The 144,179-nt window shown below is 43.4% G+C and overlaps 1 protein-coding gene across 6 annotated transcripts; it reads right to left on the reverse strand.

Annotated features, from left to right (window-relative positions):
- Positions 1–30,124: 30,124 nt before the first annotated feature.
- Positions 30,125–97,815, reverse strand: GPAM (glycerol-3-phosphate acyltransferase, mitochondrial). 6 transcript variants are annotated; one of them, XM_068548543.1, is made up of 21 exons: positions 71,014–71,158; positions 70,527–70,579; positions 69,073–69,204; positions 67,775–67,897; positions 65,486–65,559; positions 63,012–63,125; positions 61,141–61,287; positions 51,098–51,194; positions 50,319–50,455; positions 47,380–47,479; positions 46,842–47,054; positions 45,140–45,253; positions 43,910–43,995; positions 43,067–43,182; positions 41,020–41,090; positions 39,942–40,206; positions 39,249–39,385; positions 38,001–38,078; positions 37,236–37,376; positions 35,725–35,914; positions 33,534–34,388 (listed from the first exon to the last, which is right to left on the reverse strand). In XM_068548543.1, exons 2-21 carry the CDS (start codon positions 70,527–70,529, stop codon positions 34,129–34,131), a joined length of 2,598 nt encoding a protein of 865 aa, XP_068404644.1. In that variant the 5' UTR covers positions 70,530–70,579; positions 71,014–71,158; the 3' UTR covers positions 33,534–34,128. The 6 variants fall into 6 exon arrangements, with proteins under 6 accessions (XP_068404650.1, XP_068404644.1, XP_068404646.1 ...); XM_068548545.1 differs by having other exon boundaries at positions 71,098–71,129; XM_068548549.1 differs by lacking the exons at positions 70,527–70,579; positions 71,014–71,158 and adding an exon at positions 30,125–33,502 and having other exon boundaries at positions 34,330–34,388.
- Between the last annotated feature and the right edge of the window lie 46,364 nt (positions 97,816–144,179).

The raw sequence follows: 144,179 nt of genomic DNA on the forward strand, positions 1-144,179 counted from the left end.
TTGCGGTGGCTTCTCTTGTTGCAGAGCACGGGCTCTAGGCGCATGGGCTTCAGTAGGTGGCTCGCAGGCTCAGTAGTCGTGGCTCGTGGGCTCTAGAGCACAGGCTCAGTAGTTGTGGTGCACGGGCTTAGTTGCTCCACGGCATGTGGGATCTTCCCGGACCAGGGCTTGAACCCGTATCCCCTGCATTGGCAGGAGGATTCTTAACCACTGCGCCACCAGGGAAGCCCTAGCTTGATGTTTTTATGGTTCATCCCTGTTGTAGCATATATCAGTACTTCATTCCTTTTTATTGCTAAATAATATTCCATTGCATGGATAAACCACATTTTGTTTATCCATTCATAGTTGATGGACATTTGGATTGTTTCCACTTTTTGGTTACTATAAATAAAGTTGCTATGAACATTCATGTACAAGTATTTGCATGGATATGTCTTCATTTCTCTTTAATGTACAACTAGGAGTGGAATTCCTTGGCCACATGGTGATTCTATGTTTAACATTTTGAGGAACAGCAAGACTATTTTCCAGATCACTGCACCATTTTAAATTCCCACCAGAAGTATTTGAGGGATCTACTTTCTCCACCTCCTTGCCAACACTTATTAACATCCATCCTTTTGATTATGGTCATCCTAGTGAGGATGAAGTGGGATTTTGTGGTTTTGATTTGCATTTTCTTAATGACTAATGATGTCCATGGCTGTTTGAAGCCTAAAGTTCTGGAATAGGATTTAGACCTCCTCCCCCGCAACATTAAAATGAAAAGCTGTCTTCTGAGAATGTAAGGACCGTATAAAGCCATGGGATCTATAAGACCCCAATAGTATCAGTAGAACCTGAGAGTGTCATCAGTGATTTCAGGGGAGATGAGGGAATATGCAGTGAAGATAAGTTGTGGGTAGAAAGTGTTCATGTCCTTGGGCCTCCAAAGAGAAGGGAACCAAGCGTCCCATCAGCCTCCACCTAGCAGGGCGGCTCCAGCTGAGGCTACACTGAGCAGCACCCCATGTGCCCCAGTCATGTCCTCGGTGAATGAGGCAAAAGTCAGAACCCAACAAAAGAAGTGAGAATTTGGGGTGCAGCCGCACGTGGTCTTGCTGACTGGCCTCGGGGAAAGATCTGGCTTGGAGTCTGGGAGGTGGGGCTGGCACAGATCCTTTTTAAGACCTTGTTTTGATCCTAAAGGGGCTTTGGACCAAAGATAGGATCATAAGAAGATAGTCCTGGGTTGTAAAACCCAAAGTGCGGAGGCTGTACTGAGCCTTTCAATCAGAAACTTCTTGGACTGGAAACCAGTTGTCACCACAGCTGTGGTCAAGGCCACCATTAAATAAACTAAATGTTCATGCGCCCACCTCCCCTCCCCTCTTCTGCCTGGTGGTCTCACCACAGGATGGCAAGGCTTTTCTCTTCCTGAGGGCTGTGTGAATCAGCTTGCTTTGCAAGAAATTGTCGGAGCCACTGGGTTGGGCGTCGGAAGACTTAGGAGAGACACAAAGACCTGGCCTGCCTTTAAGAAGCTCACACGTTAAAAATTAGAGGAAAGACAGAGACAGAGAGAAGGAGGGAGGAAGGGAGGAGGAAAAGAAAGATGTTTTATGTTCATCTCTATGATTTCATGTGGTGTTTATCAGTAAACCCAACTCTGGATTTTACTTTTTTTTTTTAAATCAATAGTCAACAGTTAGCATCCTAATGCAATTTGATTTAGTTAATCCTAAATCAAATTGCTAGCCCAAGCTTATAACAGAAAGGGAAATTTAGGGACAGGAATTGTTTGTGTGAAGCCCATATGATCAGCAAGCTTGTGGCTGTAGATCACTGTTCAACATGGAGCAGAAAAGATCAAGTTGCCCATCTGAATCCATCAGAAAGAAGCCCATGAGGTTTCTTCCCCTCTGGCCATGTGGTTTGGGTGGGTCTGACCTAAACCCCCAGTTCGGGGAAAGCACAGAGCCCAGTACTGGCCAATGAGACTACAATCAGGGACCGTAGCTGGAACGAGTGACAAAGAGAAGACTTCTCTTTCTACTGGACTTGAAGCGAGGTACACTTGGGGACCAGCGTGCAGGAAAATCTGCTTATGGGAGTGGCCAACAGAAGAGAATGATGTCAAAAGACAAAGAGACACAAAGCACTACTGACATCATTTGAGCTTCTCGATACACTTGTGCCTGAAGTGAATTACCTCTGGAATTTTCCATTAAGTGAATTAATGACCCTCCCCCTCTGCACATATACAGTTTTGTTTGTTTTCTGCTGCTTCTTTTTTTTTTTTTCACTTATATCAGTTTAAATTGGGTTTCAGTCACTTGCAAACAAAGATCTCAATGGACACAGGACTCAGAATTTTTTGTTTTCAGCAATCATTATCCTATCCATGTGGACCCCCTTCAGCACCAGGGCTGCTGTTTCGACACACCTGCTTGTGCCTGGACCACATTCTCCTTATGTATGGACAAGGCAAATCCCTTTCATGTGCCAGTACACAGGCCAACTTTCTTTGCCACCGGCTTGCCCTTCGTGATGCCTCCTCCTCTGTCCTGTAACAATCTGTAATCTGACCCACCCCCAGCAAGATCTGCTCCACTCACCATCCTGCTGCTCCTACACCATCCACTCAAATGCATCTTCAGCTCCAGGACAATAAACTTGACACACTGGTCACAGTTTGGCACACGTCAAAGGCATTCCCAGCTCACCAGGGCTCTGGGACCATGCTCATCTCCCAGTCCACTGCTCCTTGCTTTTCTTATTTCCAGGACACATAGAAATGAAGGATTTTAACTATTATAGCAATATGCTCATTAGCAGATGCAATAACCATTCTAAATGATGCTGTCACTTTCTCCCTACTTGCTAATCTGTAGGGAATAAAGCCAGGCACCGTGGGAATCCTCACAGCACCACCCAACCAAAGTCCCTATTATCCCACTGGGTTTTTCTGGTGGCATTTGTAAAAATTCACAAAGAACTTTACCTAAAACCTCCCAGTGGAGAAGACAGATGTATGCAGATGTGCCAAACCCCACTCAATGTCCTCTTGCGTGTCACCTCCCCTCCCCCACTGCTTCTCTTTGCTCCCTGACACTCCAAAACTTTTCAAGCAGGGAGGAACATGGACAAAAGGAAGTGGCTGGTCACGTGCCCTGGATGGGGCTTTATCCCTGTGCTGCTCCCCAGGCTGATGTATCCTGGTCCCCGGTCAGGGAGGCTTAGTTCAAAAGGCATCCCTTACTTTTTGTTATAATGTGATTTCACCTAAAATCACATCTTCCTGGTGTTTGGGCAAGACTGAAGTCTATTTTTCAGGAAATGTAGAGAGACATACATATATACACAGCACAGTGGTTTACAAGGTGGCCTCTGGAGTCAGATTGCCCGAGTTTAAATCCCAGGTCAACCATTTGTACGTAAGATTTAACACACTTTTCTTGTTTAATAGAGATAATAATAGAAGTAGCACCATAAGGTTGCTGGGAAGATCAAAAATGATAATGGACACAAAGCACTCAGCACAGCGCTCAGCCTAGAGCAAATGCTAGAGGGACATTCGCTGACTTTCCAACTGATGAAGAAGCCTGGTGGGTCCTGGTGCTCATGATGTCCAAATGCTCTCAGTGTCCAATTATCTCCAAATGTGTGCCTATAGGTCTCAAGGAGAAGCACCGTCTATGGCACTGGTTCTCAACTGGGGTCAATTTTACTACTGGGGCTCAATTGACAGTGCCTGGAGACATTTCTGATTGCACCAATTGGGAGGTGGAGGTTTCCACTGGCATCTAGTGGGTAGAGGCCAAGGATGCTGCTTGACCACCCTACAGGATAGTTCCCCACAACTAAAGATCATCAGCCCAAATGTCAGTGATACCAAGGATACGTAACTCTGGTCTCTGACTACATCTCTTGAAGTTTGGTTCTCGGGTTACCTGCACCAGAATTAGCTTGGAGTGTGGGTTAGAAATGCAGATTTTGAAGCTGAACCCCAGACCTACTCGTTAGACCCTCTGGGGCAGGAGCACCACGGTTTCATGGGACTCCTTCCACACATCATGCCAGTCTCCGTGGACACCCCCAGACCCATAATCCTGCTTCTCTCTCGCTGCTTCCCTGACTGATTTAGGAAGATTGCAGAGAATTAACACCGGAAGCTGCTTTAGGTACCGACACATCTCTCTACCGGGTTCCAGAATATGCTGGGGGTGGTGAGTCAGGGGAGGGGCTGTAACTGACTTGAAAGTTGGAAGGCACCAGTGAGATCACCAGCCCAACCCCTTCTTTTTCAAAGAAGAAAACTGACATCATTAAGGGAAAAAAAAATCCATACTTGGTCAAATTCCAGAGTGGGTCACTGTTTGGTTTTTTTCCTATTTTTTTTTTCCATCTTAATCAAAATCACATAAAAAGGAAGTGGAGGAGGAAAAGCTGCATGGCTGGAGGTGGAAAGCGACGGGACTGGTAGTTGGAAAGGTAAGAATAATGTGAGTTTTTCAGTAATGGAAGCGGATGCAGCAAGAGAAGAGATTTTAGGCTCCGAGCTCCCAGCCAGTGTAAACGGTGAGCCCTTGACCCCTTCCTCTGTCATCTCAAAGTAGCTGTGGCTCCTGCATAGTCTGGGGGCCTGAGGTGCCTCCAGCTGACAAGGCCATCAGCTATGAACAACCAGGAAAATATCACTGGCCATATTTTTCTATCCTTCCTTTTAGCAAGGAAAAGCAAGAGTATTATCAGCCTTGGATTATCACATAAAAAGGCAAACATCTTTCACATGTTTTTTATTCAGCAAGACCACCATCCAGGGAAAAACTTTATGTTCTACACATACATACACATACACACACATATGCACACAACAAAGACATATATATACACACACAGACACACACAGGCACACACATATACATGCACACAGAGAGGCACATATGTATACACACATACACACACATACACAACATACAGAGACACACATACATATGCACACACTGAGAGTCACAAATACATATACATAGACACACAAGCACACATATACACAATAGACATACATACACACAGACACACATACACACACTCATATACACATATATACATAAGATACACATACACACACACACACACGCAGTCTTAGTAAAGACAGCACATGGGCAGCAAACCTACTTTTTCCCTCCTCCAAGCCTATCTGCTCGAAGAGCTTTCAGAAATGGCATCTCTAATAAGCGATCCATATGGCTTACTGGAAATAGAAATCAAATTCCCTGCCCTCAAGGGATTGTAATCTGGGAAGAGGGCAGATGCAGCCCCCATGAACACGGACAAAGCCACACGAAGCAAAGTCGGCTACGACATTAGTGGGGTCAGTGTGTGTGTTAAAGGGACCACCTTCGTTTGTGTCCACCCCTCCGGGCCTGGAGCAGCCTTCCTGCCCCCAGTCTGGACTCTGGGCGAGTCCCAGAGCCTCCTACCCCTGGCACAGTAAGGAGATACTGACCTGCTATAAATCTCAGGGCCTCAAGGATTCCCGCGTCCTTGACGTCTGCTCCCCACATTCTCTGCCACAGATTCCTTCAAAGGGGGGTGCCATCCTGGCATGCCATGGCTGGAGCCAGGACTACACTGTGATCAACCTCATGGAAGGGAATATTTGGTTCCCCTTCAGAGGAAGAAGGCCTGTTTCACTCCACAGGAGCACCCTGCCACAGTGGAACGGGCTGTTGGCAGAGGAATGTCCCTGTCTCTGAAGGAACCCTGGCTTCACCAGGTTGACTGGGTGCCAGGAGGGCACATGGCAGAAGTGTTCACCCAGTGCTCAGAGCACAACTGGGAGAACATGGGCTCTGGGGTCAAGTAGAATCTAGTTCAAAACCTCTCACTGTCACTTAAGAGTTGTAAAATTTATGCACATTATTGAAATGTACTGAAGCAGATGCTTACTTCCTTCATTTCTCAGTTTGCCTATGCATTGTCTCTTTCTTCTCCTCCAGGTAACAGAACCATCATTTTCCTTCAGGTAGAAGGTATCTAACTACCCCATCCCTAGCTCTAGAGGTGGGCATGTAGCCCAAGAGGTCAGTCAGCATATTCCAGCCTCTCAGCCACATGGATCGAATCAGCAGGACCTATGACCCAAGTTAGACGAAGGTGATTCAATCCTGGGATTTGGAGTTGGGACCTCTGAGAAGGAAATCTCTCTTTTTACTATATTTGAAACTGAGAAGTCATAAACCTGAAGTTTCTGAGGCTGTCACACCAAGTAAGCCCACCAACACAGCAGAAAGTAGAACCAAGACCGTGAAACGGAGTCCTGATGACATCACGAAGACCCTAGATCCAGCTATGCCTGAAGACTTAGAGTTTCTACTTACATGAACAAATTCCTCTCTATTTGCCTTACACCAATTAAAACTGGGTTCTTAACATTTGCAACCATGGGTCCTCAGTAATACACCCTCCAAGCCTGTGTTTCTTCTTATTATAATGGAGACAATATCAGTTTTAATCTTATATAGTTGTGGGGTTTAATCAAGATGTAGCAACAAACAGAAAGTGCTGGCCTTTAATGCCAGTTTCTCTTAGGTAAGAAACTCAACTAGATTAGATTAGAGGTTGTGGCAGAAATAATCATGTTCCTCAAACATTCCATGCACTCGCCTATGTTTCCCAGCCCTCCTGCATTTAAGTGAGGCTATATAACCAGTCCTGGATAATGAGCTGTGACCAACATTGCAGATCTGGTGTTTGACCCTCTGTCTCTCTCATCTCTCGCCCCAGTGACCCAGAAGCTTCACGAAGAGGTGAAACACCTCTGCACCGCAAGATCAAAGCAGTCAGAATCGCTGAGTTACTGCACGAAGGACAGCTGCCCTGGAGAGCTGCTAGACCCACGTCTGCTGCGTTAAGTCACTGAGATTTGGACAGCATTGGTTACCACGGCATAGCTCATCCCCTACTGACTAAGAGAGTTGTCTTCCGAAGAAAGGCTTCCACAGCCAGGGGGATGAATGCAGTGAACATTCAAGCCTGCGCGAAGGGCAACCCATCCAAGGAGGTGGGCACTCCACCCCCAAGACCAACTTCACACGTGTCCTAATTTTGCAGAGGGGCTGCCCATCCCCTCTCCTGAGGCTCCACCTCAAACTTGGCAAGTGCCAGGGCAGGCCAGGTTTAGATATCAACCAGAGGGAATCCATGGCTGGGAGGAGGGACAGAGGTTGGCAACGCTTTGGCCACGCTCTGAGGATTAAATGTTCAATACTAATTCCTTACTATGACTCAGAAAACCCACTACTCCATGCTGCAACTCATGCGTGGTCCCCTCAGTCACCACACCCCCACCTCAGTGACCTTCCAACAATTTCCGGAATATCTGAGTCTCATTACCTCCTCCGGGCTTGTGCACAGGCTGTGGCCTCCTTCAAATGCTCTTCACATGGTTGGCTCCCTTTCATTTTTCAGGTCTGAACTTTTATGGCATGTCCTTAGACAGGTCTTCTTGATCTCTCTCGGAAGCAAGTCCCTTCAATGTTGACCCTCTCAGCATCCTTCTTATTCTCTCCTCCTCCTCCTCCTCCCCCATACCTTCCTCTTCTTCATCAACATAACTAACGTTGATTGGTTGTTTCCTATGCGTTGGGTGGAACTCTAAGCTCTCTACATGGATTATCCCATTTAATCTAGCAACAACCCTATGTACCAGTTGGGAATCTTGATTTCACCGATAGAAATGAAGCTTATTCAGGCCAAAAATACATTTACTGGTGGGGTACTGAGTAGCTCACAAAATCAGTGGGATGCCTGGAACCAAGCAAGACTGGATGGTCAGAATCCCAGCCTTGGTCAAACCATAGGCAGGAACTGGCTAAGAACAACTGCCACCAGTGCTGGACATGGGTCACCATGGTCGTCACCACCGCCCCTGGATCTGGATATACTCACTGCTGCCTCAATCACCTCTAACTGTTCTTGCACCTCTGAGGCACTTCCTTGCTCGAGTCAAAGTCTTAAGCAGAAGCATCCAATTTCCCAAGCTAAGACCAAGGCCCCTCCCAGGCTGCCCTGGGGCGGGATACCATCTGGCTGAGTCAGCCCATGTGAATGGCAGTAGGGCTGCCTACTGAGATGCACAGTGGGAGAGTCACAAAGCAGAAGAAGGAGCTTCAGATGCCGTCCAGCTCTAAAAGTTGCAAATGCTCACTCTCCTTGAGGCAGACAGAACATTCAAGTCACAGTTTTTAAAAATCCTTGCCAACACCAATGACAACCCTACTTAAAAAAAATAGGATGAACAAATACTTAAGGACTATCCATTTGAAGAAGGGTCTAATTTTTAGCCTGACGAGGGCACCCACACTTTCCAGTCTCATTCTACTGATGAGGGCAGGCAGAGAGGTTTCCCGGATGGATGTCTGCAGCCTGAGTTTCTCATGGATGTGTAGCTTCTGACGGCAGAGCCAGACGGCTGAGGCTTCCAGGTCTTGCTACACAACGTGTGGTCCCAGAACCAGCAGCTTCACCTGGGAGCTTGTGAGACATGTAGCCTCTCAGGTCCCACTGCAGCCTACTGAATCCGAATCTGCATTTCAGCAAAATCACCAGTGATTCATGAAAGTTTGGAAAGTACTGTCGTAGCCCAGTGATTCTCAACCTCACCCACATGTTGGAATCACACCGGCAATCTGTACAAAGTTATCGATGCCGAAACTCATGCCCAGAGATTCCACTGGGATTGCTCCAGGTGTGACCTGGGCATAGAAATTTTGAAAACTCCCCAGACAACTCTAATGAAAATCCGAAGTCAAGAACTACTTAGAAAGACATGATTCCATCCAATCTAGAGTAGCCTTGGATTAAAAAACAACAACAAAAAAACCACAAAAAATATTCTTACAAAAATCATGTCAACACAGGGAGTCACTTTTCAACCTCTCCCTCCTAAAGTTTCCCTGAGCAACATCCCTCACTAGAGTTTCATTCCCGGAGAAGTAATTCTAAAAATCAAAGGGCTCTGATTGGTCACTGACATTTTGAGCTAATGATTCTAGACCTTGGTGCTTTTTATTTTTCCTGCAAGTGTTCAAGTTTAATAAATCAGTAAAAGAAATCCCGGAGGTCACAGGGTCTAACCCTCTCATTTTATAAATGAGTAAACTGAGGCACAGAGAGAGGAATTGAGTTTTCAAGCATAACCAAGGATCTGGACTCCACTCTTCCGATTTCCTAGGCAGCCCCTTTCCGCCACACACACTGCCTCTCCAGTGAAACGTACTTATGAGGAAGGATGTTTGATGAGCGCATGGTCAAAAGTTCATCACCAAAACATTTATTATTAATAATGAGGTTAAAAGCTTCGAAGCCAATCCAGTGCCAGTGGCTCCCATGAAAGCCATTTTTCAGTTTGTTCTCATCTAATTACTGGTAGGTACAGTAATTGGAAACAGGCTGCATCCGATGGGCAGGGTTTCAGGAAATGGAAATCTCTAACACAATTCTGCCTGGGAAGAGTCAGCTTCCACCATCACGTGCAGCTGGGACTCTCACAAGGCCTGCCCTGCGGAGAAGGAAAAGAGAGCACATTCCAGAAACGGGAAAAAGAGGCATAAAAGACAAGATCGCGGAGGTCTGGAAGAGTTATGGTCCCACCAGGAAAGCCAAGTGTTGGGCTCCTGTGCTGTGGGGACTTTGTGTCGTGTGGATGCTCCAGGGACCGTCACTATGTCCGGGGTTATGCGTGGGTGTGGTTGGTTGTAGTCTTTTTTTTTTTTAAATAAATTTATTTATTTATTTATGGCCGTGTTGGGTCTTCGTTTCTGTGCGAGGGCTTTCTCCAGTTGCGGAGAGCGGGGGCCACTCTTCATCGCGGTGAGCGGGCCTCTCACTATCGCGGCCTCTCTTGTTGCGGAGCACAGGCTCCAGACGCGCAGGCTCAGTAGTTGTGGCTCACGGGCCCAGTTGCTCCGCGGCATGTGGGATCTTCCCAGACCAGGGCTCGAACCCGTGTCCCCTGCATTGGCGGGCAGATTCTCAACCGCTGCGCCACCAGGGAAGCCCAGTTGTAGTCTTGCAGTTACACGTGCTGAGTAGGTGCCAGGTACTGAACTAAGCACTCTGTTTCTATTACCCCATTTAATCCTTGTATCCATTCCATGAGGTAGGTAACCCCTTTTGACAGAGGAGGAAACTGCGGTTTAAAGTGGTTTAGTCACTGGCTCGCGGTCCCGCAAGTAGGGGCGAGCCGGGACGGATCCAGAGCTCTGGCACCCACTGTGCTCCACCGTCCATCTCTCCTCATTGCAACACTCTCAGTTCCTAATCAGGACCAGCCTGGTCCTCGCAGGTGGAGGTAAGCGGAAGCACCAGTCTCCATCAGAGCCAAAGCGCAGAGGCCGGTCAGAGGAAAAGAAGAGGAAGGAAGAAAATGGCACCCACAGAGCGAACAGATGCGCCTCTCAAATGCTCCGGGAGCTCCGGCAACGTGAGATCGGCTGACCCGGGAGCTGTCAACCCCGGCATCTGCCGCAGCGTGCGTTCACTGCATTGGGACCCTGGGACCACCGCCGCCTCTTGCGCCATCTGGCCTTCCAGCGACAGAGATTCTGCCGCCGTTTGCAGAGCGTGAGCTGAGCAGGTCTCCAGCGGCTACCATTTAACAAGTTCATGGCTCAGTGGTTCCCGAGATGGATTACTCGAAGCCGCGTGCTCGGGTGCCAGATTTTCCGCCAAGCCAGCTGCAGGTGGTTTCTTATGGTTGCCATCAGCCTCGTTAATAGGACCTGATCTGTAGATCATCGTTTTCCCATCCGGTGCCCACCATCTGGGCTGCTGTCAGCTTGGGGATTGATTTTTCAATCTCTCTCTCCCTCCCCCTCCCTCTCTTCCCTGCCCTCCCCTTCTCCCTCTCTGCGTTTTTCTTCCAAACCAACTTTCTCAGCACTTCAAAACACCATACCTCATTTCGTCCCATTTGGTGCTCGTTTTCAAGAGCAAATTTGCACCAGCTAGGTGAAAATACTCCTTTTGGTTTGATCAAGCTGGTGGAATACCTTCAGCTAATTCAGACCCGCCCTCCTTATTCCCTGAGATTGCACAGAAGGTTCAGGAAGGCCTATGCAACGCTGAGGTTTGGTGGGGGAGGGAGAAGAAAGGCCACCTGGATGTTGCCGTTACCTGCCCCTGCAGGACACTGCAGGGTCATCTCCACCCCTACCCCTGAAGCTGCTCTTGGCCTCATGACCCCCTAGAATCATCCACTGCTCCTTTTTCACTTTAGGTTGAGGAAACTCTGAAGCTATCAGGACATTGCTTATCAAAACTCCTCAGGAAACCATTTCTTCTCTGAGGTCCTGCAGGCTCAGGCCGGAGTCTCCTCTGCCCTCGGCTCCCACAAACACATCTGTATGGTTGCTTCTCCAGGGCTCATCCAAGCCCCTCGTGGGGTCTCTCCATGTCTACACCGTCCCTGCATCCCCTCCAAGTCGCCTCTTTGCCTGCAGCCCTGAGAGTCTCCTTCTGGTCAGAGATAGAAATGGAGAGGGTCTTCCTTTCATATGCCTTATTTCCTCCAAAATATTTTTCCTCTGATATGAGTCCTTTCTGGTCCTCAAAGGGTCTAGGCTATTGAAACTTGAAAGCCAGGAAGAGGGTTCCTTTTCCTTCCCCTTTCTGCTGTCACAGGGAGGGATATGGGGAAAGAGAAGATGCACCGATAAATGGAAGGGCCAAGAAGGAAAAGGAAATAACAGTTAATATTTTCAAAATGTGATCCTGTCATAGGTTGAGATAGAGACATCAGGCCTGTTGCCCAAAGACACAGAACACATGCGTGTGGAGGAACTTGAACCAGAAATTAGCATCGAAAAGATATGAGAATTCAGACACCTTTAATCCAGTGGGTCCGGCTGTGAGTCAGAATCACCTGGTCTCACGTGGAGAATCTGACTTTAACAAGAGCCCCAGGACATTGTTCAGCAGTAATTCTGTACTCTTTGGAAATCATTTTCCAGATGAAGACACTAAGGCCCAGAGAGAACAGGCTCTCACAGTTAGTCAGTTGTCGTTTACAGTCTACCTCTGTCCAAAAAATGGAGGCCATTTGTAACAAGTTCACGGCATCAAGGCTAGAACACGATGCTCAGGGTTCCTTCTTCCAGAAACTAGCCTGTCTCTCCTCCATCCTGTCTACTCCCGGCAAGGGAAAAGTTTTATCCATTTTTAATAAGTTGTAGCCAATTTATTCCCCAAAATTATCCAGGAGGCCAACAGGTTTGGAAGAGAAATGGAAGAGCTTGTGCCTAGGTGCAACTGCCGTGAGCAAGAAGCGATGTAAACACACAGTCGGCACTCATCTGTCCTCCAGGGGTTATGTCCATGGGTTTGGGGTAAGTAGGCTAAAGATAATCCAAAAACAGTGATCTGACCAGTAACTAATTACTCGATTAGTCCTAGGAAACTACTGGGCCGTGTCATCATTTTTTTTTTTTTTATTTTGGTGAACAAATAATTGAATTCTTCCTATATGCCCAACAGCATACTCAGACATACAGGTGTGAATATGTCCTATAAGGCCTCTATGCTCTGGGAATTTACATTTTTATGGGAAGACAGATCAAAAATAAAAGTAAACATGAAAATATATACATTGATTCTTTTTTTAATAGTTCTTTTTAAATTTTTTAAAAAATTTTTAAAAATTTTATTTTGTTTATTTATTTTTGGCTGCATTGGGTCTTTGTCGCTGTGCACGGGCTTTCTCTAGTGGCGGAGAGCAGGGGCTACTCTTCGTTGCGGTGCACGGGCTCTAGGCGCATAGGCTTCAGTAGTTGTGGCTCACGGGCTCTAGAGCACAGGCTCAGTAGTTGTGGCGCATGGGCTTAGTTGCTCCGCGGCATGTGGGATCTTCCCAGACCAGGGATTGAACCTGTGTCCCCTGCATTGGCAGGCGGATTCTTATCCACTGTGCCCCCAGGGAAGCCCATACATTGATTCTTATATGTGAAAAATGATATCAAGAAAGCAAGTAAAAGGCTGAGCTACAACAGGAGTTGGCAAACTTTTTCTAAAAGGGACCAGATGGTAAATATTTTATGCTTTGTGGGCCATATGGTCTGTGTCGCAACAACTTGGCTCTGCCATTGTAACCCCATTGCAGCCAAAGTCAACAGGTGAAGGAATGGCCGGGGCCGTGATCCAATAAGCATTATTTACAAAACCAGGCTGTGGTCAGATTTGACCCACGGAGTTTGGTGACCCCTGAGTACTGTGCGTGGGGGGTAGAAGGTAGACCTGCAGGGTCTTGAGGAAAAGCAGCCACAGGAATTGAGGGGAGTGCCTTTGGCAGGGGAGTCCAGGGCAGGGGTGAGAGTAGGGGAGGCCTGGCAGCAAGACAGCGGGTCGAGGCTGGTGAGGAGTTGCAAGGCTGTAGGCGTCACCAGGGGGGACCCTATCTGTGGGCTGTGAAAGGAGTGGGAATTTTATTCCAAGTGCAAAAAACGCCATGGACAGTTTTAAGCAAAGAACTGACATAATTTGAGTGACTTTCCTCCTAAAAGCATCGTCCCTTTTAAAGCTGCTCTGTGAAACATGGAAGGTATGGGAGACACGGGTAGCAGGAAGCACCAGTGAAAAGGCTTCTCTCGGAGCAAGATGATGGTGGGGCCTTGGTGATGGAGAGCAGAGGGGCATTGGAGATGCAGTGCAGAGATAAAGCCACAGCTCCAGTGGGTGGATTGCACGTGGAAGGGAGGAAAGGAAAGACTCAACGATGACTGCCAGGTCTCTGACCTGGACGGATGTGGTAGAGGCGGGGATGCACTGCGTGGTCCTCTTATCTCTGAGATGCTGCATTTCTATAAATGAGGGAGACCATGATGATGCAGCGGATGGGTAAGTCACCAAAACCATCATCTCAACTACCAGTACTCAAGGCTGTTCCTCGCCTCAGTCAATCTTAATTAAGCACCAACTGTGTGCCCAGCACAAAGCTGGGTTTTTAGGCTCCACTTGGATGGGGTGGGCTGCTGCCAGGACAAGGAAACGAGACCACAGGCTTCCTCTGGCCTGTGCCTCTCTGCCCCCTCCACCCCCCATCCATCTCAGGTTCCGAGACATCAAAGAATCAAAACGGCAGTGAAGGCAGAAGCAGAGGCTGCAGAAGGACAGGAGTGACCGATCAGCATTGGCTACGTTGCTGGAAAAGCTAAGAAGTTTTTAAAAGTTCAACTTTTAAATAAAACAGAACTGTTACCTTTATTATCTTTAAGTAAAAGCTGCGCCAGTTCAAGTGATTTAAAGGCCAGCCCTCCAGAGAGCCTAAGGAGGGTTTCTCTGCTTGGTTTTTGCTGGGTTTTTTTTTAAGAGGAAAGGCCATGGGGAGGAAGCATCCGCCTAGGGAGCCCTGGGTTCCGGTCCTGCGCTGCCCCAGAGAGGACGCCTGCGTCTGATGCCGGACTAGTCATGCGCCCTCTCAGGGCCTCGGTGGACCCATCTGTAAACTTGGAGATGGAGCAGAGGCTCCCCGAGGCCCCGGTGTCTTGCCTGTGCCGTAAAGCTCCTCTGTCGGGTGATGTAATTGCCCACAGTCGCTTGGCCCAAATGGTCTGAGGCTCATGTAAATCATGATCACCTGCCCTCTGTCTGGGGCCTGTAAATCACAGCCCAGAGAGCTGAAAGGCCGTTCCTGCTCAGACTCGGGGCATGCCTCACCAGCAAGCAGCGCCAGCTTCAGTCCATTTGGCAGAGGGGGCTGGCACGTAGGGATGAGCCGCCCCGAGTTCACGATGAGACAGAGAGCTGACACGGGCCCTCTTTCATCAGTGTCTTCCCTGGGGACTGTGCATTGGATCATTTGGGCCATTTCTGATCTCCCTCAAACTCACAGGCCTCTCCTCCTCTCCATGTCCCACTGACCCTATTTGATCCTCTGTAGAGTCTCATCCCATGAAATGTTTTCACTTGTACATGATGGGCTCATTTATTCAGCAAATATTTATGAAGCACCTACGATGTGCCAGACACACAGTATAAAGAGCTGGGGATCCAGGACCAACAACACAGACGCACGTGCCCACCAGGAGCCCACAGTCCGGTAAGGAAACAGCATCGCAGTCTATTCAAAATTACAACTTGTAAAAAGTGCTATGATGGAAGTTAAAAACAGAATACCAGGGAGACAGGGAAACATAAGGTGTGAGAAGAGCACAGGCCCTGGGTGGCAGGACAGAGGGGCCCAGGCCTTGCCGGGCCTGGTGGGACATGCCCACGATTTTGGATTTTATTCTAGGTATAATTTTGAATGCCATTTATTAAGGGTTTGGTTTCCTAGGGCAGCCATGACAAACTGCATGGCTTAAAACGACAAAACTTTAGTCTCTCACAGCTCCAGAAGGTAAAATCTGAAATCAAGGTGTTGGCAGGGGCCGTGCACCCCCTGAAGGCTCTAGGGAAGAATCCTTCCTTGCTTCCTCCCAGCCTCTCCTGCGTGCTGGCGATCCTTGGCCTTCCTTGGTTTCCATGCATCACTGCAGTCCACCTCTGCCTTCACGTGGCTTTCTTCTCTCTGTGTCTTGCGATGTCCTCTTCTCATAAGGACACCAGACACTGGGTTTAAGGCCCGCCTTAATCTAGTGTAACCTCATTTTAATTACATCTGCAAATAACTTATTTCTAAGTAAGGTCACATTCTGGGGTTCCAGATAGACATGAATTTGGGGGGAACACTATTCAACCCTCTACAGCATTTTAGGTAGAGGAGGATTATGATGGGATTTATGTTACAAAAATATGACTCTGGCTGCAGTGTGAGAATGGATTAAAGTGAGTAAGAGAGAAGGTAGGAGTTGACGAGAAGCAGTGGGGAGATGATGGAGAGAAGGGGACCAATTTAAAATCTGTTTAGCGGGGCTTCCCTGGTGGCGCAGTGGTTGAGAATCCGCCTGCCAATGCAGGGGACACGGGTTCGAGCCCTGGTCTGGGAAGATCCCACATGCCGCGGAGCAACTAGCCCGTGAGCCACAACTACTGAGCCTGCGCGTCTGGAGCCTGTGCTCCGCAACAAGAGAGGCCGCGATAGCGAGAGGCCCGCGCACCGCGATGAAGAGTGGCCCCCGCTTGCCACAACTAGAGAAAGCCTTCGCACAGAAACGAAGACCCAACACAGCCAAAAATAAAAAAAATTTTAAAAAATAAATTAATTAAAATAATAAGAAAAAAAAATATCTGTTTAGGGGACTTCCCTGGTCCAGTGGTTAGGACTCCAGACTTTCACTGCCGAGGGCCTGGGTTCAATCCCTGGTTGGGAAACTAAGATACCACAAGCTGTGTGGCACGGACAAAAAATAAAAAATAAAATAAAATCTGTTTTAAAGATTGAGCTGACACAGTTGGCCATGGATTGGATGTGAGGGACAAACGAGAGGGGTCAAGAATGCTTCCCTGTTCTTTGTACACTTGGTCATCAGCTGGCCATCGGACCATAGGCATGTTGAGGGTATGAGATGACCCTTTTTTTCCCCCAGCACAGAAGAAGTGCTTAGGAAATACCCTTGCGTTGATGGATGGCTCCCAGAGCAAGCATTTCAGTTGCCAGGACAGGCATCTTAGAAGTTGAGCACAGGGCCTCTTTCTCCACTTTGCAGCTGACACCTCCGGGCTCAGTCTTCCGCCTGGATGGTGGTTTTCACCCCGTAGGAGAGGCAGAGAGCAGACCTGTGCTTCCTGACCCTCCCCAGTTCTCCTCCTCGGTTTCCAGGGCATCCCCAGGGACTTCTGGCTGGGCGTTTGGGTGATGGTTGTCGCTGCAGTTTCCATGTCAGTCTGCCCCATCAGCCCACAGGACCTCCGGGGTAGAAGCAGAGGTTCATGTCTAACTTCTCAGCTTTGGCAGAGAGCTGGGGCTGAACAACGGGAGGGAGTGGCAGGAGGATGCTGGGTTCTCAGACCTTCTAGGGTCCCTGACAGGAAAGACCCTGGATCAAAATATGGGCAACGGAAGGAGGCGGCAGGAGGAAACTGGTACACAGACATCAAAATAAATTCTGTCTCCACTGAAGACGACTTCTCTGAGGCAGCGTCCCAGGCGACCGGCTTTGAGAAAGGGAACACTTTGTATTTGTTCCTTGACAAGCAGGCTTGAAGCAGTTTTGTAGCCTTGAGAGGAGCCTGTGGCCATGGGAGAGCCGTGGCTTCTAGGAGGCGGCCGAAGGGAGGAGAGAACAGCCCACGGGTACCAGCACATGCACACGCGTGCACACACACACACACACACACACACACACACACTGCTCAGCAGCCTGCCTTTCGATCTTGTGCTTTGAGAATGCTGGTGCTACAAAAATTGAACCTAAATCAGATCAAGCCTCCAGATCCAAGTTCCAGATTACAGGAAATATGGGGGACAGAGGAACAGGCTGTACAGGACCTCAAAGATGCCAACAGCCAGAGCCAGGTGTGGGGAACCACAGAATAACTGACCAGATTGCTTAAACAAGTACGTTGCAGGGGAAAAAAGAGAGGGAGAGAAAAACTGCAGCTCAAAAGAAACTGAAAAGACTTTGCTTGCCATGTGTGGCTCTTACTTGGATCCTGACCACCTGTTAAAAAAAAACTAAGGCAACTGAACGCTGACTAGAGTGATAATGACACACCTGATATCAGGTGTGATAATGACATTGTGATTACGGTTTTAAAACAGAATCATTAGCCTTTAGAGCTGCCTGCCGAAATACTTATGGAAGAAATGATACGATGTCAGGAATCTGCTTTGAAATAATCCAGAGGTGGGAGAGCAGAAAGGATACAGATGAAATGGAACCGGCCCTGGGGTTGGCAGTTGTTGAAAGTAAGTGATGGGAGCATGGGGCTTGTTCACTCCTCTCTCCACTCGTGTGCGTGTGTGAACTTTTCAGGATGCAGAAATCTGCCTTCCGAGCCTTGCTCTGTCTCTGCTTTGCTGTATGGCCCTGGGCAAGAATCTCAACCTCTCTGGGCCTCTCCTCATCTATAAAGTCATACTTACAGTCACACTGCCTTACAGAATGGATGTAAATCTGGCCACTGCCCCACTGCCTCTTGTTTCCTCCCGGAACCTGCATTCATAACGCGACCCCCTATCACCCTCGCCTTCAGAAGCATCACCATCTCCAACCCGCCGGTCCTCCCTTTCATCGGATCCCCTCGTGTTCCACAAGGGCTCTGCAGGAGTCCTCGAGCTCCGGACAATTGCTTTCACTAAGACTCTCATTATGATGGAAATCATCTGCCAATGATTTTTAAAATTAACATTCCACACAAGCCTATTACACTACTGACCCAATGAGGGATTATTTTCAGACCGGAGAAAGGGATGCTGGAGACCAGCAAATAAGCAGGGTCCTCCGGCTGCAGAGCAGAAGCTGCATCCACTGGGAGAAGAAACTGCAGCCTGGCCAGAGTGCCTATAACCCATGTTATTAAGGCAGGAAACCCACGCATGAACTCGGTGCAGCCCCACGGCCTGCGATGCCCAGCGATGCCGGCGACGAGAACCACACCAACCGACACTTCTGCAGACGGGACACCTGCACCTGGAGCCCTCGGGGCCTCTGTGGATCCCATGGGGCACACAGGCCCCAGTGGCCCAGGACAGTCCGTCTCCCCGGCTCCTCCAGAGAGCTCGGCCCCATGGTTGAAGGCCAGAGCGAAATAAGGATAACATCCCCCCTTGGTTCCCTGGCCCAGAGCAGCCTGGAGGTTAGAAGGCTCTGGAAGCCAAGAGCAGAGCCAGCTTCATGAGTTGGTTTCCAGATTCTCAAACAGCAGCAGGCTGGGGTGGCCACTGGGCCAAACCTTCTCTGGATGGAGACCCCCCCGGAGGTCGGAACGCTCGCCCGGGCTTCCAAGAGCAGATCACTGCCCTCTCCCACCTCCTCCTCCTCCTCCCCCTCCCCTCCTCTTCTTCCTGCTGTTTTCCCTCCCCCTCCCCCCTCACTGGGTACCCCCAGCCTTTCAGCTGCTTCTGAGCCCCATCCTGCAGGACCACCACCTTCTCACCCACTCACTGTCTCCCAAGGGGCTGCCGCCACCCTAGGCAGCTGCTCGCCAGAAGCCAACACCCAGTAGGCACCCGGGGCCAGTGGATGTGATGAGTTCCTACTGAGTGCAGGATCCAGCTAGGCCCTGAAGGGCAGAGGAAAAGGGACAAATACTCCAAAGACAGATTCTCTTTCCCAGGACAGTCACCCCACAGGGAGGAGGCCGCAGGCACTCCCAGGCTCTTGGGCAGGCAGCCCCAACTGCGCACACTGGGGCCAGCTCGGGGAGCCCCTCAGAGGTTCGTCACAGCAGCCCAAAGCCCCCAGGCACCGGCCAGGGGTCCCCACTCCCCAGAGCTCATGTTGGCAATGGTGTGGCCAGACCTGGTCTGTGAGATGCCCAAGCGAACAGCAGCCACATCTGAGCAGCAGATAGGAACAGAGGGCACAGGGGATACAAGGTCGCAGTTCCAGGCACGGTGGCATCTCTGAGGGCCCTGAGACCCCCGAAACCTCTCCCACAATCAGTGGCCTTGGAAGCTGCACCAGCAACTGCAGGGTGCTGGCGCCCTCTAGTGGCTGGAGAGCTCCACCTGGACCTTCTTCCCTGGCCCCGGGAGGAAAGCGAAGGTTCCCAGAGAGATGCCAGCCCAGGGCAAAACTGTGATGTACAGGGCACCAGCCTTCCAGCCTCAGCATTACTCCCCTTGCCCCTCCTCAGCGTCTCCCCATCTTCCCACTGGTCCCAGACACAGTGCGCCTTCTCCCTACGGCCCTTCCCAGCTTGCTATGTGGATCTCAATTTTACTACGGTGCAAACTTTACACTGTAGGACTGACTGTGAAGTCAGTTTAGTGCCGGCAAAGTCTTTGTTAGGAGTGAAGTTCCGATATGATTCAGGCATCCAGGAGGCATTTCTGGGAAACATGGGAGGCACCCACTCTCCCCTTCGGCAAGGCGAGCCAGATCACAGGACTCCTGAAACCATCAGCACCCCACTTTTCAGAGGAGAAGTATGCAGGTGGACCCTGAAGGGGGAGGAAGAGGGATTGGAGCTCACTGCTTAAGCAATAGCAGCGAGGGCCGAGAGGGCTTGGAGTCCCACGCACAGAGCCAAGGAGAAAAGCCCGCCCTGGCCCCGTCACTCTGTAGCCACCCCAGGCATCCTCAGTGCTCCCAAGACAGTGGGTGGCAGGCAGCAAAGGGGGCCCTGCTTCAGTCCCCTTGACACCAGCGTCTCCAACAGTATCAAATCTTTATGCTTGTTCTACCAAAGGGAGGCCACCCAGGAGATGCTTCTCATGGTCACAACAATTAATCAAGCGCAGTTCCGGCCCTCAGGGAGTTTTGAGTCCATTAATCAAACGTCAGATCCACTGTCCCTGCCGCGTGGCCCCCTGCACCTCCCTAGAGCTGGCTGCTCAAGCACGTCACTCTGCCGCCCAGACTGCACGTGCTCGGAGCCCCTCCCTCACAGTGCTCGGGAGGCAGTGACCCCACCCCACCCCAGCCCCCGGCCACCGGAGCTGGTATTCAACTTGACCCTAGGTCACATGCCTTTGTGACAGGGCACACCTGCCCATCAATCTCCAGAAGTCCCCAAATCCACCAGTCCCAGACACCATCCTCTCTCGCTGCACCTGTGGTTTCATTTCCTCCGCTTTCCCCAGGTCATGTACACAGAGCAGCAACAATACTCTTTAAAGGGCTTGAACCTTGATGTTCCCCTTCAGTGGCTTCCCTGCCTCGTGCTCTGGTAGCCTCGTGGCTCAGGGGCTGCCCAGCCTCTCCCAGCTTCTCTGTGGTCCAGTAGGCCTCTGCTCGTGCTGTCCCCTCTGCGGGAACGACCCACCCCTAAGCCCCCTTTGCAAAACCGGCTCTTTCTCAGCCTTAAGGCTCTCAGCTTAAATGTCACCTTGCTCAGAGGAGACTCCCGGAGCCCACACCCCACAATTACACTCTCCCACAGCACCCCAATGGTTTCATTCACTGCACTCATTACATTCTGCATTTTATTTACACCGCTGTTTACTCCTTTTAGACCTGTCTCTCCAAGGAGAATGTGAGCTCCATGAGGGCGGAGATGTCAGTATTGTTCACCACTGCATCCCCAGCACCTTGCTGCATACAGTAGGTGCTCCATGAGTACTGGAATGAATGAATGAAAGGGTCCAGTGCCATAGGAGAGATGCAACCAGGGTTCAGAAGAAGGAACAATCACTTCCAGGTGACCCAAGGGGGAAAAATAAGATTTGAACATGCAGAGGTGGTGACAGAGAAACTCAGAAGCAAAGGCGTGGAGGAGGGTAAGGGCGGGTTGGGTTTGACTGTAGTGAAGAGTGAGGGTAAAGAAAGGAGAGGTGGTCTTGGAGAGCTCTGGGGGTATTAAAAGAGGAGCAGAAAGGCACATGGAAGATGAACCGCAAGGCAGAGTTGGGCAGGGAGCTGGAGAGAGTGACAAAGTGACCAGAGCCCGGACTAGCACAGAGCAACTGGCAGAGACAAGGCCATAGACGGGAGAGCTGGGGCTGCAGGAACCACGCCCGCTGCTGCCCCTTATACCCCATCCGTCCCCGTTCCTGTCTCTTCCTTTCCCTTTCCTCCACTTGGAGGATCCATCCCGGAGTCTCATTTGTGGCAATCGGTGAGAAGCCCCGTTGTTAAGGAGCACCTAAAGCCCATCCCCCAGGAAGCACACACTCCAGACCCAGGGTCTGGACGGCGGCGTCCTTCTTTCAGCCCCGGGTTAGGAGCCCAAGATGAAGTTCCAGCGCCACCTCGTGGACGGAGCTGGAATGCGGGGCGCGGCCACACCCTGCATCCCTGCACCCCAGATTCAAGCAAAGTCGCCTCTGAAACTTCCCGACCTCAGGAAGGCTGAGGAGGCTGGGGAAGCACAGAGCACTAGGGTCAGGACCACGCGGTGGCCTGCACAGCGTCTGCCAGAATATTCTGCGAATCGCTGGCTGAGGGAGCGAGAGGGCAGGTGGAGGTAGAGAAAGCAGGGGGTCCCAGGGAAAATTTTCTGAGTCATCAGAAAAGGGGAGACCTTTAACAGGGTTAACGTTTATAAAGCATTTTACTACGTGTGTGCCAGGCTTGGTATTAAATGCTTCGTGAATATTCATTACTTCCTCGTAAACCCAGTTAAGTGGAGACGGTTAATCAAGAAAACAGGCGCCAGGTCGCGGCGCTGGTGAGCGCGGAACTGGGATCCGAACCCAGGGAGCCCTCGCCAGATCCTGGGCACAGAATCCCAAAGTTATAAACGCTTCGGCCGCAGTCACATCACAGAGATAACCCGGAAGCCCCCAGACTCCTGCGCGGGGACCCTACCTGTTCAGAACTCTAGTTGGTTGGCGGGTCGGAGCTCTGTACCCCCAAGAAAGCCGTGAAAACGGACTCGCCCGTGACTTCGCGGTCATGGCCTTCTTTTCACCCCCGAGAAGCCCCACACCTGCGATTGGCCCGCGCATCACGTTCAACGCCAGCCCTCTATTCCCCTCCTGAAACAGCTGCGGCCTCTTTGTCCTGGATTGGGCACGTTTAACTCCCGAGGCAAACGTGTGAGTCCTGGGAGGCGGGCTTTAAATTATGGGGAAATCATAAAGCTCCACATCTCAGTTTATCACCCTCCTTTTCCCTCCCACCACCCTCATCGCTATCCTATCCCACCCCCAAATGTGGTCACAGCGGGGACTTACCACACCCAGATCATGAAATCCAAACAGGAAGAAGCTCAAGGTCAAGGAAACTCCCGGGTGCCATAGAAAGAACAAGGGTTTGAGCGGCGGGTTGGCCATGATTCCCTTAAGATGCCTGCAGCGCTTCCCAAGACTTTCGCGCCTCCACTTCCCGGCGTGTAAAATGGGGAGAAGCTAGTCGGGCCTGTAAAGCTGTTAGTGCAGCGACTGGCAATTCGCTTATGCTCGATACGTATTACTTTATTCTCTGCACACTCAAAGGGCTTTCTTTTTTTCATTTTAAATAAAGACGCGCATTTAGAGACTCTGCTCTTTGCTTTGGAAAAATAAACTGCACAAGCCCAATGATTCAATGACCCCTGACCTCCGTGCAGCAGACAATCCAGCAGGCGGAAATATAACAAGCAAGCCCCATGTAAATGACCTCTATTCATTATTAACCCGTTGTTCCATGTGGAGTACAGACCCAGTGCTGCCAGATCTTCTAATAGTTTTAACACAAGCTAGAATTTTGCTACAATTTTAGAGAAATCTGATATCTTGAACTTTGACTCCATTTGTTTGACATTTCGAAATTACCAAACTAGGCAAGTCTGCAGGGTGAATTAAGGCTATGTACACAGGTTTCGCACATGAACTTTAATATTAAGTTTACTCAAATTTAATTATCAGGTGAGGTTTTGAAAGGACTCGTGTTCCCACTATCTGGTTCTTGCCCTTCTTTCCAGGTCCAATTAAAGACTGACTCTGCCATGTGCCCCCTGTCACCACCCAGATCTCCCACAGCAAGTTCTGTCTTTGCCTCGACCAACTACAATATTATTAGCTAACCTTTCTTGGGTAAGGTCCTGGGTCCCCTAGGAGACAGTGCGCTGCCCCCAGGTGAGCACATGCTTTATGCTTGGCCTCCTCTCCCCTGCCTACCTCTAGACTCTGTCAATGTTGATTACACTCCCTGAATCTTTACCCTGAATTCTAATCTCTCTAACCACCGTGTTGATCCTTCTCACTGGCAACCAGCAAAGGAGGCAGGACAGTGTTTACAGATCCACTCCTCATCACCATCTTCAAACATGGATGTCAAACCAGGAATTAGAAATGCCACGTTCTCTCTGGCTCTACTTATCCTGCGTTGACAGCGCATGGGTGAGTCCAACTTAACAGTCTTTGGAAACACTAGCTCTTGACACCACTGTGCTCAGCACCTAGTCAATGAAAAGTCGCGAGGACTGCCTCAGTTTGGGTTCCCCTGAAAAGAGCTCCTGAAACAGGATTCGGCTGCCCGTCCTTGACGTGTGAGCTGATGTCAGGAAGCACCAGTAACGGACAGGCAAAGGGAGACGTGGAATGGGGAGAAGGATGATTACACCCCAAGAAAAGGGAATAATGAGTGGGTCACTGCTATGGCCAGCTGGAGCTTAACCCCACTGAGGAGCCTCTGAATTGTTCCAATGAGGGGCTGTTTATCTTCTAGCTCCACACCCCAACCCCTGCTGGATGACCATGACTGCTGGGGTATTGACTCACCAGCAGCTTCCAGCAGGCTCTGGTGGCTCCACGCGGTCCCAAGTCAGGGACCGCCCTCAGCAGGGAGATCCAGGCAGACAGAGGTGCAGGAGTGTCCACAGGTGACCCGGAGGTGGCCACGGGCATATAGGTAGGGTCCTACAGAATCCACTGCAAGGGGCTTCCCTGGTGGCACAGTGGTTGAGAATCTGCCTGCCAATGCAGGGGACACAGGTTCGAGCCCTGGTCTGGGAAGGTCCCACATGCCGTGGAGCAACTGGGCCCGTGAGCCACAACTACTGAGCCTGCGCATCTGGAGCTTGTGCTCCGCAACAAGAGAGGCCGCGATAGTGAGAGGCCCGCGCACCGCAATGAAGAGTGGCCCCTGCTCGCCTCACCTAGAGAAAGCCCTCGCACAGAAACGAAGACCCAACACAGCTAAAAATAAATAAATAAATAAATATATTTAAAATACTCCCTCTTTAAAAAAAAAAAAAAAAAAAGAATCCACTGCGAGAACTCTGCCTCAGGAAAACCCAGCACCAGAACAGAAGCCAGTCCTTACGTTTAGAGAATAAATTACACTTTCAAGGCATCGCCCACTGGCTCAGGTGGTTTTCCCAGCACTCCCGTGATAGACGTGCTAGATGTGGGGACATTATTCTTTGCCCTAATTTACAAATGGGAGAAATCAAGTGTTTGCCCAAAGTCATATAATCAGTTACTAACTCTAATTTGCAGACTTGATGAACTTCTTATAAAGACCTTGCCAGCGGGGTTACTTTAAATAGCAAAGCATGTAATCCTTTAAAATTATTTTGCAATTTTTAAAATTGATTTCCTAACAGCTTTTTGGGAATTCATCTGATTCTTGGCATTGTCTGTCTTCGTGTGCTTGTGTGGTGGGCTTTGCTGCAGTGACTCCCATACTCAGTGTCTGCAACTTTCTGGCCCCTCGCAGTGTCCTGAGACTCAAATGCCCTTTCTGACAATTACTCTTTCAACCTCTGCATTTCACCTTTATTTATGTGAAGTTATTTTCTGGGCACTGACAAGACTCTACTGTTAATTAAATTGACTTAAAACAGGAACCATGGATACACCATGTAAACCTACCTCTTGGTTCAGTAGCTTAGGGAAGCACAATGAATTTTCATCAAGAATGACCTAAATGCACGTTGTTGCCAGTGAAATTAAGTTTCATCCTGATCAAAGACAATGGCTGTGTTCTATCACCCAATTTAGACATACTTTCCAAATTAATTTGCCTGCTTTGTGCCTGCATTGTGCCAACGAAAAGAATGTCATTCGCCGTCTGGCTCTACAAGGATTAAGTCATTAGCCACTGCCGTTGCTGACCTTTAACATACCCTGAAAGGAGATTGGGGCAAAGATCAGGAATGAGGCACTCTGTGCTCTGGGAAAACTGGCAGAACAGGCCTTCGGAGAGTTAGATATTTTCGGGAGAAAATTTTATGAACCCAATTTCTTGCATCTTCTCATACTTATACAAGCACTAAAATCATTAACTGAGATACCTGTTTCTCGTGACTAGCAACAACCTTCTGCGGAGATGTGTGCCTGTTGACACCTACCCCTTCTCCAAAATCACTCTCATGCTGACCTCTCTCCCCACCTCTTTGGAGCAGTTCCTCAGAGCTATCTGAGAGGCTGTCTCCCGGGCTATAATCCTCAGTAAGTCCCCACATAAAACTGAAACTCACAGCTCTCATGTTGTGCGTTGTTATTTCAGTCGACTATTGGGAGGGAACGTCTATGGGGAAAAGTTAATGAGGCTGCAAGACTTCAACAAAAGAGATTTTGTAAAAATTCCCAATCCAGAGATGGAAACAAACTTTATGTAAAGAAAAAAAAAAAAAAAATGACTTGCAGTTTAGAGCCTTAAAGCGTTATAAAACTGTGGCCCTGTTAATACCATTACTGTCTCAGGATTGCAGATTTAGAGGTGATTTATGCAGTGCCTTGGAGGAAAGGGCTATCTCCTGACCCCAAGTGGAGGGGCCAGGACTGCAGCCTGCAGTGTGGGAGGCCAGGGTGGAACTGCCCCCTTTTCTTTCTGCACAAGAGGCAGAGACTTTTCCAACTCAGTGAACACAGTGGAAGACTTCAGAACAAGCCCAGCCAAAGCCTGCCTTGTGCGCAAAACCCCTCCCAAGTAAACACCACCTCCAGATTCTGTTCCAGTGTTATTTGTTCTCTCTTCCAGACAGGGACCCACTGGGGAGGCTGAGTGCCTCCAATGAGCCCTTGTAAAATGCAGTGTTGAAGATCAAGTTTGGAAACCAGCCCCACAGCCTGCCAGCAAGATGACCGTGAGAAATAGCTTACATTCAGTTTCCTCTTAGGGTCTTTAGGACCCCTACTACATGATCAGCGTGGTGCCCGGCACACACGTTCATAAAAATACTATTACATTGTCGGTTTGCAAACTGGCCCCTGTACACAGAGGGCAAGGAGAGAACAGAGGAAGAGGCAGACTGTTCCAGATTGGTAGGTGGCAGGTTTAATAAGCAAGGGAACTTACCTACGAGGATTGTCTTGGGCGGTGCAAGACAGTAGATCTCTGCCCCCATCAGCTGGAATCTTAAAAGTCTATATAGAGGCCTTAACTGGGTTCAATCACGTATTCAGTCGAGCTGGTCTCGGCAACACCTTACTCTCTCAAGGCTGCATCCTTGAAATGGCTGCCAGCATGGGAATAGTAAGCAGCACATACATTCCAAGGACAGAGGAGGGGGTAAGGAGCCTCCTGCTGCCCGGGTCTAACTCTCCAGTCAACCAATGGTCACTTCCTCTCCGTGATCCCCTCCAACACATATGCTAATCGTTGCTGAATTCTGGCTCTGCATCATGACAAATCCACAGTAAGTGGCGACAAGTTCTAGCCATCTTCAACCTCAAAAGCTCTCCTCCTGCTTAACTCTGTGCAAAGGGCACAGTGTAGGAGGGCTTCTGAGAAACCCTTTGAGCTGGATACATCACCATAGTGACATGGTTGCCCTCTGAATTGTACAAGGACACCCTTAACAGTGGATTTTTCAAGAGGAAACTAGGTGGAGTGAAGGGAAAGAATCCTTACGTCCTTTCCCCCCTGTCCTGATGAGACATACCGCTTTCTGCCTTATTCCTCTGTGCCTGTCGGCTGTTCCAGGACAAGGGCAGAATCTGCAAACCCCAGAGAAAAGTATGTCACCATGATGGAGAGCAAATTTGCACTCTGCCTTGGCAGAAGCCTTCAGCAAACTGCTTCACCCCTCAGTCTCATCAGTGGTAAGATGGGGCTAATAGTATTGTACCTACCCCCGGAGGATTGAGGTGATGCATAGAAAGTTCTTAGCGCAGTGCCCAACTCTGTACCCATAAAGAAGTCCCAGGTACCAGCATGTCAAGCACATTGTTTTGCTGGAGCCAATAAACTTCCAGTTTCACAACCTTATGTACCTATAATTTGCCATGTTCGACACCAAACACAAGGATGGTCCCTACTTCACTGGATGGGACTTGATCATTTTGCTTTCTTGTCCACCTTCCGTTTGGCTGGTGGTCACTGAAGTGGGACTGAAGTGGGTGGGATTGAAGTGGGTGGGATTGAAGTGGGGTGGAATTGAGGGTCGAACGATGCTGCTTCTGTTCTAGATTCTATCATCACTTACTGTGCGAGCACCGGTGATGTCCTCTTCTGTAAAACTTGGGTGCCAGATACCAGGTGACTCCTAATTTCCCTTTCAGAGCTACATTTTCTTTCCTAAGTAGGAAATCGAGAAAACCAAATACCACACATCTGCAACACTCTTAAGCTTACAAAACACTTCTGCATTCATTCCACCTTATTTCATCTTCAAAAATCCACTGTTGTGGGCTTCCCTGGTGGCGCAGTGGTTGAGAATCTGCCTGCTAATGCAGGGGACATGGGTTCGAGCCCTGGTCTGGGAGGATCCCACATGCCGCGGAGCAACTAGGCCCGTGAGCCACAACTACTGAGCCTGCGCGTCTGGAGCCCGTGCTCCGCAACAAGAGAGGCCGCGATAGTGAGAGGCCCGTGCACCGTGATGAAGAGTGGCCACCGCTTGCCACAACTAGAGAAAGCCCTCGCACAGAAACGAAGACCCAACACAGCCAAAAATAAATAAATAAATTTTTAAAAAAAGAAAGAAAACTGTGGTAAATTAAAAAAAAAAAAATCCACTGTTGTCCCCACACAACACAGAGGACACCCATGTACGTTCACTGGGGTGAGGTGACCAGCTCAAAGTCTTCCAGCACGTGCACAAGAAAGCCAGACTCAATCTTAAGTTTTTTTGCTCCCCAAACCCCATGCTCTCTCTGCTATATTCCTTTTCTTAAAAATAACAACAGATCTGAAAGGCTATATAAAATCCACACACAGAACACAACTTGGACGAGGCTTCCTTTTCCTAGATTGAGGGCTGAGAAGCATCCAGATGCCAAGCTTTGTGGTACAAGTCACACAATGCAGGAGCTATGCTGGCATCTAGAGACGGCTAAGCAGTGGCCGCTGCGTGGACATCACAGATGCTGTGGACAATTAAGAAAATGCCTTTCTATTTGTACATTAGAATTTTGCTAGTTAGGTGTGTACCGGACCAACTGTAAGGTGTTTAAAAGGGGCATAACTAGGACTACAATTAGTGAATATAGGACTAAACATTAAAAGACTAGACTTCAAAATTAATATCCACTTAAAAACGAGTGGTTGTAAAAGTTAGAATTTTGCCTTGATGAAGGGAAGGCAATGTTCGGCAGGAGCAAGAAAGTTGCTAATGCAAAGGAAAGAACGAATACACCAAAGGGTGAGGGCATAGTCATGGCAACAACATCCCAGAGGAAATCAAAGGAGCTAAAGTACAAAGTTCAGATCGAGAAGCTGGTGCAGAACAGGTGGGTTGATCCTGGGTGCTGATCAGGTTCATAGCCCTGTCACGCACTGTCATGCACCCAAAGGGCACGGATGGCATCACCAGGCACCTGTTTAACACCCTTTCCAGGGGGCACACTTTGGAGAGAAGGCTGCATTTGAGCAGTTTCAAAGCATCCAGAGAAAACTGTGCTCTAGTAAAATACTTGTCTTACTTGTCAAAAAAAGTAAACTATTCTGAGCAACTATCATGAACTAGTGGGAAAAACCTAAGACTTCAGTTCATGCTTTTATAAGCTTAAACATATTAAAATATATCAGAAGCACCACGTTTAAAGGAATATTTACAGAAACCCAAAGAATCTCTCTGTGATGTGAATATTTACTGAGAAGGGCAGTAGCCAAGCTGTAGATATCTACATCCCCAAATGCTTGATCAAATTTGAAGAGCTCTGGGTCAATAATAAAATCACGCACTGTAGGTTCACAAATTTATGTAAGATTGTTTCTTATAAGCATTTTAATAAAGGCCTATGTGAAGTCAAACAAGAACCGTTCGTACAATGAATTATGTAGGGAACTTTTAACTACAAATGCAAGACATCAAGAATATATTCACTTTTTGGTTTATTACAACAAAACTACACTTCTGTGCTTCTTACAATATACTGACAAGCATAAAAATCAATGTTTCCAAATAAGTTTCACTCACAGCGTCACATGGTACTTCATAATAAATCTTTTTATAACAATCTGACACTTCTCTGTACAACGGGCAAATAGTTTAACACCTTCCATCAAGGCTTTTCAGAACTTTAGATGTTTAGAAATAAAGTCAAAAGTCTCTTTCAAATTCAATCATTAGTTTGTATTAAACTGAAATGCCAGATGCTAAGTCTCAAGTTCCTAAAATGTGTTTTAAAAAACAGATTTACATCCAAATTAAGTCTTATAAACCTCAGTGGTAAGTCCTATCGTTTCTAAACACTAGAACTATTTGTGGATAAAAAGCTGCATTCGATTGTGCAATATTTTCTTCTAGGTTTGAATTAAAATCTTAATTTTTTTATCCCAATTAATCCTAGTGTTAACTTTGCTACTTTCAGTGAAAAACCCAGATACATTAAGGGCTGGTCTTTCCTCAAAGAAAAGAGCTCTGACCACCTACACTATAGTTTTCTGTGCTTATTGTCTCCAGGGGAGGAAATACACATCCATGAAATGTAACATTTGATTATACAAAATGCACATGCAAATTCTGCCTCTGTGCCGCAGGGCAGTTACTGTTTTGACCCCTTACAGAACTACCTAACATAGTGTTTCCCAAAATGTTTTCTGTGACCCTAAGGAGAGGTCCATAGGTGTCCCAAAGGGGAAAAAGGCCCTGGGATCACACAGACTGGGAAATGCTGGGTTAAACGGGCTTGGTACTGGCAGGCCCTGAGCCCTTACTGCACTCAAGTGCACTGTGAGTTTCTAGGAAAGAGGGTCCGTGTGCAAATTTATTTTACCAGCAACACTTCTTCTATGTACAAAACACCTATAAAGATCTCACAGAGCGCTCACATACACGGAGAACTTTGGGAAATGCTTTTCCCCTTCGGATTGGAAATCCCACAATCTTACATTCATTGCAATCCCTGATGTTTTCTCCACTCACTCTTGTGGCTTTGTGAGACTTAATAGATCTGAGAAAGAAGACTCACAGTACTAACTTACTAGTTCTACACACTTCATGCTAGTTCTTTCCCTTGGTTCTTCTTTAAATTTTGAGAGTAAAAATTCCTTCCCCTCTTTTGAATTTCTTAGGATTTTCTCATTTTGAAAGAGTGCAATTTCACATTGCTTATTATTGGGTCTTCTTGTTTGCTTTTTAACTTGAGTCACAGCTTGTCTTCCCCTGGAGGACATGCATTTCAGTTTTCTAGAAATGCAATAGAGTAAACTGTAGTAAATTATTTACAAGCACCTAGTTTGTGTCATCTTACATGAAAGACACTCGCTTTTGGAAAACAAGAATAAATCTTCTAGCAAAACAGTGCTGTCTGGAAGCCTCACTGGGCTGATGGATGTTCGTTAGTAACGAGGCACTCAAGAATGAGCTGTGCTAAAGTTAACTCGAGGGTGAGCTTGTCTGGATGAGCAGAACTTTGGTTGAGATTTGTCTTCCTTAAAAAAGGTTTTCAAAGCACCAGTTAATTACAGAAAGCATGCCTATTTATTCTCACAGTGAGTTACGTGGCGAGAGAGCTAGCAAATCATATATTGCATTCCCCAAAGCATCTGAGTAGATTTCTAGAAAAGAAACCAACTGAAAGGGAAAAATAAAGTCAGAGAAGCCACTGTTCCCTGCTTAGGCTGGTGCAGCAGTAGCTCTTAGCAGAAGTCACAGGCGGGGCAGCAGAATCCACTGGGAGGTCAGTCCCAACCTTGACTTAAAGGGTCTGAGTAATCCTTGGTCTATAATTTAGCGGATGAGTAAAAGAGACTAGTGAAATATTTGCTTGCCTAGACAAGGAACACACAAGGGGATAAATAAGCCTCCCTGGCTGTTCCCCCAAACACAGAGCTCCATCCTACTTAGGAAAATGGAATGCTACACGGGGAAGACCCCGCTCCACACCAGAGACGCTGCAACACTGACAACTGCTTAATGGTACGTGAACGTCTATAAAGAAAACATATATTTTAAACGCGGAATTCGAAAAGAGTGGAAGAAAATCACAAAAGCATGACATTATTGCTCTGAGTTTCAAAAGTTTCATACAGTGTGAAATACCAATTAGTACCTTTCCCTCTTGCAACACACACAGAATATTCATGAGATATTATTAGTGCTTCAAATCCAAACTTAATTCTCAGTACTTTTCGATTAAATTCAAAGATTACCTGCAATATTCATCACGAAAAATTCCTATTCCATAATACCATGGAGAGAAGAGAAGGAACAGTAAGCTGTTAGAAAACGTTTAATATCACATGGTTTTTATGAAATCACTGTAATTACCACAATTAGCTAACAATTATGATCCCTGCTCACAAAAAGGCACCTACATGTTATGAACAATCTTTCATAATTATTTGCCACTATGTGGCATCGGGGTTTAGGAAAATAACCCACACGCATTTTTAAAGAACCGTGGTTTTTTTCTTCCTCAAAGCTAAAAAATCTATAAATGCCTCCGACCATTTGCCAGTCCGTAGGGCTATCACATATACTGTCCAGGTTGTACTCTGCCCAACGTGAGTGGGTACCAGCCACCCAGAAGACGTGCAGTGCATGACCTGTCTGCATGGCATGAGAGGACTGGGTCAGTAGCCTGAAGCCAGGGCACTTTAACACAGGCTATCAGGCCAAGCTAATAAGTTAGTACAGTTGCTCTCTCTAAGAAACAGCTGTACCTGAGAGAGGCAAGGTACTACCTGAGGGGTGGGAAGGGATACAGACATAAAATAGGAGTTGTTCCTAAATACTTGCTGGTCATTTAAAACTCAATGGCACTTTTTCATATGAACAAACGTTTTCAAAGTCAGTTTTCTGGCCAGGTTTATCTTGAATTTCGCCAGCCAAATTTATTTCCTGGTGTTAGCTGTTTGGTCACATTATCTCTATTCCTGACCTAAACTAATATTGTGTCTTCACTTAGCTCTTAAAACACTTTCTGTATCTGACTGCAACAGACAGCACAGTGATACCTGGGTGTGATGTATATTAGCCCATTCATTTGTAAAGCACTTTAAGATGAAAAGTGTTCCCAGTTAAAATTTAGCTACGATTGACAAAGATAAAAACAAAAACAAACAAAAAAATCCAGGGAATGGATGACGCAATTATTTTTAAAGGAAGCATTAACCATTAATCAGAAAATATACCAACAAATTACCTGACAGCATTAAGTATACTATACATGATTCAGTTCTAGAATCAACTACATTTTTGTGTCCATCACAGTAATTAGTCCTTAACAGTTATACTTAAAATGTAAATCTTTAATAAACTCCAAAATAACCGTTTGTGATTTCATTTTGTAATCTATTGATTATGAACTGTGAACGGAGGCTGAGGGCCCCCAAAGTGTGATCTGTAGGCGGCTGTGTCATCTCAGAGTCCGATGATCACAGATCACGGAGGGGAGAAGGCACTTGTCTTCCAGGAGGTCACATCAGGACAGGTCAGGCCCGACCACACGATGGCACCTTCCACTCTCGAGCCACAGGCAGGAGCCTACAAGGGACTCATCCCACACTCGTCACTGGCCAGACGTGCCAGGAGTTACCTACAGCACCACAAAACTCAGTATATATTCTAGGAGTTTTTGCCGGTTGCACTGAGGTAGAAAAGTGCTGCTGAGTTCTAAAACAGACACTCTCTTTTGTTTGGTCTCTTTGAAAACCTAGAGAGAAAGTTTAGATTAAATTAAAGACAAACCAAAAAGGGTGGGGGGGGGGGGAATTGCTGTCACCAACCCGTTCTGTGTCCTAGACCAGAAAATGCAGTAAGGCACGTAGAGCCATATGCGGGCTTTAAGTAAACGTCCATGTAGGCGTGTGCGAGTGTGGGGTGGGGAGGTTATGGGGGCAGGTGTGGGGTTTTTGGGGTGGAGTTCAACCAGTGTACTGTATTTTTAAATTTATGTTGGAATAAAGTCATAAATATTCCCTTACAAAGACCACTAGTACCTTCATGGAACTCATGTCCCAAATGATATGTGAAGATAAGGGATACCTGAGGATGCTTCTAGAAATATCGGTAAAAGCACAAGAAAATAACTGAAGGGACTTCCCTGGCGGTCCAGTGGTTAAGACTCCACACTCCCAATGCAGGGGGCATGGGTTCGAATCCCTGGTTGGGGAGCTAAGGTCCCGCATGCCGCACGGCGCAGCCAAGAAAAAAAAAAAAGAAAATAACTGAAAATCATATGGCATAATTAACATCCCCACCAAAACTGTAGTAGAATCTTGAAACACACTGACACCTCCGTTTGGAATGAAGATGAAAACCAGGAAAATTCTGAAACATTCAAATAAATCTGTGCTGATGGGCCTCACCTTCAACGTGCCCCTTCTCCCAATTCCCAGAAATGCCTGCATGATTAATCCAGCAGAAGCTGCTTCTCCCAGGGTTCAGCCCAACACAAAGGTGCCTCACATAGACTAGATCTAAATAGAAAGAAGACAGACGTGAACACACTCTTTTATACCATAAGCAGGGGACACTCACCCCAATATCCTTAAACATTTTCACAGCATTCTTCACAAGACAATAGGTGGCACTCTCAGCTGTGGAGAAAGAAAAAGCCCCTGTCAAACGTTTAGGCCCAGCAACAACGTAAACCCCCAATATCCACAGTAAGAGAGCGTGGGAGGCTAGGGAGAGGGTCAGAGCAAGTCCAAGGACTGGGTCAAGCTCCCTTTCGCTACTGGCAACCTGTGAGGCCTCAAAGGATTTGCCATTTCTTTAAACCTACTTTGTCATCTTTTAAGGAAAAAAGAGAAGGAGAGAGGGATAAGGAGAGAAAGAGGGAGGGAAGAACAGAGAGAAGAGGAAGGGAAAGAGAAATACCCAAAACATCCCTCTTGAAGGATTTTTGTAAGACTCAAACAAGACAGTGTGTAGAAATTCTTTTAAACTACACAGTGATGCACACATGACTACTACACCAGTGGGACCAGAAAGAGCACAAATCTAGAGGCTGGAAAAAAAGAATTCTAAACCCAGGTTGCCCTTTAACGAGCTATGTGATCTGGAATAATGTCCTCATCTATAAAGTGATGTGATTCTAGCTCTAGATAGCAATCTAGAGATATATCTAGGGATATACCTACACATCTATCTATCTATCTATCTATCTATCTATCTATCTATCTATCTATCTATCTATAGAGAGATCTAGATATCTCTAGATAACTATAACTAGATATCTCTAGATAGATTACCTTTAGATCCCTCATGGCTCCAAAAATTATTGATTCAAAGTAGTCTCAGTCCTAAACCGTAACTGTATAAAATGCTACTCCCACCCCAGTCACACCTCTTCTGCAGCAGACCGTACCAAGTGCCGGCCAGTATGGGGGGCACATGAAACACTCACTGCTACTAGGAGTGCAAACTGGTTCAGCACTTAAGAACCGCTTGGCAGTACCCACTACAGCTGAACCCACCACACCCTGTGACTAGGCAATTCTCCTATACAGCCCAGCATAAATGAGTCCCTGTGTTCACCCAAAGACACATTCAAACATGTCCACAGCAGCACTATTCAGAGTAGCTCTGAACGGCAACACCCAAATATCCATCAATGATGGATGTGAATAAATAAATGTGGTAAATACTTATACAGTGGAATACTACAAAGCAACAAGAATAGACAAACAACTACATGCAACGACACGTATGAATCTCACTTACAAAGTTAAATGAAAAAAGCCAGACATAAGAATATCTATCTGTATCATTCAATTTATATAACACACCCAAACAGGTAGTAGTAGTAATCTATGGAGTTAGAGGTCAGGATAATTTTGCATTCTTTTTTCCAATTATCTACAATGAGCAGATTCTTATAATCGAAAAATGTGTAGCTTTTAAAAGAAGCCAAAATAGGGTCACACATACCATACACTGCAACACTTCTTTCTGTCCTGGTTATTAGGTATTTGTGCAGCTTCTGCAGATATTCAGGCTCTGGAACAGGACCACTGAAGTTGTGAATGAAGATGGCAGCAGAGCTGTAGGCCTCCAGCAAAGGCCCAAGGAGCCTCTGCAGGAAGGTGATGAACTGCTGGTGCTCCTTGGACTGGCTCACCTGGGAGGGCAAGGGCGGGAGACCCAGTCACTGGGGGACGAAGGAACCCCCTCGGAGCACCAGCGGCTCGAGAGGCCGGCCTCTCACCGTCTCCACACGGAAGCAGCCTACTACTCCGTGTGCACAGAATCGCCCCCGGAAATGACTGCTGGTTTTGAAATGCGTTCTTTGTTGTAATCACTGACATTCACAGTACTTGAGGTTTGCGTTCATTGAACAGCTGCCTAGGAGAAATTGTCATACTTGAATGACACAATTATGCCATATTGTCATCACTGAAAATAGCTGGTCCCGAGGCTGGACCCTCCAGACTTTGAAGCCTGGCTCGACGGTCACTCAAGTGCGCAAAAAGGCCACATGCCGAGACCCCCGAGATCATCTCAGTCCCTGCCAGCCCTCGCTGCCTGCCATCCCCACATGGCTTCGGGCCCACAGTCCGGCACAGCGGGGAATGGTGGTGGTGATGGTGGGGTGCTTTGGGCAGTGGGCACTCTCATTGCACCCCTCCCCCGAAACACACACGTTCAGACAAGCCTCTCTGGAGTGTGGAAGCAAGATCACTGCCCCATCTCGAAACTAATAATACCCAACATGGAAAACCTCCAAAAGTCATTTGGACTCTCCTCTGTGTGTGTGTGTGTGTGTGTGTGTGTAAACTAGGGGTATTATCCTGCTGCAAAGAGAGTAATCCACTTAGGGTATTCAGAAAAGAAGGGTCATTATTACCAATTTCTAAAATTACAAATCAGACAAAATTGCTTTTTCTAAAGCAGGGACAATCTTTTAAAAATCAAATTTTCTCCTGTGATAGGATTTGTCTTAATTGAAGGCAAAGAGCTTGATGTAGGCAATTTGGGGCGAGACGGCAAGACTGAGCATGACTCACAGAGAGCAACCGGGCCGGTGGCAGCTGAGCATTAATCCTCTCCCATACCTGGTACGGTACTGCCTTGCTTCAGTGATGACTGAACAAAACCACTGCCTCTCTAGGAGTGAGTGCAGGTGTGGGTCAACAGGTTTGCACCTGTGCATTCTGATGAGAGGCTCATGAAAGGTATCATCTATGATGTTCATCTTCCTGAATTTTCAGACTCTTGTCTCTTTTTCCATTTATCTATACCCAAACTGAACAATTTAAGGTATTAATTCAGTTCAAACAGTTTCGGTATCCTAACTGAGCAGAAAGCGCCCCAGCTAGTTTGCGAGCGCGCTGAATGTGAATTAGTCACCAGAGTCCCAGTTTATAAGAACCTCATAACTTGTGGCGACATAAGCCTCAACTCATCACTGTCATGTCCACCAGAATTCTTCGCCCAAGTACCTTCAGGTAGCAATCTCGCTGCTCCTCACCAAAATCGCTGTCTTCATCTTCTTCATCACTTCGCCAAGACAAAGGTTCAGGAAGCTTCTTGTCCCACTGCTGCTCCGCAAGACCAGGACTGGTATCTTCCTGATCATCTGGCTATGCCAGGGAGATGACCGAGAGTAAATAAACAAGCACAGGCACGCAAACACCTGCCCGGCTGGACCCCAGACAAAGCAGTCCTCTCTCATTCCCTCCCCTACTCTGCTCTGTTTAGCCATTCACAACATCAATCCACTGCCCTCTCCAAACTCAAAATCACTCGGAAGACAGCAGGGGAGGGAAAAAAGAAAGAGTGAGGGCGAAAGCTACCAGACAGATCAAATAAAATACCCTTCCCTCTCCTAAATTGGTACCTATTTTCCCAGGCCATACCCTCTATACTAAAGGTGCCAAAATTAAAACAAAATCTCAAAAAAGAAAAATGCACATGTGCAAGCTACAAGCACACAGATATGCAGAAGAGCTGATCTTGGAAGGCAGACTTCTGGATGTCAGGGAATCAAGTCAAGATACGTCTTACACAACACCCATTACACAAAAGGAACCAAAATATTAAGCAGTCCCAAAAGACATTTATTCTCCCCATTCTTATTTTTCTCTTCATCTCATCTGGACTCGACTATATATCAAGCGGAATTATTGGTTCAGGTGGCTGGTAGGAAAGATAATGAAGAGCAAGAAACTAAATAAAGGCAAACAAAGGCAAGCATGTCCTCTTACCTCCGCCACTATAAGAATGCCATACTGGATAAACCTGCCTACTGTTTCATGGCAAATTTGGTAAAACGTCTGGCAGGGCTAAAAAGAAAAGGCATTTCAATGTAAATGTCACTGTCCTCCACTGATTTTTTTAAAGACAGAAAATAGCACACAAGGTAGCTGCTGAATACTTCCACGGCATCACCTGCCTCCCTCCACTGGGCAAGCCCTAAGAGTTCCGACGCCCGCCCTCTTGATGAGTGCATGTCGTGGACGAAAGAAGAGACCTTGTAACCTGACTGGCAGAGCACCCAATGCAGCACCACCTGCAGAGGGGGCTCCTGAGCTGTGTCTCCCCGAGTGGAGCAAGGCCTTAGAAGGGCCGCTTGTCAGGACCCTACACCTGTTTCTTCCTTAATAAGACAATTTCTCTGCAAAAGCTATCTTACAGTAAATGTTGTACACAAAGGTGGTGGATGAGGAAACACAGTATGTATTCAAATAACTCAAAAAAGACCCAAGTGAAAGACAAGGTCAAACTTGAGAGCCTTATCTACCCTGTCCCCTCCCACCCTGCCCCCAAGATTCATGCAAAACAGACTCCCCAACAGGACCACAAACGTAACATGTATAAAGAACGCTGTGGAGGAGAGCTGCACTCACAATACCTGTGCTCATAAATGTCCCAGGACACATTCATGTAAGTGGAAAAGAACAGACTTCAAAATAAAATATAAATTCTATTTGTTGATGATTTTGAGGAAAAAAATCTCTCTACTGCTTAATATGCATGCCTCATTATAAATGTCTAGAAGTATTTAAATATAATATAAATGCTCATTAGTTCCGCTGGGCCTTACTTTCCCCATTTGTAAAGGAGAAGGGGTTGAGCAGATGAGTTTTAAGGCTGTTTCTGACTCTTATCTTCTACGGTTCTATCATCCATGAGTGGGCATGGTAATTATTTACAAACCCCTGACCCAGGGGCTTAAGCACAATAAGAGCTCAATAACTCTGGATCTGAGTGATAGAGAACGCTGAGCCATCTGTCCTATCACACCTCACAGCACGCGAAGGGTTCGCTGGAGCAGTGACCCCGATAGCAAACCAAGATAGCAACGACATAATGGTTTGGTGGTCACTGAGACCCAGGAGCAGGATAAAAGCTTCAATAATGGGCCAAAAACTCTCTAAAAGGAAAGCATTTTATGATTTCACAAAGATGCTCAAGAAAAACAGAAGAGGCAACACTAAAGGGTCTTCACTTACGAGAGAGATGGTGCCTTCGTTGGAGAGCAGATAGCACAGGCTGGCGGCCTTGCGCACCAGCTGCTCCTGGCTGATCAAGCTGGGAGACACAGGCGCCCCCGGGCCCCTCTTCTTCAGAACTGCATAAAGGCTGCAGGCTGAGAAAGTAAAAGCATCAATGAAGCTGGCAGCCTTAGATCTCCAAGAAAAACTTCAACTGGCTCAGATTAGTTGGATTACCTCAATAGATTATTAATACATCAAAAATAATTATCTGCATTCACTAGAGAAATTTAAGTAAATCCCTTCAGAATTTACTTCTTGTGATTCCATGTGATCCCAACCCTATCAAACCTTCTTCAGAAGCTTCCATCCCGGCTGCTCTCCGTCTCCTCTGTTGCCTCCACTCACTTCACTGTTGTGTATGTCTCATCTCACTTAGATTTTCAGCTCATGAACAGCAAGACATCTTACCTCTCCTCCCTAGTAAAACGTGTAATACTATGCATACAGTAATCCAGTTACTACTTGTTGAACAGTAAATGTAAGAATAAGCTATAAACAGGGACATAGCAGATGACATTTTTATTTGAAAACTAAAACTATAGCAACACATTCCCGCAAACAAGGGGCTATCATCCAAACTGAAGTAGACACCGCCATGTGCTTTTGGCCATTTTACTTGCCACAAAAATATTTCAGGGCCCGACATACCTATGATGGCCTCCATGATAAAGACGTGGAGCAGCCCATTGCTGTAGAAGTTGAGTTCAAAGACTGATGGGACAGTTGTGCTGGGAGTAATAAAAAATTCATCGTTCCTGCTGGTGTGCGTGATTGTGATGCAATTTCCCAGCAGCTGTATGGCATGCATGACTACGTCTTCTGAATTTCCTGAGAAACCCAGGTCAAAATCGCGAGCCAGGACTTCCTCCTTCATCACAAAGAAGTCCTCCACCAATGTGGAGAGATCAATTCCCTAGAGAAACAGACAGAAGTGGTCTCATGAGAACAGAAAACCTCCTTCCCAAAAGATGAAGAGACCGTTCCAAGGATGTTTTTTCTTGCCTTGTCTTTCCTGCAGCTCGCTGTTGGCACATACGGAAAAAGAGCCAAAACACCGCGTAAAGAAAGTCAGAAGACTGGTTAAAGAGCTGTCCCCCAGGAATGTCAAGATACTCCACATCCAGAGACTACTCTAGCCACAACACATGATACAAGCACGTAAGATCACAAAAGGGAGAAGCCACCATCTGAAAGTGAGAAGTACTTATTTTTCAGCAAGAATTTCCCTCATTCTAAATATTTATCTGACAAATATTTATTTGGTGTCTATATACTGGCACTATGTTTGGTGTTGAGAACATGACTGTGAGAGAGGCAGACAGACAGACAGACAGACACAGTCTTTCCCATCACAGGGCTTAGACAAGTGTATTGTGGGAAGGCAGAGCGCAGGTCCAAAATACAAATCAAATAGCTTGGAAACCATTAGCTATCAGAATACTTTCCGCATGTTGATGAGATACGCCTTATTTATGTTAACTGTATTACTCAAAGAATGTCTTACTGTCATATAAAACAGTCTCTGAGGTTTTTTTATGTAGATTTCTTCCTCCATTTACACCTCCACAGGTGTAAGGACCTGTGGGCAGAGTCCTCAGCTTATTTTATTGTTTATCTCACAGGACTAGCTGGAAGGGGGCCAAATCTATCAGTGGACAAGTATCTGAAGAGCTGACAAAGCATTTTCATGCTTTCTATTGAACTCCAGGTGACACTGCAGACATACCTGCCTGTGTCTGTAGAGGAGCAGGCAGGCCACGATGTGTGTTGACATAATGGCACAGGACTTGCTAGCGGCTGGAAGGCAAACACAGATCTTTAGTTGCACTTTTTTTTTAATATAGCTAAAACTTTTTAAAAGTACCTAAATCTTAATCAGGAGTATTTAAAATTATAAAAGTCCTCTGCCACATTTCCTATAACCGATTTACCAAAGGGAAGTTACAACATTATACCATGTTCTGGGCCAATGGAACCTCATTAGAGATCATTATTCATCACATAATAGAATTCAGCCTAAGACAGGTCCGCCCTCAGTCCAAACCAATGGAAGTTAGTTACTCAGTGACCAAGAGACATCTTTATGGAAATACCAAGACCCAAAGTATGAGCCTATTCTAAGAGCTCTACAGGATATCCTACTTTAGTGTTTCTTGACTTGTTCCTGGCCTCAGTCTACTATACCTGCAACTCTACTTCACTCCTCTTGCAGGTATTCACCACCGCATTACAACAAAGTGGGGGGGGGGGGGTTGGTGAGGGATGGGGACAGGTATTTAAAGTCAGAAATCTGGGCTCAAATCCTAACTTCTACACTAATTTCACGACTTGGGGGAAATGTCTTAAATTCCCAAGCCTCAGCTTCCCTTTGGTACAATGAGCATCCACCTGGTTCACTGAACTGTGTGAGCACGAAATGACTGACCTGGCACAGGACGCAGAGTAACGGGTGCTCAATACCTTTTAATTTCCTCTTTTCAACCTGGCCCAGAGCCAGGTCAGAGGTAGGAAGGAAGGGGGCAGAAATACATTTGAGAATGGCTATAGTCCATAACTCAATATTCTAAATTTGTAGAAAATTATTAATCATACGAATCAAATATGAGAACATCTATGGAATAATCTAAAATAAGACACCATCTGTGGGTTTTCTGAGATGATAATGAATTCATGAATACTTCACTCACAATTGATGTTGTCTCCAGTGTTTAAGAAACCAAAAAGTACCGAGTACCATATATATTTGGCCTTTAAAAAGAATATTTAAAAGTTTTTTTTTTAATTAAGTATTTGTGTTATAAATGGAAAATAGCACAATACAGAACGGTAAAAAATATTTTTATAGACTAGGCAGCAACACATCTGCTTATCTGGGTAGTGAGTTTTATCTTCATTTTACAACTCTTCAACATTTAAGGATGAATTATTTTTAGCATCCAGAATTTAAGCAAGGGAGAGACACAATCAAATGTGCTCCAGAAAGACTATTCTGGCCCAGCGTAAAGCAGGAGTAGAGGCAGCTAGAGTGAAAGGAGGGGGACGAGGTGAGGAAGCCTACACACTGGTGTCGGCAGGAAATGCTGAGTCTGACCTGATGCGGGGGAGGCACAGGGAATGGCGAGGAGATCGCGCCTGGGTGGCGCCCCAAGGGCCCTGCGCCGCTGCTGCTCTGCGACCTTAAAGCAGCCTCTACAACGTGACACCATGCTGCAATTCGGAACTTAAGGACAGCTAATTCTGCAGGTAACTCACTCCACTCTAAGTCACGCCCATTTGCATTATTTGTGTGCAACTATCCCACTGAGAAGAGCATTCGTCTTTAAGTACAGAACCATTATTCCATTTGTATTCCCCACAGCTAAAACAAAACTTTACACATAATAGCCGCAAAGTATCTGCCAAATAAAAATGATCATGGGGTCACAGGGGAAAGGGACATGCAACTGTAAACCTAGATGTTGCACCACAAGTTAGTTCAAAGAGACTAATTCATAAGCAAAAGAAGCAACAAGTCATTTTGGCAATTTCTTTAAATGCCTAAGAACCACCACGTGAGTACCTGCTAATTATCAGGCACGGTGTGAGATGTTTCACTGGGTTACCTCAAATCCTCTCAGCACCACTTTCTTTCTAATAACTCACCTATCACCCCCTGTGTATTAGTACTAGAACCAGAAGTGGAACCTAACTTCGGCAGATTCCAAAACCTGTATGGTTCGTACTGCATCACACCGAATCTGAATTATGGAATTAAAGACTGGAAGGCTGCTTACTGAAGAGAATGTGCTCAGCCAGATCTGCAATCAGTCTTCTTCGGAAGGATTCACCTGTTGCGTCTCTGGACTCGTTAATGGACGTGTCTGTACCTTCAGCAGCAGCATCACTGGGTCTAAAAAGTTTTTGTGTTTGTTTTTTTAATTAAGACTTCTCTAACCCCACTCTTTCACAAAGCATCCTACGCGGGCTTAAGATACAATGTATTAGACACTTTAAATTTCTACATATTCTAAATTTAAGCCACAGATAACTTCTGTGGGTTGTTTTACTCCATAACATACCGTATTATGTTTAATACACTCTCCTGACCAAAACGTGTTATTTAATTATGACTAAATAGTCTGTTGGTACATCACTTCCAGAACTCACCGGCAGAAAGAATGCACAAAGCAAGATGCCTCATTTTAAGACATTTTCAAACATTCAATACTTGAACATATATTAAAGGAAGGGCTTAATAGTCTATTTCTCTAAGTGACAATTCGATTTGAATTCTGGAAAACTCCCATATTCATACGTTGCATGAACATGCAATATGCATAGCCTAAGTTACTACCAAAAAGAACACTTCAAACATTCAAAAATACAAATCAGATAAGAACTCTTACATGATTCACAAAATCAAAAAGATTTTAGGATGCAAGTAATCAAAAACCTTCAAACTAATGTGGAAACACATAATTTCAAGATCCTTTATCAGACCAAGAGAAAAGTTACTCAAGTGAGGAAGTAAAGACAAGAACATGAATGTCCTTAATAAAGTTAACAAATTCTTCCATGCAATAGAAGAAATAACAGATATTTGATGGGTCAGTATAAAAAATTTCCAGGAACCTTACCTTGAAGGAAGTATAGCTGGTAACAACGCTTGCTCCAGAGAAAGTGGAGAAGAAAGAGGTTTCTGACTTTGGCTTTCTAAATATTCCTGGAAAAATAAAATAAAATATAATCATTTACTCCCACTGTCTCACTTCCATAAATATATATATAAAATATAATTTCACCTTCAAAAAGTAAAAAGGGAGATGTTAATAAAATGAGCCACATTACATAACATGAGAAATACTTTCTACATCCTAAGCTGTCTTCAGAAGTGCAGAATAACTCATAGAATGTTGTTAAGCATGAAATCTAAGAACAGAAACTCCAAAAAACAGGATGATGCTTAAGCAAAATCATTTAAAAATTAAGGGGAAAATTTAACTTTTCTCATATCTTCATGAAATTATTTGGAATTCCCAATATTACTAATAGTGATAAGTCATCAACCATACCTTCTAAAGGAAATCTGACAACCTGAAGGTCACGTTATACTCAAAAGAACCTCAATTCAAAAGCAAATCATAAACAAGAGAAGCTGTGCAATATTAACAACAACAACAAAAAGTGATAAGAAATGACGAGGTCCCTAAAAGTCAAAAGCACTTAAGGCCAGAAAGCATGCAACTAGCATAGCAGTTTGACTCTTTCAAAGTAAAACCAAAAAGTGGAACAGGAGGAGAAGCAGGACATCTCTGCACCTTATCTTTAGGTTCCCAACTCCCCATCCTTCCCTTCTCCTTTACCAATTTGAAAATCTGAAGAATTTAAAACTGCAGGACCTCAGGGACCCACCAGCCCCAGGCTTCTCCATGACGATGGCACTATTCCTCTGAATATGTAGGCATTAGACTCCACTCAGTAGAATACAGCATCATCCTAGACTATCAATGTTACCCAGCTGTGAGATACGTTTTGAAAAATTTCTCTTAAGGGCAATTTTAAAACATAATATAAAATACTGATATAGATAAAGCAACATGCAAAATTCTCATGAATTTAAAAAAACAGCAATACATTTTGAGACTGATATCTCCCAAACATAGACATTTAGGCTCCTTTGTCAACAGGCACATTTCAGTGGAATAATTTAGGAAACACTATCCTTGTCAGAGTCTCCGTTCTATAAGAGAAGAAAGTGAGGCCCCAACTCACATGGAGAGGAGGCATCAGAGGCCGGACTAGAGCCCAGATCTTGTGACACTGAGCTACACCAAGGCTGACACAGCTTCATTTCAACAGACACTCACCTTTAAGGAAAATGGTTGTGCAAAATCCACTCTGACACATCCATAGTTTTTTCGTAACATTCTGATGACACCTCTTGCTATGCTCCAGAGGCTCTCATTCTTCTTAGGTTTTCCCTAATTTGCAATTTTGAAAGAATAGCGTGGTAAGAAATAAAGCTAACAAATATACAAACACCATTATCCAAAGAATAAAGTTTATTAATTTTTTTATGGAAACCGATGGTTTGTCTGGAAAAGATAATAACGAATGAAGGAAAATAAGTATTCATTGACTGAGACCTGTCAGAAAATGTTTAGCACTCAAAGATGCTAAAAGATGTAATCACGTCACTGGGGAGGTAATTTGGCCAATGAAAAAGGAAACATTTAACACAACTTCATTTAGTGCATTGTTTACATCATTCACAAAAATAGAACTGCAAACTACTGAAGGACAAAAATGACGTAACAGCCTGAAAAACTGTTTTGCAGTTCTCAGATAAAAATAAGATGTCAGAGAGGCCACCTTACTGTGGTCTGATGATCACGATGGTCCAAATATGTAACATTAGGCAACCAAATGCCAAATTCAGCCCCAGAGTGGCCTTTGAGCCAATTATTCATTCAGTAAGTGTTTCCTGAATATTTAACATGCATAAGGCACAATGTCAGCTGTATAAGGGACACAGGACTCAGATATGATGTCATGAGACGCAGTCAGGGTGAGTGGAGCATATGTTCAGAATTGACACAGGCAACACAAGGAGGGGTCTCACAAGAGATAATAATAATAATCCAGGTCTATCACTTTATTTCTAAAGCCTCCAATTATTAGGAGTCCTTGAGCTTCTGATATGCTTTGGGCAGTAAGCTTGAAACAAGTACCATGACCAAGACTTCCACACTAAATAAGAACAAAACTAAATTCCTCTGGAACTTGCACACTGCTGGGAGGAACAGTAAGTTGGTAAAACCATTTTGGAGAACTGTTTGGCAGCATCTACGAAGCTGAACATACATATAACTACCTGTAACAACAAACAGGTGTTGCCTGAGCAAAGGAAACCAGAGATAAGAAGTCCACACACTACATTATTCCATTTATATAATGTTCAAAAATGGGCAAACTAATCTATTCGGTAAGAAGTCAAGATAGGTGTTTACCCTTGAGGGGAAAACAATGAGAGAGGGATAAGGGAGGTTTCTAGGGTCCTGGTTATGTAGGTGTATTCATTTTGTGCTAATTCAAGCTACATGCGTATGATGGGTGCATTCTTCTGTAACTATTTACTTCAGTAAAAAAGTTCACTAAAAAAATTACTGCAGGCTCAAAATTAGTTTGTAGTTGCTTTGCCAACATGATCCCACCAGTTCTTTAGGTTTAACTTAAACTCTACACATAAGCAACAAGCCCTGGGGAGACCGAGCCACGTATACCCTACCCAGGGCAGAGGCGGCAACTCAGTACCAAGTATTCTTCCACTTCCCGACCCCATGACCGAGGCATGATTAATCTAACCATGCCACTTCCTCCAAATGCAGGAAATTACCACATCAGCACTACCAATCAGGCTGCCATAGGGGATGAAAGCCCACCCTACCACGTTTCCTACAGTGTTATAAAATTAGAGAGTAACAAAACTTTTCTTAATTCTAAAAGCACTTATCTAAAAGCAAAAGACTGGAAAAGCAAAGATGACTTTTGTGCAGGTGGTCCTCTTACCAGTTGTTCACCATTGTAATGACCCTCAATAATACGGTCGTAGGAGATCCCAACAGGTATTATCAAGATGTCTGGGATGGTATTGGTAGACAGAGTATCTACTACAACTGACAAAAGTCCAGCCCGAGCACAGGAGATTTTTCCACTCCTAGAGCGTGTGCCTTCCAGAAAAATCTCCAAGAACTGCTGCTGTCGAAGTAGTTCAACTATATGCTGGAATATAAGGAGAAAGTAAAACATGAACTCATGAACTCAAGATCACCCAACTTAGAATAAGCTCAGCAAAGTTAAACCTAAAAAAAAAAAAAAAAAACTATAACTTTTGACAAAATATTTTGCTCACGCAGATAACATCAAAAGAGCTTCTCCAATGTTATATTTTGGTGATAACAAAAAGTAATCATCAAACCCATATCCAAGCAATAATCACTGAAATAATTACTCAGACGTTTTTTAAAAAAATCTCAATCAAGTCTCATTTTCTTCTACTGTGATAGCTACCATAACGACTTTAAGAATAATTAGAGATCACACGTACCCCGTGGAGCAAAGCTCTATAGAGAATATCTTTCCGTCCATCTGGCGTCTCATCTAGCCTCCGTCGTATGAAAAAGCCCCCAAGCTTATGGATCAGGGTACTATAAATTTAAGAACACATTAATTTTTTAAAAAGAAAAATTTTAAAAGAGTACTCAAATTCCAAGTTATTCAAAACGTGTCATTTGGATATAAACCTCATGTGTTGTTTGAGTTGCTGATTGTGAAAATGTGGACATTTTTCCATTTTCCATATATTGACGTGTTTCAGTCGTTTACATTATTCATTAGCCTTCAGAATATCACTGTGTATAATGAAGCTCTGTTACATCTGTTCTAAGCCAAAAGGAGTTTACATGATATATTACCCCGCAAAGGTGCTGGTACAGACTTTAAGAGGATTATAAAATACTGCTAAATTTTAAAACCCTGTCCAGGGTCTCAAGACACTGACCTTCAGACATCCCAAAATTTTCCTATGGCACATTTACTACAAGATGAATGTGATGTTACAAAAGCTCCTTTGGGGAAACCTTCTCAAATAAGTATTTCTTAGAGAGTATCCCAGTAAGACAAGGGTAACTTTATCAAACTGGAACCAAGCATAACCATCCTCCCAAAACATGAAACCAAAATTTGCTTCATTTACACATCCATACAGTAAAACAATTCGCACAACCCCACATCTCTGTCTACAGCACTGATGAATTATTTTGATATGAGGTTGAAACTTTCCAAAACTTAAGTCAACCTTTCCAACTCAGAGCCTCCTCCTATTCTGTTCAAACAGTGATATTAATATAAATATTAATATGTAGTTTTGGAATCTTCTACAGTCAGCATAAGGAGGCCACAGTAAGATATATCCAGGACTTAATGTCACTCTTTGAAAGTAAAACTCTGCAGAATAAATTCTTAATAAATGAGATGAACCATCCACAAAAATAAGTCCCTTTGAAAAGTGGTTTGTGAATGTACAGACTGGCATGTAACAAAAGAACACTGCAAATAAACAGGCCAGGTTACCTAGAGTCTGTCATGTCTGAAGGAATGATAAGCTGAGCAACGACTGGCATAGAGGTCGTGAAAAGGGAAGTTGGATTATGAGGAATTATCAATGTTTATTAAGTACTTCCCCAGAGATCCACCTTGAGAACCAATCCAACCTGGAGGGAATGAGTACATGAGTTGTTCTGATTACAGAAGAGGCAAACTATTATGGGGCAAGGCTTCTCCAAGAGCCCAGCTGCAACAGTCCTCTTCACGCCTAAGCACCTTTCTGATGACTTCCTAATTCAACTTTCCAGGTTCCTCGACACTGGGAAGAGGTACCCATGAGAGAAAACACAGACATTCTGATACTTGGAAAAGCGTGTCTGCCCTGTAGAGTCATATCACACTGGATGAGAGCTAGGTGTTTGCCTACATTCCCCATTATTTTATGAGCTATTTGAAAGTAAGGACTATGTATCTTGTTCTCCCTTGTCTAGAGCACATTTGGGTAAGTACTGGCTTACTGCATGAATGAATGGCTTCTCTCAGTCATTCACATGCAACACATTAGCTACAGAACTCTGAGCCAAGGGATTAGGAAGGAGCTCCTTGGACCGTGAGGCTGAGGATCAGATTTCATGGCATGCAAAGCAGTGACTGCCCCCTTGTGAAGCGCCACCTGCACAACCTGCTTCCCTTCCGGTCCCTCCACATTCATCCTCTCGTGCTCTCTACTACTCACAGAGCTGACCTTTGAGATGCTTTGTGCTTTGAAGTATGAAACTAAATACTTTTCAAATCTGTGACCTCTTCTCCAAGAGCACTATTATACTTTTATTTAAGCCTTCATTATCTTTTGTCTGAACTATTGCAATAGAGTCAGAATTGATCTAACTCCCTCTAATCCAGAATGACTTTTCAAAATGCGAATCTGAACGTATCACTTCTCAAGTATGGGATACACTCTAAACTCTTGGCTTAGAAATTGTTTTGACCTAACTCTCACTACCTATGCAGTCACCACCTCCAGCCTCTGATCCCTCCTAACGCACCCTACATTCTAACCCTAGAGTCTAAGAATTGTCTGCTGTTTCATGACCATATCATGCTTTTAAATCACTCTGCCTTTTCACATACTATTCCCTCTGAATGGAATGCACTGCATTCCCGTGAAAACCTCTAAAACATACCTTTTATGTTATACTGTAATTATTATGTTTCTAGCTCTACTAAATTATGAGGTCAAAGTAACAGGTATGGTTCTTTCTTACCTTTATACCATTACCACCTGCCTACCACCACCCTGCCCCCACCTGCTCACTGCCAAGTCAGATACAGTAATTTGCTATCTTCTCTTTCTAATTGCCTTTTATATGTTTGATAAACACTGCTGATAAGTTTAGCTATTCACAGTTCACCAAATATCCCATATAAAACACAGAAATAATGATGATAGTCTTTTTTTGTTGTATTTTTTTTTTATTGGAGTATGGTTGCTTTACAATGTTGTGTTAGTTTCTGCTGTACAGCAGGGTAAATCAGCCACATGTATAAATATATCCCCTTTGTATTTCCTTCCCATGTAGGTCACCGCAGGGCACTGGGTAGAGTTCCCTGTGCTATACAGTCAGTTCTCATTAGTTATCTATTTTATACATAGTAGTGTATATATGTCAATCCCAATCTCCCAATCCATCCCACCCACCCCTTCCCCCGTTTGTTCTCTACCTCTGTGTCTCTATTTCTGCTTTGCAAATAAGTTCAAATGATGATGGTCTTAATGCTTTTTTGTACTTCCCAAATTTTCTGCAATAAGCATGCATTACTTTTATAACAAAAATTAAAAAGCTAATGTCATTACAATAAATGTATCAAAAGGTATAATAAAAAAAGAAAAATTCAAAATATAATCTTCATATCTTAACTTTCAAAATAAGGTGATCTTACCTGAAGATGGGGATGTTGAGATTATTGCCTGAAGCAATGTATGGCGCTTTGATGTTATGGCAGAAGAGAATGAAAGTGAGCAGGAGATAGTCAATATGTGATCTATGAACTGGTAGAAATATAAGCGGCAAATTCATCTAGCAAAAGGAAAAACACCAAATTTAAAATTCAGATGGAAAGTTCAATTACAGTTTGCAACTTCACATTTGGTTAAAGTCATTCAAACATGAGCTACTTAGTGACTCATTCTTTAAAAACATTTTTCCATAATAAGAACTTCTTTCAATTTAATATCATCTAGCTAAAAACAACTACAACAACATAAAAGAATCAGGGAAGGAGGAGAACAATCAAGAGTTCAAGTTGACTATGTATCTTCTGAGAGGAAGCCCTAATCATATAAAAAGAACATAGTTTTTGGACACAAGCTTGGTTTGGTTTGAAATCCTGGGCAAGAGACTTACTGGCTGTGACTTGGGACAATTTCTTAATCTATATGTGCCTTTATTTCCTCATTTATAAAATAAGGATTGTTCTCCCTGATTTTCAGAGTTATTGCAAGATAACTTACAGAAGGAATCCTGCATATTGCTGGAAGGTGCTCCTTTACCCCACTTATCCCCCACAAATACATAACTACTGTAGTTATCTCACACAGGGGAAAATCTTGCAAATGTGTAGGAATGCACAACAGTATACAAGAAAACATTTCAAAAAGAACTCAAAAATCACTCTGCAAATGTGGAGAATATAGAATGACAGATTCACATAATTCTTGCCTCAGTTGCAGCTTTAACCATCTCAAGTTGACCCTTGTGAATCTGAATATTCCAAAAGAAGCTGTTGAACAGTTTTAGCAGCACCCATCCGGTCAGTCTGAGAGGAAGTTAAAAAAATCTTTTAATGTATATACATATATTCATATATATAAACATATATATTTGACATTTGTCTACCTAAAGTTTTGAACCTACAACGTGAGAGTGATTGTAATTGGCTTCATGTTATGAGCACGTGTGCATGTATGTGTGTATCTATGTACATCTGAATTGTGAACTTAAATAACTGACTTTACACATATACTACTTATAGAGGCATCCACTTATTATGTACTAAGATCTTACACTTCCCTCTAATTGCACACTTTATACTTCAGAAGCTAATGATCAAGCAAATATTTAGGTGAGTAGAGTGATCCCTCTCCTGCATACAAATCACTCCAAGACACGGGCATGTGCAGATTCATAAAGAATAAAAGAGAGAGGGCCCAAATAAATAAAATCAGAAATGAAAAAGGAGAAGTCACAACCAATACTGCAGAAATACAAGGGTTCATACAAGATTACTACAAACAATTATATGCAAATAAAATGGATAACCTACAAGAAATGGACAAATTCCTAGAAATGTACAATCTCCCAAGACTGAACCAGGAAGAAATAGAAAATATGAACACACCAATTACCAGTAATGAAACTGAGTCAGTAATAAAAAAAAGAAACTCCTAGCAAGCAAAAGTCCAGAACCAGATGGCTTCACAGGTGAATGCTACCAAATATTTGGAGAAGAGTTAACACATATCTTCTCAAACCATTCCAAAAAATTGCAGAGGAGGGAACACTTCTGCATTCTGCTCATCCTATGAGGCCAGCATCACGCTGATAGCAAAACCAAAGACATCACAAAAAAAGAAAATCACAGGCCAGTATCACTGTTGAACATAGATGCAAAAATCCTCAACAAAATATTAGCAAACCAAATTCAACAATACAGTACATTAAAAGTATCACGCACCATGATCAAGTGGAATTTATCCCCGGATGCAAAGATGGTTCAATATCTGCAAATCAATCAATGTGATACACCACATTAACAAACTGAAGAATAAAAATCATATGATCCTCTCAAAAGATGCAGGAGAAGGTCTTGACAAAATCCAACATCCATTTATGACAAAAACTCTCAACAAAGTGAATATAGAGGGAACATACCTAAACAAGAAAGGCGATAAATGACAAACCCACAGCTAACATTAGACTCAATGGTGAAAAGCTAAAAGCATTTCCTCTAAGATCAGGAACATGTCAAGGATACCCTTTCTTGCCACTTTTATTAAACACAGAATTGAAAGTCCTAACCACAGCAAACAGACAAGAAAAAGAAATAAAAGAAATCCACAGTGGAAAGGAAAAAGTGAAACTGTCATTGTATGTACATGATATGATACTATACTTAGAAAATCCTAAAGAGGCCATCAAAAACTACTAGAACTCATCAATGAATTTGGTAAAGTTGCAAGATACAAAATTAATATACAGAAATCAGATGCATTTCTATACACTAACAATGAACTATCGGAAGGGAAATTAAGAAAAGAATCTCATTTATAAATGCATCAAAATGAATAAAATACCTAGGAATGAATCTAAGCAAGTAAAATACCTGTACTTGGAAAAATGTAAGACACTCATGAAAGAAACTGAAGATGACACAAGCAGATGGAAGGATATACTGTGTTCATGGACTGGAAGAATTAATATTGTTAAAATGACCATATACCCAAGGTAATCTACAGATTCAACGTAATCCCTATAAAATACCAATGGCATTTTTCACAGAACTAGAATAAATAATTCTAAACTTTGTATGGAAACACAAGACCCCAAATAGCCAAAACAATCTTAAGAAGAACAAAGGTGGAGGTATCACGCTCCCTGATTTCAAACTATCTTACAAAGCTACAGTAATCAAGATAGCACGTACTGGCACAAAAACAGACACATAGATCAGTGGAACGGAACAGAGAACCCAGAAAGGAACCCACACTTATATGGGCAATTAATCTATGACCATGGAGGCAAGTATATACAATGGGGAAAAGAGTCTCTGTAATAAATGGTGCTGGGAAAACTGGACAGCTACAGGCAAAAAACTCAAACTGGACTACTCTCTCACACCATGCATGTAAATAAATTCAAAATGGATTACAGATTTAAATCTAAGACCTGAAACCATAAAACTTCTAGAAGAAAACATGGGCAATATACACTTTGACATCAGTCTTAGTAATATTTTTTTGGATATGTCCCCTCAGGTAAGGGAAACAAAAGCAAAAATAAACAAATGGGACTAAATCAAATTAAAAAGCTTTTTCAGAGTGAAGAAACTATCAACAAAACAAAAAGGCCACCTACTGAATGGGAGAAGATGTTTGAAAAGGATATATCTGATAAGGGGCTTATACCCTAAATATACAAAAAACTCAAACAACTCCACATGAAAAAACAAACAATCCAATTAAAAAATGGGCAGAGGATCTGAATAGACATTTTTTCCAAAGAAGACATACAGATGGTCAACAGGCACATGAAAAGATGCTCCACATCACAAATCACTGGGGGAACACAAATCAAAACCACGATGATGGGACTGGTTCAAGATGACAGAGTAGAAGGACATGCTCTCACTCCCTCTTGTGAGAGCACCAGAATCACAACTAACTGCTGAACAATCATTGACAGGAGGACACTGGAACTCACCAAAAAACATACCCCACATCCAAAGACAAAGGAGAGGCCACAATGAGATGGTAGGAGGGGCACAATCACAATAAAATCAAATCCCATAACTGCTGGGTGGGTGACTCACAAACTGGAGAACACTTACACCACAGAAGTCCACCAACTGGAGTGAAGGTTCTGAGCCCCACGTCAGGCTTCCCAACCTGGGGGTCCAGGAACGGGAGGAGGAATTCCTAGAGAATCAGACGTGGAGGCTAGCGGGATTTGACTGCAGGACTTCGACAGGACTGGGGGAAACAGAGACTCCACTCTTGGAGGGCACACACAAAGTAGTGTGTGCATCGGGATCCAGGGAAAGGAGCAGTGGCCCCATAGGAGACTGAGCCAGACCTATCTGCTAGTGCTGGAGGGTCTCCAGCAGAGGCGGGGGGTGGCTGTGTCTCACCATGAGGACAAGGACACTGGCAGCATTAGTTCTGGGAAGTATTCCTTGAGGTGAGCCTTCCCAGAGTCCGCCATTAGCCCCACCAAAGAGCCTGGGTAGGCTCCAGTGTTGGGTCGCCTCAGGCCAAACAACCAAAAGGGAGGGAACCCAGCCCCGCCCATCAGCAGACAAGCGGATTAAAGTTTTACTGAGCTCTGCCCACCAGAGCAACAGCCAACTCTACCCACCACCAGTCCCTGCCATCAGGAAACTTGCACAAGTCTCTTAGATAGCCTCATCCACCAGAGGGTAGACAGCAGAAGCAAGAAGAACTACATTCCTGCAACCAGTGGAACAAAAACCACATTCAGAGAAAGACAGACAAGATGAAAAGGAAGAGGGCTATGTACCGGATAAGGCAACAAGATAAAACCCCAGAAAAACAATTAAGTGAAGTGGAGATAGGCAACCTTCCAGAAAAAGAATTCAGAATAATGATAGTGAAGATGATCCAGGACCTCGGAAAAAGAATAGAGGCAAAGATCGAGAAGATGCAAGAAATGTTTAACAAAAACCTTGAAGAATTAAAGTACAAACAAACAGAGCTGAACAATACAATAACTGAAATGAAAAATACACTAGAAGAAATCAATAGCAGAATAACTGAGGCAGAAGAACAGATAAGTGACCTGGAAGACAGAATGGTGGAATTCACTGCTGTGGAACACAATAAAGAAAAAAGAATGAAAAGAAATGAAGACAGCCTAAGAGACCTCTGAGACAACATTAAATGCAACAACATTCGCATTATAGGGGTCCCAGAAAGAGAAGAGAGAGAGAAAGGACCAGAGAAAATATTTGAAGAGATTATAGTCGAAAACTTCCCTAACATGGGAAAGGAAATAGCCACCCAAGTCCAGGAAGCACAGAGAGTCCCATACAGGATAAACCCAAGGAGAAACACGCTGAGACACGTAGTAATCAAATTGGCAAAAATTAAAGACAAAGAAAAATTATTGAAAGTAGCAAGGGAAAAATGACAAATAACGTACAAGGCAACTCCCATAAGGCTAACAGCTAACTCCTCAGCAGAAACTCTACAAGCCGGAAGGGAGTGGCATGACATATTTAAAGTGATGACAGGGAAGAACCTACAACCAAGATCTACCCATCAAGGATCTCATTCAGATTCGATGGAGAAATCAAAAGCTTTACAGACAAGCAAAAGCTAAGAGAATTCAGCACCACCAAACCATCTCTACAACAAATGCTAAAGGAACTTCTCTAAGTGGGAAACACAAGAGAAGAAAAGGACCTACAAAAACAAACTCAAAACAATTAAGAAAATGGTAATAGGAACATACATATAGATGATTACCTTAAACATAAACGGATTAAACGCTTCAACCAAAAGACACAGGCTCACTGAATGGATAGAAAAACAAGACCCATATATATGCTGTCTACAAGAGACCCACTTCAGACCTAGGGACACATAGAGACTGAAAGTGAGGGGATGGAAAAAGATATTCCATGCAAATGGAAATCAAAAGAAAGCTGGAGTAGCAATACTCATATCAGATAAAATAGACTTTAAAATAAAGAATGTTACAAGAGACAAGGAAGGACACTACATAATGATCAAGGGATCAGTCCAACAACAAGATATAACAATTGTAAATATATATGCACCCAACATAGGAGCACCTCAATAAATAAGGCAAATACTAACAGCCAAAAAGGGAGAAACCAACAGTAACACAACAATAGTGGGGGACTTTAACACCTCACTTACACCAATGGACAGATCATCCAAACAGAAAATTAAGAAGGAAACACAAGCTTTAAATGCCACAATAGACCAAGTAGATTTAATTGATATTTATAGGACATTCCATTCAAAAACAGCAGATTACACGTTCTTCTCAAGTGCACATGGAACATCTTCCAGTTTAGATCACATCTTGGGTCACAAATCAAGCCTCAGTAAACTTAAGAAAACTGAAATCATATCAAGCATCTTTTCTGACCACAACATTATGAGATTAGAAATCAATTACAGGGAAAAAAACGTAAAAAACACCAACACATGGAGGCTAAACAATATGTTACTAAATAACCAAGAGATCACTAAGGAAATAAAAAAATACCTAGAGACAAATGACAATGAAAACATGATGATCCGAAACTTATGGGATGCAGCAAAAGCAGTTCTAAGAGGCAAGTTTATAGCAGTACAATCCTACCTCAAGAAACAACAAACATCTCAAATAAACAACCTAACCTTACACCTAAAGGAACTAGAGAAAGAAGAACAAACGAAACCCAGAGTTAGCAGAAGGAAAGAAATCATAAAGATCAGAGCAGAAATAAATGAAATAGAAACAAAGAAAACAATAGCAAAGATCAATAAAACTAAAAGCTGGTTCTTTGAGAAGATAAACAAAATTGAGAAACCATCAGCCAGACTCATCAAGAAACAGAGGGAGAGGACTCAAATCAATAAAATTAGAAATGAAAAAGGAGAAGTTACAACAGACACCGCAGAAATACAAAGTATCCTAAGAGACTACTACAAGCAACTCTATGCCAATAAAATGGACAACCTGGAAGAAATGGACAAATTCTTAGAAAGGTATAACCTTCCAAGACTGAACCAGGAAGAAATAGAAAATGTGAACAGACCAATCACAAGTAATGAAACTGAAACTGTGATTAAAAATCTTCCAACAAACAAAAGTCCAGGACCAGATGGCTTCACAGGTGAATTCTATCAAACATTTAGGGAAGAGCCAACACCCATCCTTCTCAAACTCTTCCAAAAAATTGCAGAGGAAGGAACACTCCCAAACTCATTCTATGAGGCCACCATCACCCTGATACCAAAACCAGACAAAGATACTACAAAAAAAGAAAATTACAGACCAGTATCACTGATGAATATAGATGCAAAAATCCTCAACAAAATACTAGCAAACAGAATCCAACAACACATTAAAAGGATCATACACCATGATTAAGTGGGATTTATCCCAGGGATGCAAGGATTCTTCAATATATGCAAATCAATCAATGTGATACACCATAGTAACAAATTGAAGAAGAAAAACCATATGATCATCTCAATAGATGCAGAAAAAACTTTTGACAAAATTCAACACCCATTTATGATAAAAACTCTCAGAAAGTGGGCATAGAGGGAACCTACCTCCACATAATAAAGGCCGTAGACGACAAGTCCACAGCAAACATCATTCTCAATGGTGAAAAGCTGAAAGCATTTCCTCTAAGATCAGGAATAAGACAAGGATGTCCACTCTCACCACTATTATTCAACATAGTTTTGGAAGTCCTAGCCACGGCAATCAAAGAAGAAAAAGAAATAAAAGGAATCCAAATAGGAAAAGAAGAAGTAAAACTGTCACTGTTTGCAGACGACATACTATACATAGAGAATCCTAAAGATGCCACCAGAAAACTACTAGAGCTAATCAATGAATTTGGTAAAGTTGCAGGATACAAAATTAATGCACAGAAATCTCTTGCATTCCTATACACTAATGATGAAAAACCTGGAAGAGAAATTAAGGAAACACTCCCATTTACCACTGCAACAAAAAGAATAAAATACCTAGGAATAAACCTACCTAGGGAGACAAAAGACCTGTATACAGAAAACTATAAGACACTGCTGAAAGAAATTAAAGATGATACAAACAGATGGAGAGATATACCATGTTCTTGGATTGGAAGAATCAATATTGTGAAAATGACTATAGTATCCAAAGCAATCTACAGATTCAGTGCAATCCCTACCAAATTACCAATGGCATTTTTTACAGAACCAGAACAAAAAATCTTAAGATTTGTATGGAGACACAAAGGACCCCGAATAGCCAAAGCAGTCTTGAGGGAAAAAAAACAGAGCTGGAGGAATCAGGCTCCCGGACTTCAGACTATACTACAAAGCTACAGTAATCAAGACAGTATGGTACTGGCACAAAAACAGAAATATAGACCAATGGAACAGGACAGAAAGCCCAGAGATAAACCCACGCACCTATGATCAACTAATCTATGACAAAGGAGGATATAGGATATACAATGGAGAAAAGACAGTCTCTTCAATAAGTGGTGCTGGGAAAACTGGATAGCTACATGGAAAAGAATGAAATTAGAATACTCCCTAACACCATACACAAAAATAAACTCAAAATAGATTAGAGACCTAAATGTAAGACTGGACACTATAAAACTCTTAGAGGAAAACATAGGAAGAACACTCTTCGACATAAATCACAGCCAGATCCTTTTTGACCCACCTCCTAGAGAAATGGAAATAAAAACAAAAATAAACAAATGGGACCTAATGAAACTTAAAAGTTTTTGCACAGCAAAGGAAACTACAAACAAGATGAAAAGACAACCCTCAAAACGGGAGAAAATATTTGCAAACGAATCAACGGACAAAGGATTAATCTTCAAAATATATAAACAGCTCATGCAGCTCAATATTAAAAAAAAAAACAACCCAATCCAAAAATGGGCAGAAGACCAAAATAGACATTTCTCCAAAGAGAGCATACAGATGGCCAAGAAGCACATGAAAAGCTGGTCAACATCACTAATTATTAGAGAAATGCAAGTCAAAACTACAATGAGGTATCACCTCACACCAGTTAGAATGGGCATCATTAGAAAATCTACAAACAACAAATGCTGGAGAGGGTGTGGAGAAAAGGGAACCCTCTTGCACTGTTGGTGAGAATGTAAATTGATACAGCCACTATGGAGAACAATATGCCATATAACACTATGGAGAACAGTATGCCATGTAACACAGCAATCCCACTACTGGGCATATACCCAGAGAAAACCATAATTCAAAAAGACACATGCATCCCAATGTTAACTGCAGCACTATTTACAATAGCCAGGAAATGGAAGTAACCTAAATGCCCATCGACAGACGAATGGATAAAGAAGATGTGGTACATATATACAATGGAATATTACTCAGCCATAAAAATGAATGAAATTGGGTCATTTGTAGAGAGATGGATGGATCTAGAGACTGTCATACAGAGTGAAGTAAGTCAGAAAGAGAAAAACAAATATCATATATTAACGCATATATGTGGAACCTAGAAAAACAGTACAGATGAACTGGTCTGCAGGGCAGAAATTGAGACACAGATGTAGAGAAAAAACGTATGGACACCAAGAGGGGAAAGTGGGGGGGGGAGCTGGCGGGGGGGATGAATTGGGAGATTGGGATTGACATGTATATACTAATATGCATAAAATGGATAACTATAAGAACCTGCTGTATAAAAAATAAATAAAATAAAATTCAAAAAAAAACCACAATGAGATATGACCTCACCCCTGTCAGAATGGCTATTTTCAAAAAGACAACAAATAACAAGTGTTGGGGAGAATGTAGAGGAAAGGGAACCCTTGTACATTGTTGGTGGGAATGTACATTGGTGCAGCCACTATGGAAAACAATATGGAGATTCCTCAAAAAATTAAAAATACAACTACCATATAATGCAACAATTCCACTCCTGGGTATTTATCTGAAGAAAATGAAAACACTAATTAGAAGCTATATATGCACCCCTATGTTCACTGCAGCATTATTTATAATAGCTAAGATATGGAAGCAACCTAAGTGCCCATCAATAGATGAATGGATAAAGAAGATGTGGTATGTACACACATACACCCAAAAACACACAATGGAATATTACTCAGCTATTAAAAAGGAATGAAATTTTGCCATTTGTGACAACATGGGTGGACCTAGAGGACACTATGCTAAGTGAAAAAAGTCAGACAGAGAAAGACAAATAATGTATGATTTCACTTATGTGTGGAATCTAAAAATCAAAACAACATAATAAAACAGAGTTATAGATACAGAAAAAAAACAGGTGGTTGCTAGAGGAGAGGCAGGTGGGGATGTAAGAAATAGGTGAGGGAGATTAAGAGGTACAAACTTCAGTTGTAAAATAAATGAGTCACAAGTATGAAATGTAGTGTGGGGAATACAGTTAATAACTATGTAATTTCTTTGTATGTTAGATCATAACTAAACTTATAGTAGTGATCATTTTGAAATGTACAGAAATATTGAATCACTATGTCATATAACGGGAACTAACATAGTGTTGTAGATCAATTATACTTCCAAAACAAACAAACTCAGAAAAAGAGATCAGATTTGTGGTTACCAGGGGTGGTGGGGGGAGGAGGAATTGGATGAAGGTAGTCAAAAGATACAGACTTCCAGTTATAAGATAAATAAGTACTAGGGATGTAACGTACTACACGATAAATATAATGAACACTGCTGTATGTTATATATGAAAATTGTTAAGAGTAAATCCTAAGAGTTCTCACCACAAGGAAAAAAAATTTCATTCTATATCTTTGACTTTGTATCTATATGAGATGATGGATGTTCAGTAAACTCATTGTGGTCATCATTTCATGACGTATGGAAGTCAATTCATTACGCTGCACACCTTCAATTTATACAGGGCTGTATGTCAGTTATATCTCAATAAAACTGAAAGGAAACAAAAAGACACGGGCGTGTGAAACCCAGCTCACAACTAGTCTAGAAGATGTCAGCGGTAATACAATGGCTGCTAACAGCTGACAGAGATGAAGGCACCTTGAAGCCTCCCAAGTGCTACTTCTCATGACAGTTAAATAAGAATAAAAAGAGGAGTTGGTTTTTAACATCAGAATACGCTAAAACCTCTCTTGGACCAAGAGCATTGTGCTAGGAAAGTCCAACGGTTCAGTCCTGTCTGCTCAAAACAGGATGACTCTTGCTGAAAGTTTTCTGCTTTGCCTCTTATACCTGATCAGTGCCGGTGAGACAGTGGCAACCATTTCTTGAAGGATCCTTCTGGCCTTCTTTTTCACTTTATTGACAGCTTTTGATTGCTGCTGAGCAGAACCATCAGGGTTTAATTCAGCAGCCACTTCTGCAATTGCCTCCTGTACTCTGATTTCAAAATGGAAAGACAGACAATGTAACTGGCTCTATGCTACATTCTGTATTATTTTCTAAACTACAAATATAAATCACAAAACAAAATATACTTTCTCTTTTTTGTGATAACACAAGAAATAAGCTCAAGTTAGAAGTGCTTTCCTTGGCTGTCTATTAAACATTAAGGATATTATATTCCTAAATCAATGAATTCCTGAGGAAGCTGGAAGGCAGATTTGAAAATTTAATTCAAATTCACTGGGTAGCAACTATGTGAATTTGAATGTTCCTGTTATGCTGTGAGGGACACAAAGTTACACTCTGGCAGAAAGGAAGAAAAGGAAGATTATCCCTTTAGGCATATAATTCAGAGGTATCCCAAGCCCACTGCCAAAGTAATGTGTGATTTTTCTTTTGGAGACCAAACTTATTATTCACATTGTGGCTTATTAGTTGAACTATTTGTAAAACTCTCTAGGAGGGATCAAAGGTGGACATAAATATTTACAAGTATTTTCCAAATCAAACTAATAATTTTAAAAAGGCACAGCTCTAGATTTAAACAGCACAGACCAGTAAGCAGTAAGCTAAAAGGGAAGATTTAACCCAGTCTTGTAAATCTTCCGCATGACTTAGGGAAGAATGAATGAGGTTTAAACCTCCTTACATCACTTCTAACATCCTAGTTATTACTCAAAATATCTGGATGGAATGAAACATACTTGAGGGGCTTTACCTAGAAAACAGAATATATAATCATCCAAGGGAGTTTCAAATAATTGTTTTTTTCTCCCACTGTTGCTGATTTTAGACTAGTGTACAGCAAAACTCCACAGAGCCCCATCATTCGTTACTACAAAAAGATCAATTCCACACAACACTTATGCACCATCCCTAAGTCTATTCCATGAATAGCATTTATTTCAATACAGCCAGGAATGTTTTCACAAGTAATTCATGTAATTATTATATCTCCATTATCAACTATTCACTCATTTTTTCAATAAATATAAAAGTACCTACTATGTGCCACTACTGTTCAGCCCTTAACAACCATACCACTGGGCTTGCATTTCTAAGCATCTTTCAATCTACTCTGGTCTCCAGCTTCCCAAACCCAGGTAGGTGTCTAACATGGGCCACAACAATGAGGTGGAATAGAAACCAACCTTCACCCAAACTCCCATAGTCTAATGGCTGAGCTTCACAACGATTTCCCCAATCCTTTTGAGTTCAAGTCAGTCTCTCCCATTTTTAAGCAAGATCCTCTGAGGACAAGGACAGTTATCTCACTCTCTTAAAATTTCTAATAATGACTTTCTAATACAAGAATTTGTGCCCGGGTACTTAACAATTACTTGACAGAAATATCAAACTGGCTTCTCTTCTGGCTCTAAAATAGGAAATGCATTGTCCCAAACATTCATATTACAGAACACTTAACAGAGAACTCTGGAAATATGTGCATATCTGAACTCCAACTCGCCTTTCATTTATTGGAAGCCCATTCAATTATTAATGCATAAAACAAGACTGCTATTCCCACATGGCACCAAAACCATCTGTTCTCTTGCCTTTCCTTGCTTCCTTCTGGAGCTTGAACATTGAACGTTTGGAAACACAAACACCTCTTGAGACAGAGTCCCAGAGAAACTAAAGGTTGATAAAGGAAATTACTTCCCCACGCCCACCGCCCATCCCTACATTTCCCCTTTACAGCAGCGCCCCACCCTTACCTACTGCTGTTCAGTACGTTTTCAGTCACGTTGGTGGCAAACATGCCTTTATGGACATCTCGCTCTTGAACGAAAAGCACGTAAGAAAGACGTCTTGCCAGCCATCCTCGATGCCTGCAATGTGAAAATGATTTAGCAGAGAAGTACTCTAGGAATACCTAAAGCAAGCTGCTTAAACTATACAGGTTCCCCTCCTGTAAAAACAAATCCTCATTTCATCTATTCCAGAGATTTAGGGTTCTCCTGTAGCAAATTCTCCTTAGTAAGTAGTTCAGGATGCTATGCAGACAGTTTTATTTCTAATTTCCTTCATGTACTCTCAGCTAAAACTTAAACTTGGAATTTATGTATTAATGCTTGAATAGTGTTACTCCGCAAACTAATCATCCAAATATAAAAACAAAAATAAAAGCATCTTACTTTAATACGATTTGAAAAACCAAATATGTTGAATGCTTTATATATAAGCTATATAGCTTATATCTATAGCTACGGGCCATAAAAAATAATTTGGGAGTCTTTTCCTACCATGAAGGGCTAATTCTTTTGTTGTCATTACAGTAATTCTTCTAAGGCGATCACTGACTGTCAAATTGAATTGACAAAGCTGATCAGTTGAGAGAAGTCAAGGAAACTAGACAGTGGTCTGAATATTTGTACTCTGGGCTTATGAAGCCAGAAGTTCCTACTGTTTGGGTGGCTTTTTTTTTTTTTTGGCTTTTTTTAAAAACGCATTCAGCATACCTAAGGAAAAGGACATACTCCCATCAGTGACAGTGACTATGTGTTATCTGGATGGGGGTTAAGGACAGGGATCTAGAATAAGAATGCTACAAACTTTCATTATGTGATGATTTGAAACCATTTGTAATGATTACATAATGCCTCATTATCATTTCCTCCATAATGATATGCATATAGACGGTAGAAGATTTCAATTATAAATTAATTCTGGAAAGATCCAAAAAGCCTTCAACTGAGGAAAAGTAATTTGAGGGAGAACTGTTTATGAATCACATGTTCCTTCATCTCTCCTTCCTGACATTCTTTTTCTTCCTCCTTTCTTTTGTCTCATTTCTCTGAAAACTTAGCCCAATAAGTTAAGTGTTTAATTCTAAACTCTTCTATCAGTGAACATTTTCAAAATTATTACTGGAATGTACAAAGTCCAAACTCTTGATGAAATCCCTTCACAATGGACTGAAAGCAGTGTGTGTGTGTGTGTGTGTGTGTGTGTGTGTGTGTGTGTGTGTGTGTAAAAATGTTTAGGCTATGCTTCATGCAACACACAGAAGAGCTAAATAGCCAACTCACTTGCACAGGTAGCTTATTACACTGAATAGTTCCACACTGCCTGGTCAATACAACATACGCTAAAAAGTGTGTGTGTGTGTATGTGTATCTCATATGCTTTTTTTTCTTAACTGCCTCCAACTGAGGACCACAAATGAACTCCTCGGTTTTGTATGTAAAATATCTACTTACGTAAAGAAAAGACTCAATGGGATCCTTTTGCTTAGGATCTTAACCATGTCAACCAAAGGAAAAAAAAATTTCTCCTCTTTCCTTTAAACTTGAGAGCAAGAGAGAGAGAGAAGAAAGGGTAGCATGGAAATAGTAAAAAACACATCCCTTGACTTTAGTTCTATTTTTTAAAAAAAACTTAATATATACCCAAGTATTATCATGCTCACTTATAATATTATCATCAAAATATTAGTAGTAAAATCAGAAAGACTTAAAATTTAAGTATTTAACTTCTTGGATCAGTTTTTTAATGGAATTTCATGTATTTCTCATCACCTGAGCCTACTACTTACCTACTCCAGGCATTTACTCTTAGAATTATAAGGACTGGTAGCATTTTTAGCTGCCGTTTCTCTCTTGTCTCGCAGACATTCCCCCTCCTTCCTTATCCCGTAGCCTAAATGCACTTAGAACAAAGCCTCTTTTTTCCCACTCTGATGCCTAATAGCCCATCCCAATATGCCTGGAATTTGGAAGTAAGAATTCTAAGAAAGGTCTTAAGCTAATAATAAATCAAAGAACATTTGCTCAACAGAGAAAAATATCTTCCAAAACTCTGTAGATTAGGCAGATTTCAAAAAGTTACACTTTCTTTGAGGTATAAAATAATAATAGATCATAAGACATTCAAACCTACACCTCTCCTCACACAAATCTCTGTCACATTTTGGCACATTTCAGCTGCAACATCAATATCTGAATAAGTTAAAGGAAGCCAGAAGTGATATCTACACGCTCATGAAAATATTATATAATTACAGCAGGAAATAGCAATAGGTCTTCTCAGGTTCCAATTTTTAGATAAAGCCTTTTGTGTCAGAAGTTAATATCTTATTAACTCTAAAAAAAATAAATAAAATAAAGAGATTCATCTTAAAGTGTGTTAACTGGTTATTGTGGAATTTTTCTCTTGACATGCATTAGAAGTATAAGAAATGTCTTTTTACCTTGTGTGAGTTTCATTGATATAAATAACATTCCGCAAACCCAAAGACGGGATACTGGGGTTGAAAAATTTATCCTACATAAAACAAAATAAACATAGACATAAATATACGACTGGATTGCTGGTGAAGGACTCACATTACTAGTCCTTGAGGACTTTATAATTCAAGCATAAAGTAAGACATTGCTTCAAAAATCTGAGATGAAGAAAAATGTTTTACTGAAAACTACTTTTTAGCCTTCAAAGAAGGTCACAAACTCAAAACTAATCCTCAGCACCTTGCAAAGGAAATACTGCCTCTCACTTTCCTGCCCTACTCCCCACCCCCAGCCAAAAAGAGTTAAAGCCAGAGATGGCTTAAGTCACTGACAGGAATACTGGAGATTTCAGTGTTTTCAAAATACAAAAATACTATGCTAAGTACCATGTAGTTATTGTGAGATTACTAAATCTCCCAATAATCCTGACACATAAGAATTATTATCCCCATTTTATAGATAGGAAAACTGAGGCTTGTAGAAGTTTAGGATTCAATCCCAGATCTTGCTTCAGAGAGTGTGGTCTTTCTATTCCTCTAAAATGACTGTCCACTTAATGAGAAAACATATGGCTAAAGGTCACCCTCTTTACAGGTAATCTTGAAAGATAATCCAGAAATAGCTCTGCTAAAAAGAGAAAGGCCATAACTTTAACAATGTGGGCAAAAAGGTAAACTTTCCACAAATAAATGCTGAGAAAGCACAATGTACCCTCAACAAAAGACATCAAAATACTTAAGTGATATCTCCTTAGAGAAACGGAAAATACGATTTCATAGAAAAAGTAGCAAATGTCAAAAAATTACTACAAAAATACTGTCAAACAAAAATTATTTTAGAAAAACATGCCATGGAAGAATATAAGATCACGTTTAGCTCTATCAGGTACTATATTTAGGCAAAAATCAATTATCTGTTATACTACTCACCTATCCCCACCCCAGACCATCACCACCACCAAATAATTTCTTACACTCTCTTCTGACTGAAGAACACATTAGAGTTAAGGTATTGTTTTGATCTTTTAAGCATTCAAAATTAGAATTAGATGAGATGCCAGATCTAAAAAGAAAAGCCACATGATCTATTTAAATCTTTATTTCTACTGGCCTATTAATCTGAACTGGCCTTACTCCTAGACTAGAAATGTTCATGATCCTTCACCTCCACCATATTCTTGCAACAAGGCACTTGTGATTTAAGAGGAACAATATTTCTATCAAGATGTTCTTGAGCAGACCTGAATATTTAACATAAACTGCTTGGGTATCACACAAATCTCTCTCAGATTAGTAAATTCCTTATACAAGACTTTCTGCCAAGCCAAACCTGAGTGGAAAATTCTCACAGCACCGTTAGCTATTCACACAGGTTATAAGCAACTTCTATAAACTGCAGGGTTAATAAATGGCACTTAAATGTCCTGATAACTGGCCCATCCCAGACAGAGCTTACCATCCAGGTATACGTTTTAAAAGGTAACTCTACTGCCTTAGAACACAGCCACATTAGAGTCTACATTCCTGTGCTAACTCATCCCTCTGGCAAAATGCCCTCAGAAGCATACTTCTCATCCCATCGACTCTTCTCAAACACTACACTCTAATGTGGAAGATTTTGCATGGCTTGTGTTTTTTCATCAAATACGAACAACGAGCCCATGCACACTCTTTCTTAAATCTTCATCATAACATTCTAGTGACCATCCTTCACTATCACAGAGTCAACCGAAACCCCCTCCCCCCCACCTCCACCGCAGGAACAGACACTGAGCAAAACGGCAAAGCCACAGCTTTAATTTCTTATTCTGTCCTGCTCACACTCGTGTGTGCGCACTCTCTCGCTCTCTCTCTCTCTCTCTCTCTCGTTCATCTTGCTAGGATTTTAACTTTCAGTGCTAAATTTCAACATCTTGAAGTTACATGAAGGTTCCCACCAACTCTTTGGAAGGGTTATCTTAAAGTAAGATCTACTCTCCCTCTAAAGTCATATTAAAATGAAAACACAAAACAAAATATAGCCTGGCATCAACTATTAGACCAATATTCACTGAATAAATGAATGGAAAGAAAAACTGAGACAACATCTTTACTTGGAATATTTGGTTTATAAAGATGGGTCTAAGTTCTAAAAATGCATTAAGTCCATTAAGACTACACAATAATAAAATTCACACGAAGTTGGAAATCTATGTCACATATTTCACTCTGTTTATTAAAGGTCAACAAAGGTATTAAAGGTAGCATTCTTACCCAGCTCTGGGGAGTACAGGAATAACAACATCTTCCTACAAAGGGCCTTTTCCGGCTCATTAGGCTTTCTTTCCACTTCAAGGTTGCAGATCTGAAGACAGTCGGTCTGAAAGCGCACTCTCCCTAATAAATATTAAGGAAAAATAGTGTGTGAATGACAAGAAAATTATACTTGTCCACTTGATCTCTAAGCTATTTCAGATAGAAGAGAAACTTCTGACATATTTTCTTTTTGGTGGCATGTGTTTCTCAGAGTGATTTTTCATTCAAGGTGCTCCCTCTATGACCAACATTTGGAACATAAGCAAAAATTGAGCACCTAAGAATAGCAATAACTGGCGACACTCAACGCAGCATTCAAAGGTTTAAAAACTAAGTTATAAAAGGTCAGATAGCCTTCTGACAGTAGCAGAAGGAATAAAGTCAGACTCCTGTAGCCCTATGCTAACAATTCACCTCACTCCCTCTTAAATCACACACTCCCACAAAAGAACTACAAAGGCCTTACTTAGAGAGTAAACAAGTTGTTACAATATAGCTTAAAATATTTTACTTTAAATGAAAAACAAGGTAAACTTATATAATATTCCTTTATCCTAACAAGAGAGTTTAAAGTCTGGAATTGAAATTATAGCCATACTATCCAATTAGGGTCAAACTCTGCTCTTCTGTTTTAAATAATTTTCTCTTAACTTTGAGTTCATCAGTTGCTGAAATCCCACTGATATCACATTCTCAAAAATAAACCAAAAAAACCACCCAAAACTCCAACATCATTTTTTATCTAAAGCAGATAGTGTTCAAGAAACATTTAAAACATACCATGTTATATTGACATAGGGAAAACAATACAAAAAAAAAAAAAAAAAAAGCATGCCCTTTGGATTGAGATTCATACTAAAATCTCCTATTTTCAATTTTTGAAATAAAGTTTATTTCCATTACAAAATTCACACTTGTGAAATATAATTATGGAAAACAGATACGAAAAGAAAAAAAATCTGTTTATAATTACACCACCCAAAACAACTAATAGGTTTTTCTTCCTATGCAAAACTGTTTTGCTTTTTAACATAATCACTGTACTTAAATTTCCTACCCAATTTTCTCTTCCCAATAATATAATACCATAAGAATTTTTAAATAGACTTCATAAACAAATCTTCTAACAGCTGAAGGTAGTTTCTGTAGCTATTAACCTCTATTTGAATTTATGTTGCTTCCAATGTTTCCACCTTCATACACACTGAAATGAACATCTTTAGGCTGAACGCTTTTAACCTGTATCTTAAACTTACCCATTCCTCGCTTGCATGCTTACATCGACCAATACTGTATTCAGATGAATTTGGCAAATAAGAAACATCTATTGTGCCAAGGGTCAGTGCAGATTCATCCATGTCACAAAGCATTAACTCCCAAATCATGCGCTATAAAAAATGTATACCATATAAGTTAATGAGGGATCCAGAGAGCAAATACTAGAACTCAAAATTCTGATTTCTATATTATTTTGCCCCATGAGAGGATGTCAAATGAACTATGGAGGACTTCCCCATGTTTAGTCAATGTGTAAGAAAGGACTTTGATGTGTATATATGAACCCAGGCCATCCTGATTTAAAAAAAAAAAAACCAAACAACATTCTTATCTTTAGACTTCATGAACAAAACAGCTATGAATTCACGAGGGTAAATAACAGCTGATTTCAGGTATGTGACAAATAATTATTTCATCTGTGTAATTGAATAGTTCCTGGAAGTATGAAGATACGCATTTATTAAATTAAATATAAGTTACATGTATGCACACAAGTAGATAATTTTGAAAAATTATGTGCTGGGAATTTTTAGTCATACACACTATGCAATGTAAAATGGGTAAAGGTAATGAGGGCACCTCTCAAGTTTCCCACTTAAACTGAATTAAGCTCTTAATTTTCTTGTGCTGCCTTAAATGAAATGATGTTTGCACTTTTAATACATGTATAAAGCTCTAAGACAAAAGTACACTGTTCTAAAATATCTGATTTATAAGTTTTCATATCTTTTCAATAAGCCTTTCCCTACCCTAAGAAAAAATGTTCACTAACAGTGAACTGCTAAAGAAAATAGATATTAACTTAAAATATAAGAATTTTCTAACATAATTCTCAAATTATTTTAGCTTTTGACTATTTCTCACCTGGCCTTAAATTCGTCCTTTAAAACCTTGAAAGGTCATGTCCAGGTTAACAGTGTTCCTTGGAGGGCAGATTCTGATTTCTTTACAATCCCCATGTGGGTTTACAATGGTAACTGTTATACTCAGCATGACTATACACATTCTTAACAATTTTATGAGTAACAATCTACCATAATAGGCAAGGGGAGGGAATAGTAAAGCAATGCACCTGGCATGAAAGCTCTTCTGTATTATAAAATAAAACTCAGCTATCAGTTTCAGGTGCAGAATATAGCTACAACCGGCGGAGCCGGCTGCTGCCTGGGAAAATGAAGACACTTCTGGCCCCTGTGATGAGGGCAGGACAAGAGGGGGAAACAGTCTTGTGCCAATAGGAAGTCCACGCTTCACCCCTCCCTCCCCACGTTTGTCCAAGGTTGAAAAGTACACCCCCGCCCCAAAAAAAAGAGAATCCTGGAGGCGCCAGGCTGTGGGCTGAGGGGAGCCAACTGTGGGTTTTAAAAGCGACAGAGGCAGGAGGGCCAGCTCTGAAGCCAAACAGATCCGAGTTCGAATCCCCCCTGCTTACCATCTGTGTGACTTTGGGCGAGTTGGTTAACTTCCATGCCTTGGTTTCCCCATCTGGAAAATGGGCATGATATGATAAATCTTACCTCCTGGGTTGCTGGGAGGACTGGATAATACCCCTAAGACGCCTGGCACAGTGTCTGACGCACAGTGAGTGCTCAGTTCAATCAGTGGTCATCTGTCAACGGACTGTCCCCAGCACCAGCTGCTCCCAGAGCACGCTTGCTGCCTCAACGCCAAAGCCAGTGACTCCACGTGCCCTTCGGGTGCGCGGGGGACTGAGCCCACAGGGACTTCCCTCTCGCCCAGGGGAAGCCTGCCGCAGCCCGGTCTCCCGGGGAGAGAAAAAGCCCGACCCCCCACGCCGGCACGAGCCGGGCCCATCTCTCAGGGGGAACCCGGGAGCTCGAGGGAGAGGGCTGGGGGGAGCGGACCGCCCGGCAGCTTGCTGGAGTAGCGCCGGGCCCGGTGAGACGGCGACCACGCACCTGTCCCGGCGCTCCCGGCGCGAGCAGCCGCCCGCAGCCCGCTCCCGCCCTGGCCGCTCGCACCCTCGGCTCCGCCGGCTTCACCTCTACAGCTGCCCGCACTTCAAGCCTCCGCCGGCGCTGCTGCAACGTCGCGCCCTGATGACGCAACCGGCGCCCGGGGTGACGAGCGCAGCCAAGAGCCAGCCAGTTCCGGGAGGGCCAGGGCTGAGGCTAGGGGCCAGGGGCCAGCGGCCGGGGCTCCGGGCAGCTCGTGGCCTCGTGCACTGGGGACAGGTCCGAGAGTAGGAGGTGTGTCCGCAAGTGTGTCTGTGTGGCCACGTATGGCGTGTGCTGCCTAAACGCGCGGTGATTCTGCCTGGGCGCTGAGTCACGTGAGTGTGGGTGCATGTGTCTGCGTTGTGTGAACGCTGTTCCTCTGGAAGTTTGTATCTCCGCCCGGCTCTCCTGGGAGCCTGCACGTGGGCCGTCTTTTTATGAGATTTGTAAGACTCTGCAGAATTTATTGGGCATGAGGGAGGTAGGCATTGGGAATGACCCTGTTGTGTAGTTTTCCAAACAGTGGCTGAGTGCCTTTTCCCTAAAGGAAGAATATAAGGAATTAAAAGAAAAATAAATAAGGCTTGGACGAGCCCGAGTCCAAATTTCTCTGCCTTTGGTCCTTGAAACAAATTAACAAGGGGCACAAAGAGTTTCTTTCACAGTATTTGTCGTGCCATTGACAAGGCCAGTGGTTATCAAGAGATTAGCAGTTTAGAAGGGAAAAGATAACCTTTTACGTGCACTTAAGCAACAAAAATTAACTATGAACTAGCAGACGGTACAAAGATCGTTAAGGCCTAATCCCTGCTCTCACACCTCTGCCACCAGTCATCTCCTCTGCACACATGAACCCCAACCCTCTCTTCCAAACAATCTCTGCCCATGTCCATCCATCAGAAACCATCCACAGCTCCCACAGTCCAAATGCCTGAGCGTGGCATCTAAGGCTTCCACAGAGAGGCCTCTGCTTTTCCACTGTTCTCCATCAAGAGCCCCTGCTTCAGCCTCTCCCATTGTCCCTTGTGAAGCCCTGGGCCCTCATACTGCTAACTGTGCTCACACCTCTCTCAGCTAAATTTGACAAGTTCTGTGTTGAACTAGGACTCCAAGCTCTTTCCCTAATGTCTCCAGCCCTCCATAAACACACTGTCATTTAAGTCTTTACTAAATTTGTTACAGTATCGCTTCTGTTTTACATTTTGGGTTTTGGGCCACAAGGCACAATGGGATCTTAGATCCAACCCACACCCCCTGCATTGGAAGGCGAAGTCTTAACCACTGGACCGCCAGGGAAGTCCCAGTGCCTGTTTCTTAGGTAAAACTATGATACTTTGTTATAGTAAATACATAACAGTAAACACAGTATCTACTTGTTGAAGCTAAGGAACAAGAAGTAAAACAAGAGTTCTTTCTCTTGCACTTGCTACTTCTGTTTATAAATCCATCCCAAAACAATTCAAAACAGCAGTAATTGTTATTCATTTAAAAAAAGATTTTGAGCTTCTTGAAGTCAAGGACCCTGTCTTAATTCAACCCCCCCTCACACACCTTAGCTCCAAGCACACACCTAAGTATTTAAGGCCTATGATGACTAGAATAAGATGAGTTCTCATCCCAAAATATCATGAAATTTGTGTACAGATTACTGACCCCTGACATTAAAAAAAAAAAGAGAAAGAAAAAAAGAAAAGGAGGGGAGAAAATAGAGGAAAGTCACAGGATTTGAAGTCACTGTTAAAGAGAAAGGAATGAGAAATGAAGTAGAGCACCACAGGAATTAAAATGTAAGCCAGAGGGGAAAATTAGGTTCTTATATAAACTTCATTTGTAGGCAACTCTTCTGCAACACCCATTGCACAAGAGTTTACAGTACTTGGAGGAGATGTGGATTGCAGTGCACAGATTACTAAATGAGAACTGTTTTGGAAGCAAGTGACACCCTTGGCAGTCTTTTATCAACAGAACCACAAATAATTTATAGTAATCCAGATACAATCTAGTCAGCCAAGGTGGAGCAACAAGGACTGAAGGACTGAATTTACTCTCCTGCTAAGACGACAACAACAATAAAAAAAATAAAGCAAAATATATAAAACAGGAAGCAGTGCAGGACAGTGGTCCCTAAGGGAAAGGAAATGAATGAGGTTAAGCACTATGATTGCCTCAGCCTACTGCCTAGAAAGAGTTGCCAGGCTATAGTGCAGACAGGGGTAATCCAGGAAGAGCTAGGCAGACTTTCTGAGTTGAGGAGCTAGAACTGGGAGACCAGGAAGGCCAAAACAGCTGGAATTGGGAGTAGAGTACCAGAGAGGTGTGCCTGTTCCCACAAGGCAGAGTGAAAACATAACCAGTGAACATATGGGACCAGGAATAAGGCCTGATCCTGGCCCCCAGACCGGAAAATCCCATAACTCGCAACTCAAAAAGTCTTGCCTCAGTAGTGGGGTAAAATTAACCCTAGAGTAAAACTTCTCCAGTCCTACCTAACAAATCTTAAAAGGCAGCCCCCAAAGGATCAAACTTGACAAGAACAAAATATCCCAAAACAAAGTACAAGAATACTTAAAGGATATCAAAAATATCTAGCACCCAACAACGTAAAATTCACAATGTTACTCTTCCAATCAAAAATCATCAGGGATGCAAAAGGAAGCAGGAAAGAATGAACCACAATGAGGAGAAAAATTAATTAATTGAAAGAGTCCCAGAAATGACAGAGATGATAGAATTGGTAAATAAGGACACTAAAAAATACTTACAACTATATTCTGTAAGTCCAAGAAAGTAGAGGAAAGATTGAGTTAAGTAGAGATGTGAAAAACTTTAAAAAGACCCAAATCAAACATCTAGATATTATAAAACCATTGTCTGAGATTTTTAACACACACACATGCACACATCACTTGTACAGGACGAACAGCAAGTTAGACGTTACTGGGAAAAAAAAAAAAAAAAGATTAAAGAACCAGAAAATATTGCAATAGAAACTATCCAAAATGAAACACAAAGAGAAAAAAGTAAAGACTGAAAATAAAAATGAACAGAGTATCAGTGAGCTTAATATATATGCAATTGGCATCCCTGAAGAAAAGGAGAAATATAAGAAATACATATTTGAAAAAATAAGGGCTGAAAACTTCCCATATTTGATTAAAACTATAAACTCAACAAATCCAAGAAGCTCAACAAACTCTAAGTAGAAACAAGAAGAAAACTATACCAAAGAAAATCTCAATTAAATTGCTTACAACCAGTGATAAAGTGAAAAATCTTAAAAACAGAGGAAAAAAGACACATTTCAGTGCAGAGGAACAAAGATAAGAATATCAGGAGACTTCTCATCAGAAATATGCAAATGAGAAGATAGTGAAGCAGCATCTTTAAAGTACTCAAAAAGAAAACTGTCAATTTAGGATTCTTTCCCCTAACATGTATTTCAAACACAAGACAAAATAAAGACATATCTGACACACAAAAGCTGAAAGAATTCACCGCTAGCAGACACTACAAAAAATGGTAAAAGAAACTCCTTCAGGTAGAAAGAAAATACAACCGGATGGAAATTTGAATCTACATAAAGGAATTAAGAGCTCAAGAAATCATAAATCTGTAGGTAAATAATTTTTTTCCCTTTTAAAACTCTTTTAAAAGATAATAGCTTAATGCAAAAATAAAAACAATATTTTGGAGGGGTTATAATATATGTAGAAATAAAATGTATGACAACAGCACAACATCCAGAAAGGGGGAAGTATCTGTTGTTGTAATATTCTTACACTAAGCATAACGTGGTGTAATATACTTGAAGGTAAACTGTGATAAGTTAAAGATGTATACTCCAACTCTTAAAACAACTGCCATAAAAGTAAAACAAAGCGGGCTTCCCTGGTGGCGCAGTGGTTGAGAGTCTGCCTGCCGATGCAGGGGACACGGGTTCGAGCCCTGGTCTGGGAAGATCCCACATGCCGCGGAGCAACTAGGCCCGTGAGCCACAACTACTGAGCCTGCGCGTCTGGAGCCTGTACTCCGCCAACAAGAGAGGCCGCGATAGTGAGAGGCCCGCGCACCGCGATGAGGAGTGGCCCCTGCTTGCCACAACTAGAGAGAGCCCTCACACAGAAACGAAGACCCAACACAGCCATAAATAAATAAATAAATAAATAAATAAATAAATAAATAAATAAAAGTAAAACAAAGAGTTGTAGCTAATACATCAACGAAGAAAATAAAGCAGAATCATTAAAAAAAAAAAAAAGTCATTCGAATCGTAGAAGGCAGTAAATGAGGAGAAAGGAAAGAAAAATGGATTGATAAAGAAAAAACGCATAGCAAGATGGTAGATTTAAATTCATGCATATAAGTAATCACCCCAGTTAAAAGGCAAAGATTGTCAGACTGGAGAAAAAAGCAAGAACCAACTGTATGCCATCTATAAAAAGAAAAAAAAAATCGCTTTAAATATAAAGAAAAATAAGTTAAACAATTGAAAAACAATGTACCATGCTAATGATAATCAGAAGAAATATGGGTGGTTATATTAATGTCATACAAAGTAGATTTCAATACAAAGAATATTACCAGAAATAAAGAGGATCATTTCATAATGATAAAGGAGTCAATCCATCAAGGGGAAAAAACAATTCTAACTATTTATGCATCTAGTACAAAGCTTCCAAATATATGAATCAAAAACTGACAGACTTTCAAGGAGAAATAGAAAAATCCATGATTATAAACAGCAATTTCAGCACCTCTCTTTCCATAACTGAGCAAGTAGGCCGAAAATCAGTGAAGATATACAAGGCTTGTACAATACTATCGACCAACTTGGCCTAATTGACATTTATAGAACACTACACCCATAGATAGAATATCATTTTTTCAAGTGAATACGGAACGTGTCTTGGTAAAACTTGCCATAAAACAAGTCTCAATAGATTTATAAGGATTCAAATCACATAAAACTTACTCTGACCACAATGGAAATTAGAAATCATTAACTTAGAGGTATCTGGAAAATCCCCAAATATTTGGAAACTAACATGCTTCTAAAAAACAAAAACAAACAGACAAGAAAACACACCACCGTTTAAAGAATAAATAAATAAGAATGAAAATTAGAAGGTATTTTGAACTGAATGATGGTGAAAACACCCCTTATAAAGGCTGGGACTCAACACCTTGAAATACCACCCTGAGATCAGTGATTTGAGTTGAGACCTGTCTTCTTTTCTAATACAAATATATTAGTGCTATAAACTTCTAAGTTTTGCTTCAGCTACATCCGTCAAATTGTGACATGTGCTTTTTTTTCTCTGCAAGAATATTATGAGGAACAGTGTCAACTGACTTGCCGAAATGCAATGATAAAATATCTATGACATGCCCTGATCTCAAATGCAACAATTACTCCATCAAAAACTTTTAAAGGATATAAAGTCTGGCCTGACTTACTCTTACTAAATCTATGCTGTTCTCATCATCTACTTTCCTCTAGATTTGTTTTCTTCATTCATTTATTTAATAAATATGTATAGAACACCTACTGCCTGCCAGGCAGCATAGGATAAGATAGCCTAGGAGACTTACACAACTGTTTGATAATTGTGTCCCGAAGGATTCAAAAATCAACATCAAGTTCAGTAGGCTGTGGCTTCTACAACTCAGTTGATTTGGGGCAGGCAATGAGACCTGTCTGTCCAATATCCATTCATTCCTTGCGGGTTCCTGGCTATTAGAAGCCTGATTTTATTCAGAGTGATCTCTTGCCCAACCCCGAGAAAAGAGTGAATCAAAGTATCTGAGTTAATTATGATAATCTTGTTCTCTAATATTCTAACTGTCCCTGCACCCAAGATGGTCTTATGACCCAGTTCTGGGCAATGACACCTAAGAGAAAATCAAACTTGAGGATTTCTGGAGAAGTGTTTCTTTCCTAGTAAAAGGGAACAGATACAGCTGGCACTGCTTCTTTTTCACTTTTTTTCCCCATTTGCTCTGTAATTTAATGTCCAAACCCCACATTACCAATCACACACCTCTGGATTTTAAGCCACTGAAATCCTTTTTCTGTTACTCACAGACAAATTGCATTCCTGACTCATATTTAATTTTTAAGCACAGTTATTCCGGCTGCTAGAATAACTCAAACATATGGGAGAAAAAGAGCATTGAGAAATAGTCCCTGCCAGTATATCACACTGGGGGATGGCAATGGACGTGACCTTGGAGCTTGCCATTTAGAATGTACCTTAGGCCAGAAGAGAATGGAATCCCCTCTGACTCACTTTTACCACATGTGTGACAGAACAGGTACTTCAATTTGACTGAAAACTGCTTCATAGGAGATTAAGCCAAAAACTTCAAATAAGCCAAGCAGGAGGCAGTCATGCTTCTGGGAGAGCTGGCTTGGCATCTTCTACTGTGTGGGCTGCATGACAAAGCTGATCCACCCACCCCAGGAAGCAAGGCCAGTGGGAACTAGGTAGAGTTCCAGGCTTTCAGCCACAAGCAGGGCCTCAGGGCAGGGCACCAGCTCTAGAGTTGGAAGCAGGGCACTGAATCAGTAACTGCTAGGGCTGGGTAATTAAGAAATTAGCTTCCAAGGCAATTTCTCTTGTTTACAACTGTTAGCTCATTCTTAAAAAAGAAAGTTATTTTTCCTTCTCCCCGGAGTGTAGCCAGGCTCTGTGGTTTAAGTCCTGAGGTTCTGTTGAAAGAGGCTAAGTCATTGCCATCAGCAGCCTTTTTGTTACTGAAAGACAAAAAAATGGGAAACTATTGACTGTCATTGGTCACCAGAGGAGACAAAACCTGAACGGGCCTTCGCTTTCTCTGTGGAATCAAGCTGGTTTGTGTGACAGGGAGAGGTTGTCTGAGGGGGTAGAGGCCAGGAAGGCCCAGGTGCTGAGAAGGGGCTCAGGATGGAGGGCTCTGCTTATGGATCTGATTGGAGATGGCTCCAATGTAGGCCCTAGAGGCGGCAGATCTTCAGAAGGAGGGTGAAGGTGGAAGCACTATGGAGAGAAGAGAGAGTCTTGGGAGCCTCGGTGAAGGTCGCGGTGTCTGAGCACGTTGGGAAAACAGAGCTCCACGCACCGTGCAGGGTGTAGGCAGGGAACAGTGGTGAAGAGGGCCAGCCTGAACAGAGCCAGGGCCTCTGGCTCACAGCACATGTGCCAGGGAAACGGAGAGGAGGGGAGTCCCAACACTGATCACCATTGGACTTCTAGGGACCCTTGACACGAGCAGTTTGGAGACAGATTAATTCAACATCAATTCATTCATAACACATTGACTGAGAGCCCGCTTTGTGCCAAGCATCTTTTTCAGGCACCGAGGATACACACTTGAGGCTGCCCTCATGGAATTAATAGTCTAACGGCCTACGGAATGTTGGGAGGGAGACAGTAGGGAGAGTAATAAGCAAGCAAACAAATAAAATCATGACAAGTTTTGGAAACTGCAATGAAGATCCAACAGCATCTGTCACAGAGAGTAACAGAGGTGACCAACATTAGATAAGGTGATGGGAAGGGCCTCTCTAAGGGAGGAGCAGCTACCTTGAGGCTGGGGTGTGAGAGGGATATGAAAGGAGACCAGGAAAGATCTTTCCAAAAAGAGGGAACTATACCTGCCAAAGCCCTGAAGGAGGACAGAGCTTGGCAGAGAGAAGTGAACAAAGGCCAGTGCGGGCTGAGGGAGTGAAGGGGATGTGGCAGAGGGAGGGGTTGGGAAGACAGAAGGGGCCAGATAGAGCAGGGCTTTTTAAGCCGTAGTAAGAAGTTTGAAAAATTAGAAATAAAATGGTGATGGGTCATAAATGTCATGGTGGAATCCACATGCCCTTTACCTTATAAAGATTAGAAAAGAATGCATCAAAACAAACCCAGGTCTGTGGACCTGGACAGCCCAGAAGGAGAAGAAATGGGCATTGATTCAGCAGTTATGATGTAGGCAGGGGCCTACCTGCTGCAAACTGGCCTCAGAGAACTTAGGCAAGAGGTAAGTACATTTTGTAAGCTACCACTTATTGGGCACTTACTATGTGCCAGGCACTGTTCTTGTACTTCATAGGCATTATCTCAAGCAATCCTTTGTATCAAGCATGGTGCTGTGTGAAAAATAGCCTGTGCCAGACAGCCGCTAGTGGACTGTAATACAGAATTCTACTTAGAAAGGTCTTAGAAGAACTGAAAGGACAACAGGGGATAGTGAGGCAGCCTAGAGATTAGCAACAATGGAAGATCACTACCCTCCCTAGGGCTGGAGTGACAAAAGGTGCTAACAGAGCCACTAGGCAACAGCTGGGACCAAGGAGAGAGGGGCTGCCTAGGGGGAGCCGAAATCACAGAGCTGCCACCACTGGAGATGCCCCCTGAGAAAAAGGGGGATACCCTCCCTGGCTTTTACCTCTTTCTGGCCTCGTCTGCCAGCCCTCCTACTGGCTGAAGCAAACTGCAGGGGAATCTAAGGAATGAATTTGCAGGGGGCTACCTCACCCACCCACCCAGCCCCTCCCCAGACATAGAGTAGAGCAGAGAAGGATGGGGATTGAATCTGAGAGCAAATAGGCAAATAAGGTGCCCATCCTCCCAGCAGCCCCATGAGCTAGGAACTATTATTACCCTGATTTTCCATATGGGAAAACTGAGGCACAGGGAGAGGTTAGGGGAATTTGGTATGTGGAAGAACCCTGATTTGAATTCAGATCCACCTGATTCTAGAGCCGAAACATGGAACTGATAACGTTACTCAGCCAGCATAGGTGACAGCCTGGGAGTTAGGACTGGGCCACCAGATCCCAGGTCTGAAAAGCTTATCTTTATGTTAAACCCCACTCCATGAAGGAGCTGAGGGTAGTGATACTAAGAGATGGTTGGCTTAAAAACTGAGCTGCTAGTTGGGACATCAGTGGACTAACCCTGAGTCCTTCCAGCAGAATGTCTGAGAGTTGTGACAGGACTTTGAAGCCCAACAACCTGGGTTCCAATCATGGTCTGCCATCTACCAGCTGTGTGACCCTGAGAAAGTTATTTAACCTCTCTGAGCCCCAAAATTCTCTCATTTTAAAAGTGGATTTGCTAATGTTCACTTACTGGGTTATTTTAAGGTAAAATGGAATAATGTATACAGATAATTAGCATATTGCCTGCCACATGGTGAGATTTACTAGATAGTAGCTATTACTATGATTGTTGTTAGTCTCCTCTTGCATAGACTCTGGAGACAAAAGAGAGGTCCTATTCCTTTGAGCTTGAATCCTAGTGAAGAAGTTGTCCTAAAATCTTTGGAACTCATATCAACCATTAAGGTTACTTTGTTCTGGGAAGAATGTCTCTCTATCAGTCAGGATGGGCTAGATTATGATTCAGTAACAAATGTCTCAGAGTCTTGAGACAACAAAGTTTATTTGCCCATGCTACATGGACACTGCAGGTTATTACAGGGGCTCTGCTTATAAGGTCATTAAGGGAGGCTCCATCTTGACGCTTGCTTCCTTGACTGCTGAGGCTGGGACCAGAGAGTATAGTGAACCATGCATGCACTGGCTCTTAATCCACACATCACTTCTGTTCCCATTTCATTAGCTAAAGCATCATATAAAGCAAGAGAGTGAAGCAAGAGGTGGTGTAATCCCACCATGTGCCCAAAACAAGGTAACTAAACATTTATGAACAACCCTAATGACTATCAGAACAACCTCAGTGAACCTTCTGGTTGGGCTGGATAAAGCAAAGGCCCCAATCTGGAATGAAGGGATTCAGGAGCCTCTAACAGGCCAGACTACCCTATATGACATCACAAAAGTTTGTCCTTGTTGTGCCTAGAATTGCATCTCCGAAGACATTGTCTTTTAGGAAAAACTTTTCTTCCTAAATATTGCTTAAGACCACTTCTCTGAAAACTGCTGTTGGTTCTTGGAACATATGATCCAACATGGTTTGTGGAGCTGAGACGCTGACGGTAAACAAAGCATCTTGTCTTCTGGGAGAGGGATCCTAATGTAGGCTAGATTCTTCATGCCCAGACTTACCCGGGACCTTTCTTCCACTGTTGTATAACCTGATGTCAGATTATTGCGTACTGATGGCTTGTGGAGCAAGTTCAAGCTCTGGGTGTAAGCCTCTCCTCAGCTCTCACAACCCCATGTCCTGCTGGATTTCTTTCTACCTACCTGAATGTTCTTTCTTGGCATCTTTTGCTGGTTCAAAGCCCTCCTTCACTCTCATTCCACACTCTGTCCTTAGCAGACCAGGAACCTAGGAGTCATTCTTAACTTCTTCCCACATCCAATCAAATGCTAACTTCTGGCAATTTTACCTTCTAGATAGCTTTAAACTCATCATCTTTTTATCTTCCTCTCTACTTGAACTGTCTTATTCCAGGCCACCACCATCTTCCCTGGGTGGCACAACAGCTTACTACCCGGACTCCTCATGTCTGCTTTCTACCCACCACCCTCCCAAACACCCCACATATCAGCCAGGATGAACATTTGAAAGTACAACACTGACGATGTCAAACACCCCCATCTCTCTGCCTGATCCCCACTCCAACCAATTAAAATCTTTTCAATTATTCCTTATAGTTTTTAGAAATGCCAGTGCCTGGCACTTTCCACCCTTGTTAATCTCACCACCCTCATCTCCTCCCACTTTCCCTCTTTTTCTCCAACTTCAGTCACCCTTTCTTTCTTTCAACCCCCAAGAAAAATGGGCTCTACTCTTCCATTGCACAAACTGCTTTCTCTGCCAGCAGAGAGAGCACAACCCTTTTTTCTCTCCAACTCATGCTTCATAACGTAGCTCAGATCTCACCTCCTCATGAAATACTTTTTGACCCTCAGACTAAGGCAGGCCCCGTATCATATGCTTCTTCCCCAGGGGACTTATCACAATTATAATTGAATATTAATTAATTGTAGAATTAGCCATTTAAGATCTGCCTCTCCCTCTTGAATGTCCATCTTGATTTCTCCCATTCCTTTCCTTCGTATTCCTAGCACCTAACAGTACCTTGTACAATACAGATTCTTAAGATCTATTTGTCAAATGTCTAAATACAACATGATTAATTAACAATTAACAAAGGAGGGTATGAATGGCTATGACAATGGTCAAGAGTCCTGGACAAGGGTTGATCTAGGAACAGAAGTATTCAAGGAGAGATATATGAACCTAGAGTTTTGGGTGCTCAGGACTCACGGGTCTTGGGGAAGGCATGTATCCAAGCTTGACAGGGAGATAGGAAGCAGATTTCCCATTCCACTCCCACCCCAACTTCCTGAGCCAGAGTAGAGGGAAGAACATAATACAAGGGAGAACAGGGGCCCAACTCTCCAGTGGTAACCAGCAACACAGCGGGAGGTGGTCCACAATGGATAAGAACGCCACAATTAAGAACAAGGCAAAGCACACTAGTGCCCAATACACTTGAAGGAAGGAATTTGAAAATACTTGAAAGGGAAAGCTAGACATGGCTGGAGACAGACTTATTTCTATTTTTCTTCCCTCAGAATCAGTCTTTGTCAAAAAAGAAAAAAATTTTCATGAAGGGGACAAGGAGAAACGGGCCTACTCTGCATTTATTCTTTTTCTAATGAGTTCAAAGTAAGCTAGAAACTTACTTATTATGTCTAATTGAAAGGAAGATCAATAGAAGTTCAGCTGAGGCTCATTTTTAGAATACTTTTAAATAAATTTACTTTCATTACTTTTGGGGACATAGAAGCTCTAAGATTTTCTTTTGGAAAATTATTCTCCTGGGTATTCTAAACATACTCCTTAAAACTGTCTCTGGCTTTTAACTTAACAGATTTCCCAAAAGAAAATTTTTCCAAAGTAAAGAGTGTTATCAACCCAGTTTCCAATTTCTAAATTGCCTGATATAAAGTGAAACCTGAATAAGCATGATGCAGCTGACTGCGGTTTTAACCAAATATTTTCTGATGGTCCTCATCATATTATTCCATAAAATATTTGAAATTTATTACAAGGATGACCTCCAACATGAAGGTAAGATATTAGAAAACAGGCTTTCCATAATTGAGGGTCACAGGGTGCAATCCTCTCTCCCAACCCCACTTTGTTATTCCGCTGTCTTGCAGGGGGATTAAGTCTGACCCTTCACTCAGTTAGGATGACTTACACCTCACCTGTTCCTGTTGCGTATCCAATTCTGCTTAGGAGATGGCAAAACATTTTCCCCTTTATCAAATTATTTTACAGTTACTTTTTCCAGAGGCTTTCTGTTCTGGTCCAGGGTTCCTACTTCACCTCTGTCTATAAATTTAACCCACATACATGAATTGTAGAATTCCTAGTAACCACTATAGGCTACGGACGGGATTACACAAACCTTAATATCCACAATGTTGGTTTTTCTATAGATTATTTATAAGTGATTTTCTTAGAGAATAGTCTGTCTAAATTTCTAGGCCACCTGCTCATTAACTGTTGATGATATTGGGTTGTCCAAAAAGTGCCTTCGGTTTTTAAGTAAAAATAAAAGACACATTTTTCATTTTCACCAAGAACTTTATTGAACAACATATTCACCCTTTTGTTCCACTACCTTCTGCCACTTTTCAGGCAACTTCATAATTCCATCTTCCCAAAACTTTTTATCTTTTTTGAGCAAAGAACTGTTCCAGGTACCTTTTACAGTCTTCCAGGGAATTGAATTTTTTTCCATTAAGAGAATTTGGTAAAGACTGAAATAAATGGAAATCCAAAGGTACAATGTCTGGTGAATACGGCGATGAATCAGAACTTCCCAGGCAAGGTGTAACAGCCTTTGCCTGGTCATCAAAGAAACATGCGGTCTTGCATTATCCTGATGGAAGATCATGCGTTTTCTGTTGACTAATTCTGGATGCTTTTCGTCGAGTGCCACTTTCAGTTGGTCTAATTGGGAGTGGTACTTGTTGGAATTAATCGTTTGGTTTTCCGGAAGGAGCTCATAAGAGGACTCCCTTCCAATCCCACCATATACACAACATTACCATCTTTGGATGAAGACCAGTCTTTGTTGTGGTTGGTGGTGGTTCATTTCGCTTGCCCCACAATCTCTTCCGTTCCACATTATTGTACAGTATTCACTTTTCATCGCCTGTCACAATTTGTTTTTTTGTTTGTTTGTTTTAACATCTTTATTGGAGTATAATTGCTTTACAATGGTGTGTTAGTTTCTGCTTTCTAACAAAGTGAATCAGCTGTAACACACGGAAAGGTCAGGGAATGGACAACAATGTATTTGGAGATACTTGAGCTGAGACCTCAGCCATCTCATCCTTGGATTTTTTTTTTTTTTAATGCTTTACAGAGAAGCATATATTTTTGATTAACAGTGCAGCAATATCTATAATGACTGAGAGGATCTGCCAAAAGAATAAAGCCTCCTACCCACCCCCACCAAAAAGAAAACTCTTAAAACAAATTGTGTGGATGGACCTAGAGTCTGTCATACAGAGTGAAGTAAGTCAGAAAGAGAAAAACGAATAACGTATGCTAACACATATATATGGAATCTAAAAAACAACAAACAAAAAAATGGTTCTGAAGAACCTAGGGGCAGGACAGAAATAAAGACGCAGATGTAGAGAATGGACTCGAGGACATGGGGAGGGGGAAGGGTAAGCTGGGACGAAGTGAGAGAGTGGCATGGACATACATACACTACCAAGTGTAGAATAGATAGCTAGTGGGAAGCAGCCGCATAGCACAGGGAGATCAGCTGGGTGCTTTGTGACCACCTAGAGGGGTGGGATAGAGAGAGTGGGAGGGAGATGCAAGAGGGAGGAAATATGGGCATATATGTATATGTATAACTGATTCACTTTGTTATAAAGCAGAAAGTAACACACCATTGTAAAGCAATTATACTCCAATAAAGATGTTAAAAAAATAATAGTTACAATAATAAAATTATCTACTTGGTCAATAACCTCACTTTATAAACCACGGTGACTCTTAGCCAAATTCAAATTAAGCAGAGTAGTCAGCTGACTCTCCTCTGCATGTGACATGCAATCTGTTCTTATTCACAAAACCAAACGTGGCACAAATAGGAATCCTTTATTAATCAGGCATGTGCTTCACGATTTTACAACATGGCTGCCATTCAGACACATCCAAAATGATAATTATTCTGAGCCATTAATTACAGCTGGACAAACTATATTATGCAGAACTGTGAAGGGTCTTGGAATGTTGAGTATAAAACTCAATCTATGGTTTTAATCTGTGTGTGCCCCATTTTCCTCATCTGCAAAATAAGTCTAATAATAGTACATACTTTATAGGGTTAATGTGAGGATTAAGAGTTAAAATATATAAGGCTCTAGGACAGTGCCTGGTGCATAGTGGGAACTATATAATGTTTGCAGTCATGATAAGAATCCCCAGGAGAATGTGTAGTCCTCTAAAAGGAAGGCTGCATTTGACCCAACAACCATCAATCCCCTTTGCTTTCACAGGTCATAAGTGATAAATGTGGTCTTTGAGAATCACAGGCTTGCCCAGCTCCAACTCAACAAATGTTCCTTTTCCAGTTAGAAAATTTCTAGAATTTTCCTTTGATAACCATGTTATAGATTGAGTCAGTAAAGTCTTTAAAGCAGTAGTTCCTAACTTTTTGGAATCAGGGAACACTTTGAGAGTGTAATGAAACTCTAGACTTCCTCCTGATTAAAAAAAAAATGTACATGTAAAAGTTTGCATTCCATTTCAGGGGGCTCATAACCGCCGCCCCCCCATGATCATTCATGGACCCCAGATTAAGAATCAGTGTTTGAAAGCATGGCTTGGAAGAGAGCCACCTTTGGATCTTGTTCTTTTGAGAATGTCTGAAACAAAATGAGACAGAAACACATACTTGCACATTGTAAAGGAAGTATTAATTACTGTTAGCCAAGGGGGTTGATAAATAAGGGGTTCTGGTGAGGATAAAGGTGATGAAAGAGGAGGAGAATGAAGAGGAGAACACGAGGGGGAGGAGGAGTCACCCCAAATGGATCAAAGTTGATAAACTAAATGTACACTTTTACCTTTAAGTGAGCGAAGTATGCACACTGCTTGGAACTGGAACGTACCCTATGGCTATAATTATTCACAACTCTGGAGGCAGTTTATCTGATTGTATCAAAGCTTTCTTTTAAACCTCAGACAGGTAAAATATTATCACTGGGGCTCTTCACCCCCTGTTCAATGACTGAGATACAAAAGAAATGCTAATTATGGGAATTGAGCTGTGAATTTTGAGTGACCCTAGGGACAAAATGATTATCTGGTTGTCTTAAGTTGCGGGAAATTTATTAGGGGGTTTTAAGATTACATTAACTGATTTTTACCTTAAGTGCTCCACCTGGAGAAGCATTAACGTCTCCCGATAAAGAATGATTTCAAAGAGGTAATGGCATTGGCCAGAAGACTTTTTTTTTTTTGGTGAGCCAGGGGTACTGTAAGGAGAAAGCCCAAGTGAGGTGGAGGTGTCCTGCTGGGGCCATGTGATGGGCTTGGCACTTTGACTAGGGCTCACTAGAGCCCCTACTCATCTCCTATTTCCGACAGTGATGAATGCCAGAGACCAAAGAGGAAGGATAATATATTTACAACAAAGGTCATAGAATGAGGCCAAGGACCCAGTTACATTTCTGCCCCATTATGATCTTAGATTGCATCCCTGCCTCTAAAAGTCAAACATCTTCTCAGGATCTGTGAGCAGTGACATGCTCTTACCCGTGCTGACCTCTGTTCCCTTGTCTTCTACCGTCTCCCCCACCCCAAAACCTCCACTCCGCCCCAGTCCCCAAGGCCATCTCCTTGTTCTTGGACCATCCCAAGCTCACCCCTGGCTCAGGGCTTCTGTATTTATTGTCCTCTCTGCCAGGAACATTCCTTCTCTAGATATTTGCATGGCTGACTCATTCTCATGTTTCAGTCTGAGCTCAGTTAGCAAATTTCTGTCCCCTGCTTTGGCACTTTCCTTCATACTGTCCTATTTTATTTATAGCACTTATCACTGTCTGAAAGTAATCTCTTGATTTATTTTCTTCCTATTGTCAGTCTTCCCCATTAGACTGTGAGCTCCATGAGAGCGGGGATCGTCTATGTCTTGATCACTGCTGCAGCCCCCCAGGCTTAGCAGAGAGAAAGCACTAGAAATACATTTGGTGGGTAAAGGAATGAATGATCATCATAATAGCTACATGTATTGAGCTTTTCCTCTGTACCAGGCACAGGGCCGCAAATACTCTCTCACTGAATTCTCACAGCAACCCTCCAAGGTAGGTATTTCTTATCCCCACGGTACAGATTAGGTTTCAGAGAGTTTATGTGGCTTTTCCAATGTCAAAGCAAGCAAGTAACCAAGACCTGATTTGAACCGAGGTATGCTTAACTCCCACATTACACTCTAAATCAGGAGTCAGCACGCTTTTTTCCATAAAGGGCCAGATAGTAAATATTTAAGGCTTTATGAGCCACATGGTCTCCGTTGCAACTCCTCAACTCCGTCGCAGAAAGCAACCACGACAATACACATACAAAGGGGCGTGGCAGTGTGCCAGTACAACTGTATTTATTTACAAGCAGTGGGCAGGATTTGGCCCAGGGGCCATAATTTGCAGATCCCTCCTTTAAATCATCATTCTATCTGTGCTTTGCTAGAAGGGGGTTAAACAAAACAGGAGGAGGGGAGTAAAAGAAAAGCATTAAAATGCGCGCCCTTCAAATAAGAAAGACAGCAGGTGGATAAACTAAGTTTAAAAAGGCAAAATAGGCGATGGAGTTCTGGTAAGAGTTATGACTCTACTTCTTCAACTTCTCAACTAACATAACCATCACTGAGACCACAGGAGAGTTTGATGCAAATACGGTATTCTGTTTGAACTAAGTTTCCATTCATATTGTAATTACCCGTGATTTCACCTGCTAACACACTAACAGACCACACATACCCTCCATCCCAAGCAGGCCCAAGATAGGCAAGATTGAAGGATAAAGTATCCCGAGACACTGTGACTATTAAAACTCTTCCTCTCTCAACCACTGAGCCTGAAAACTTCAGTCTTTTCTTCTCAAGCAAAGGTATGAGTTTGTTGGCAAGAGGTGAAAGACAAGGTATGAATCACAGGTCAGAGCCAGCCCAGAGAAATCTCCCGCAGCCTCTTTGAGAAGGTGAACATATTGGTGCCCAGGTGTTTAATCAGAGTGGCTCTCGAGACTGAATATCAGCATTAACGCGAAAGATCAACTCACCAGTCCCTTGAGCCTGGGCTGCAGGGTAAGGGCTGAACTTTGGGAAGATGGGAGGTAGGGACAAAGGTGGTTTCTATAGCGGTTGGCTATGCTGGAGTCTTGGGGGCAAGGCCTCCTCTCTGCCCTGTTTTTCTCTCAGGCAGCCCTAGGGCATTAGAAACACTGTAGACAAAATACTCATTTCTCTCTTACCCTGAAGAAACTGTCCCTCTGGAAACAGCATGTGGCTCTTAAACCAAGAGGTGCATTTTCCTCAATCGGTATGCAGTTTTCTAAACATGGGCTTTAAATGTTTGAATAGTGACAAAGATTCAAACCTCAGTCAGGCTCCTGAAGCTTTTCCGAGGCCCATGTGTGTGCTTTCTTGTAAAATCCAGTTTTTGTAAGAACGCTGCTAAGTCAGTTTCACCAGAGTCCCCATCTTTGATATCTGATTGGGTTCCTTATCCTCTGTCATCCCCCAGGTGATATCTGACACCCGAGACTTCAGCAAAGAATCCTGTTGGGTCAGTTTACCCAGAATCCCCCTCACCCATGATGTTTCTTCTTGGTAATTTTCCACCCACTGACCCCCAACCTGCCCCTTAGCTATAAATCCTCACTTGCCCAGGCTGTACTTGGAGTTGAGCCCGATCTCTCACCCCCACTGTAAAATCCCATTGCAGTGGTCCCAAGTAAAGCCTGCCTTGCCATCTTTAACAAGTGTTGTTATTTTTTTTCCCTCTAACACAGGAAGGCAGCCCCAGCATGGTAGAACCAGCATCTAGAGATGCAACATCTGACCCAGCTCTGCATTAACCAGCAATGATGTCCTGGGTACCCCGCGCCACTCGCTTCCTTTTTCTGAGCCTATTTTCTTATCAGTAACACAATGAGTCAATTTCATAACTTTTCATCCACCCAGACGTCCATCTTTTTGTTGTCTGTTTCACATCTACTATATTTATTGTTGTTAATAGCCACTATTTCAGATCGTTTATATTATTAATAAAAATTGATTTCTATTGAACACTTAGTATTTTACCAGAATTGTGCCATGTGCTTTCCATGTGTTCTAATATTTAATTCCTCATGAGGAGGAACCCTTGTGATTGCAGACTCACAGATATGACAGCTGAAGTTCAGGGAGGTGACATAAATTTCCCAAGGTCAATCAGAGAGTAAGTGGCAAAGCTGGGATTTGAGCCTGAACCTTTTTCTCTCTTTTTTTTTTTCCTGAGAACTACACTGCCTTCATGAGCCCTGTAGCCCCTGGTCAGAGTCTGACCAGAGAGAAAAATGCAGATTCAAACTCCCTTGCCCTAACTATTTTTTTTAATTAATTTATTTATTTATTTATTTTATTTTTGGCTGTGTTGGGTCTTCATTGCTGCATGTGGGCTTTCTCTAGTTGCGGTCAGCAGGGGCTACTCTTCGTTGTGGTGCGCAGGCTTCTCATTGCGGTGGTTTCTCTTGTTGCGGACCACAGGCTCTATGCACGCGGGTTTCAGTAGTTGTGGCACGCGGGCTTCAGTAGTTGTGGCTCACGGGCTTAGTTGCTCCGCGGCATGTGGGATATCCCCGGACCAGGGCTCGAACCCGTGTCCCCTGCATTGGCAGGCGGATTCTTAACCACTGCGCCACCAGGGAAGTCCCTGCTCTAACTTTTTATTACTGTACCGTGATGGCTTTCGCTGGGTCAGGCTACAAAATACCAAGATGTTTTGCCTGGAGGAGATAGTGTAGGACCTGCCATGGATGTTCAACGCATGGTCTTTGCCCTTGAGACACTTAGAACCCAGGAGAGATGATAAAACCCACAGCCCAGTCCATGCCCCAGGAGGAGTAGTGCTGATAACCCACAAAGTGGGAGTTCCCTCATCCTCAATTCCTTATTGTCAGTTTTGTGCTCAAGCCAGCATGAAACAGTGGCATCTGCAAATCTCTGGTTATTGGAGAATCTTTTTCTTTGCTAGGGAGAGGCAGTCCCTTTAAGGATGGACCAAGTCAACAATCTGGTGGTACAAGAGATCTGGGGCTCTCCTCGAAACAAACAGTTGAAGATTTATTTTTGAGATGACATATCAGTGTTGGCTTGACAAGGAGGAGTTTGTGGGCACATGGTGGGATAAGGATAGATTCCCAGAAACAGCAGAGCAAGGCTGGCAAAGTAACTGGTTTGTGCAGATCTGATTCTCTCAGGGTTGGGGGAGAGAAAAGGGGAATGAGTTTAATTACTGAGTGTCTACTATGATCTATGTGCTTTTATATACACTGAGCATTAGGTCTCACAACAATGTATAACGTTGCTGTTTTACAGATGACGCTAGCAAGAATCCAAACAGGAATTCTAGCTCTTCTTTTCACACTTTACCTCAATGCCTGTGTAGATACCGTCCTACTCTAATTCAGCTTTTCATGAAGTAGATGGCACTTTCTCAATAAAATATCTGTAAAAAATACTTAGGCTGTAAAACCTAATACAGTGCACAACACATAGTGGGAGCTCAATGAAATAAGATAAAAGAACAACTCCTAATGTGGTTTCTCAAACATAGATATCATCTGATCCAACATCTCTCAGCTGGGGGTGATTTTGCTCCCCAGGGGACATTTGGAAATGTCTGGAGAAATGCTTTGCTGTCGCAAAAGGAGAGGAGTGCCACTGGTATCCAGTGGGTAGAGGCCAGGGTGCTGTTAACCATCCTACAATGCACAGGACAGCACCACAACAAAGAATTATGACCCATAATGTGCCGAGGTCGAGAAATTCTGATCTAATCCAGCATGTTTCATGAGGAACCCATGACCCAGAGAGATAAGGAGACTTGCCCAGGTTCATACATCAACAACTGGTTGATGACATCCCCTGAAGCCTTCTACACCGGTTCTTGCCAGACCTCAAGGCTAGCCAGCCAGAAGGCTGCCTGTCATAAGAGGGATGGGTTCAGTGGGAAGGAAAGACCATGTTGGCATAATGGCCCAGGCAAACCAAACACAATTCCACAGGTTCAAAAGGACCAAGACTGTCGCTCTTCAGTCTGGATCATCCCCTGAATAAGCAGCCAAGGGAGGGTCTGGAACTAGGAGACCAAGACTCAGAACACAGAGTGCTCACCTAGAGGCCTTTGCTGCCACCAGCTTCGCACTCCCACTCCTTCCTTTCCTTAGGGTTGCAAACCAAACACAAGGATCAAGTCAAAGAAAGAATTTTCTTTTAATAATTAAATAGGCAAGCTAAAAATATTAATGATTGGGTGGTCATATTAGGTCAAGTAGATATTGCCAGAAACTGATTCTCTCTAAAACATATTAGTCCTTTGCATTGCCATTGTTGCCACCAACAATTTTTGGGCCTCTTATGTGCCAAGAGATGTGTTGGGTCCCAGGGGAGAGATGGGCAGAAGGAGAAGAGGTGTCCACTAACATCACACATAAGTTATATCCTTGACCCCAAGAAGTACTCAGTCCAAACATGAGGGTCTCCTTTGCAACCGCCATCACAGAGCAAAGCCAACATTGCAAAATGGGTAAAACAAAACCCTCCTTACAGCTAAATGAGGGTAAAACAAAACCCTCATTTATCCTATTTTATTGAGCTCCCACTATGTGTTGTGCACTGTATTAGGTTTTACAGCCTAAACCATACTAAGCCCAGTATGATTCACTCATTTTAAACAACTTTTAACACAAACACTCAACTTCAGCCCAAGAATTTGGACTTTACCACTTGTGTCATCGGGATTTGGTTTGCCTGGGGGACATTTTCTTTTATCCATCAAGCTTCATGGGGGACTTCCAATGCCCTAGATCACACCTAGAATGACAGGGTAACCAGATGCAATATGGACTTCACTTAACCAGAGGAGATGCTTTGACCCCGAGGTCCCCTAACCTGAGAAGGTAAACAGAGGGCCCCCAAAAGGCTACCCTGAGCCAGGGTACTGGCATCTTTTCCAGCAGTCTCTAAGCTGCCTCTCAGTGGAAGCTGGAGATCTCAGTTAACACGACTCTGAAGATGGAGTTTTATCTTGAAATTTCAATGAAAAATTAAACATCCTGATAACACTGAGTTCTAATGGCTTTTATTTCCATTGCAACTGCTTTCTGAGACAGATAATTCCCCTTTAGATTTTCATGAGTTTGGCCCAGAAATTGGATATTCAAGGCATTAAACATACAGGAGCCTGGGATGCCAAGAAAACAGTAGTGTCTATTTAAGGATTTGGCTGCCACAGGCAGCTATGTGTCTTGGGGAAGTGAGTGGAATTTGAATATATCAGCTCTGCCACTCTGCTGCAGACTGGAAAATCAGATACTAAGAAAGACACCCCAGGGGCTCCTGCTTGGGTCTGGACATGGGTGCTAATTTCAGGGATGAGCAGCTTGATGGGCAATGATTCCCAGACCTTGAGCTATCACTTTTTTATTCTGCCCAGTCATAATATTAAAATTAAACTCAACAGAAATTGACAATCCACAAACAACATCATTTAATAAAGAAAGAATGTTTTAACAACCCAACAATCAGGATAGACAGACTCTCAGAACAAGGGGAAGTTTCTCAAATTGAATACCCATAGCCATCTTAAAGACGTGCTACTTTGTCCTTAGTTCTTATGTCACCAGAGACTGGAAAAACCTCATAGACCAGCACCTATCTGCAGTGTGGAATCTGGGTATTGTGAGTAGCCACTGGAGTTGTGTGGAGAAGAATTAGACTTGAGACCCAGGTTGAATGGAGAAGATATTCCAGGCCAAGGATAAGGAGGGGTGAGGGGTAGAAGTGGGGGCACAGGAGTTGCCCTGAGAATAAACCACTGCTCTATGGAGGCACCCTCCAGGCGGTAATGCTACAGTACATTGCTTGTTTAATTACCCGTCTCTTCCACTGGGCTTTAAGTTCCTTGAGAGTAGTGTCTGTACCTTGTTGCCCCGAGTCACAGATCTAATTAGACGTGGTAGTGTAGCAAGCGGGCATTCGAAGGAGTAAAGACAAAGCACAAGGGACACAGTGCTGCTTCCAGGACCCATACGATCTGAGGATTAGAAGGCACATTTTCTATTACCTAATCATGCATGCAGTTTCTGCCTGGTGTAGTGGGAGGGGGCTCCACCTCCATCCTACCTGGCAGGCTCACCCTGAACATCAGCCCACAAGATAATTAAAGTGTGCCCCAAGGGGAGCTTGATGGGAGTTAAGACTGTTGCTGCCCCAGGAAGGTGCCACTGAGCGAAGGCTCAGCTCTACTGCCTACATTTGAGCAGCTGTCTGAGCAGAGGCAGGGCTGAGGGTGTGGAGAAGCCAGCCTCCTGCCTGCTTGCTGCTTGATCCTCCCGTTTCCCCACTGCCAAGTCTGAGGAGAGTTCTCAGTCCCAGGGTTTTCACTTTTCCCAGGCCCTCGTTCCTCAGAGTCACTTTCTGGAACTGACTCAAAGAAAACATCACCGACACAGTTACCAGGAGACACCAGGGTTCAGTTCCACAGCAAGTACCCCTTCCCTGCAGAGAAAGCCCAGCCCACAGGGAAATGGATGTTGCTTTCTTTCAAGACTCATTTTGGGTGTCTTTTTTTTGTTTTTTGAGCCACTCTGATTTTTGGCAGGATGTTGAAGCACAACAGACAGAGCCAGCCTCAGCTAAACATCCTGCCATCCCCACCGGGCACTGGGTGCAGGCCAAATGCAAAGCTCACCGAGCAAGCGCACTGAGGCAAGGGGAGGACACGGGGTGGGGAGAGGACTCAGGAGCCCAGGAGTGATGATGGAGCGTTTTCATTAGCCAGCTCAGTGTGACAACCAGAGCCCCATTAAACATCTGAAATGCAGCTCGGCAGCTGGAGAACTGAGCTCCACCTTGGTGGGATTAGCAAGGCTGCGGGTTCTGGGATCTGAATGGTGAGAGTGAGTTTCCCATTGCAAATATCCTGCCATTTTCCTCTTACGACCTATTGGGGAGAATTTGCTTTGGGGTACTACTCGCTATTCAAAGTCTTGTTGGAAATGGTCTTGTGTAGTGTATTATTTATGGCATGGCATCTCTGTTCCTTTCTCACCATCCAATCCTCTGTGACTCTCCCACCAAACAGAGGATTTTAAATCCTGAATTCAGGGGAAGACAGTTATGTGCCTTGGGGTATCAATCCTACTGCCTGTCTTCCCACCATGACTGCTCCCTTCAGGCATCACTGGCTAAAACACTGATGACCCTGGGAGGTCCTACTAAGCCTTATTGTGGCCAGCAAGCAACAGGTAGGGGCTGGCTAGCAGACAGCTGAAGGCAAAAGAGTGAGGCCCCAGCTAAGGAAGAGGAGACAGAGGGAGAATTGATATGCCTCCGAGGGTCACGGGGACAGGGTCCCCCACGGGGAAGGTGGGAGAGAATTGAAAATGCTGACATTGTCCTTTCAGGAGCCTGAGACTGACCATTTCCTTTCATCACTCTCTGCAGGTTTAACCTCCCCATCACCTCCCAGAACTTCTGGCTTTGTCTGGAAAAAATGCTAACCAGCTCCTTACAAGAGCCGTCACTGAAGCCCCGGCCAGAAGGCTCACAAAAGACACTGTGTACAGTGCAAAAGGAATACGGTGCTCCTGGGAGGTTGAGTGGGTGAGGAAGGGGGCAGCCTTGGGCACACTCATGGGCAGCCAGAGAAGATGATGGGCCCACCCCCAAATCCTCGGCTCCCTGCTCTCCTCCCAGCCTGCTTGCACGTGGAATTTCACCACCAGAGATGACCGCCCCAAGGTGGGTTAGTCATCCAGGATGGACGTGTAGGAAACTGGGGGAGAAAGACACAGAGAGCCTGTTATCTGGCCCCTCCCACCCCAGCGTCCCTGGGAAGGAGTTAGGGATTTTCATCTGATAGAAATGATCCCAGGGGAGTGAGGATACTGGGTTCCAGCTGGGGAGTAGGAAGAAGGCGCTGGAGAAAAGGGATTCTAGGAGACAGAATTGGCCAATTCTCCCTCCTGCCCTCCCTGAGTTTGGGCCCAGCCTCTCTCCAGCAGTGGAGGCAGCTGGGTAGAAGAGCACTGGACAGGGAGTCAGGAGGCTCCCGTTTGATCTGGCTCCATCCTGCTGTGGGTCAAGGAGTCATAAAACACCAGAGAGGGCTTCCCTGGTGGCGCAGTGGTTAAGAATCCGCCTGCCAATGCAGGGGACACGGGTTTGAGCCCTGATCCGGGAAGATCCCACATGCCGCGGAGCAACTAAGCCCATGTGCCACAACTACTGAGCTCACGCACCACAACTACTGAAGCCTGCGTGCCTAGAGCCCGTGCTCCGCAACAAGAGAAGCCACTGCAATGGGAAGCCCGCACACAAGAGTAGCCCACGCTCGCCGCAACTAGAGAAAGCCCATGTGCAGCAACGAAGACCCAACGCAGCCAAAAATAAGTAAATAAATAAATTTATTAAAAAAAAAAAAAAAAAAACACCAGAGAGCAGCGACACAGTCTTAGGAATCATTCAGTTCTTCAAAGAGGGCTTTCTTGACTAGCTTTCCACCCCCATCCAGATCAGGTCCTTTGTTCTCTTTCTCACCACAGATGGGGATGACCTATTTATTTGTGTGATTTTTTTACTGCCTATCACCCCCCACCCCATTTAACTGTAACCTCCAGGAGGGCAGGGAGCTTTCTCTGCCTCATTCTCCACTATATCCCAACGCCTCGTGCACAGTAGGCACACACCGCTATTTATTGAAAGCAGAATCTCTATTCACAAAGTAACCCCATGAGAGAAGTATTATACCTATTTCACAGATGAGGAAATTGGGGCTTAGACAATTTAAATAACAAGTTGAAAAAGCAAACTTCAGCAATGGATCTGAATGACCCTTCCCCCATGCTGCACTACTCTTCTAACCAAGATAAGCAGACTAGGGAGATTCCCTTAACCTGCGGGCCTTGGCTTAGGTTTTCGGGGCTGTGATGTTCTAGAACCAGATGCCCAGGACATCTGGGAGAGAGAAGGAGCAGGAGAGGGATCGCTCTAGGACAGAGGACAGCTCAGAGCCGGTGTCCCCGGGCAGGTGCCCGGTCTTGCCAAACCAGGTGCTAGATCAGGGTCCAGGAAGCATAACTCCGTGTCCTGGGCTTATCCTCTACCTCTTGATATTTCCCTTAAAAGTATGAGGGGGAAGCAGGATTCACTTTTATGAACTTCTCAGGCCAATTACTCTGAAGAGTCTCAAGAAATCCAATAGGCCCTCAGTAGAGAAAACTCCCTGGGAACCACGAAGCAGTCAGCAAGAAGAACGATCTTCCGTCCTGTGGAGCAGTTTTGTGAGACCAAGCCTTGATAGCATCCTGCTGCAGCTAACAAAGCAGGCACAATCCGGATACAAACACTCAAGAATTAAGACAATACAGATGGAAACATTTGGAGATTAAGACAGCCACCAAGACTAGAGAAAGGAAATGCAGTTGGCGTGGCTATTTCTTAACCTAAAATGCATAGGGAAAAATCAGTTTTAAGAATAGCCATGTAGCATAAAAGTATTCTTTTCCAGTTAATGCCAAAATAAAATCGTTTTCCTTATTTTTGTATCATATCCTCCCCTCCTCAACCACCTCCAGCTAAACCTAACAATTAGGGAGGACGGAATCCATACTTTCATCTCCCTTTCACCTTCATTCCAAGTGATGAAGTCCCTGCTGGCACCACAAGGAGCCCAGCTTTCATCCGTAGCAAGGAAGTCCTTTGACATCAAGCTCTGTCTGCCCACCTCAAGCTCAAAAAACACCACCGAGGTGGGACTATAATGAGGATGAGAATGGACGAGTCACATCAGGTGCAGATCCCAGACAAAGTGGGAGACAAATTCTCCTAAGCAAGGAGCTTGGTCCCACTCTTCCTTCTCTGATGCCAACAGCACGAGCATTGGTACCACCAAGCAGGGCTTTGAGGATCAGACTTGACAACGTTTCAAGCTGAAGCAACTGGATTTCTCATAAAGTGTGCAGAACCCTCTCAGGACTTTGGGGTTCTGAGCCAGCGGGAAGGATGACAAGGAGACCAAGGGGGCAGCTAGACCTGGGGAAGGATTTCATGGGGGCAAAACACGCAGACCCGAACGATACCTCACGATCGCGCTTACACCTCTCTCCAGCTGCAGACAGCTCATTCCTTGGCTCTGCCTTTCTGTAGAATTCCAAGATTCTGAGTTCTCTTTCCTTCCACTTCCTTCCTCCACTTTCTCTGCCTTTCCTGCTTTCCATTTTACTGCCCCAGCCCTTTCCCCATCCCCTTTTCTAATGTCTTGACATCTTAAGAAATTAGACCAACATCCCCAGAAAAAAAATTTTTTTAATACCTGTATCCTTGACTTTGTGCTGTTTGAGGAATTATTTCCAACCAGTTGATTAGCAAAGCTGATGGAGACTCTGGAGAAAACAGCCCCAGCCTGAGTGTGGGGATGAATGAAAATCTCTTCGGGGTGCTTGTTTGTATGGCCAAAGACTGAAGGACTTTGGGTGCTCGGTAGTAACCTCAGAAAAAGTCCCCAGGCAGCAGCAACTCTCCCAGCACAGTTTCGAAACACCACAGGAGGAGGAAGCCCTCTTTAATCAAATAATAACCAGTCAGAGATAAGGCCTTCTAGGCCGAGCTCAGCCAGCCAATCACACGCTTCCTCCTGACCGCAAAGGCAAACAGACCCGGGGCTGAGTCTGAGTTTCAGGGCTTGTTATAATTTAATGATGCTGCCGCTGGTGTCTTCTTGGCTTTGCCTGGCGGGATTTTCTGACTAGGAAGTGAAACCCCAAGCTCAGGAACCTAATTGTCAGTGGAGGCGCCTGGCCCAGGGGCTGCAGCTGAGGGCCCTGAGTGATCACGTGGCACCCAGCTCCCTGCACAGGTGCTTCCACGTCACCAGGAGGACCCTTGTTGCTGCTGGGAAGCAGGCTTGGGTCAGCAGGGGGTGAGCATATTTGACACCAGCTGTGCAACTCCTTGACTGTGACCCTGAGGAGGTGGTGGAGACCCCAGTGACTCGCCCTCACATATTAGAGATGCTTCACATGCATTTCCTAGGGGGCCTTGATTACCAGTGACTTTGAGCTTTTCTTTACTCTTCAGCCTTCCCAATCACCCTCCCCTTCCAATGCTATCAGTGCTCCATTAGGCCACAGAGGTATCATAAAGAGGGTGGGTTCTGGAAGCATAGCAGGCCTGGGAGTGAATAATGGCCCTCCATCTCTCCAGCCCTGAACACGCCTCTTAGCCCCTTCCTCGTTGCCGCAAGGATTAAATGGGAGAACTCTGCCACGTCCCCGTGAGGTTCTTACGGGCCCTGAGGAGGTGTAAACAAACCCTTAAGAGGTATTGATATATTAGAGGTCAATATCTAAAGGAACTTAAGGAGAACCCCTTTGTTAGGTGAATAACACTAAGCATCAGCAGAGTCCATTTTAGGGCATTTCATCACCCCCTCCCGTTAGCAGTCATTCCCACTCCCCATACCCCAACCTCCCCATCAGCCATTCACTCAACAATATTTATTTGGCGTCTCTCACTGGGGGAGCACCAAGGTGAGTTCCCCAGCCACACGAAATCAATGTTACAGCACAGGAGGCAGGAGTTTATTAGAGTCCTCAGTGCATGGAGCCAACGGCAGGACAGTGAAGGGGGCTTTGTCACGGAGGATTTGGTCCCGTCCAAAGGGGACAAGGGAGAAATCAGCAACGGCGCACGGGAAATGGACTCAAGTCGGGGGACCAAGTGCAGCCAAACTTTCCCCAAGGGAACTCCCTATGGGTATCAGACCAGGGGATAAAAGAGGAAAAGCAGAGTTGTATCGCCACTCCTTTTAAAAAAATATGTAACAGCCTCATGGACATTAATTCCCATACCATACAATTCTCCCATTTAAAGTACACCATTCAATGATTTCTAGTATATTCACACAGCTGTACAGAATGAATTTTAGAACATTTCATCACCCCAAAAAGAAACTCCTTCTCATTAGCAGTCATTCCCCATCCCCTGCCCTCCACTCCCACCTCTGCCAGCTCTTGGCAACCACCAATCTACTTTGTCTCCCACGATTTGCCTATTCTGGACATTTCACATAAATGGAATCATACACTATTTGACTTTTGTGACTGGCTTCTTTCACTGGCCCTAATGCTTTCAAGGTTCACTTCATTGCTTTTTATTGCTGAATAATATTCCATTGTAAGAATATACAACAATTTGTTTTTCCATTCATCCATTGATGGACCTTTGGATTGTTTCCACTTTTTTGCTGTTACCAATAATGCTGCTATGGACATTCTCCGCTCCCTTTTATCCACAAATTCACAATCTCATAGCAGGGAAATAAGAAGGAAACAAAGCAGGTGAGAGAAGTAGCTGTTGAAGGACATCTCTCTAGCCAGAAGAGAGAATATCACAACAGTAGCTGCGCATGATGTTTGCACAAATTTTCACAACACATAAAGCACTGTCATACATTCCCTCTCGTGTAATCCTCCCCTCAAGCCTAGGGATGAGGGAGGTATCCTTTTTATTGCCATTTTAAAGATAAGATCATAAAGAATAAGGAAGTTTGGGTAACTTGCCAAAAGTCACCCAGCCAAGAACTGAGCCAGAATTAAGTTCTACCTTCTTTGTACTGCAGATCTTCACACACAAAACGGGCTTTATTCTTCTCTTACATACTCAGACTTGGCTTCCAGGAAGCGTAGTCCAAGGGAAAAAAAATGAGGAAGAAGGAAGAAAGAAAAAGAGATTTGGCATTATTTATGGAGAAAGCGGCAATTAGGCCAACAAATAGTTGTTACTGTCTGCATTTTAAAAATTTGTACTTAAGGCTCAGAAAGATTAAATATCTTATAAGGCACAGAGCTAGTGAGCCAGCCATTGCCGAGTTAAAGGCAGCTAGGTGATTCCCAAACACAGGCTAGATCACCTTGCTTTCCTCCTAACATCTAACCAAGAGCAGTAACATGGCTCTTCAGATGGAAGGAAGGGTAACTTTGCAGGGGGCACTGCAGGTGAGGGTGGGCCTGGGTGAAGAAGATGCCGTCCACAGCATGGGGTGTGGAAGGGGATAAGGGAACGTGCGAGTCTGAAGATGCAGAGACAGCTATGAAGAGAAGACCAGGAGGAAAAAAACAGAGGACGTGGGGAGAGTCCAGCTGAAAGGCTGGCCAAGTTCCCAGCTTGTCCCGTGGCCAGGAATGTTTCATCCAAACCCTTGCGGTCACTTGACAAACAGTATGAACAGATGTTCTGAGTGGGATGGTGTGGGAAAGATATCAACCAGGGACAGAGCTAGAGAATCCATCCAGCTTCTTATCACCTGTCCAGCCCCAACCAAAGAGCACAGTCCTGCACCACGGGAGAGGGATCCTCCCAGAAGCCGGAGGGCAAAGATCTCCATGGGGGGAGACGAGGCCAAGCAGGCCAGGTGAGCACAGGAGATGGGCACGGACACAGCTCGCCTCCCAGGTGGAGATTCCAGGGCAAAGTGCTTCTTACCTGGGAGTAGGGATCACAGCGTGAACAGCAGGGGTGCGGGCATGCCGGAGGTCTGGAACCAGCCGGGTGTCTCATGGCTCTGGATCTTGATTCATTGCTCCAAGACCTTGCCAACTTTATCTGGTTTCCTTGGGCCCGTTACTTGTAGAATTCAGCACACAGCAGGCAAAACACTGTCAGAAAAATTCAGTTAGAAAATCTCTCTAAGGTTAGGAAGCAGACCCAAGCTAGTCCCAGGCTCCTCAAAAGTCTGAGCCATCTATAAGATCCACTTCTGGAAAATGAAAGGCTATCTTTAGATCTCCTCCTGCATCAGAGCACCAGGGATTACTGGGCACCAGGATACAGAACGAGGCAAGCACTTATCAGTACGTTCATCTCAGTGGAAAAATATACAATATTTATTGGCACCTACCAGATAGGTGGCCAGGTCCCAGATAGATGCTTTCCCTGTCACATTTTCTCTTCACAAAAACCTGTAGGATAGGAATACTTATACCCATTTCACAGGATGAAAGAGTAGAGCTCAGAGAGCTTAACCAGCTCGCTTGAGGTCACACAGTTAATATGTGGCAGAGCAGGAACTTGAGGCTAAGATCATCTGACTCCAAAGCCCATGACATTTCTGTTATTTCATGTTACCACTTTTTTCTTAGATTCATTTTTTCTGTTTCTGACAAGCTGCCACTTATTCCCATTCTTCCTTCAGTGATTTTTCTAGCACTCCCAAAATCATTTGTGTGCATGTGTGCATATATAACATGTATGCATCTAGGTTCGTGCTCATACATATTTGTGAGAATACATATCTGTTTACATATACTCACATGTATGCCTCCTTGCTTTTAGGTATGTGTGTTCTGTTGCCTTCAGAGAAGGGTATAAGTGCCGATACTTTTAACTTCCTTGAGGCTGTGTAAAAGTCTGTCCTGAGATGGTTGATGGCACCTGTTGTGTGTCAGCTACTGAGCAGAGAATTTGTCTCCTGTGACCAGGGTTACTTCCCTACTGCAGGCATCTTCTGAGGACCTGGTCCCGGGATGGGGCTTTCCTAAGTGTCCCTGAACTGGACGCTCAGGCTTAAGATTCTCAAAAATAGAATTTTCAACAAGTAAGAGGAGATCAGAGAATTCTGGCCCAAACCTAGAACCAGCAAAAGGCAAATGCTGGTCCACTTTGGAATGGTTCTACCTGCTTTCCAAAGTCCTCTCATATTTATTTTCATCGTGACAAACCTTTCAGAGCCAGCAATCGTCAACTCCATTTCACATAAAGGGATTAAAACTCCAGCAATCTTGCTTGGATATGACGCTCCTGACTTCTGCACCACCATTAGCTGTGTGGTCTTGGGCAGGTCCCTTAAGCACTCCACCCTTCTACTCACCTTTATTTGTTTATTTATTTTTGGCCTGCATGGCGCGGCTTGCGAAATCTTAGTTTCCCAACCAGGGATCGAACCTGGGCCCACAGCAGTGAAAGTGCAGAGTCCTTACCACTGGACCACCAGAGAATTCCCCTATCTCCTCGTCGTTAAAACAGAAGTGCTCCATAGGGTTGCTCTAAACATTGGCTGTGTTAAGATATGTAAACTCTTAGAACAGAGCGCGGCACGTGCCAAGCTCACAATAAATGTTGGCAATATACCCTCTCAGTCCCGGTGTCCACTGGAGGCGCCCGACAACTCTGCCGCCCACAGAGCTTCAAGCCCTGGCTCCCCGCTTCTCAAGACAATCCATCTACTAGAAGTCGGTCCAGGCGGCTCCTTCTGAAGGCTTTTTGTTCACACAAGCGAGTGTGCACTATGATCTTAGCCGCTTCTCATTTCAACAGTTGATCGTTGAATATTCAAGGCAATCCTGCCTTGAATATGAACTTTCAATGCCTCCTCAGTGTGCCTGTGTACTGGGATTAGGTCCCTGAAACCACAGACTGTGGAGCCAGATGGCGTGTCTTCAAATCGCAGCTCTGCCACTTATAGGCTATGTGACCATGGTCACATCACTCTACCTTTTTGTGCCTTAGCTTTCTCATCTGTAAAATGGGGATAATAATGGTGCTCATAGGGTCGTTGTGAGGATCAAATGAGTTAACTCACGTAAAGTTCTAAAAACAGCTCTTGGATGGGACTTCCCTGGTGGTCCAGTGAGTAAGACTCCGTGCTCCCAATGCAGGAGGCCTGGGTTCCATCCCTGGTCTGGGAACTAGATCCCGCACGCATGCCGCGACTAAGGAGCCTGCATGCCACAACTAAGATCCCGAGTGCCGCAACGAAGACCCAATAAAACCAAAAAAAAAAACAAACAAACTCCAAAACAAAAAACCAGCTCCTGGTATATTAAAGTCTATATTAGTATTATCATCATGACTCATTTTTACTACAGATTTTTTAAAATTTTAATTACGGTAGAATACATATAGCATAACATTTATCATTATTACTATTTTAAAAAAATTTTATTGACATATAGTTGATGCACAATATTACATAAGTTATAGGTATACCATATATAATTCACAATTTATAGTTATTATAAAATATTGGCTATATTCCCTGCATTGTATAATATATCCTTATAGCTTATTTTAAACATAATAGTTTGTACCTCTTAATCCCCTACCCTTATATTGCCCCTCCCCCTTTCCCTTCATCATCATCATTTTTTTGTTTATTTGTTTTTGGGGTTTTTTTTTTTGTTTGTTTGTTTTTTTACATCTTTATTGGAATATGATTGCTTTACAATATTGTGTTAGTTTCTGCTGTATAACAAAGTGAATCAGCTATATGTATACCTATATCCCCATATCCCCTCCCTCTTGCATCTCCCTCCCACCCCCCCCCATCCCACCCCTCTAGGTGGTCACAAAGCACAGAGCTGATCTCCCTGTGCTATGCGGCTGCTTCCCACTAGCTATCTATTCTACATTTGGTAGTGTATATATGTCCATGCCACTCTCTCACTTCATCCCAGCTTACCTTTCCCCCCACTGTGTCCTCTAGTCCGTTCTCTACATCTGTGTCTTTATTCCTGCCCTGCCACTTGGTTCATCAGTACTATTTTTCTAGATTCCATATATATGTGTTAGCATCCGGTATTTGTTTTTCTCTTTCTGACTTACTTCACTCTGTATGACAGATTCTAGGTCCATCCACCTCACTACAAATAACTCAATTTCATTCCTTTTTTATGGCTGAGTAATATTCCATTGTATATATGTACCACATCTTCTTTATCCATGCATCTGTCAATGGACATTTAGGTTGCTTCCATGTCCTGGCTATTGTAAATAGAGCTGCAATGAACATTGTGGTACACGACTCTTTTTGAATTTTGGTTTTCTCAGGGTATATGCCCAGTAGTGGGATTGCTGGGTCCTATAGTAATTCTATTTTTAGTTTTTTAAGGAACCTCCATAGTGGTCTCCATAGTTGCTGTATCAATTTACATTCCCACGAACAGTGCAGGAGGGTTCCCTTTTCTCCACACCCTCTCCAGCATTTATCATCATCATCATTTTTAAGTGTACAGTTCGGTGGCATTAAGTACATCACATTATTGTGCAAACATCACCACCATCCCTCCACGGAACATCTTCCATCTTGAAGAATTCAAACTTGGTACCCATTAAACAACAGCTCATTTCCCCTCTTCCCAGGCCCTAGAAACCACTGTGCTACTTTCTGTCTCTGTGAGTTTGACTACTCTAGGTACCTCATGTAAGTGGAATCATACAGTATTTGTTCTTTTGTAACTGGCTTATTTCCCTTAGCATTAATGTCTTCAAGGTGCATTCATATTGTAGCCTGTGTCAGAATTTCCTTCCTTTTTAAGGCTGTACAATATTGTATGTATATACCACATTGTGCTTATACATTCACCCATCCATGGACACTTGGATTGCTTCCATCTTTTGGCTGTTGTGAATAATGCTGCTATGAACATGGGTGTACAATATCTCACTGAGTCCCTGCTTTCAATTCTTCTGGGTATATACCCAGAAGTGGAATTGCTGGATCATGTCATAATTCTATGTTTAATTTTTTGAGGAACTGCCATACTGTTTTCCGTAGCAGCTGTACCATTTTACATTCCCCCTAACAGCGTTCGAGGGTTCCAATTTCTCTACATTCTCCCAAACACTTGTTATTTTCTGGGATTTTTTGTTTGTCTGTTTTGTTTTGTTTTGTTTTCATAGTAGCCATCCTGATGGGTGAGACACGGTACCTCACTGTGGTTTTGATTTGCATTGTCCTAATGATTAGCGATGCTAGGCATCCATTCATTTGCTTATTGGCCATTTGTACATCTTCTTTGGAGAAATGTCTATTCAAGCCCTTTGCCCATTTTAAAATCAGGTTGTTTGTTTTCTTGTTGTTGAGTTTTCATCATGATTCCTAAGCACTGACCCCTGTAATTTATATTATTTGGAGCTTGGTATCATTCAGAAAATAAAAATTGCTCATTTTCCAAATGGCTTACAAGGAAAAAACCAACTGAAAATTGCTGACAGAAAATAAAAGGAAAGGCCAAGCTATTGAATTCAGTGCCTTTTCTTCTTTGTACTTGTATAAACCCTGAGACACAAGGGCATTAGCATGAAATAGTGTTTGCTACCAGAATAAAAACACTTCCTGCTGCTGAATAATTGTCTGGGGAATTTTATATGAATGGCCAGTACTCCGAGGGAATTAATACAGATCTTGAGACATAAAGACCATTAGTAATAATATGAACTGATAAGACTGACAAAATTCAACTCAAAAGGTCAGTAATTGGAAATTATAAAAGCTACCACATCACCAAGTCAAAAGTGTATAAAAAAAGATGCAAGACCTGTGTGTGTGCAAGACAGATTTTATATGTTTGTGTGATGTTACGTGTAGATTGTGTAAGAAAGAAAGAATATATGTGTAAGTGTTAAAAAATTCAAGTAATGTAATTTAATTCTATTCAAAAGAAGAATAATTGGGCAATTCAAGAATTGGGATTCTGTTTGGTCCTTTGTTACCAAGACTAATTACTTAAGTAAGCATTTCTCCCTTGATATAGATCCTGAACATATGAAAATGTCACTGCATTTCATGGAAGAAAACCAAATTCACTAAATATCATTTCCCGTGCAAAGTGTTCTATGAAAGCAGAACTAACACACACAACTAATATGTTTCTTAGTTTTTCTAATTAGACTGGAAATTCTGGGGTCAGAAATCATGCTTTGGGGTTCTTTTATTTTCCTCCACATTACCTAGCAATGATCATACACATTATATATAATAAGAGCATGACTGTGGTTAGCTACTAGACTAAGCACTCTATATAAAACTCTAACAGCCCTGCAAGATAGATATCATTATGCCCATTTGACAGATAAGAAAATTGAGGTTCAGTAAATTTAAATGTGTGATACTAGTATTGTGGATATGTTTTAAAAGAAGAACAGCATCCTTATTCTTCAGAGATATATACTAAAATATTCACCAGTGAAATTATATGACGTTGCGGATTTGCTCCAAAATAATACAAGATGGTAGAGCTAGATGAGGCTAAAGGTGAAACAATATTTGCTGTGAGCCGATAATTGTTGAAGCTGGTTGATGTGTGTGTTCATGGTCTATTATATGATTTGTTATTCTATTTTTTCATGTTTTTTCTATTTTTTTTTTTTATGATGAATGGAAAGAAAAGACTTCCTACTACCACATCGTGCTCTACAGAGCTTAACAGGTATATGGTAATGAAGCGAATGCCTTTGCCATTGTTGTGCCTCACCATGGATATTAGCAGGACTTCTGTCGTTAGGAGCCCCCCACAAAGTCACACATACTTCTACAGGTTTGTTTTTTTGAAATGACTCATCAGACTACAAGGCCCTTCAATATTGTAAGCTTGTTGATGACCCACATAATTACTGTTCCTGGCATGGAACCTCGTGGTTAGTAGGTACTTGGTGAATGTCGAATGGATGGAGCCATCACATGGGCATAGGGAAGGCTGAAATGATGCAGAACACCTGGCACACACGCCTATCATATTGCCTAATGGGAGCATCCCAAGCTCTCCTCCAGGGATCCCTCTTTGAACCACCAGCACACATCGCTCCCCACAACTTCAAACTGCTCCATCACTCTCCTGTTATTATTACCTTTGCCATTATTTAACACACATTCCCTCACTCAGGTGTGCATGTTTGGTCTTCCCAGCTAGATCATGAGCTCCCTGGGGGATGGGAACAATGTTCCTCCGATCTCTGTAGCCTCCAGGCCGATCATGGAACCTGACACAGGGTGTGCAGGCAAACATTGCACGTCGTGGCAGCCACAGAGGTGCGCAGCTCACCTTCACCTTCAAGAGAACCTGCTGCAGGAGCATGGTTGACTGACAGCCTCTAGGTGTGCCCCTTTGGACCACCGCACATTCCCACCAAGGCCACACCTCCCCCAGGCTGCTGCTGGCTAGCGGCTGGACACAACGGGGGCCCTAGAGCCAGTCCTTCCCTGCCCCCTGGGGCATTCCCCCATCAGTCCAGCAGAGACGTTCCAGAGCTGCACTGTGGTCTGAGGCTCTTCCTAATGCTCCCTTCCCTCTCTCCTTTCACAGGATTCAGACCTGCATCCTGGTCCAAGGCCTACCTACTTCTGCTCACTCTCCCTTTATCCTTCGGAAGCATTACCCCCGATAAATCTCGTCCACATCTACTCCTTTAGCACCTGTTTCTCCGAGGACCCCAACAATTAAAGTGCCTGAGCTCCACTAACACCCAGGGACTTCCATACTTCCTTACACATGAAAAAGATGCTACTGACCTCCCAGTTTACATTGGAAGCAATGTAAATACATTAAATAAATTCTGCACCGCACTAAGCTGTTCTCTTCTATGCTGAAGCCACAAGTTGCAGTAGAGTCAATCAGGGCCCCCTATTCAGTTACCTATGACCATTGTGACCTTGAGCAAAGCGCTTTCCTTCATGGTGCCTCATTTTCTTTATTCTTTAAATGAGGCTAAAAAGATTTTCCTTATGTTGAAATAAATTTCTAGGCCCAAGATGGAGACACTCCTCTCTGGGGTGTCATGGTCAGCAAACTGAATCTTAGATAATCTTCATTTCCCTGTAAATGCTCTGTTTGTATAACCACTCACCCAATCCCCAAGCACCAAGCCACCTCTGGGCTCTATACTTATTTCCTTTTCCCTTATTAAGGAAGGTCATCAATGGGCAGAGGATGGGAGGGGAAGGAAAAGGGATTTGCAGAGCACAGGAATTAGAACCCAGAGGCTGAAGGGGAGTGGGGAGCCGTTTCCCACTGGAAATATCAAAGGAGGCTTGGAAGAGGTGTGGAGAAGGATCACCAGGTCTGGCATAAAAAAGCCAGGTTGCACCCTGAACCCGTATGACCTTGGGCACGCCACTCTCCCTCCCTTGAGCGTTTCCATAAAAGGCAGTTGGTAGCCTCAATGACCTCCAAATCCCTTTATGTGCAGACATCCATGAGCCTTTCTAACCCAGCCAGCATCTTCTTCCTTTACTTCTTGTGGACCCTCTCCTGATGCCTCTATAAGAAAATGACTTAACGGTGTTTCCATAAATGTGGTCTCTGCATAAAGGAGAGTCCGTTAAACACGAACTTTTACTTCTTAAGGCCAATTAGTTCGGGGGATGAAGGAGCATAACAGAATTTATGTTCTGTTCTGTTCTCTGTTCTGTTCTTTCCAACTAAGCCCTGAGGCCTCTCTCCTGCTTTACCCTCCCCCTGGCACCTCGCCTTCCTGGATCCCAGCCATTGGCTGTCCTTGTTCTTCTCTTGCTCAATTGATTCACCTAATGGGCTGTGAGGCCAAAGCCCCTTCGGCTCCTACAGTCACCAAGTGGCCTTGGCTTTTAGCCTTCTGGCCTCCCACCAGGGAGAAGCCAACAAGACTAACCTCTCAAGTGATTTCTTCCTTGTGCTGGTCCCCATGTCCGAAGAAGATGGATTGAGCCAGGCAAACAAGACATGAACTGAAGGTACTCATTGAACAGTTGGCTCTCATCCTGCTGCTGCAAGTGGACAGGCAAAGGTCAAAGTTCCCACCCCCACCCCCAACCATTGCCCAATGACACACCAAGGACAGCTACATGGTGACTTTTGGAACCACAAACAGTTCGGATCAATTTGTTCTGAAGTCTTATTGGGCAACCACACTACCCTCTTCCCTCTTTGTCTGCCTTGCCGTGAGGCTCCCTGCTGACCCACCACCTGCTCAGACAGGCAAGAACACCAGACCCTCAATTACAAGAGACCATATGACCAAGCATAGCTCAACTAATTGACCACCTCCCATTTGTTATCAGGAGAAGACATGAGCAGTGCCATAGCTGCCTCACTAATCATTTCCAGATCTTTTCAAGCAAAACCTTTCTTTCAAAAGGTTAATCTTACCACTGGACTGAGATATATTGCTGGTGACAATAATTAAATGATGGATGATGGGCAGCTGGAAATATTCCTTAAACAAAAGAGTACAGTAAGGTCATTTTAACCACTCTGCTTAGCATTTTAAAAAACAAACATCGTTTTGTGTTCGTGCGTACTGTAAAGATGTCTAAATCAATAGTCTCAGCAATTCTTACACATTCTGTAACCAAGAAATCAGAGAATTAAAATCAGACAATCAAACTACTCATTTATTGAGTGCCTACTTTCACAAAGCACTGTGCTATGGGTTGGTACACAGAAATATACAGCTCAGCTCTTGACTTGGGATGGTAAGTTGGTCACTGAAGGGGGTTTGAAGACAGAAAAATTACAAACCTACATAAAAATAATTGAGTGAAGATAGCCAGATGTTATGAACTCCCACTGAAATGAACATCTGAAATAGGTACCTTCCTGGATTAAGCATATTATTGTGAACATGGCCCCACCAAGTTCGAATATGAGAGTTGGTAATTTTGCATGGAGCATGGAGAGATAACGGGCAGACTTGTATAATGCTGGATTTTATACACATCTCAAATCAGTTAGGAGAGCAATCACAGACAGTAACAGTAAAACTCACAAATAGTGGTTTAAACAAGTATGGAGCATATTTTTCTCACTCCAGTTCAGAGCTAGAGAAGTTATCATGAAAATCATCAACAGTTTCTACTATTTTCCTGCTATACTGTCCTTTGCTTGTGGATTTTGTCCTCGTATTTTCAAAATGGCTGCTGCATTCTAGGCATCACATCCACATTCCAAGAAGGAAAAAGAAATGGTAGTGTAAAAAAAAAAAAAGAAATGGTAGTGTAAATGGCAAAAAGTCTTCTCTTTTTAAGTTATTGTCTTTTTATTTGGGAAGAGAAGCCTTTCTCAGGTAACTGCCTTTGTCCTATTGATCAGAATAAATAACATGACCACCCTCAGCAACAAGGGAAGCTGAGTATTTTTCACTTTTCAGGCTCCATAGTAGAGAAAAGCAAGGGAGAAGGTGATTTAAATGTTTCACTGGAGCTACTGCCATATTCCATCACATAATAATCATGTTATATATGAAATGTACTTGATTTTAAATGGTCATATTATGAGAGACTATTTCCCTGGCCTCACTGAATGTACAACATGGCTCAATTTTTATCCTTTTAAGAATAGCTTTTAGATATAATTATGTTTTATATATATTAGGAATATGTTTTTAAAGAATAGTTAGGTACATATTATATAGTGATTATCTCTGAATTGTGAAATTATAGATTTTTAAAATTTCTCTGTGCTATCTGGGTTTTTTTGTTCATTTCATTTTATTTTTTTAGTTCTCTACAACAAAAGTGTATTATTTTGTAATAAGAAAACAAAAACAATTTCCCTTAAATAAGAATGTTCATGATGGTTTATGACATATTGTCAAATGAGAAAGCAGTATATATGACATGTTCCCAAATTTCATAAGCGTATATGAGAGAAGCAAAAGCCTGGAGATTTGCCTCTGAGTGCTGGGAATATAGATTGTTTTAATTTCCTTAAAATTCTGCTTTTTGGTATTTTCCAAACTTATCACAGTAAAAAATATTAGAAACAAACAGCTATCTCAGGTTAAGAAGTTCTCTGCCTGGTCCTGGAGGAAAGGCAGCCTTTGAGCATCACTGAACAGGCTTTGAGAATAAACTGCAGAAAAAAAAAAACAAAGCATTCACCAGAGGAACAGGCCTGGTTTGTTAAGACCAAAAAGGATACAGGAAAATGCTTCCCTCCCTCCCTGTTTCCTTTCTCCAAAAGCACTTTCTGCTGGGAAATATTAAACTCCCTTAACATCTTCAGGGGATTCTCAAGTCCAAGGCTCAGAGCCCATCAGAGGGGTATTTGTTCCTTTCTGGTGCGTCAGCTGTGAAATGTGGCTTATTGTTTTTCAGCAAATATGGCCACCGGAAGGGGCACTTTCCCAGCCTCCTTTCTTTCCAGGAGTGGGAGAAGCTGAGGATCAGAACAGTGGCTGATGGCTCCTTTGCCTTTCAGGTGGCCCAGTGCACATTCAAATCCAGCAACCATTTCCTTCTCTCTCTCTCTCTCCTTCTCTCTCTTTCTCTCCTTCTCTCTCTTTCTCTTTTCTTTCTTTCCACTGCTTTCTCCCAGAAAGCAAGAGGCCATCTACAATTCTGCTGAATGTGCAGAGCCAGATGCTGTAATTCCAAAGGCCTGGGAAATTAACAGTCTGGTAAAAGATGCCCCCCTACTGGATCAGTCTCAATGACAGACAGCCCATTCCTCAGGCATTTGCTCATTCGTTCATTCATTCATTCACTCACTCATCCATCCATTCAGCCACAGTGCCTGGTCTGGCGATACAGTGAGAACAAGACAGACAAAATGTGGGAGTTTATATTTGGGGGGCATGGGGGTGGGGGAGCCAGACAATAAGAAAAAAGGAAACACAGCAAAAGAAGACACATGGTCTAAAGAATGTAAAGCAGGGTAACTTTCTAGAGAGTCATAAAGGAGCAGGATAGTCAGGAAAGGGTCTTCCAGGAGGTGACATTTGAAATGAACTTGAACAGTGGGAAGTGGGGGAACCATGAGAAGCTCAAGCATGACATAGACAGGCTACAGCAGGAGATGAGATCAGAGCCCTGGGAGCACGGGGTCTTAGAGCCTGTAGGGAAGAGGACACGTGACCATCGACAGGGTACTGGGGAGCCAGAGCGAAGGGCTGCAAGCAGCCATCCAGCTCTCAGCAACTATTTTCCAGCCCTGCTGGATGGGGAACAGAGAAGACTCCATTAGAAGTTTCTTATTTCCTAGGAGCATCCAGCCTCAGGAGACAGAAATGATGCCTAACGCAATCATGGAAGAATTCAGGGCTAGCTCTGTGGCTTTGATTCTACACAAAGGCATTTGGAGAAGGTGAGATCAGTGTGAGCAGATGAAGTCAGAGGATTTCATGGGGCGGGGCGGGGTGGGGGAGGGAGCTAGACATAGGCAAGGGGAAGGGTCATATCAGGTGGTGAAGGCTTAACTGCACACACACACCCCTCCTTCCATTGTAAAAGCCTTCAACCATTCACAGCTCTCTTTCTCACTCACCTTGGTCTCCAAAACCTTCTCAGACTAGCATTCCAGGCAGATGCCTCCAGTTAATCAGTTAGCACAGGAGGAGAAATCTCAGCCTAAGCCAGAGAGAGTAGATCAGGGAAACTGGGGGGAGAAAGTACCTCCCAAATCGAGAGGCCTAAGGATCAAGTGGGAGTTCCCCAAGTGAAGATGGGAAAGATGCTGGTTCCAAACAGAAGCACAGCACATGTGAGGGATAGATGTGGGAAAGGGGGCAAGTGATTCCATGTGGCCAGGGTTATAAAGTGCAGGGGGCAGAAGGGCTGCAGAGATGAACACAGAAGGCGGTGAGAGTTATAGGAAGAATTGGGACTTTATAGGAGAGAAGTGGAGAGGCTTTGAAGAGCTTAAGCAGCTGGAGCAGGAGAGAGGGGCGGTGACCCTAGTCTAGCTCCAACCATCACTCGAGCTGCTCTGCAAACCAGGGAGGACACAGGATAGGGGGCTATTGCAGGAACCGGGAGTGGGGTGGGGTGAGGAGTTGGGTTAGGGTGGTGTCCAGGGGAACGGAGACAAGTGGGTGGCTTGGAGGCAATTTAGGGCAGAGAATTGCTCAAAACTGGTGATTAGACGTGTGTAGAGAAGAAGGTCAAGGATGGAGTCTGCCTTCCTCACAAGAGTCCTCCGATCCTCCCACTGATGAGGGAGAAATGGAAACTGACAAGTCCAACTGAGCTGGGCATTCAGATGTAAAATACCCACAGGAAGCCATCGGTGCCTGAAGCTTTGCAAAAGATGTTCACATCTCTACTGAGAACTTGACACACCACATATTCAGCTGTTTCTCACTTCTGCTTTAGGTCTCAGGCAAATTGTACACAAAGGCTTTTACATCTCAGGCATCTCCTTGTAAAGGCACTGAGCAGTAGCCCAGCCTTTGAAAACCACTTGATACTGTAATTTGCCGGTGGATGATCTTTGCAGAGGATCAGCCTAAGGCTCAGAGAGGCTGGGAATGTCATTCAAGGTCACACAGCAAGTTGGAGGTGAGTAAAGAGTTAGAACAAACCAGTCCCAATTTATTAGACCACTTGCTGCTCAGGCCCCAAACAAACCCAACATCTTAAGTTATGCTGTTGCCTGCCTTAGCACATTTAAGCAACCGTGTCAAGTGTAGAAGAAAATGACAAAGCCCTCGTCCTCTATGTGTTGTGTCAACACCTGTACCGGACCCCCTTGCACGTTATAAACAACCCTCAGGGTTTGCCCTGTAGAGATAGGTGGGTGGGCAGGGATCTACAACATCTATGCATATACCAATTCCTCCAGATTCTACTTCTCCCTTCCTTGATGAGCTTTTAAAACCTAAAAGAAGGTGGAGTGGAGTGTATTCAGATTCCAAAACATGACATTTGAATGGTACCTCACTCCCAGGATGGAGCTGTGAGCTGAGGTAACACCTCTGAATCTCAGCTCTCCTAGTGGCTCTTCTCAGCAGGCATCTGAGCACCTACCGCGGACGGGACTGCCATCCGTGCCGCACACTTGTTACCCATCGCACTGCTGTTCGGGCAGGCCTCTGCACTTTATGCAGACGGGAAGAAAAAAAAATAAAGTTTTTTTAAAGTTTGCCTTTTCCGGAACTCTAGGCCCTTTGTGGCTGACCTCCTCATGTGGGGCATGCAAAATTCAAAGGAGCTGATGAGACGTCTAAAGACCTGGGGGTGGGAAGATGCAGGGGAGGAGGAAACTGGCTTCTCAGAGGCTGGGAAATCCCCACCGGGGTTGAGCCCAGAAAGCAGACAGTGAATATGACAGGCCAGACAATATAGACTTTCCCCATTCCCCACATCATTCACCCATTCATTTATTCATTCATTGACTCAACAAATATTTTCACAACATCTTGCAAAGCATTCTGGGTGCTGGGGCTACACTAGCAAACTCAACAGATCAAACTCTGTTCTCATGTAGCTGATATTATGGTGGGGAAGACACATGATGAAGAAGGATGTTAGATGTTAGGTAGTGATACAAGCTGGGGGCAAACCTAGGTCAGGGAAGGAGACAGACTGGGCGGGTGGTATGTGAGGGGGAAGAGGAGTGGTGTTGAGGCAGGCCAGGAAGTCTTCCTGCAAGAAGTGAGTTTTCATCAAAAACTAAGGGAAATGAGGGAGCTAGCCCTGCCGGTGTCTAGGAGAAGAGCATTCCAGGCAGAGAAACAGAAAACGCAAAGATCCTGGAATGGGAACGTGCTTGGAGCATTAGAGAAATGCCGAGTCGACCGTGAGGGCTGGAGTAGAGCGAGTGGGGGTGAGGATAGGAGTAGGCAGGGTGGTGATCATCCAAAGTACGAAACTGCTTCGTTTGTACGTTGAGGTCAGAACAGCCTCAACACATAGGGACAAGAGGGCCAGTAGACTTTGGGGGGACAAAGGCATTATACTTGTTCACCCCCATAACACTACCAGTAAGGAAAGTGAGGCTCAGGAGAGGGAAAGGAATTGTCCAAGGTCATACAGCTAGGTTGATAGAACCTGAATTTGAACCTGTGGCTATTGGATCAAGCCTCTGCTCTTCCCACCGCAGTTAGCTAAAAAAGCGGGCAGTCAGGGGATGAGAACGAGAGTCAAGAATTGGGGACAATCCAACTGTCCTGTGTCAGTCTGCAGCACCTGGGTAGGTTGCAGGACTCCAGAGAAGGCGTCACCAGCTGTGTGTCCAGGCAGAGAGGATCTCAGGCAGCCTCACAGCTATCCCTCAGCCTTGCCTGGCAGGGACCCCTGCACACTGGAGGGCAGGGAAGTTTCAAGGAGAATCCCTGCTGGAAAAGGAGGTAACCTAGCTGCATCCTGCCTGATGGACTCCTATACCTGCAATCTTGGGGAATGAGTCTGTCTCAGAAGATGCCAGTGTGGGTAGGGGATGATCCTGGAGACAGAGGTATTCTCAGGCTAGGAGACCCTGAATTGCACAGGATGGTTCTAAAAATAGGAATTTAGCTTAGTTATAGAAAAATAAAGAAACGTACACCTCTTTCACAGCTTAGTTTTTGGACTAAGTTTCATTCCTACAGTGAGATCTCTCACCAATTACTCATTCATGTATCTCATATATATTTATCCAACAGTTTTTGTGGCAGGCACTGTTCTAGGTGTTAGGAGTACTACAGTGAACAAAAGAGACAATCAAAAAGTAATAAATACATGGTACATCCATACAATAAAATGTTATTTGCTAATAAAAAGAAATCAAATACTGATACATGCTACAACTTCGATGAACCTTGAAAATATTATACAGAGTAAAAGAAGCCAAACACAAAAGACCACAAATGATTCTGTTTCCATGAATTGTCCAGAAAAGGCAAATCCGTGGAGATAGAAAATAGATTAGTGGTTGTCAGGGGTTGGGGGGCGGGGATGTTTGGGAGAAGGAAGTAAGGACTGCTAATGGATAAGGGATTTTTTTGTGTGATGATGAAAATCTTCTAAAACTGATTGTGGTGATGGCTGAACAGCTCTGTAAATTTACTAAAAACCATCGATTTGTACACTTCAAATGGGTGAATTGTATGGTATGTGAATTACATCTTAAGAAAGCTGTTAAAAAAGAAATTAAAATTTAAATGTTACATTTAAATTTGTAATAAAATTAATATTAATAGAAGTTGAAATAGAACATTCAAAATTAATAGAACAAATTGCTCACTAAATGACAACTGTCATTATTTTCATGTGTTTGTTATGATGCAATTAATTAATACTTCTCCCTGTGAATCCTCCAGAATGCAAAAGAATGTGAGGCATGAACCAACCTAGCCCGAGCTCAAACTCAAACTGAGAAGGCTGCCAAAAATAAACATATAGTGTGGATCCTCTGGGTTTTCCTTGTCCTTTTGAGTTTTCATTAGTCCAGGGAAGTGAGAGCCAGCAAGCAGGTTGGATGGAATTTCCTTAACTGGGAACTGTTGAGAAAAGTTACCTGAGCCTATTTAGGTGCTGCCCTGACTTCAAATGGTTCCCTGGAAGTAAAGCCTGAAAGAAGCACTTGGGAGCAGGTAATTTCTTGGGAAAAGATCCCAGGAAGCAGGATGAGGGACCTAGGAAAGTGAGACCAGGAGGGAGAAAGTCAGTTAAGGGTACATTATTGAGCTGGTTACCGCCTTGGGAAACGGAGTCCAGTCCCCCCAGGGACGGTATAGGATGTGAGTCTGAAGGACGGGAGACTGAGACATTTATCTGTCAGCCACTCTCCTCTTGGTCAAGGGTTTCTCCAGCGACACTAAGGGCCCCCGGCTCCAGGCTATACCTACACGTGGGCTGAGCAGGCTTCCTCAGCTTCAGAGAAAGCCCTGACACTGGCAATGGGCAAAGAACTCTCCACCACCACCGCCTGAAGCTGGGGGGCCGGGCAAGGAGTTGTGACGCGGGGCACAAAAAGAGGTTGCTTCGTGGTGCAAGGGACTCTGGGTGCTCACTGTCTAGAAAGGATACAGGTGTGAGGAAGTGGGGGGCAGGGGCCTGCCGTAGCTAGGTGGGCATCCTCTGAACATGACCAAGCCACTGTGGAAAGGGAGAGGGCCTTGTTCTAGACTCTCCCCAGGCATTGGCTCATTCTTTGCCTGCAGCTGATCGGAGAGATGCTGTTACGTTTCAGGAGAGGAGACGGCTGGGAGAAATTAAATAAGCTGCCCAAACTGACCCTGGGAAGGTAAAGCAAGGCTGGGATTCAAACCTAGGACTCCACCTGATCACAAAAGCTCATCTAATGTTTCTCTAACTTCTTTGATGATAACACATTATGAAATATATTTTACATAAGGACTCAGGTCACACTCAACACACACATATACTGTATAACTGAAAGTTTCACAGCCTCTCTTCCTATGGACAATGCCTCTGATGTCTGATCCTATTCCATTTTATTTTTAAAATGCCAGTTGCAGCCACCAAATTGATTTCACAATTCACTGCTGTGCCACAGCCCATGGTTTGGAAAGAACACTGGATTACTTATTTATCTGATTACTTATCAGACACTTACACTGAATCCCACCCAAGCCACTCCCTCATTCCTAATAATTATCATATTATTTTGGGGTACCCCTCTCCCTCAATCTTGGCCAGTTCCTGGTTCAATGTTCTTAAAACTGGGTAAGTTTTCTTCAGAGCACCAACCTCAGTTTGTACTTAACCACATCCATTTGTGTGGTTATTGGATTCATGTCTGTCTTCCATGGACTGCAAGGTCCACTCTTGACCGAGTCTACTTGGGCTCACATGTCTTCTAGCACAACAGAGTGTCTAATATACAGCAGGTGCTTGGTATTTGTTTAATGACTTTATTGTCGTAAGAACCATCTGTTTGGGGCCACTACTCCCCGGTGTATTCTAGAACTCCTTTCCTCTTCACAGTAACCCCGTGAGTGGACAGGCCTGGGAGTCAGCTGCTTGGGTTCAAGCCCTGCCTCCAAATACTTCAAGTTGTGTGATCTTCAGCAAGTTTCCTATCTGCAAAAGAGAGATGATAATGGCCCACCTCAAGGAATTAGTGTGAGGATTAATTGATAAAATCTTAATGAATGACAGCAAAAAAAGCTAGTTTACCGTAAAAAGCCCTGACAGGAAATATAATCAAATGAGGCTGGTGTTATGGGTTGAAGTGTGTTGTCCCCACCCCCCGGCAACGATATGTTGAAGTCCTAACAATTTCTGGTACATTAAGATGAGACCTTATTAGGAAATAGGGGTGTTGCAGATGTAATTAGTTAAGATGAGGTCCTACTCGAGTAGGGTGGGCTATTAATCCAATATGACTGGTGTCCTATTGCAAGACAGCCACGTGAAGACAGAGACACAGGGAGAACACCATGTGACAACAAAGGCAGAGATCTGAGTGGGGCAACTGCAAGCCAGGGAATGCCAAGGACCTCTGGCAAACCACCAGAAGCCAGGAAGAAGCGAACTCGTATTCCCCTACAGGTGTCACAGGGAGCGTGGCTCTGCTGACATCTTGATTATGGAATTCTAGCCTCCAGAACTGGAAGACAATAAAGTTCTGTTGTTTAAAGCCAAAAAAGAAAAAGAAAAAGGAAAGGAAAGGAGAAAAAAAAAAAGAAAGAAAATTCAAAGAACAATAGTCATTATTATCATCGTTCTGCAGATGAGGGCAAAGCAGCATCCTTCAGGCCCAAGTGAATTAACTAATATTTATCCTAAGAACAGGGCTGCCTCCTGCGCTAGACCTTTTGCATATTTCAGTAAAGCCTTTGTCCCTGACCCTGACCCGGAACAAGAACGATTTCCCCTAGTGATTTTCTCCTCTCGGGGCTTAGCCTTACACAATCTCGTATTGCAGCTGTTTCTTTACTTTTCTTATCGCTTCAGCTTCATGGTGAGCGCTTCAGAGTTGTGCTGTATTTACCTTGAATGTTAAAAGCACACATCACATATTTGTTAACTAAAACTGCATTGGATGATATGTTTAAAATACATTCAGTATCGGACCATCTCTCCCACCCCAGCTGCTGTCACTCTGGCCCAGCCCTAAGTCCCTGCCATGTTCTGGCCCCTGGTACCAACCACTCTGACCTCATGTCCTACGACTTCTCCTTAACGCACTGATCCAGCCACACTGGCCTCTGTGCTAGTCCTCCGTCTCCCAGGAAGGCTCCTGTCTCTAGAACTTTGTGCTTCCTCTTCCCTCTGGCCAAAACAACTCCACCCCAGTCACAGCTGTGGCTCATTCTCCGGCCTCCTGCAAGTCTTTGTTCAAATGTCCCTTTTTCAGTGAGGCCTACTCTGAACTCCCCATTCCCAGAACTTCCTGTCACCTTCTCCTTATCACTATTATATATTTTACTTAGTCATTTATGATCCTCTCCCTCCATTAGGAAGGTCTACAGAAGAGCTTAGCAAGAGTAAATGTAGGTGCTCCATAAACATGTGCTGAAGGAATAATCAGTGTGTCTCGTCCACAGCTCACTGTATCTATACTGCATTTTACTGCTCTGACTATCAGTTCCAAGTTTAACTCAAGGTCTGAGGCCAGACAGCATCTTTCAAAACTAATAATGTTCAAGCAGCAAAGTGTAGTTGTAGTAAAGCATTCTTAGCTCATGTGAATGCCAAGGGTCCCAGAGCCAACCTGACCTGCTTACACAAGACCCAGAAAGACAAGTTATGGACATAAAAGCAACCTGTCAAGTGTTACCGACAATCATCTCAGCAATGCTGAAATGTCTAATATGTTTTCAGTGAATCCCTGAGCTTCTCACTTGAGTGATGCTCTCAAAAGAGATTTTTCTCTCCAGGTTTTTCCTTTCCTAGTCAGACACACAGGCACACACAGAAGTATGGAATAATGGGCCAATGGAGCAAGGCTGGATTCAGGGCCCAGAGGGTAGAGGGACTACCAGAGGGTAGTCCAGCCCCCTCTGCTCTGCAGCCATGAGTTTGGGCAAGTCCCCTACAGGCTCTGAACCTCAACTTACAAAAGAGAATCTAACCTAGATCATCTCCATATGCTCCTTTCTAGCTCTGAAACGTTAGTATTCTGTGAAATGCTAAGTCTTTGTAAAGAGGATGTCAGAAAGATCCAGGATTGCATCTTCTCTCCTCTTGCACTTGACCTGTCTTTGATCTCCATTTTTTCCCTCTGAACAAACCATCTTCTGTTACACTCAAGGGCAATCCTGATTACAAGTTTCTTGAAAGGGTCTCCTGAGCTTCAGTTGGATCATCTCCGAAATGCAATAAGCATGCTGACCTCGGGATGAAATAAGCTCATGTACACAGAGCACCTCCCTCAGTGCCTGGCATAGAGCAGGCTCTGGGCAAACATGCATTCTCTCCCTTTCAAGGCCCCTCGTGTTTCTGTTTTGATGAGCCCAAGGAAAGAGAATACACCAAATCATTAGCCCCAGGCTCCATCTGATCTCTTTTTCCACCTTCTCTTCAGAGACGACAAACCAGGTGACCTTGCCTTGGTCCCTACTCTTCCTCCCGGGCTCAGTGAGATCATCATGGTGTCAACAGGCATTTTTGTGGATCACTCACAATGGCTTGATTTTTTGCAACATGTAATCTCTCACTTAATCTTCACAACAGCTCTGTGAGACACATATCATATCCCCACTTTACAGATGAGGAAACTGAGGAACAGGCGTTAAGTAGCTACTCACAAGCTGGTGAGTGAGGGGACTGGGACTGAACTTCCAGTTTCCAGATGCCCTGCTCCTTCCTCTTTCTCAAAGCTGTCCGGTGAAATGGGTTGGAAGGAATGAGTGGCTGCCTGGGAAGCTGGGCAGACATGACAACTTGGGGGAGTTGACAAGGGGCCACGTCAGAGGAGCTAACATCACCCTGGCCCCTGACTTACAAGGGGGTGAAAACTAACACACCTTAACCTGTTAGGCAGCCAATATATACTGTATTATGTCTTATTTCTAATTTTTTCAGTAACCTTATGAGGAAATGGGGGCTCAGAGAAATTAAGGAACTGGCCTGAGGACACCCAGGCAGTGACTGGTAGAGTCAGGATTCCTACCCAGGTCCCCCGGCTCCGTGATCCCCACCCCCACTCTGCAGTTATTTCCAGTAATATTGGATGTTGGGCCCTAGGGGTGACATTTAACAGCCACATTATCTGAGTACTTACCCTGCATGGAACCCTGCTCTGAGTCTCCATCGCAGGAACTGCAGAGATTTGGCCTCAGCAGAGATCTGGCCTCAGCTTCCCCTCCTCTCACCTGAGCCCTCCAGGCATGCTCCCCACTCATCAGCTGTCCCACTCACCAGACCTTGAAATGACTATGTTTCGGTATCCCTGTCCGTACTTCCTAGGAGACAAAGGACTCCTCGGGGGCAGAGACTGTGTGGGGTATGTCTTTGTGCCCCCATGGTACTTGGCATGAAGCCTTTCTCTTAAAGCTTGAAAATGAATGGCTTTCCTCTTGGTGCCATGGGAATTGTAATGAGAAACATATTTTACTTCATTACCAGATCGTGCCTGTCAATCCTGAAATGAAGTGGGCTGAGAAATTCATGGTTAAACGGTAACTACCCAGGTTATGAGTGACTCGAGAACAGAAACTGTCTGATTCAAGGTTGAGCCCTTAGATCAAGGGCTCTTCACCTGGGGTCTATGACCTCAATGCGCAGACTTCAGCAGGTCCAATAACCCTCTAAAAATGTCTGTAAATATTTTTGAGGATGTTCACTTGTCTGCCACAAGGACAGCTTTCATCAGATTCCTAAAGTGGGTGAAGACCCCTTCCCTAAGTACACAGTAGATGTTCAGTCATACGTCTAAAAATTATTTAATGAGCACTTCCTCAATAACCATTTGCTACGTGGATTAATGGCTTAAGGAAGAAACATGTGCAAAGTGCAGACCTTTAAGGTTGGGTCTGTTTATTTCACTGGTCTTAGGTAAAGCCTTTGGGGTTCTCTGAGGTGGCCAAATTCTTCTTCTCAGTTAAAGTATCTCGTAAGTCAACACTCACAGGCCAAATCTTAAAAGTGGCAATGTTAAACAAGTTTTGGGCTAGAAAATGGGAAACCTGAATTCTGATTAAAGTTGTTACTAATCAGTCAGAGTAGTCGCAGGTAAGTCCCCCAAAGCAAGGTGGTTTGTGACAGTTCTTAACCTGTATTCTGCCACAACCAAATGACAGATGACTTTCCCATTGGAAAACAGGTGTGTGTTTTTTTTAATGCATAGGAAAGTAAAATATGACAATAATTCCTAAACACCCTGCATGTATTAACAGCATGTTCCAGAACATTCTTCATGACACCACACACCTGCAACCCTCCAAGCCCCTATATTCCTCACCCACTTCTGTCCTTCCTTTCATTTCTACCCAAGAAAGCATATGAGCAGGTGAGTGACAGAACTTCCTCCCAATTTAATTTAAAAGTTAACTGTTTCCAGACATGAGCACTCTGATAAATGTATGTTACAAACTCCTATGACATACCTCCAGGAAGATGGTGAGCATGGAGCTAAAGAACCACAACATGGGTGGAGAGATACCCGGCTTTCCAGTCAAGTCAGTTGGAGAGAAAACCTCAGCTCTGCTTATGGGCTACGTGACTTTAGGAAGTTCAATGACTTCTCTGAGCCTCCATTTTTTCATCTGAAAAGTGGAGATGGTACCCCTTCCTCACAGGGTTGTGAAGATTAACAAGGCATGGTGTGGAAAGGACTATGTAGTCCTGTGCTCAGCCCCTGGTAATGAATTTTAGTGCCTGTCTCCTCCTAATTTCCCTCTCTGGACCTCAGCTTCGTGGTCATCAGGATGAGAAGTTTAAATTAGGTCTATGTCAGAAGGACCTATTTTGGCCTCCCTCACTTCCTGACTCTAGCATGGCTCCCGACTACTTTGGGAGGGAATCCTTACTAAAATGGAGAAAAGAGACAGAAATCCTATCAGCAAAATAATGCATCAAAGATTTGCTATATAAAAATTGTCCAATATTGTTAAGTGAAACTTCTTTGCGGGTATTTCTCTCTGAAGGATAGGAAAGGTCTGTCTTCATCTCTCCAACAATCGCAAAGGGAACACTGAAGCGAGTGGCCTGTCCAGGCCTTCTACACCCTACAGGTAGAATTTAGTAGCTCCAAACCCTTGTTTCTCATATTGAGGGACCAGTATCCTTGCAGGAATATGGCAGGAGCTAGGGACACCCAAAGGCACAGGGCAAGCAACTCATCCTTCCCAAGACACCAGTTTTATTCTCATTTATTTTTTTAACTTTAATTTTTATTTTCCCTGCTAAGTTTTTAAAGCGGCAACATAAAACCTTATTTTTGCTTTTATTAAAACACACACAGACATATTACAGCGTCACAAAATTTTTATGGATGTTTAAGACCAGGAAGGAGGCATAATCCATTTACATACGCTACTGTAAGGGAGAAAATTTGAGAAACACAGGACAGAATGATCTCCCTAAAATCTCAGGTGGTCGTGTATCTGTGTCAGCTCCAAGCCTGCCTCAGACTGTCAGAGCTCACCAAAAACAAATAAATTCATTAAAATATAAAGCTGGTGGCAGGGGTGGGGAGTGGGAGTGAGGGTAGGGGCCGATTCAAGTTTACCTTGAAAAGAATTAGCTCCAAAAGCAAGCAAGGCAGGGACAGCTGACAAACTAAGTGCTCCCTGGCACCGGGTTGCAGGGCTGCAGGATCCTGTGGGAACATTTCCATTTTGTGTCCAGGATGATAGGCTTTCATGGACATCCCACGGACTGAGGTGGGTGCCCTTATAATGTTGAAGGCAGATAGGGAATAGGTCCATCACTCTTACGGTGTGTGAAGGGAAACTCAGAACCTATAAATGATCCTATGGAAAGAAAGCTCATAAATCAACTAAGCCTCAAGGATGACAAAACTCTTAACATTTCTGGGCACTGCTTACATTTTGAGAGCAATTCATTTCATTGTATAAAATTGGGGAAGTACAGGAAAGCACAAACCAGAAGTAAACATCACCCATAATCCCTGTTTTAGTCAGTTTGGGCTGCTATAACACAATACCAGAGACTGGGTGGGTTATAAACGACAGAAACTTATTTCTAACAGTTGGGGAGGCTGGGAAGTCGAAGATCAAGGCACTAGCAGATTCGATATCAGGTGATGGGCGACTTCCTGGTTCATAGAAGGCCGTCTTGCTGTGTCCTCCCATGGTGGAAGGGGGAGAGGTCTCTGGGCACTAATCCCATTCATGAGACCCAATCACCTCCCAAAGGGCCCACCTCCTAATACCATCACATTGGTGGGGTTAGGATTTCAACATATGAATTTTAGGAGGACACAAACATTCAGTCCATAACAGTTTCTTCTCCTAGAGATAATAACTGTTAGCACATACACATACACACACATACACATACACACACATGCACACACACATACACCTATATGTTTATGTATTAATATAATCTAAATTTGGGATTAGCATATACACATACACACACACATACACCTATATGTTTATGTATTAATATAGTCTAAATTTGGGATCATACTATACCTAATGTTTTGTAACCTATTTTTTCACTAAACATTAAATTATGAGCATTTTTCCATGTAATTATTCTGCCTTCTCAAAGGTCTCCAGAAATATCCAGCCATAGTCTGCTTTCAGAAAAAAAGGTTTGTTTTTATTTGTAACTAGTAAGAGAAAGAGACTCTTCTCTCAGATATTTTCAAACCCCTGAAATTTACCATCCCAGGGAGGGCATCACCTTCCTTGAGGCCCCAGGGCTTTACCAAGATGGTGCCTCAGGGAAGTGACATTCGTAAGAGATGAGAAGGCGGCACGCTCAACATCCAGTGGAGCTTTCCTGGAGGACAGACAGCACCCCAGTTGCTGAACCAACTCAGCATTCCCCTGCATCTTTCAACCACTCGCAACCTTCCTGAAAATGTGGAAGCAGCCAGCGTAGAGGAGGCTCTGAAACCAGCCAAGAGGAAATGCTCACCCTGTCCCATCAGCCCTGCGTCCATGCCACCTCCACCCTCTACTGCTTTTACAAATCTGATAAAAACCGCATTTTCCTTCCTTCCAGTTGCTCATGTTTTCTTCTAACACAGGAGGCTGTTTCAGAAGTTGGAAAATGGCCACTCTTACCCCGAAGCTACCCTGCCCTCCCACCCATCCCTGAAAAGAGCTCTTCTGTTTGAAGCCAATGCAGACCTTTCTCTATTTTGGCCTTGAGACAGAGGGGAGGGGGGTGGCCAAAGTGGGACAAGGGAACAGGCCAAGCCTGTGAGCTTTTCCCTCAGGACCCTCCCTTTAACCCACCACTTTTGAAGGTTAAAAGGGGGCTTTTTGAAAGGCAGAAGAAAGCGACAAAAAGCCTCTTGGAACAATGCTTTGACTGTTACCAGATCCCTCTAATAGTAGTGGGACAGGAGCCAGGTGATGCCAGAATGGAATGTTCCATATGTTCTCACACATTCCCCCACCCCAAAGTGTATCCATTTGCAAGAAAAAAAGAAAAACACCCAAAAGTATTATTGTTCACCACAATTCCTGGTCCTCAGCCCCCCAAACCTAGGCAGATAGGATAGGCTTGCAGAAAACCAGATTGTTTCTCACGCAAAACACTGCAGGGGGAATAAAGACGCAGACGTAGAGAATGGACTTGAGGACACGGGGAGGCGGAAGGGTAAGCTGGGACGAAGTGAGAGAGTGGCATGGACATATATACACTACCAAATGTAAAATAGATAGCTAGTGGGAAGCAGCCGCATAGCACAGGGAGATCAGCTTGGTGCTTTGTGACCACCTAGAGGGGTGGGATAGGGAGAGTGGGAGGGAGGGAGACGCAAGAGGGAGGAGATATGGGGATATATGTATATGTATAGCTGATTCACTTTGTTATACAGCAGAAACTAACACACCAGTGTAAAGCAATTATACTCCAATAAAGATGTTAAAAAAAAACCCAACACTGCAGGGCTTTGTTGTTGTTTATGCTTGCTTTACCACAGACTACTCAATAGGTAGACTTTTTTTTAACATCTTTACACAAGCAACCTTGCCCATAGCTCTGGGTTCCCAACTCCTGTGTCAGCCCTGCCCCCAGCACCAGCAGGGGCCTTCCCCTTTTGACTCTCAGGCCAAGAGTTGTCAAAAAAGGGTTAGTTCTCTTTAGTTCCTTTCAGCACAGCCAAAACACATGCCATTTTCACTTAAAAAGAAAACGAATAAAAACCTTTGGGGGACTTCCCTGGTGGTCCAGTGGGTAAGACTCCACGCTCCCAATGCAGGGGGCCCGGGTTCAATCCCCAGTTGGGGAACTAGATACCACATGCATGCCACAACTAAGAGTCCGTGTGCTGCAACTAAAGATCCCACATGCCACAACGAAGATCCTGCGTGCTGCAACTAAGACCCAGAGCAGCCAAAATAAATAAATATATTTTTATATAAATTTTATAAATTTTATATAAATTATATAAATTTTTTTTTATATAAAAAAAAAACTTTGGAATCCTAAGGAAAAACAAAAAAGAAAGAGTTACAAAAAATGGAGAGTAACTGTCATCACATTCTATAGTAAAATGTTCTGTCTCCATAGAGGTCATGAAATGCTTTGCTGACAACAAAATACACTCACTCACCCAAGGATACAAATGTGTGTCATGCATTTCGCTACTTCCAATTCAATGCTCTTAGTAGACATCGCTAATCAATAACAACATTTTATCCAAATGTTGAGCCCACTAATCTGAGAATCTTTGTCAACACAGCTTTCTAGACAGCCAGTACCAATCAGTCTGTACCAATCAATCAATCAATCTTTATGCACAGGCATAAAGATAAAGCTTATCTGCCATCTCTGCTTTTGCCAAGAGGGCTGAAAAGAACAAGGAAACACCTTGTCCAGTTTCTTCCCTTTTAGTTCCATTTGTCTTTTGACCAAGAAAAGCCTCCAGTCATCATCTTGATTTCTTGTTGCCCAGGACATGGTATAACAGTCACTTTCAATGAATGTCCAGTGCCTCTCTCACTGAAGTACAACCTTTTCCATTGTTACAACAGACCATGGAACCTAGGGCCCTTCATTAGGTCTCTTTCTAGGCTGGACAAATCTTGTCCACACCGGGCACCACCCTGGAGTCCTCTCTGTTTCCACATTCCCCATCTCATCCCTCACGGTCTGCCCACATAAGTGCTGATGGGCCTCAACCAGAATGGGGAGATTTAGGCTTTCACCAGATCACAACCCAGACATCCCCTCCAACTCTGCAACGTCATGTTCTAGGCAGCATGTTCATGTGTTGAGTAGTGCTTTAGAAGACTTCCTGAGTGTGTCTTAATTATTTTTAAATTATTATTGTTTCATTTAAAGCAAGAATTGCAAACACAAATGCCTACAGAGTCCAGACATGGAATATGAATGTGAGAAGCAGAGGCAAGTGGAAGCACAGGTACAGACTCTCAGTGAGTGGCAGGGACTGTGACAGCTGGAGAGTCTGTGACCTGTCAACAGGGGCCAGGAGCTTCTCTGCAACCACAGCTACCACCGTGCACAAACGTGGGCACAGTATTGCAAGCGTATCATTCTTCAAGTTAAGTTAAAAGGTAGGTTGTTATGTAAAATCTCCTCGTTTTAAAAATGTTGGCTCAGGGCTTCCCTGGTGGCGCAGTGGTTGAGAATCTGCCTGCCAATGCAGGGAACATGGGTTCGAGCCCTGGTCTGGGAAGATCCCACATGCCGCAGAGCAACTGGGCCCGTGAGCCACAATTACTGAGCCTGTGCGTCTGGAGCCTGTGCTCTGCAACAAGAGAGGCCGCGATAGTGAGAGGCCCGCGCACCACAATGAAGAGTGGCCCCCGCTTGCCACAACTAGAGAAAGCCCTCGCACAGAAACGAAGACCCAACACAGCCATAAATAAATAAATAAATAAATAAATAAATAAAAGTTACTTAAAAAAAAAAAAATAGAGGATACCTAGTAAAATTTGAAAAAAAAAAAAATGTTGGCTCAAATTCATAATGCCCTGTGAGAGCCAAACAAGTCATGTCACCTGCTGGTTGAATCAGCCAACGGCCTGCCTGTTCATAACCTCTGATCTAAGGGAATGCTCTTTTGTTAACAGTTACAGATTAGGTAAACAGTGGGAAGTGACCCTGAAAAGAAAATAGGGAAGCCACTAGCAGCAGAGTGGAAGCACTTGAACAAGAGTTGGGAGGTGTTAGTCAAGGGCACACAGTGGCGAGACTGTGATTAATCTACTAAGAGGGATGGAGGAAAAGGAAATAAAACCAGAAGCATAAATTAAGGGCGGTCATGGAGGGATCCAAATATTGATATATGGGGACTTGATGTGATCCTGGAGATTAACAAGGAGCCATGTTTGAGCAAGAGAGTGACTGACACTTTCCTGCAGAAAGATTTTAGAAAATCTGGCCATCCCTAGAATCTCTTTTTCTGAAGGATGAAACTGCCTCCCTCCCTTCAATTAAACCAGTAGACTGTAATCAGAGGAAAGCAATGGAGGCCACAGTCCTTTCTGTGATACAGGGACACCTGAAACTCAAGCCCAAACTTGCTGGCTTGACTTTGCTCTTTTTCCCTAAAGCCACTTTCTTGTCGTTCTCTCACTTGCAATGTGTAAGCCGCCTCTACAGGGCCACCTAGGAGTTACTTAATATGGGCTCCAAAAGGCCTGAGACAATGGGAGATGACGCTATCTGCTCCCTCGAAACCACAAATGTAGAAAAACAGGGATCGCCAAGGAGGATAATGGTTTCAATGTGTTCAGAAAAGGAGGCCCTGGCGTGAAGTCATGAGCTTGAGTGATGGGAGGAGAGAATTCTGATTCCACTCAGGATAAGCTCAAGAGCACAGGGGGGAAGTCACCATTTGCATTTTTCCAGTGACCATTTGATAAGGAACCTCTACTGGGCCCTGATGAGAGATTCAAGTGTGTAGTTTACAGTCATGGTGCTGTTATCCCCACCTCAACCCCTTTCACCAGCTGGAAAATAATGACTTGTGCTGTGGGTTCCCCCTCCCTGGATGGCAATGAGGCTAAGTGAGGTGATTCTTCGAGGCTCCAATTCTCCCAACTCCATCTGGGAGAAGATGAGAAACAGAATCTTGAACTGCCCCTCCTACTCAACGGCGTGGGGATCAGGGCACCCTTGACAGTCACAGTGGAATATCTGAGGTTGAAACTGTTCACAAGTGATCCTGAAAGTCCAAGACATGGAGTCATTTGTTCTTTCTGGTCATGTGAATTGGAGTTTCAAGTAGTGGGGGACTAGGTTATGGGATCTGATTCCATAGTTAGTGGTGGAGCCCCGTCAACAGGCCACAGTACAATGCAGTTGCTGTCACGTGTGTACTAGTTCATGCAAAGCAGTAGAAAGTAACCCTGAACAGATAGTCAACTGCTGCTGAAATAGAGAGAGAAGTTTTATTGGGGAAATCGTACTCTACACAAGTATTACCAAAATAGGGATTCAAGAAGGTCCTGAGATCCAACACTAAAGATCATCAAGGTTCTACTATGGTAGAGTCAGAAATAAGGATGAGCGGGATACCAAAATTTCATAAACAGTAGGCTCTCAATGATGTTTTTAAAATGCATAGTTTAAAAACAGTAACAACAACAACAAAAGGAAGAAAATAGCGAATAGTCTAGGGGTTGCCTCAAGGGGATGGAATTATGCATTTTTCTCTGTTTCTTTAATATTTTATGAACTTTCTAGATATTCTGCAAAGAGCAAGTATTACTTCTGTAGAAAGAACAAATAAAAAAAGAAACCAAAGGGGAGGGAGAATGAGGGTAAGAAACATGAAAGAAGAGGATGGTAGAGGATGGTAAGAGCCATGTCTTAACCTAAACTAACCTAACCTTAACATTAACTTAACCGAGGCGTGCAAGCTCCAGCTCAGAGTCACCACTCAAGCCTTATCTCCACTAGCATATTCAGTAAATCATAGTCAGCACAACAGTCTAGGCTTTCCTCAAGATAAAAACACCACCAGACACAAGGCCAACTTCACTGTTAGAAGTGGTGATCTCAGGACTTTCCTGGTGTCACAGTGGTTAAGAATCCACCTGCCAATGCAGGGGACACAGGTTCGAGCCCTGGTCCAGGAAGATCCCACATGCCGCGGAGCAGCTAAGCCTGTGCGCCACAACTGCTGAGCCTGTGCTCTAGAGCCTGCGAGCCACAACTACTGAAGCCCATGTACCACAACTACTGAAGCCCGTGTGCCTAGAGCCCGTGCTCCGCAACAAGAGAAGCCATCGCAATAAGAAACCCGCGCACCGCAGCCAGCGAAGAGTAGCCCCCCCTCAACGCAATTAGAGATAACCCACACGCAGCAACAAAGACCCAACGCAGCCATAAATAAATAAATAAATAAATAAATAAGAAGTGGTGATCTCTGCAGTGTCTTGCACTTGTGTGTGATCTTATAGTTTTGAAAATGCTTTTACAACCTCCACTTACCTGTCTCTCTGCTTAGTAGCAAGAGATGTTTTATATATATATATTTTTTTTTTTACATAATCTTTATATGTAATTATATAATTTGATATACAAATTCTAACTTTTCTAAATATCTTTGAATGCCCTCTCCTCTGTCCCTCATCACAACCTTGTAAGGAGCTTGGTGGAAATGAACGACCAGAGAAATGGAGCCATTTACCCAAGGTTGCACAGTGAGTTCAGGGCAGAACCAAACTGACAGCGGGGAGGGGGTTGGAGAAATCTAAGGCTTCCCAAGCCCAAGGGCAGACCACGTTGTGCTGTGGTTATCTCGGAGTGTGCACAGAGCCGCAAATGGATTTCCTATCAATTTTAACCATCTTTTAAGCCCACTGGGAGAATAGATTTCCACAGCTTTTTAATCCAACTGTAAGAGAACAGAGTTGGTTTCAAACCCAAAACTAAAGCTGTGTAAATAGTCTGAGGTAACTAGTGAAGGTCACAGTGTGCAAAGGTCAGGGCCGGAAACCACAGAACTATTCAGCATTTGCAATACTTGAAAAAAATTGCAGGCCTGACCATGCAACTGTCCAGATTGCTCAAATTCAACTTACTGGGCTACTCTTTTGTTTTGCATTGTTTTCAAAAGAAAAAAAAATGTATCATTGCACTACATTCTCCCATAAAATATCTCACAGTTGGGGAAATATTCAGTGACCACAAAGATCACTAAATCAGTTGGCTCTGTAAAGACAGCTGATGACGATAAAAGCAAGTGGGAAGGAAACCAGAAAGACAGCTCACGGGGGTCCCAGTCCTGCAGATGAAAGTTTGTAGGGGGTTGGCCTAAATTTCTCCTGTAAGTTCTAAGCCTGCCTGTTCTTCTGCTTTGACCCGATTTCCCAGCCAATAAGGAGATGTGGGGCTGACAAGACAGAGGTGGTGGATAAATGGTCCCCTAGGATGAGATTTAAAAGCAAACTTAGTGTCAGAAAGACTGGGCTGGGGGCCAGAAGTACCTTGAGACTTGAAGCTCCCAGACTGTTGAGGGCAACGGTGTGGGCAGTGTGAAAAAAGGGACCCTCAGCTCCACATACATGGGGAGTGTCTGAGTCTATCCAGCAGAAGCCCCAAGGGCTTGGAAGAAAGATGTCCTTTAAATGAAGGGAACAGAACTCCATAAAAGAATGTGCCAGAGAAAATTGCCCTCCTACAGGGACTTGGAGAAATGGTGATAAGATGATAGCAATACTGCCATTTATTGAGCGCTTACTGGGTGCCCAGTGCTTTATCTGCCTTCTCTCATTTCGTCCTTACAACACTCCTTGGAGGCAGGTGTTGGGATTACCGCCTTTTTCCAAATGAGGGAAGTGGGGGAAAGAGAGGTTAAGAAACTGATCTGCAGACACATAGCTGGTCTCTCTCATTTTTGTGCCCTGGCTCTAACCACCACACACACCTTCCTACCACCATGCCCCCTCCCCATCACTACTGAAACAGTGACATCACGCTCAGGTACCAAGGCTGGGATGCTTTCTCCCAGTCCAGATGAGACTCAGACAGCAATCATTGCATTTTATGTCATCATCTAACAAAAAGTCAATTAGCTGAATTCTGGACACCAGACAGTGGAAATTCAGCGACAGATAATCCAGAGACGGGTCCCTGCCCTCCCAGCACTTCCAGTGTAGTGGGAGACACAAGCATTCAACAAGAAATAATGATGGGATTGTGAAAGCAAATAGCTGATAGTTTCAAAGTGCTTAGGAAATGATGATGCAAGGGATTTTTTTTTTTCCCAAGCCCTTTCGAACTCCCAAGACCCTTTCTGGGAGTCAGTGAGTGAAAACCATTTTCGTAACAATACTAAGGCATTAAGTGCTTTTTTCACTGAGCTGGCATTTGCACTAATAGTGCAAAAACAATGGTGGGTAAAACTGCTGGTGTCTCAGCAAAAATCAAGGCAGGGGCTTCCCTGGTGGCGCAGTGGTTGAGAATCTGCCTGCTAATTCAGGGGACACGGGTTCGAGCCCTGGTCTGGGAAGATCCCACATGCCGCGGAGCAACTAGGCCTGTGAGCCACAACTACTGAGCCTGCGCGTCTGGAGCCTGTGCCCCGCAACAAGAGAGGCCGTGATAGTGAGAGGCCCGTGCACCGCGATGAAGAGTGGCCCCCCGCTTGCCGCAACTAGAGAAAGCCCTCGCACAGAAATGAAGACCCAACACAGCCAAAAAATATATATATAAATAAATAAAAGATTACTATTAGAAAAAAAAAAAAGAATCAAGGCAGTAGCACTGAAAGTCTTTGTAATTGTCAATGCAGTACACTCCCAGCTTTGAAAAAAGCCATTTTCACTAAAGAATATCCTTGATGAAGCAGTAAAAATTATTAATTTACGTAAATCCCAACCCTTGAGTACATAACTTTTCAATATTAAATTAATATTGCACATAACAGAACGGGAAGCATGCATAAAACACTTCTGCTACATACCAAAGTGTAATGATTGTCTTGAGAAAAAGCACTCAGAAGGTTGTTTAAACTAAGTGATAAACTAGCCACTTTTTCAGGGAAGAGCACTTTTACTTGAATGAACAATTAGCAGACAAACTGTGGTTATTCAGACTTGGATCTTTGGCAGACATTTTCTCTAAAACAAACTAAGTGAGCTTGTCACTACAAGAAAATAACTGATGGTATTTGTTGCCAATGATAAAAGCTGAACTTCTGCTAGAAAAGTAGAATTTCCAAAATCTGCTATCCACCACCATGATCTTAACAGCTTCTCAATACTCACTGAATTTTCGGAAGAGATGTTGGTGATCTTAATAAATGTGATATTTTAAATACTTATAATGAACATGTCAACCTTTGGAAAATCTGCAAAACTCAATGAACTAGTATTTTCTAAAAGACGAATGCAAAATGTTATAAATCATGCAAAGGTAAAAGATCTATTAAAGTGTAAGATAGACCAATGAATCTAGTGTTGCAGAGTACAAAAATTTCATTGATAGGTTTCAGATTCCATGTCGCTACTAACTTGTAAGAAATGACCATTTGTTGAGTTTTGGTGTTATAATCAGAAAAGAATTTCCATAATTATCTAAAGAGTCTATTAAAACACTCTTCTCTTTTCTAACTATAAATCTGTATGAAGTCAGATTTTCTTCTTATACATGAACCAAAACAACATATCACAAAAGATTGAATGCAAAAGTAGATATGAGAATGCAGCTTTCTTCTATGAAGCTAGATATTAAAGAGATTTGTGACAATCTGAAACAGCACTGCTATGAAATTGTTTTCTTTTGGAAACTATAATTATTTTTCATTTAAAAATATGCTATTTATACTAACATTTAATGTTTGTATTATTATGTTTAAATAAATTTTTAAATATTTTTAAAATTTCTCAGCTTTAATTTCTAATATGTTTAAATACTAATGGACAAAACCCACAAAACCAAAGCTCTTTCAACAGTTTTTAAGAGCATAAAGGAATCCTGACTGAAAGTTTTGAGAACTGATGACTTCGATCTCTGTGCTCAATAATAAGATTATTAAAGAGACGAATAACCACTTGAATACTTAGGTATTGCCATTCCAAGGTTTCTGTGTGTTTTGTTCATTTTTCCTATTTTATTCATATAATAAATATTTATTAGCCACCAGATATGATCATTATTAGCTAGTACTTCTGTTAATAAGACCTACAGAACTTTTTTTTTGAGTTTCTTTTTATTTTATTTATACAGCAGGTTCTTATTAGTTATCTGTTTTATACAAATTAGTGTATATATGTCAATCCCAATCTCCCAGTTCATCCCACCCTGCCCCCCCAGCTTTCCCCCCTTGGTGTCTGTCCATACGTTTGTTCTCTACATCTGTAAGACCTACAGAACTTTTTACTTTCCTTTTCATTTTATAAATTGAATTGAATTAATAAGCACTTGAGTTAATGCAGACCCCAGAGCCCCACAGCATGGGGTCATAGCTAGGCTTTCATTATTAGCTGTGAGATGCAGGCAATATCCTTAACCTCTCTGTGTCTCAATAGCCTCACTTGTACGTTGGAGATAACCGTACATACCCACCTCACAGGGCTGTTGCAAAGAATATATTTGTCAACACATGAAAAGCGTTTATAATAGTGCTAACATCGTAAATGTGGCATAACTATCAGCTGGAATCATATTACATGTAGCTTACTGACTATCATTGTCATTCAACTTTGAAAAATCCCTTTCAACAACATGTTTACTTTGAAGATAAGGAAGCTAATCATTAAAGGGCCTGTTTGAACGTCCTGGACATAACAATCTGAACCATTTATAAACCTCTTCCGAAGGAAAGGGAAGCCAAAATTCTCTTATGCCTGATCACCATACTTTAACCAATTTGAACTTGACTGTCTAATCTCAGCTGTTTGGACCAGGGATCGGTCGCTCTCTAGGCTGGTTTGCAACCACTGAGATAGCTGGCTTGGCAAAAGAGCTCCACCAATAAGGTACTAGCTGACCAATCATATCTTCTCCTGGATTGACCAGGAATCTACAGAGGGGCTCAGCAAGTGGTGGAGTGGGTGGGCAGATTGTGTGTCCTGGGTACCAGAAAGAGATGCAGCAGCATTGTGCTAAGATTGACTGTGCTGGCCAGTTAGTCACCAGAACCTTTTCCAGGTCTGATAGCCACTGAAACATCCAGCCCAGGTCCCCAAGTTCTTCTGTCCCCACAAGGCCAGAGCTCACCACCCTGCACTCTGAGGCCTGAGGCTTGCCTGCTTTGGGTCAGAAGGCCTGGCCGCTCTGAAATGTGTAAAGTCTTTCTACTGAATCCTGTTCCCATTATCTCTGCAGGGTCTGCTCTTTAGATTTCAGCAGTGGAGGACCGAAAAGGGAGAATAAACCCTTTTCTGTTTGTCTGTTTGATGTTTTTTCCCACACGGTCGGCTGCCATCAAAGAAACCATCACACTGTCTGCAGTTCTTCTGCTGGGCCAGAACCCAGGAGGTGGCAGCCAGTGGGCACTTCTAATGCAACTGGGATTGACAGGCATAACCTTGCAATGTTGCCAAAGGAAGCAGAGGTGGGAGGAGGGGATGAAGGAGGGGCAGAGAATCTCAGCATCGCATCTATTTCCTGGACAGTAGTACAAAAAAATAGAGAGGATTGGGGGACCTCAGCGTATTTATAATCCACATCAACGGTTTCAATCTTCAGTATGAACAACTGAGATTTTTCAGTCTTATGTAAGATATCCTTAATCACTGAAACATCCCATTTATCAACTATGTTGTTGCCTTAAATCCTTTCCTTATAGAAAATCTGCTGCCACCGTTGTGCATCAACTAGTTCTTCCAGATACATCACCGGGTTCATTAAGCAGAGCCCCTACACAGGCTCAGGAACCTTCTGTGACTCTTTCCCTGCACACAACCAGTGTAAAGGCTGGTATTCACGGAGTATGTACAGAGGAGTGGATTCAAGAACGGTGTGTCGTGTCCAAAGGTGATTTCTTCTCTTGCTCTCTCTCTGCCAAAGACAGAGGCCTAAGTGGCTAAACCGGAAGGTTTTCGGGGAGTAAGATACCCAACCCTTCCTAGAATGAGATCAGGAAAGAACTTATTCCTTAACGACCCAGAATCAATGCTTCTGAAAACAGCCTTCTCTAAGGCTTACCCCTAGAGTGTTAGGACAGTCTAAGACCCAGTGCACACTCTCAGATTGCTTCCAGATAATTCTCTAATCGGGGGCCTTGAACCCAGTCCAAGGCCTTTGCTTTGTATTAGGGAGTCAGTTAACAAATATTTACTGAGCATTTATTAAAGATTTCAGGTCATGTATTGATAAGGATGGAGCTGTCTTTTAAGGAGATTGATCTGTCAATAATTTGCCTGATTGACTGACATCAAGCTGAACACAGCTGATGCTATTCTAGCAGTTAAGTTAGGATGTTGTGAGGCACGAATAAGAATGGTGACAGGGGAAATAGAGAACAATGTAATAGTAGAATAAATCAGGTTAATAAGCAAATATAGTGTGGTAGCTGTAAAACCAGACAATGGTGGGTCACATTCAAGCACCTGCACTTACCCCAGCAAGTGACTTAATCTTCCCAGGTTTCAGTTTTCTTATCTGTAAAATGAGAATAATAAAATCCACTTAGATCAATAGATTGATAGATGATAGAAAAATAGATCGATAGATAGATAGATAGATAGATAGATAGATAGATAGATAGATAGATAGTCAGGCAGACAGGTATACACAAGCACACACACTCTTCCCAAAGGTAGCTCTATATATTTGACTGCTATCTGTTCACCAAAACCCATTTTCTCTTCTCCCTGGGCAGACAGCTGGAGTTAAATGTTGCCACATGACTGAGTTCTAGTCAATGAACTGTAAGTAGGAATGATGTGTACTCTTTCCAGGCCTGGCCTTTTCAGATTCCCCACTGGAGATCCTCCATACTCATTCTCCATCTGTTGGCTCAATACAGAGACATCTGAGGACTCAGAGAACAGAGCCATGAGACACAAGAAGCCCAGTTCTGTGGATAATCATGGGAAGACTACCGACCAACTGGGAATAACTGTTGGAAACGTCACATGAGTGAGAAATGAATTTCTATCATATTAAACCACTAAAATTTGGGGCTTTATATCTATCTTTCTATTCTTGCACAGAACCTGACATCATAATCCTTTAATAAATGATCATTATGACTTTATTTTGTTGTTTTAATACAAAGACCTACAAGTTCTCTTTTTTTTTTTTTATTAATTAATTTATTTATTTTTGGCTGTGTTGGGTCCTCGTTTCTGTGCAAGGGCCTTCTCCAGTTGCGGCAAGTGGGGGCCACTCTTCATCGCGGTGCGCGGGCCTCTCACTATCGTGGCCTCTCTTGTTGCGGAGCACAGGCTCCAGACGCGCAGGCTCAGTATTTGTGGCTCACGGGCCTAGTTGCTCCGCGGCATGTGGGACCCTCCCGGACCAGGGCTCGAACCCGTGTCCCCTGCATTGGCAGGCAGATTCCCAACCACTGCACCACCAGGGAAGCCCAACAAGTTCTCATTTTAAGAAGACAAGACAAACACAGCAGCACACACTAGAAGCCATATACGTGATGCAGAGAACAGAAGTTCAAAAAGTTCAAAGTCCCCAGGAGTTAGGAAATCTGAGACAGCCTCACGTAGCAGGTAGCGTTGAGTTTGTCTTTGAACACTGGGTATGAATTGTCTGGATAATGGAGACTGCATTCATTCACCAACATTTTTTTAAAAATCAACAAAAAATTCCCCATAATCCAGTATCTGCCCCCATAGTCTGTAAACACTTCAGCTCTTACCCAATATTTCTCTATTGCTCATGTCTGCTGCCAATGTTGTCCAGTGTGGTCTGGCCCTGGTTACCATGTCAGCCATCTACAACCTTCTGAAATCACCTAATTTCCACTTTCCATCCCCAAAGCTCTGACCCAAGAAAGGAAGGACATGCAGCTTCAGAATTTTTGATACCCTTCCCCTTGGGTCCATAAGAGCCTTGAGTTTGTGGCTTTAAGAAAATCACTTGTCAATGAAACTATAAGTATGTGTGTACCTTGCTCCAGCCTTTTGCCTTGCTCCCTGCAGCTATTGATCAATAAATCCATTTTCATTACCATTTCCCTCTGGCTGTACAAGCAAAAAGCTTCACTTCAGAAATCAAAAGACTGATCAATCCAACGAAAGGGTTTTGTTTTAATCAAAAGATCAATCAATCCAATGAAAGAGCTTTCTTTTTTAATTATTACCATACACAGAAAGTTTGCAACATAAACTTATTGCTCTAATTTCCCTCTACAAATAATGAATTATAGATGATATGATGGGAATTCTGCCATGATTTATAAGTTGCTTTCATCAAAACTATTGCCCTTTAGCCTTTTTCCTTTTTTTTTTTGGCCTCACTGCCCGGCTGGCAAGACTTTTGTCCCCCAGCTGGGAATCGAACCCGTGCCCTCTGCAATGGAAGTGCAGAGTCCTAACCACCAGACCACCAGGGAATTCCCCTGCCCTTTAGTCTTTAAAACTAGTTGGAGTGCCTGTTTTATATGAATAGTAGAAACTACCTTTGTAATTTCCCAAGTTACTTCAACTTTCCCCAAATGTTTAACACAGACATTTTAATTCTCTAGGTTCAGAAATGCACAATGTATTCATTGAGATGTGAATTAGACTTAAAAGTGTCACACGTCATTCTGCCAGTTTATTGAACAAATGGGACCCACAGGTGCAGTGTCAGAGAAAACAGAAAAAAATGGGACTACTCAGCACTTAGTACATGAGATCATTTAAAACTCATTTAATCACACTGTCAAGCATGCATTTTGCAGGAGGGTGCTAATGGAGCTGCAGGGTTTTGAAACACTTCCTCCCCCATCTCAGGATGCTGTTTGTTCTTAGAGGAAAGGGGAAACATGGGCAGGCACATGCACTACTGTTATACAGAAACCCCTCTGATGCAGCATGGAAATGGCCTTCTCTTCAGAAACACTTAAACAATGGTGCCTGCAGGTGCTGCTGTAATCAGAACAGGTACTGAGAACTAGTACTGACTGTAAAGAGCTGGCTGAAGGAAAATCAGAGATGCACATTTTCAGGGCTTCAGGAGGAGTTTGATCAGGTCTCTATATGCTAACTAGCCATAATCTAATTGACTTCGTATAGAAATCCAAGATAATACCCTTCAACAGAGGCTAGTGTTTGAGGGCAGTTGCTTTGCAGTTTGAAAAGTCCTTTGGCTTCTTCCAAAGGACAACTTTGTGTCATTCTTTCATTCAGTAAATGCTTTCTAAATCAACTATGCGCTAGGTACTGTGATGGGAGCTAGGAATTTAATGCTAAGCAAACACCCAGTTGTAACCCTTGCCTTGATGGAGTTTTCATTCTAGTAAAGGAGGTTTCATTCAAAAAAGTGAAGTCACACTATGATAAATGCTATGTAGGAGAAGTGCATCAGCTCTGAGGGTATAATTCTGTCCTAGAAACAATGCAGTTGCTTATACCACAGATAACAAATGGGTTTCAACTCATATGCTAATTCCAATTGATTAATAGTGTCTCTTTGAAGTATGGTGTTGAGAATGCTTCTGAGGTCTTGTCTGGCATGCATGCAGAAGGGGGAAGTGGTAGTACATGTGCCATGTATCTGATGTACCTGGTATCCATCTAGAGCATGTAGGCATTTGAGAACAAAGTGACATGTGGTTACAGTTGCACAGTCATCTAGCAATAGTGCACAAGATCATTATATAGGTGCTTTTCTTCTGCTGCTTCTTCCTTCTACCCATCTCTGGCTATCTGAGAACTGGACTGGGCCAGTATCTCTACACTAAACCATCACAGACATAAAGGAAAATGAAACTCACTCCAGCTCTGTCATAATTACAAAGGTATCAGGCTTGGTTAGACTTTGGCTGGGAATGAGGAAGAAGCTCACTGGGTAAGAGAATGGCTCCCCTTGAAGTTCCTGGAAAGAAAAATCAGTCCACCGAAACAGACATGGGTCCTAGAGAGTAAATCTGTGAATTAGTTTTAGTTTCTACAGATCCATGGGACAATTACTCTAATCTGAATTATAAATCTATAACCAAAGTGACACTAATTTGCCAAACAGGGGAAGAAAACCCAGAATGGCATTATCCACCAAGGATGGAAATGCTCATAATATGAAAGGCCAAGCAAGAGGAAATGTGCTTCGAGTCAAACAGGAAAACTTGCTTGGGTGCCTGGGAAAAGAGCTTTAAAATAAGAAGTATGTGATCATCTCCATCTTATATCAGAGCCACCTTAAGTGCCATACCCCCTTCCTAGAATATTCTGTCCCTATACACACACACAAGCGTGCATATACACATGCACACATCCCTTCAGCACCCAGTCCAACTCCTCATCCTTCAGGTCCCATCTTAAGTCTCTTCAAAGAGATTTCCTTGACCAGGCTGTCTAAATTAGATGCCTCTTCTCTGTCCCATTAGTCTTTATTTTTAAAGCCTATTTGTGTTCTTCCTCAATATCCTTACATTTACCCCAAGTAGGAGATGATAGATATAGATAGATAGATAGAGATATGTATATTTTCATATACATGTATTTGATTACTACCTGGTACCTTACAGACACTCATTACATATTTGGTGAATGAATGGATGAGTAAATGAATGAAAGAATAAGTGGACGATACTCTGGGAAGTTTTAAGAACAGAACAAATTATTCACCTTCAATGTTTTAGACCAGCAGTGAGATTCCTAATCTTGATCTGAGGAGGAGTTATTTTTAATTCTTCAGTCCTATGATTGGAGGAGGAGAGGAGGGTGGGGAGAAGACAGGAAAGGGAGGGCCTGATGGGTCCTACTCTTCAGAGAAAGAGGGCAAGTCTTTATCCCCTGCGCAGAGATTAGCCAGATAAGCCTGGAGAGGCCAGTGTGTATGCCTGGGGGTCTGTGGAGGGATGGGGGAGGTGGAGCTTATCGTTCTGAATTTCAAACGCACTCTCACAAGAGGGTCTTTTCTCACTTCTCAGTTCTCCTTTATGAAGTGCATTTTCCATGAGGGGAACACCACTTTCTCTGGAGAACTGGGAGGAGTAGGCCATTGAAGCCTGCAAGGGAACACCCACTCATCTGCAAACTGGCAAACAAGGTCTCCCACAAAGTAGAAGAAGGCTTGATTCAGGGCTTAAAGGAAACAATGGAGTTCATTTAACAAAGCCAATGTTTAATGAACTCGAAACAGTGCGCTTTAAAAAATAAGTTAACAAAGCAGCCTTTTAAATTTTAATGCATGCTTATTAGCTTGATTTTCAGACTACCATCTGTTACCTCAGGAAGAGTTTACTGGTTTGTCTATCATCATGATTCATCACCTATATGATTCCTGAGCTATGAATGACAACGTTGATTGGAATTCTGCAAATGGCAACCCTTTTGCATCTGGGCCAGCTTTCACAAACCGTGCAAGACCTTCGAATAGAACTGGTACCTTCTATTGCCTGGCAATTCACAAAAGAAAGATACAAGGAGAGACAAACTCATTTTTCAGATGAGTTTGCCATAAAACCCTATTTATCGGGCTCTTTCAAGATCCTGATGTTTTAAAAATCTTCCCATCAGTTTTATTTGTGTTTTACGGAGATGTAGCCATGGGCCTCAGTGGGAGATGTCGCTTTTGGGTCGTCCCCCAGCGGCACCCCTCCTACCCTACCATCTCAGGAAGGGAGAGGAGTGGTGAAAAGCAGAAAGGGGATGGGGTGGGGCAGTGAAATGGTGGGTAATTACCAAGAAAAAAATAGAAGCCTCCTACCTTTTATCAGAGCAAGTATCAAATACTGTTTGGCCCAAGTACATTTTGTCCCATTCTGTTTCTTATGCAAATTACACATCTAGAGACTAGCCTGCCACAAAAGTTGACTCGCTTCCCCAGCTTTATTCAACTTGCCTTTGAAAGGAGTATCATGTACCTGATTGTTAGCTGGGTAACAATCAGAGAAATTGTAGGCAAGATCTTATCATTATCGGGCTTCTTTAGAAATCAAAAGCACCTGCTCTTTGTGAAGATGGGCTTCTAAAGAGAGAAATATTCCCATTAGAAAATGCCCGGAGTCCAAATAGGAACACGATTAACATGTCCTCCCAGCCTGAGGGTACCAACCTTAGACAAATAAACTAGGGAACCTTTATTGAGCACTTACTGTGTGCAAGGTCCTTGCAACAGCCATAGGAGATGGGAAGTCTGATTATACAGATTTGGAAACTGAAGGCTTGGAAAGGTCAAGTGACTTGCCCAAGATCCCACAATTGGAAATGCGACAGAGCCACAACCTCTAATTCCAGAACCTGTGCTCTTAATTACCTATGACGTAATTCAGCACTGATGAAATTAATGTATACTATCTAGTGACAACCCCCTCCTAATAGGCTCCCCTCTTTGGATTTTCCAAGCAGAACTGAGCATAAAACAAGTCTTCCCTGAGGTTCTGCTCCTATAGAAGAAAATAAGCTACTCTATGCAAACCAATTTACACTTCATTTAATACTCCTAGTAACATTATATCATAGATATGATCATATCCTTTCAGGAAAGGAGAAAATTAAGGCTCACAGAAGCTAAGTAACTTGCCCAAGAGTACACAGCTAGTAAGGGGTAGAGGTGGGGTTTTGATTCCCGGGCCAACTTCAGTATCTATCTGCCTGGCACCTTGTAGGCATCCATCAGACATTTCCACTGGGAGAGAGGGAAGGCCTTTAGCTCCCCTGCAACCCTTTTCATGAGTGAACTCTGCCCTTCCAGGTCAGAGTCAAGATGATCCTATTGACCCCCCTGGGCCAAGGTTGGCTGAAAAGAAGGATGTATTTGAAGATGGGTGAAAAGAATCTTCTTGAAATAGAAACAAGTACCCTCACGTACATGGAAGACCAATGCTGAATTATCAGTGATGCATAACATTTGTGTCAAATCAGAGAGGCCATCCTTATGAAATTAGGCTGTATGGGGCCTCCGTGACTCGGCTTACCTGTTACTTCCTCTGTCAAGCATGTCGACTCTCCCTTTTCCCTCCTCCCCATCCTACGTTCCGGGTACAGATTTCTATGACTCCGTGCATCCCGCACCCACCCACCCAGTTCCTAGTTCTGCTGATTTGCCTGTGTCTTCCCAGGGCCTTGTCCCCGGTATACTGTAGGGACTTAATATATGTTTAAAAAAATGGACGGAGGAAGAAGCTCAGAGTTAGTGCTAAGCCCTAGGAAAGAGAAACTCAGACGTCATGCATGCTTGTGAGATTCAAGCGCCATTTTTGCTCAGGAAGTAATGCCTCTAATGAGTTGTGGAGACCAGTATAAACGTGCTGACATTTCCAGGTCACACTAAACTTGATCCTAGCATTAAAAAAATTAATGTGTTTCCTCTTCTTCCCCTCTCCAGCCCATTTGGTCTTTATCTATAAAATATATTCATGTGTGTTATACAATATAGATATGTCTCATGTAGCATGAATCTACAATGGGCACTTCATGGTACTTCCGAGGAAAAGAAAAACAACTCAGGGACACATACATGTTGCCAGAAATTGTTAGTTGTCTCTTCGTGCGAACTGTTTCTTTACCTAGCACTTTACAGTTTACAAGAGCCTTCACATCATTGCTCTCCCACCCCGTGAGGTGAGTTCAGGGCTGTGGCTTCCATTTACAGAGAAAGAAACTGAGTCACAGAAATCTTTCGTGGCTTGTCATATGGCTATTTCCTTAGTTCTTAGGTATCATCATTGTAAGGCATGCCACTGATTTAACAATAGGTTTTGAGGATATAAGGAAACTCTACCATACTGTGTATACATATTGCTTATAAGACACACCCCAGTGTTTCTGAGACATTAAATTATATGCACTTGGAGGGAGAGACGTGTTTTTTTTTTTTTTTTTTTTTTGAGATGTGTATCTTAAAACTAAGAAAATGTGGTCAGTAGTGGAACAATGACTTAACATGGCATTCTAACTCTGAGTCACTGTGTACAATTTACCTTCTCAGCTACATTATAAACTCCCGCAAGCAGGGCATTTTTCCACACTTTTTACATGTCTCTCAAAAAGCTTAATGTAGTGGCTTCTGTACAAAATGCTCTCAGTTGGTTGATAAAAGAGTCCATTTCCCCTAAAAACAAAAACTAAAAGGAACCCTTATTTTTCATTCTTAAATTTCTGGGTACTAAAAATTCCCAGGGAATATATTTGGAAACTTCCCAGGAGCCGCATTTTATCTGTTGTTTTTGGTGGGATCTTGTTTGGTGACTAAGAATTGAATCATAAGATTGCCTCTCTGAGAAAGAGAAATACCATATGATACCACTTATATGTGGAATCCAAAATATGATACA

The sequence above is a fragment of the Eschrichtius robustus genome, chromosome 7, assembly GCF_028021215.1.
Source record: "Eschrichtius robustus isolate mEscRob2 chromosome 7, mEscRob2.pri, whole genome shotgun sequence".
Classification (NCBI taxonomy): Eukaryota; Metazoa; Chordata; class Mammalia; order Artiodactyla; family Eschrichtiidae; genus Eschrichtius; species Eschrichtius robustus.

What these genes read in the sequence shown, in the direction of transcription:
- GPAM (XM_068548543.1), bottom strand. An exon ending in ATTACAATGGTGAACAACTG is followed by an intron (nt 45,254 to 46,841) that starts GTAAGAGGACCA and finishes ATTGCAAATTAG; the next exon opens with GGAAAACCTAAGAAGAATGA. An exon ending in AAGAAGTGTTGCAGTGTATG is followed by an intron (nt 34,389 to 35,724) that starts GTATGTGTGACC and finishes CTTTCTCCACAG; the next exon opens with CTGAGAGTGCCACCTATTGT.